General features: G+C 39.8%; 1 protein-coding gene across 2 annotated transcripts; it reads left to right on the top strand.

The window, feature by feature from the left end:
• The first annotated feature begins 51487 nt into the window (after nt 1-51487).
• On the top strand, nt 51488-143071 carry NPTX2 (neuronal pentraxin 2). 2 transcript variants are annotated; one of them, XM_086759737.1, is made up of 5 exons: nt 51488-52026; nt 53515-53731; nt 57228-57472; nt 58766-58945; nt 142567-143071. In XM_086759737.1, the coding sequence occupies exons 1-5, from the start codon at nt 51583-51585 to the stop codon at nt 142612-142614; spliced, it is 1134 nt and encodes a 377-aa protein (XP_086615863.1). In that variant the 5' UTR covers nt 51488-51582; the 3' UTR covers nt 142615-143071. The 2 variants fall into 2 exon arrangements, with proteins under 2 accessions (XP_086615863.1, XP_086615862.1); XM_086759736.1 differs by lacking the exon at nt 142567-143071 and adding an exon at nt 60797-62444.
• Nucleotides 143072-144179: the final 1108 nt, after the last annotated feature.

Here is a 144179-nt window from a genome sequence, read left to right as displayed (position 1 = left end):
TAAGCAGCAATCGCATATGCATGATATAGCCAGCTGTGGCCCATTTCATTCCCAGTGGTCATTAGCAGACATTTAACTTGATTAAGAAAAAAAAAAATATGTACACACCAGGTTATTTAGTGATATCAAACAACATTTAATGTCAGAATAAAACTTTCTGAATGGGAAATTAAAGTGACTCTACTAGCTTCTTCTTCTGATCGATATACACTTTTTGTCCTCTGTTGACACTTATAAGGAATTTTTCAAGTATTTTAATCCCCTTCAATCTGACAATACAAAAGCACACTAAAGCTGACACAAAGTGTCATTTGAAATAAGTATTTAAAACTTTCGAAGGCTTAGTGAACCTCTCGGTGTGATTCAGCTCTGGTTAGTTAAATGGAGTTACTCCATTTTTAAACTGATGCAAGCAAGCAGAAAATCGTTTTGTTCCCTGATGTTCATTGTCCTCAGCTGGTTTCAAAGCAAATGAGCTGTAACTCAGACCCACAGGTCAATTCCATAAGACACTGAGCTCTCTGATCAAGGAAGACACTTAATCAAATGCTTAATTTAAACATGTAATTAATTTACTGTACTTTGGGGGGGTAGAAATCAAGGAGGTGCAAAATGCTTTCCACAAAGTCTTCTTTCTCCAGACTGAAAATGGGATGATGGGTTTGTCTTGGGAGATTAATGCTTTGCATATTTGTATTTTGTGTCTCAATTGTCTCCTGTTGCAAATTATTTTGGCAGTATTATAAGATGAATTATAATCTGAGTTCTTCATTGTGGTTTATTTTTTGAGACTGGAAAAAATGTATGTTATAGATGAATGCATTTTTAAAAAGTTTTTTGGTAGATTGCCTAGGATTTATACAAAATATAGCATTTGATGGAATCTAATAGGCAGTACTGTTAGCAATGCTAATCTTTTTCTGCTGCTAATTGAAATATTTAATTCCAAATTGCTATACCCACACATTTTGTGACTGCTCATTTCTTGCTGAAAGTAGATATGCTTGCTTTAATTCATGTGCTGTGTCCACTAGATGGCAAGCAAGCTATGCATGACGGAACAAAATAAACTTGCATAATCTTTATGCTCAAGGCTTTTTCGAAGTGCTTTATAATCTAACAAGATAGATATTAGTGGTAAGCAAATGGAACAGCCTTTATATTGCTCATACACAGCCCTGGAATTTTTTCTCAAGAGTGTAAGTGCTGTTAGGATGTTCTTGTTATTGAAATCTAAATACGCCTTGGGATCTGTAACTTTTATTTTGGAAGTTAGTGCTAGGAGCAAGCCAACATCCTGGTGAAACTCTTGTTATAAACTTCTAGTCCATTTAGGTTCCAGGGTTTTATGAGCTGACTCATGCCAAAACCACAATATTTTAAATAACTACGTATTTGTTATTCTCCCTTTTGTAATCTGTCAACTGGAGATTAACTAACAACAGGTGTACTCTGTTCCAAATGGATAAACTGGTTTTGCCTGCGGCCGAGTGTAGAGTACAGCAGCTAAACATAGCATCTGCACATTGCTGATCTTAGTAATATCAACAGATTGCATATTACAACCGGAGTAAGACTTACCAGTGTTTGTTAAGGGGTAGAATATAAAGACCTCAGCTGGAATGCGGTGCTGTTGCTGGGCTGGGAACTAAACATGCACTGGGTGTAAAGTAGTATTTCTGTGAGGATTTTCAAAGAACTCAAACGTAAATTTTGATGCTGTTCTTACCTCTTCCATTTTGCAGCTAGAGAAAGATAGAACAAGTACATGATACCAGTAAATTGATTGTACTTCAAAAATGGCAAAAATCCTAGAAGTGCATTTCCATATTGAAAAGAAACTTGTAGCTCTCTTTTATGCAGCCTTACTGTAATGGGGAATTACTAGAAAAATGTTCAGGGAAGGTTGTATTGATAATAAACAATTAAAAGAACTACCATTACATTCTTCCTGTAACTTATCATTTAGCTGTGAACATTTTTTAGAAGCTGTACTGATACCAAAAAAGTACTCCATTTTTATTTTTTGGTAATAAAAATATGAAGATTCCAAAACCATACATGGATATTTTTGGATTGAACCATACTGAAGTTACTTTGTATGGACTCCTTTATGAGCCTGCCTTCTCCTTTTATGTTCAGTTGCTTTTCCAGGAAGCTGCTGAAGTAGAATATAACACTGCTGTGCCTGCCTACTCCTTGTTTCTAGACACCCACTGGCTAGTGGCAGTACCAGCGATGCTGTCTAGAAAGTGTATGGGCAGTGATGGCTGATGCCTAACAATGTAAATCTTGGGAGCAATCTGTGCAGACTGTGATGGATATTTATAATCATGCCTACCACGGGCGTGTGTGCGCTGAGTGTGTCTCCAAAGCAGACGCTGACTGTTACTGTCTCCACTTGAGGTCTTGCATCTGGCTTGCAAACTGCCTGAGATGGGATGTGATTGGAGGCAGGGGGCTGTTCTGCAAAGCTGGGAAGGTGATGATTGGGTTAGACTGGCAAAGGTGGTCTTGGAGATTTTGATGGCGAGGACGATTAATTTGGTTGTCTGAAAGGTGGTAGCTCCAGGGTCAAACTACCTTACTTCTAGTCACACTGAGACTGGGAAAAGAGCATGGTTAGGGAAGTTAGAGTGAGTATGGGTGGCTTTTCAGCTCCTGCTTACCTTCTTCATTGAGGTCAGTACAGTTCCTATGAATTTGCTGAAAGAGTTTGGCTTGGTGTTTGTAATTTCTGCTCAGCTTTCTAGTTTGAAAAACAAAAACTGTGGCCTATATGACAAGGAGTGATTCCTAGCCTAAAGGCAAAGTGGTGCGGGATGGCTCAAATCCACCTGGTTCTTGGTGGGTTTGCTCTAGGGCATACTGACTGCATCCGTGCTGGCTAACACTTGCTTTGGGTCACTGCTGGGCTCCACCTGTAGGGCTGTAAACCCTTAACCATTACTTTGTTTGTGTTTTTCAGTTCAAACTGTCTGAACTAATCTGAGGGCTGTGCTGTAGCTTGCCTGAGTAGCATTTGCATGGAATGATACTGCAGGTACGTGGTGCATGCTCTGGGGCTTGGCATGAGAGTCTGAGGGCGGATTGAGCTCCATGTCATTAGCAGCTAAATCCTATATGGTTGTATGTGTTTGGCCTTTAAGGTGGGTCCTAGCAATGAGCTTTTCTTAGGGTGCAGCTCAAATTTCATTTTGAAGGTAAGTTAGCAGCAAAAGAGATCCTGCCTGTAAAGTAACACGTGCTATGTAGATGATCAGGGGACTGGGATCTAAGAGTGAACTGAGGAGCTTATTTGTTATCCTCACCTGGCACACGAGGAGAAGAAAGCACTTGGCTTCTTATACTGCGCAGTGGACCACTGACTTCCAGTGGGGTTCTAAGGTATTAAGCTAGTGAATTATTAGAGTTATAGATAACTTATTAGGTAAGAATTGTTTGTGGTGTAATACAATATGGACATTGCAGCTGCTCGGTTTTACAGCTTCTGAGGAAGAAGCATTTTACTATTTCTTCTGTCCTTTTCACATAAGGACTGTAGTTTCAGAGATTCCTGGGGATCTTTTAGAACTAACTATCCTGAGCCAGAGAACCTTGCGTCTAGGTGCAGGAGATAAATGGAGTTGCTTCTGTGCTGCATATTACTACTGCTCCACCTTAGAATTCACTGAATCAAATATTGAGATCCTCATTAACTTCAGGGGTTTCTAAATGTATAATATGTTAAACTTTGAAGCTCCTTTTAATATAGAAAACCTATACAATGCTGCTTGTCCAAACTAGGAACGAAGGCATGTAGTAGATCTTCTTTCGACCTATCTTGTTGATGAGATTCACTCCTCTCTGTTAAATTTAGGACAAAATTATGGTTGAACTAGAATCAGTGGTAGTTTTCAATTTATTTCAGTGAAGCCCAGCTTTCACTTTTATTCTCTTGATTTGTGGTAAACTTTGAGTAATGTGAACTTTAAAGAGAGAAAACATTTCCTCAGAAACTCTTATGTTGATAGCATTTATGAAACATAATTTGATGCTATTTCCTCCTCCTCTGACTCTTGCTACATTTTTATTGCCTGCTCTTCATCAATCAGGTGCTGTGTGTGGAGACAGAATTTCTTTGTAAAGGTGTTTTCCGTTAGTATCAAGGAATAGACATTGCAGCTAAAGCCTTATATAAAGTTTTATCTTTCTGCCCACGTTGTTTCTATTGTAATACTGCTTAGCAACGAAAAGTAAATTAAAAGAACAACAATGAAAAAACACTCAACTCCCCTCTTTACAATAGAGAGAAGGGCCTAAGCTGCAAAATTCAGATTTCAGTTTGGATCTGAAATTTCCAGAAGTTCAGGGATCTGACATAGGTTTTATACTTCTAAGTGTGAAAAGTCATCAGAACGGCCTGGTTCTACTTTTAAGTTTTCTCTATATAGCATTTACAGATCAAGACACAAGGTTGAAACAAAAGTATTAGCATGCATAGTAATGAATTTTTAAAAAACAATTATGATTGTCCCCTTTTTTGGAATACCCGGAAAGATGTAATATTTTACTGGGAGCTTATTTCAGATCAGTATACTGAATCCCCTTCCTCCCCCAGTTGACAGAACAGATGGTTCATCTGTCTCCTACAACGTCTGAATCCTGCAAAATCCACACTGTGAGGGACTGGGGATAGGCCTTTCTTTCAAGAAGTCCTGTACCTTTAGTCCATTTTAATTCTTAACTTCACAGCTACGCTTCAAGTAACACTTGAAGTATTAACCTGTTTTGTTGATTTTTTTTTTTTCTGGAAATTTCTAAGGGATGAGATGGCATGTAGAATTAATATTGCTGATTAAAATATCAATCCAAGTAGTACTTCTTCAGCACTGCAGGGGGAATGTACAGGGAGACCAATCTATAACCATTTTTCCGCAAACTTTGTTACATTAGCCTGTAGCCTTTCAGCAGCACAGCTACTTTACTGTGAGAGCTGTGTTCTGGGAGTGTGACTAGTTTAGGTCTGTCTATATCCCATGTATGGCTCTTTAGGCAAAAAAAGGATATTGCAAATTATAAAGGTAAAAATAAGAGCTGTTACAGTGCAACGATGACAACATTATGAGGACTGCTAAGGGGAGGTCTGAAATCTGGGTTTATTATGGCTGGCTATGTATTTGTAATGGAATAATGCTTATAAAAAGAATGAAAGCATCCTTGACAGTCAAGGACCAAAATCTGTACTAATGGAAAACAAAACGGTGAAAGATAGGCAGCATTGTAGCAATGGATAAGGAAATCTTGAACACTTTCATTAGCAGCAACAATGAAATTAATTACTGGAATAACAGCAAGCAAGGAGGAAAAAAAGAATAGTTAATTTCTTTTTATTTTCTTCCATTGTGGGGAATTTTCCAAGACTTCAGTAGAACTATGGCAACTACCTAGCATCACGTTAGGAACAACGTCAAAACGACTAAGTCAAATGAGCTGCGCAAGTGGGAATTTAAAACCACGCATTGCTTACATTAATGGATAACTTTTTAGAGAAATGAACATTTTGTTATGGTGATTCACCAGACAGCAGCTGGATATTTTTCCCCAAATAGTCAGAAATATTCAGCTTGCTAAGTAGAGCCAACAGCTTGTGCTGTTTGGGTAATGTTAATGGGTTAATGTAAAAATGTGTAATATTTTGTTAGCTCTTAGTTTCTAGACAGTATGGGCCAAAATCACAGCTCTTCTTCAGCAGCATGCTGCACAAAGAAGTTGAAAAGGCAGACAAAGTGGCTAGGTAAGAATTCCACTTACATAGGAGGAATGTCTTGGTAACACACAACTACCACAGCAGCTTGATATAAACTCTTCTCCAGTGTCCAATCTGTTGAAATCCTGAGCAAAACAAGAGCTGGAAATTTGTTTCTGCTTCTGAGTTAGTCTCAGCTGTCAGCAGAGTCCTCCAAGAAAGTGGGTAGCAGCAGATGAATTAGAGCAACACCGCAGCTTGAATTCTGTTTGATGTTAATGCTGGTCTGACTCACACTGTGATCTGGATTTTACCACAGCTGCTGTGGAGTTTGAGGTCTGAAGATGGAGCTCCCTGGCTACCACCCAGCCTGTAGTATCAGATGCAGCTGGGATCAGGTACACTTCAAATTCTGAGCTCCTTTTTCTTTGCCAATTTTGACTCAGTCTCTTATTCTATTTCTTTAATTTTAAATTTCTCCTGCCCCACCTACATGCACTATTCACCAATATAATAAAATGAAAATATTGTATAAAATAAATGGCATACACATGAACTAACAGAAATCCTATTCCTCCTTTTCAAATCTTTAACATTAAATACCCTTTCTCCTTGCCTTTCCTGCTCATTTTATGGCTCTTTCCCATCTGAATTTCTCTCTGCACTCATTGATTACAGATCTAATGTTTCCCATATCAAATTCAGAGCTATAAAAATAGGCCACACTGCAGAAAATATTTTAGAGAGGGGCTGGTTTAGTTGAGATAGTGAGATTATGTGTTGGAGAATAGTGACACATTAATTTATTTATCTGCTGGGAATCGTTAGTGAAGTTTCTTGTTTATGCCCTTTCACTCTTTCTACTGATTCATTCTCACCTGTTTTCTGAGATTGTAGTGCCTGTGTGGAAATACAATGTGACCTAAATAGCTCCAGCTGCTTAGACCATGATTATCATGAAACAAGAGGGCTAGCAGATACATTTTAGATGAGAATGTAACTTAGATAGGTAGCTCTTTATTTTTTAATGAAAGTGTGAAAATTTGAGTTACATTTTTATTAAGTTAAGGCAACTAGGTCTCCAGCAGGATTTGTGTACCTGCTGTACATGCAGTGTCTGTATTTCACAGTGATGTGAAATAAGGCAGAAGCGGCATCCTTCCCACTACTTCCTCCTGCTGTTATTGATTTAAGTGAGGCTCTTGGGTATCTGGTTCTATCCTGGTGCCCGAGGATTTATTCGTATAACTCCCTATGCATCGGCATGATATTTTACCACTTGTTCTCTAGAGAAAATAATTAAGTGAATTACCAACGCATAAAATGCTCAAGTTAAAATGCTTAAATATTCCATTTGATGCAGTTATATATAGCTTAATGTAATGTAATAAGTGCAGTATCCTCTTAGTCAGAATGCTTTGGCTTTCATCTCCATTAAATGGAATACTAATTAACAGTTGATTCCAATTTTGTCAAGGTTCCTTTGTTGTTATATTCTTAAACAACACCAGAAGGTGAAAAAGGACTGACCTGTATATACATTAACAGTAATCATCAGAGGTCAGTGCAATAGTGTTGTTACTGTATATAAATGCAGACATTTGGATTGCAGTTACAGATACTGTGCTGACACATAGGGTTTCTGAAATGAGACAAGAACTTAATCTACTCACTGACTCGTAGCAGAAGTTGCTCCTGTGGAGGGCAAGTTAGTTCAGCTTAAGTACAGTTATTGCAAAGAAAGTGAGAATAATTACCAAATACAACCACTGACGAAGCAGGTAATACTGCAATTCCAGAAGAGCTGCCTGTGACACTTTGCAACTAGTGGATGCACGTGAAGTTCCCAGTGTCCTGGCCAAGAAAGCCATCAAATAACTGCCAGCTGTGTGGAAGCTACTGATAGTGGGAACAGTTAATTCTTTTTCTGATTGTTGTGTGTTTAACTAGGAGGTCCTTGATCTCTGAACCCGCTTTTTTTTTTTTTTTTGCAATGCTTACTTCTGTGGTTGTCTGTACATGTAGTGAGGTCCACTTTGCATGGAACCAAGGCTGAAGTCAGAGGCAGATTGTTCTGCTTTGGCAAAGATAGGTGTAAGATATAGCTCCTAGTTGTGGTCACCCAGAGCCTTTCTTCAGGATGCTGTTTTGTCTTGCAGTTTTGTCCAGAATATGGAATTTTTCTGCTCTACTCTCTCAGCCGGTGGCCCTGATTTACACATTCCCAGTGTTGTGACAGGAAAGCAGGAGGAAGGGGCCCAGGCCTACCCCCAATTAGAAGACCACATTCACTGTAACCTGCCTACATCTCTTGTTCTTACTTTTCAGTCTCTATAATGAAGTTAAGTATAAATATTCGTGCAAGTCTAAATACATGCGTAAGTATTGGCATGATGTAGATTAAAATGCGTAGGTGGCATTTGAGGGTGAGATAGCATCTTCTACAGTGCAAGAAAATAACAGTAAATATCTACTGTGTGGTTTATTTCTGGAAGATACCGTACTGAGATGGTCTGATCCCACCTGAGTCTCAGCTGCACACTTTCCCACTAGTTTGCTCAAGGTGGCTTCCTGCTTAGAGCTTTACCTGGGCTCTGCGTTCCTTTTTGGAAGTGACTAGGCGCTGGAACTTTGGTGTCACTTAATCTACCTGAATATACTTACAATAATAATATATTATCTTTTATTACTTCAGGAACTGCTGTTACTTTTTCCTGCACTTTTTCTCATTAACGTATTAAACCTCGTCTTCACATGCTTTGTGCAGCTGCTGTATGAACAGCCTTCTAGGTGGTGTAAATTCAGGGGAGTTTGGTTTGGGGAAGGGTCTGCAAAATGAAGCTGTTAGTTGTTGGGAAGTGTTTAAACTAAGAACACTGTTGCAAGTTTCCCATGGAGATTTAAGTCTGATTAGCTTACAGAACAGAAATACATTTTTCAATTTATATTCAAATAATGTTCATTGTTATTTTCTTTATTACGGATTTTTATGAACTCCAAGGGGAACATTTCTCTACAATAAGCCCACGCATTGCCATTGACCTTGAGTATTTTCAGGAGAGGAGAGCAGGGGAGGCAAATAAGTGTAATTTCAGCCCCCATTTACCAGCCATCTTTTCGTGTGCCAAATGTCACAACTTCCACTAACTTTGAGGAACTATAGTCTTCAAATTACATGAAGTCTAGATATGGCATTTATTTTGAATGTGTTATAAAATGACAGTTAATGCATTTCAGTTATTCAGGAATATAATGTCAGAGCCAAAAAAGATTCTACGCTGAGTAAATTTAGCTACAGTGTAGGCTCTCCTGTCTCAAATCATGATCTTAAAACTTGCCAAGGCCTCAACTTTAGGACACCTGAAGTTGCAGTTCTTTTGGTCAGAAGCATGCCACTATCCGTGAAAAATATTTGAGATTCATTATTACTGAACATAAGGATGGGATGAACTAGATCATAATATTCTAGTGATTCATAAAGTCAGCTGTGAGTAGAGAGCCTTTGAATCTAGACCTAATTACTAGAGCTGTTTCTATATTTTGTCTGGTTACTTAATGCTTATGTAAAATAACATGAAACACAAACAGTTGATACTCTTAATTGAGCATTGAAATTTTCTTGTGAGAGATGTCAGCTGTAGCTTTGAGTTAATTCACCTTGAGGCAGGACTTGAACCTGGCTCTGTTGTATGTTGGGCTGTAGAAGTGAAAGTAAAATGAGCACAGTGTTTCCCACTTTTTTGGGGAAGAATGTATATAGCACTTTTGTCTATTGTTTTTTTGAAAGAAAACCAGCAGGATTTAGGTGATGGCAGTTCTTCGAAAGTATGAGGGAAGTTTCTCAGTGTCTATAACCTCTATACCTGTTTTTTGTTAATACCGTGTAATGTCCTCTTCCTACTATAAATATGGTTGCAGCTGTAGTGTTTTGCAGCCCTCGTATTTAGACAGGGCTTGCACCTGTCCTTACGGATCCCCATTTTTTGGTCGAGACAACTGCTTCAAGTGTTGACTTCAGGCATCTCTGTGCTTAGCATATTGCTGTTCTGCGTGCTATTTTGAGGGGTTTAACCTTCCCTGTATTTTTTATATAAAGACATAGGTCACGCCTAAAGCTAGGTGTGCTTAGGTTTTATGTTCCCGAGTCCTTTATTGCATCCTTTCTTCTTTACTGTAGCCTGTTTTGTAGAACAGCACCCTTTTCTATTTTCTGCTTACTTGATCTTAGAATAATGAGCGTAGCATCTGTCATCTTTGTTGTTCTGAGGAATCATTCCTCTAACAGACTTTTACAGTGTTTAAAGCCAAGTAAAGGTGGTTTTGGTGCGGACCAGCATGTACAGACATATGTCCTGTGTTATGGAAGAATCTTATCTGTACTGCAGGCATCCTGTTTTCTAGGAAGATAGTATTTTGCCTTTCCATATTTATTTGTAGTTTCATTAAAAGTTTTTAAAACCCAGCATGATCCATTATGGTGGTACTGGATTTATTTGACGATAGTTTTGTGTTTCAGTTGATGACAATGTGTTGCCATGTCAATAGAGACTTTTTGAGGCAGGTAATACAATTGTTCTTTGACTCAAACTGTTATAACTGCTGATGAAAGTATACTCTAATTCATCAAAGGTCTATATTTTAGGTAAGAAATTGTTAGCTTTGTTCCCAATCCATTTATTTGTATTAATTCAGAAACACTCCATTATCACCAATGAAAACAGTAAAGTGATTCTTTACACTTCTGTAGTATTTCTTAACTACAAATGCAGATGTTTTCAGTCAAAATCTTTTTTAAGCCTCTCAAGGCCTTTGTGAAGATAGGAAAAAAAAAAGCTTATTTCAAGCAACATACACAACTCATACAAAGTTTACTGCAAATTCAAGAACTAGAAAAGGAACTTGTAAGTTCTTGGTCTTTTATAATTTATTCTATTTATGTGGAATCATCTCTCATGTTTAGTAATGGTTAAAACCTTCACAGTTACGTAATCCAAAAGAAAATGATTTTGTAATGTGTAGATTAGAAGAAGCTGCATATGTTTTGGATTGCTATCCTTCTGTACCAACGTTATTTTTTTTCCTTTTATTAACCTGCAATACCTTTGGCTTTCATCAAGCCATCTAATGTCTAGCAGAATAAAATAGCATTTTGCATATGGTGTTACCTACAGCTTGTCTCTGAACTGCTAGTATTTTTATCCTTCCCAAACTGGTAATCTTTAAATAAGATTTTTTTTCCAGATATGTCTAAAACATTTATTGCCTCAGTATTCTGCAAATGAAGTTCTTTTTCATCTTTAAAGCTCTTTAGTAGCTTTATTCTGTTCATTCAAGTGTTAACCTTAATCACAGTAGTAACTATACCAGTAATGTGCTTTTAGAGGCTTTTTAAATAGAATGTTGACATACGTTTTGTTCTAGTTAGGGAAAATTTGTCATTTATAAGATAATTTTAAGATATGTTAATTAAAAATGACCATAGAAGGCAGTTTGCTCTCACTTTAACAGCGCAATTTTAGAGTAACTCCACAGGTTTTAGTTGTTTTAAAGATCGACCCAACAGGCTTACTTGGTTTTGTGTCTGTTTCAAGAGTAGGCAGTTGAGGCTGAGCTCGGTCATGATATGAAGACTGTTTGCTCATTGAGTCACAGCAAGTATGAAAGAAACATGTTAAACAGAATGAAGATGTTCCTCAAGAGGTTATAGAAACATTAACTGACGTTTCATTCATTGGTTTTGACCCAGAAGGACAGTACTTGTGCTGCTGGGAGTGAAACTGAGAAAAGAGACAGGAGGGGAAAAGTAAAGAAATTAGGCTTCAAATCTGTATGGTGATAAATTTCTAGTGGAAGTTTTGGTGGAAATATTACAGGACTTTTCAGAGTAACAGTTACAACAGGACCAAACTTCCTATCACCAGTTGCGTCTGTGCCACAGAGTGACGGATACTCAGATTTGTAGGCAGCCTTTTAAAACATAGCAGTTCGTCTTAGAAGAGTATGAAGAATTGTTGTTCAGAGCCAGGAAAGCAGTTGAGAAGATCATAAAGGATAAGAAAAATCTCTAATATATATATTTATGCGTGATATTATATAAAGTAACTCAAAAGACAAATCTGCATAGCATCTATAAAGTTAAATGATGTCTTTTCAACTGCTACAAATTCTTGAAAGATGTAATGAAACATAGAATAAAAGAGAACTGAGAGTTATAATACATTTAGATATTTGAAAGGATTTTGCTAAAGTAACTCATACAAGATTATTAAGGAAAATTGGAGCAACTAAGGCAGGGGAAAAGTTTCGCCAGTCGTGCAAGATGCATGAAGAGGTAGGAAACACAAAGTGCAAGATCTCTGACTGGGAAGGACTAGAAAGGAGTCAGACATTGGCGTTACGTGAGACACTGTACACCAACTGATAGATTACTATGTTATCTGCCTAGAGTAATGGTGAAAAGCAGGGTGTCAATACATGGTAATGTCATAAATTTATTTAAATTAGGCAATATTAGAAAAGATTACTAAGAGCTCCAGGAGAATGTAATAGAACTTGGTAATAAGATGTCAGATTAAATTCAGTTTAGATGAGTGCATGGGAATTAAAATATAAATCACTTCAGTGTGTGCAGTTCTAAATTAGTCCTTAAGAAAAGTGCATGATATTATATTGGATTTTCTGAGAAACAATATTTTGATTATGTAAGAATGATTATAGTAAAAAGTGCAATGAAGGCATAGATATTTTAAAATATTATGGGCTATATTCTTGCACTTCTTGATTATTGATCATTGATTATAGTGATTCTAGAAATCATTCCAGGTGCATCATGCCATGCCAGATTTGAGTGGCTTGGTACAAACACAGAAGTCCCATTCCCAATGGACAGCTTGGCAAGCTGGTATCTAGCGTGTTTAAAAGTAAAGATTCAGATTTTACTGTAAATTTTTGGTCTTTTTTTTTTTCCCCCAAAAGGAAAATTTAAAACCCCACCTACACTGAGGTCATGGATTTTCCAAAGCTCATTCTTCTGACACTGGACCTGTGAAATTAGGGGAGGTTTTTCCTTTCAGACATGGATTGAGTTCATGGATTCTGGGTGGACAGAGGGACATTAGACCTTTCAGTCTATAGACTTTCAAAGCTAAACAGAAAATATGTCCCCTCACTGATGAAAGCTTTACATGTACAGATTGTCATAATCTTTGAACCAGAAAAATAAGTCTGTTCTGAAAGTTATATAGATGGTTTTCAATTATGCTAACTATTTACAATAATATGCTGTTTCACAGCTCCCCAAATCAGTGCGAAATGTAGATCCAGATGAGGGATGTTGCATTTGCAGGCTGTGTGCAGCATAGTGGGCACCCAGAGTGTTATCCTCCTCAGCCTGCTGAAGATGGGCCGTGATGCAAAATGGGCCCAGAAGGAAAGCGTGAACAGAAACGCTTGATTCTGCAATCTGCCTGGGAGTTATGTGGACAGGGAATTCACTGGTCAGAAAGCACAAATAATCCAGGGATCTGGAATTGCAACCAACATCTTTCCCTTCCTAGCTGAGTTTCAATGTGAGAGGGATTCCAGCTCTATTTGGCTTCTGCAGAGATGTAGGCAGAGTGGTAGCATCTTTCCATATCATTTCTGAATCGTAATTAGCTAGGAGTAAGTACTGAAATGCTTCTGAATCTGAGTTCTGATGTTCAAAACATGGATGTTTATTGAATTGAAATGCTTATATTTTTTAACTATTGCTGGAGATTTCTGAGTTGTATTGGATTTCAGCAAGGTTGGGGAGGCTATTTCCATAAAGACGTGCAAGTTCCAAAATGTCAAGCTGCATGAGCAGCATATAGCCTTACAAGTACATGGTAATACTGTGAGCACCATTTTTCACTTTCCGTAATGAAAAGATGGCTGAATTCATGTCTGTGAATGCTTAAAAATAACAGATGTATACTGAAACCTCGACTGGGAAATATCAGCCCACCTGATGAAAATCAGTATTTTTCAGCCTTGTTTAACTCTGCAGAAGTTGTAGAATTGGAAAAATACCACAGCCAAACATAAATAATGAAATGATGTGATCTTGTTGTTTTTGAAAAAAAAATAATCAGACAGTTGCTTGTGTATTTCTTTTGATTTCTGGTTTGCATTTGTAAGGTTCTTCTAGGTTTTTCCCTACCTATTGCTTATTTATATGAAAATAATTAATGGTAAACCTAAACAGTGCAAAGTATGGAAAATTTATATTATTGCTCATGTTTTGTTACAGTGTTTCACATTTAATACATTTAATCTACTAATATCAAACACAGTCTATAAAAATAAAGCAGAGCTGATACCACAGTGGCAATAGGGGAAAAAGCCATGATAAAGGAAGCTAAAAGATCATTACTTTGGGAATTAATGTTATTAAACCTACAGTGATTTCCACAGTAGAAAATCAATTTTTGGTTGTCTTCAGGCCTTTGAAGATATTTCTATGCAAAAATCCTTTGCATGTTTTACTGCCAATGAAAAACTAAGTCATTTCAAAAAGTATTTTCTTTTGGTAGAACCTTCAAATTGTTGTAGTTTTGTTTAGTGAGGGGGGGCCTAAGGTGGCAGCTTCTGTAGGAAACTGCTAGAAGTCACTCCCCTTTGATCAGTGGACTCGGCCGGGCCTAGGGCGGACCCGCTGCTGGCCAAGGCCGAGCCAATTGGTAGCAGAATGTTCAGTGATAATGCCTCTGCGATAAAGTATTTAAGAAGGGGAAAACAGGGAAAAAAAAAGGAGAAGATCTGAAGAAGTTGAGTGGGGGCAGAGGGGGAGGCACAAGCCTTGTGGGCCTTAAGGCCTTGAGGCCTGCAGGCCTTTACCCTCTGGCCTCTTGCCAGGCGGCTGACTGGGCCCAACTCGGCCAGCCTGGCTGCAAGAAGTGGGGAGGAGATGAGCTGGATGATGTGAAGAGATTCTGAGAGGCGTCTGCCAGCCTATTGTGGAGAACTTTTCTTGTGAGAGGAAAAGCTGCAGCCACCAAGGTCAGTGCAGAAGGAGGGGGAGGAGTAACGCGGCTCCTGGCCAAGATTCCCCTGCAGCCTGTGGTGACGACCATGGTGGAGCAGGCTGTCCCCCTGCAGCCCATGTTGGTCCACGGAGGAGCAGAGCGCCTGGAGCCCGTGAAGGACCCCACATCAGGGGAGGTGGATGCCTGAAGAAGGCTGTGGCCCATGGAGGGCCCGCTGGGACAGCTGTTCTAGAGGGACTGCACCCCGTGGAAGAGATGACCCACACTGGAGCAGTTCCATGAAGGACTGTGGCCCATGGGAGGGACCCCACAACGGAGCAGGGGAGGAATGTGAGGAGTTCTTCCCCTGACTATGAAGCAGTGGTGTAAAACAACGCGTGATGAACTGACTGCAACCCCCATTCCCTCTTCCCCAGCTGCGCTGCTCGGGGTGGGGAAGGTAGGAGAGATAATGTTAAGCTCAGGAAGAGGGAGGGGTGGGGGGAAGTTATCTTGTTCCCTGTCTCATTATCCTGCTGTTTGTAATAATAAATGAATAGTTTTCCCCAAGTCGAGTCTGTTTTGCCCGTGACGGTAACTTTAAGGATTTTCTCCCTGTCATTATCTCAAACCTTGAGCCGTTTTTCCTTATATTTTCTCTCCCTATTCTCTCGGAGGGTGGGGGGAGTGAGAGAGAGACTGCGTAGTCTGGTCCCGATCGGGGCTGAACTATGACACAAATCCAAAACACCAGGGAAAGATGAGCTTTCCAATTTGTAAGTAGAATGGGAAGAAGTTATGCTGCTGACCTGATTCATCAAGAGATAACATAAGGGAGCAGAAATAATTAATAGAAATAACAACAGTACTTCTAAACATTATCTTGCAAAAGCAACAACTCCAAAACATTCAGAAAGAAATTTCTAAACATTTATAGAAATTTTGTTGAGAAAAAATTACGGTCTGAAAAATCTAGGACAAGAGCTACAACTCTTTTCTGGCATTAAGCAAAGGATTTAACTGCCAGTTCAGTTTTTCTTTCTATCTGATGCAATAATTGGATAACACATAGTGCGTATGCTCGTAGTGTTTGTCATCAAAACACTAATGCAAGGTCCAAGAATAGTCTCAGGCGTTCTGAAGCAAGACAGACCTCCCCAGATCATAACACTTCCTTAAAATAAAACATTTTAAAATAGTTTGGAGTTATTCTTACTTTATTTTTTAAAACTGAATTTTACAAGAGAGACTAGTAACAATGCTAAGATGGGACTGTATGTTGAGTTTAATTTTTGGAATCTTACATAAAGACTATGCATTTGAGCCTAGTTTACTTCAAAAGTTGCAGAGTTTGGATTTAAATCCAGGGAAAAGGTTTTGCAGGATGAGTATCAGGTTCAGGCTAATCTGTAGACATGTCGTTACATTTTTTGAAGTCTTAAGAGTCTGTATGGTGTAGGGGTATATATAGTTGAAATGATAAATGTAATATGGAGTATGTCACAAATTTTGTAGAAACTTTCAAAGGATTTTATCTGTTGATATTTTATTTAGTACATATGATTTTATAAATTTTACTCAATAGAATATATTTCATCTATACATAAGAAGTTAATTAAACTGAAGAGGGAAACAATCCCAGTTAGATTATGATGGGTTTAAAAAGGAAGGCCAAAACGTACAGTTATGAACAAATATTGGGAAATTCCCTATACGTTCATGTGATTCTATTGCCACAATGTATTCCAAAACTCCCAGCCCTTTAAGCAAGGATAATGGCACCTTTGATAATGGTGCCATTAAATCGTACGGCCTTGTATATGTGCTGATTTGCTGCCTACTGGAGAAGTAATAGTCTGCTTCTTGTGTTTGTTGATGATTCTGACATTATTGACATTTTCTCTGTTGCTTTATCAATCCCTGCCTACTGCGTAAAAGTCTTGCAGAGGACTTCTGCTTTCTACAAGTCCTCAGCAGTCTTCATGCTGTCCTTGCAGTTTGTATTCACTCTGAAATATTTCAGTATCCATTTATACTTGGGCTCCAGTAAGATTGCTCACCTTGTCAAATGCTTATCACCTGCTAATATGAAAAATCCTGTATTTTAGAGAGAGGACATTGATCACTTGAGTTCTGTGTTAATAATAACTATACTCAAATCACGATGGATAAAGGATGTCCCATTTTTTTTTTTTTTTTCGTTGCTGGCAAGAGAAGTATGCTTAGTCACTGCAGTTAATTTTGGCTATAGTTCCAGAGCCTTATAATGAATAAGTTCAGTCGCTATTTTTGGTTGTCTCTGGATATTTGAAAAAATTGGGAACAGTTTTTAAAGTAAGGTTTTGGTGCCATCTTAAATTACATTGGTTGCCTTTTCACATAATGTTGATGGAATTCTTTGCTTTTGTACTGTGTTTCACCAGCACAGCTAAATCTGTCATTCACTCCCAAATAATATGTGACTAGCTTGCTTTGCAACACAGAGGATTAATATAGACTGCTTACTGTTATATGTTTCAATACTATCTGGGAAAAAAAAATTCCTCTCTATCTGTTTTCGGAAGCATTAAAATGTTTTACAATTTCAGTCCTTATACATTGTCTTCGATAACTCCATTGTAAGATTACGGAAGCTATAAATCCATTCTATCTTTAATTGAAATCCTTTGATATCACTCTTCAGGGCAGTCTGTGGTTTGCAGTTATTTGCACATATTCGTAGGAAACATATCTTCTTGTGGTTTCTACAGTCTTTGTCCTTCAACACAGTGAATCTAATGGCCCACAAATGTTTTCCATGTTGTGTAGTCCTTGCTTATGCCCTTTTTAGTTGCTGCATAGAGCTCATGTTGCATCCTTTTTATCGTTAGCCTCTGTGGAAAGAACTTTTGTGCCTGTTCAAATTGTGAGGGTCAAATCAGTCTTACACTCAGTTCCTCTCCTCGCCAACTCTAGTGCCTAGTTCCAGCTCTGTGCAAATTAAACCAGCGTTCCTACTGAAGGCTGCAGCCGTGCGTTAACTTCTGTTCTGGGTGTGTAATCCCACCTTCTCGCTCTCCCTCCCTGGTGGCAGGGTGCAATGGTCAGGTAGGAAATTGGATCAGGGAGCAGACTCAATTTGTTAGTCATAACCTCTCGTGTGGCTGTGTTTTACTGCTACACGTTTGTTTCAGCTCGAAGGGAGACGAGAGACACAGGGAAGGAAATGAGTACCTGGAACTGGGAGGTGCTGCCTCTTTCCGCCAGCATTGCAATTTGAAATTGTCAATGGATTTGTAAGGCTGGCCAGTGAGAGGGAGATGTTCTCCACGGAGGCTGCAGAAGTAGCCAGAGCCTGGTAGAGTGCTTGTGCCAGTGGCTGCGCATTTATTTTGCCAACGCATTGCTTCCACACTTGGTCCTCCACATACACAGTCCCTGGCGCTGAGTCAAGACATTGCATCTTTTGCAGATTCAAACAGATTCAGAGCTTTTCTCTAGGGAAGTATTGCCAGCTCAATGTGTCTAGAAAAAATACGTGTTTTTCCCTGAGTTTCTGAGGAGAAGCTTGTGAGGGGTTTTTTAGATTTAAGAATTGTTCAACATTTGTACCCAAAAGGTTTTTGCCAATGGCAACAGTTATCTGCAGCATTAGGCTTAAGAAGTTTCTCTTTAACATTTGGGTTTTTTGGGTTTTTTGTTTGTTTGTTTGTTTTTGGTGGTTTTTTTTTTTTTTTTTTAAATGAAGGTATGGCTGCTGTAATAAGATATGGCATGTGCATTTTATCCTGCTCTGGAGCCATTACGGCGCTGCAATGTAGGCAGGGAAGGAATTTCTTTCCCTTTGCAGTCTCTTTCAGCTTGTTTTTTTAGGCAGCACAGAAATGTAGCTCTATTCATAACCAAAACAATGTGTTGTACCAACATTGTCTGTACAGTAATTGTAATTTTAGATGTTGTATAAAAACATGAGCAATAACTTTGCTATTCACATGCTGCTTACTCTTTGCAAGTTTATTTTCCTGTAAAAAAAAAACCAAAAAACCAAAACTAAAAAATTCCACTAGAAAATGGTAAGAAATAAAGTATAGTAAAGTAAAGTACTCAGTAACTGGGATGGATATGACTGCACTGAGAAAAAGATGCCATGTTCATTTGGGAATTACCCTGTTTATATTGCTGTTAAGTCTCTGAACATGTCCATGGTGAAATATAGACTTACATTTACAGAACTCTGAGCAGTGTCTAACTGAGTTTCAGACTTATGTAGTTAATAAAAGAGCCAATTCTCTTCAGACAGCCTTGAATTCTTATTAAATGTAAAAGTTTCATTTTAGGCAGCAGGTTTCTACATACTGGAAGCCTCAGGCTAAAGCAAAAAGAAAAGGGAACTTGTATATCTTTGTAAGCATAGTGCAGAAAGAAAAAATTCTGTTTCTGCTGCCAGGGCTTCAACTAACTTAGTTGTAAGGTGGTTTTTTTCCCCCTTTAGGAAGGGCAGGTAAGAAATACAACTGGAGGAGAACATAATTTTATTTCTAGTGCTCTCAAGTATCTAATGTACTTTTAATTAGAAAAAGCATTGAAGGGGGAAAAGCGACTGCTGTTTCTTAAGAAAAAATTTTCTCATGTCCTGCACAAAGAGCAGTAGAAGTCCACCTGAGAATTTTAATTGGAATCAGTGGGGCTAGTTGTAGGAATAATGCTTACTGTAAGGAATGAAAAAACAAAGTCTGAATTAATAAAACCTTACAGTAGTACTCTGTAGTAAGTGCAGAAATGTCTTGTTTCTTTCACAGCTTTAAAACTAAGGCAAAGAAAAGTCATACAATTGGAATATAGCATTGGTTTTGTGTTAGAGCAAGGAAGTGAATCCAAATTATTAATTCTTGACAATGTCTTCATCCCACTAAGAAAACATATTTTTTTAATTATTAGAGGTGGTAAAATCATTGACATACTTGTGATAAAAGTCCATGTAGACAACATTGTCTTATTTCAAAAGCGGAACTGAATTAAATGAAATAACACAAAACCCCCTGCATTCCAAGTAGAATGCTCTTCACAGCAATACTAGCCTACTTGTAAAACTTACTAAAATCCAGGTTTTTTTTCTTTAACTAGATTCAGATAGTGTGTCACTGTCATTCTCCTAAATCTACTGCTGCTGTGGGCTTTGCCATTCAACTTAATTGCTTGTATTTCCAGGCAAAGTGGCTCTCCTGAATTCTGAATTGTTTTCTTTTGCCTAATGAAAGGGTAATAATGCTTCCCATATAGCAGAAAGTAGGAGGGCATGTGGAATTATTTGGATGTTTTAAAACTGCTTGGCTTACCTGCTGATGGATGGTAGAAGTGACAGCAAATTTCACATCAAGTAAGTAGGAAATACATATGTATCACTGGCACTTCTGTCTGAGGCTGAATACTTCTAGGTGTCCAACACAACAGTAATTTCTGAAGCAGCTGCTGCTGTGAATAAACACATGTGAGAGTATTTATCTAGAATGCAAAGCTTAAAAAGTATTTTGGAACTGTATCACTGACATATGGTACAACAGTTTAAATGAGAGGAGCAGAATCATTGTTCTGGTACAGACTTTACAGATAACACTAGCAAAAGAAGTAAAACTGATGAAAGGTGCAGAGCCTTATGGAGTGATTCACAGAGAAATTGGATGTGACAACGCCAGTCAGTCTAAAAAAAAAAATAACAGCCCACAAGTTAAAACAGTGGAACAGCTTTTCCTTAAAGTGTAATGATAAAGACAAACAGACGAATGTAGGAGGAATAAAATAAATCAGCTGTTAACACCCTCTTTGAAAGCACTTTTAATAGAGAATAAAATGACTTTTTAGTGCTGTTTAGAAATACTTTAAACTTTTCATCCTTTTAAAGAAGAAATTAAAGTATCTCTTGATTCTGTACCTATTAAAAAATGAAGCGTTGCCCAAGTCTGTGAGCACTTTCACGTCATGGAAAGTGTTATGTCAAAATGACAACTGTTAGTTGTGAGAACAGATATCCTTCAACCCTATTTTTAACAAGTGCAGTAAGATGACTTAACTGCCATCAGCTATCACGACTTTGGCCTCCAGTCCAAATCCATTTCATGCAAAATTCTAGCGAGGAGATGGGCTTCATGCTGGGAAGAGAAAATTAAGAAATTTGGGTCAGAGACTGTTCCAAGTTTCGTGGTTCTGTGCCAAAAACACTCTGTAACTTTTTGCTTAGACTTTACAAATCAACAGCAGCATCCATAACTGGATTTCCAAGCACAAAAGAGCACAGCATAAATAGTTCTGACAGAAGATGCTCAATAATGTCAGTTCACCTAAGCAAATGATCCCATAATCTCTTCCAAATCCTAATGACCTTATCTCCTCCCCATTTCTATAAAAACCAGTATTCTTTTTGGTTCTGATTATGAGTTACAAACCTGATTTCCTGGGCCTTAAGCAATTGCAGCTGCAGCAAGCTTGAAGGTTTTTTTAGAAGGTCTGTCTTTCCATGAAGGGACTCTATGCAGTATTCAAAATTGTAATACTGGAACTGAAATTAATGCTGTAAACTGTAGTTGTGGAGAGATGCAGAGCAAAGGAAGTAACTAGAGTGGCTCAAAGAAGAATCAACACTTCCCTGAAGTTCAGAATGGGTATATTGGTAAGATCTTGTTTACTTCAGGTGTGACGAGAGTGCATTTTTAGTTTTAAAATAGGAAATACCGTTACGTTATATTTTTTGAAACAAACCACTGAAAACCGAGTATTGGACCGTAATCTACTTACATCATTAAGGACAGGAATATTTTTACCTGGAAATATTTTTATTTTCAGATTTTAAGCATATCAGCAGATACATAACTGCTTTAAATAATTCTGTTGCTACAGCCTACTGGGTGCTTCAAAAACTTGAGCAGCTTAAAATTGCTTTTATGTCTTAATGTTTTGGGGTTTTTTGGGGCAATGTCTCTTATTTCAGTTTGTTTTCAGTGCAGTGTAAGACACCTTACAGAATCATTTTACATTTTTGGTATTTTAGACAGTATTCCTTCCTGCATCCATTTTTTTTTTCCTCAGAATAATTAAAAGAGGGGAGAAATACCAATATGAAGAAAAAATTACTTTGAAATGGTATTGTAGACTTAATTTTCAAAGGATGTGGCTAAACAAATTAATATTTAAGCATAAATTACCAAAATTTGATTTTTATCGTCAGAAATACTGAAAATAGAACATCATAGACCATACTGAACAATGAGTTAGGTTTGAAAAAGGACAGATTAATTTGTTTGCCTCTGTGCTGTGGAGGTGGCGGTGGCTGTTACATAGGATGACCCTCACATGCTGAATTCTACTCGTACAGAAACTTCAGGGGAAGCCCGACTTGGCTTCCTGGCCACAGGTTACACGTGTGTGAGCAGAACTGCTGTGCAGCCATCCCACCACCAGTTCTGTTCAGTCATTCCCCTCCCTCAATCCAGCCTCCTTAGAGACTGCATGAAAGACTTGGCAGTACACTGCTACCAGTCTCCAGTATTTCTATATTCTATTTAAACATCCATACTTATAAAATAGGTTCTGCACTTTGTACTTTCTGTTTTTTTCCTCAATTTGCCATTTTAATGTAGATTTTTCAAATCTATAATTACAGCAGGATTTATTGCTCACTAGTTAAAATGATGTATGTTTGATCATTGCATGGTGGATGAGGTAAAATGCCCTTGTGGTTGTGGTATATCTTCTAAATATTTATGTAGATGTTTTATTTCATAACTGACATTCTGCTTCAGCTATTTAATGGGGGTTTATTGCTTATTTTGCAACCAAACATGGAGACCCAAGTGTACCAGGGGGCACTGAGGTATGTTGAATATGGGTTCACAGAACCATGTTAAACATTCCTTAATCATTAAGTATCATAGATTGTGGTCATATGTCTTTTAAAATAACACACGTGATTATAGGTCAGAAATGTGTTAAGAAACTTAAACATAAATTAAGTGCATGAAAATATTGCTTAGAGTATCTTGCAGGCTCTGTTCCATTGTGAACACTCGGTATTAGTGGTGGGAAAGGATAGTTCTTATAGCGCTTTCTGTCTGTGGATTTAAAAAAGGATTGTTGACCTATTTGCAGGTGAGAAGATGGACACAGAGAGAAAAGAAGCAATTTATCCAAGGTCACCTGGAAAGCTAATGATACGACTAGAAGGAAAACCAGTGAATTCAGAGGTCTGGGCCAGTTCTCTGTCTGTGTGTTGTACTGCCTCCTTTGCTTCCAACTGTTCCTTGTTTCCTGAAGAAAACAAACGTCCCCACAATAGTTTCCAACCAGAATGTGGTAAGTATTCTGAGAGAACCTCTGCTATGAATGTCTAGATTTATTGTTTCCTTCTAGCAACGTTATACTGTTAACCACATTGAGCCTAATTTTTTTTATTAGTTGATACCACTGTAATTCCAATGTTGTTTTTTGAAATTAATTTAGTTGTTATATATTTTTACCAATACAAATAAAGGTAGCTTAGCACAAATTCTCTACCTTAGAATTCCTAATGTTCTGTCTTTAATGTTCTATTAATTTGATGTTCTAACTTTTTCTGTTTTCTGTCTCCTGCTGCAATATATCTTGCAATCTGTTTATGTAAATAGAAATTGCACCAAAAGCAAAATGAGAGGAAAGGTCTTAACTTTACATTAAGTACAGTTCTTACTCAGATTAAGTTATTAAAAGTGAAAAAAAAAAAGGAAAAATGGAATTACTTTTCTCATGATTCTTGACATGAAACTGTTCTGTTTATATCTGTGAATGGTATCCTGCTCCTTGGTGAATTCCTAGAATTGCCATTATAAACCTTAACTTCACACAAGCTCTGTTTCCTCAAAACAATGCTGTTCTTGCTATGACATTAACAAAAACTGCATTTACATTTTAAACTGTCTGAAAGAAACCTTGCTGGTTAAATTGGTTGAAAATCTTTCACCAAATCGTTTTGACCACTCTAACAGAGCTGGTAGCTTCTTTTCTTTTAGCTAGTCTCTCAGTCGCCACATCTACTGCGACTATGTCACTCTGTGACTCGTGAGTAGTACGTATTAACGGGCTTGCACGTGACTTTGTTAGAAATAAGGTAAGGTTGTCCCTCTACACTGACCACTGTTGTAAGCAGTGTTAGTAAGCCACAGAGATTTGTAGACTTTCAAGCAGGATTTAATATGACTAATCATGATCCCACTGGATTTGACTGACATTTTGGTAATGGCTTTAGTGAAGCAGAAATAAGCCTTTAGGAATCCAACATTTTCTATATTAAAAGGATACTCTTCGTTTTCCTGCAGCAAGCCTAAAAATGAGGAATGGCTGTTTTGTGCACTGAAAGAAGAGATCATGTGAAAAGCAAGGTAACAACCCACTGTTGAAGCATATACACAAGGATTTGTTAAGTTGAATAAACACAAACAGATCTAATTCTGATGCTAACTTGTGCGTACTTGACTTTACAGGTCAATAATACTTTTCAAGACACACTGATGTACTTTATCTGAAATTGAATAAGTGCCTTTCTTTGTCTGCTTATAAGTTTTTTTTTCATGAGACAATGCAATAATATACACAGACTTCAGGATTCTGTGGTGTAGTGTGTCCTGCTTATTAATGGAGGAGAACTTAGTCTATTTTCTCTTCTGAAATCCAAATATTTGTACATAAATTTCAATCCATAAAATTAACGTAAGAACAACTTTGATTCCAAGATAACAGTTAGTTACATGTGTTCAGACTCTTAATTTTTTCATCATAACTTTATTGGTATCTTGTTCCTTGTTATTCTTGGCTAAAATCAGTCATACCACATCATTTTGTGTGGCCTTCTCAGAGATGCAGTTTGTTCTGTTTCAAAGTTTCCTTTTTCATATTATTCAGTACTGTATATTATCCTTTGAACTATTTTCTACAGCAAATTGCTTTTTTAGCATTTTGGTACAATAAATGGCGATAAAATGAGGTGAGTTTTCTAAGCTGTGTAAGAAAAGTGTGTCATTTATATTTTTATTGAAAAAACATTTAATTACTTTTAAAAGCTTTTTTAGTCATCTTGGCAATGTGGAGTGTATAGAAGTTAAGAATATGTGGCTCGGGAGAAAGTGTGTTCATACTCATTTTGGACAAAAAGTTCTGTTGTATTCATATAGAGCTTGAGCTGAGACCCAGGGAAACAAACAGAACACTATTCATTATATACTGGAGAAAATCTGTAGGTGATGAAAATTTTCATAACTCAGTTGTCTTCAGTGAAGCTATGCTGATTTATAGGAGCTGAGTATTTTTTTTTTTTTTTTTTGCACAGTGGTGGTATTTTCTTTGTTTACTTAAAAACCAGCTGTGCTTAATATCGGACAGAATAGCACAATAATGTTCCCTGACCTGTATCCCTGTACTTGGTTAAGTTCTTCTGCATTTACATTAATCAAACTAGGATGAGAATCTTGATTCAATATATGCAAAATACTGAGAGGCATATCTATATTTTTTTTTTCTTTTTTTTTTTTTTTCCTTACTGCTTTGAGCCACTTTGGATCAAAGCTAGTGGAAAGCTGAGCTAACCAGATGGTTGAGGATTTCCCTGTGGAAAACTCTCCTGGGGAGAGACAGAGCTAGAACAGGGGTTACTTGATTGGAGAGGTACTGAAAAGCATTTGGCTGGAGTATGGCTGGGCAGAGGTGATTACAAGCTGCTAGGATGACTTGGGGGGATTCCCTAGGCTGTCCCTTATTGCACGGGTCTGAGATGGCTGCAGGGTTAGTGGACAGAGTGGGGAATGTGCTCCCTTCTTCTCCCGGCTGTATTGGCTGCGTCTCAGCTTCAATGAAAAATTCAGTCTGTGTATTATAATTTTTACTTGAAAAGCCAGAGTTTTATATTTTCATTTTGAGGAGTACTGTTTTGTATGCAAACCTGCTCAGGCATCAGGATCAGAGTATTCTCTAAGGTGTGTTACTGCTGCTTCAAGTACACGGTTTTGCAATTCATTAAACTCCACTCTCTTGCATGAACATGTTAGTTCATATAAAAACCTGTAACGTACATCTATAAAATGGCATGTATAACCATGTTACAGTTCATCTCCATTAATTAATTTCAGTTACTGTGCAATTTGCAAACTTAACACGCGTTACAGAACAAAGAACAGCCTTTTAGTGCTATTGAGTGAAACCTAGGATGTTTCAATTTACAAATATTGCTGTTTTATTATAATCTTCCTACAACTATTTCCATTACCAATAAAGAATTTTTTTTTGAGTTCTTAATATTATTTTCTAATGGTTAAACTGGCTTACTCATTAAATCTCTAAGTCACAGTATTAATTTAATCTATAGTGACCCAAAAGTCTTGACTGTATCTACCAGAGACACCCCCTTGTTCTCCAGGGAATGTCGTGACAGCTGAAATTTTTTAATAGTTTGAGCAAGTAGTCACCACTTGCAAATGGATGGCAGGTAACTTTTCAGTCAGAAGCCCATCACAGCTGAATTCATGATGTATGTCATATTGTGGGATGATATAGGAAAATGTATCAAACCCATATTTGACATATTTACAAAAATTTCTTCTCATACCATTTTGCATTGTTAAAAATTGTGCCTAAATTTAGATGCAATCAGCCTGTACTTCTGTTGTTTATATGTGTAAATTGGCACAAATGTGATGGCCCTACCCTATGTAAAATTAACAGAAGAAGAAAGAATTGGATGTTTTGCAATTTGAGTAAATGTAATTTATGAAAGTTGCATAAAAATGTAATTCCTTTGGCTGCTGCAAATATTTAGAGGAAATCTTGGCCAAGCATCTTATTTGGTGGTGGAAGACCACCCTTAGAATAAGGATTAATGTACATTTCAATATTTATTCTTTTTCATTTTTAGTTTCAGCACGTATCCATAGTCGCTCTCAGTCAAAACATCTGTCTTAATATTAAATGAGAGTGCTTCTGGTTGTTAAGAAAACACTGTTATGAAATGTGAGGATAGAATAATCGCCTCTCTAATACAGCATTATGAAATTGCCTGCATGGAGAAAGACAGATTTACACTTGCTTTATCTTATGTGGGTGTAAGAGATAATGGGAGTATAAATCACCGTAGCATAATAAAATGTATAATTTAGAATGGCTTCATGAGATTAATGCCATAGTTTTTTCTTTTTCTTTCTTTATTCTTTTTTTTTTTTTTTTTAGTTAATGAGATTAATATTTTCACGGGTTACAGTTTCCTTATCAATCAAAATAATCAACTGAACATAATCTAATTACAGGATTTTGGAATTTTAAGATTATTGGTTTTAGGAATAAGGTAGTTCCATAACAATTTTAGTGTAGACTCTTAAAACTCAATTTTTATTCAATTGCCAGGGACTTTTTGCTAGGTCTATTTTCTGATACTGTTTTTAGTTTAAGAAACAAAGTTTTCTAGAAATATGGTACATTGTGATAATGAAGAAGCGGAAATACAAGAAGAAAAAGTAATATATAAAGAAGGAATGATTTCTAATATCAATGTAAGCATTGGTTACCAACATGCAATAAAAACACAGTAATTTTGTGAGATACTTTGTGTTATTAAGCCTATTACCAGATGTTGATAGTTCTAAAAATAAAAGCTAGTGTCTTAATGAACTCTGTTCAGAGAGAGTGAATACCAGAAGCTTCTTAAAGGCCTTTGTCAGTACTTTGTAAGAACTGTTGGAAGGCAGCATAATTAAGGGTTTGGTTACTAAACTGAAACAGAGGTCACTAGTCCTGGCTCTCCTGAGTGGTTTGGCATTTCACCTCATTTTCTAAGTTTTAGTTTATTAAGTGAAACTAAGGGTAGCACTACAAAGCTGCTTGAAGATTCCAGTTGATCCTGGCAAAAGTGTTACAGGATGCTGTTCTATAATTTTGTTGCTAGGAGTTAGTGTTCAACATAATAAAACATCATCCTGTTCTTATTTATCTGCTTTGAAATACTGCTTCTCATTGCATGAGAATACCCTCAGAGAAGTGGATCTGGTGATCGTTTCGTCCTTTTAAACTTTGGATCGCTTATTGTCTAATTTTTTGAAATGCTTTACAATCAGATTGGATCAGTCTTCTTTTTTACAGATTGGAAATGGTTTCTCTTTGAGGTTAAACTGTCACATTCAGTCTATAATTATGCCTGTTCTGGAATTTAGTTTTTATTTCTGGGTTGAAGAGAATTTCCTTTGTCAGAAAACCATTTAAGAATCTGCTCCTATAAGCTTTTTACATGCATTTTATATGTTGATTTAAACTACTCAAATGAAATAAATGCTTCAGTACTTTCTGTAATGTGATGAGATTTAAACATTTGTTATGATACCAGTGTGAAGTGTGCTGTGGTACTCTTTTCTAAAAATCTTCTGCAGTAAACTCAGAATTTAAGCTATTTATTTTTAGAACTTAGTAGAAGTATTTCTTAAATATCCTTCAGCAGAAGTGGGTGTGTGAAACATGCTGCAAAACTTCAGTGATTCCAGCTGGTGGGAAGTACATTTTGCTCTGTCCAAGAAAGCATTACTCAATTATTACTCACATTTCCAAGCCCTACAGAGTATACTGAGCCCTACTGACGGTATGCTCTCCCTTCCAGCTCTCCCTTGCACTTTGCTCATCATGTGACAGTGATAATGCCACTATTTTAGAAATCTGTTCTTAACAAAATTAACTGTTATAATCCAGTTACAGAGAAAAGAAAGGAACTGGACAGTCTGTTTTTCCACTTAACAAAGACACTTTTTCATAACCTTCAGCAATGCTCCTGAGTGAACAGTTTTGTGTACTATGCAGAAAAAAGTAATGTTTTGTCTTTGATCCTGAGAAACACGCAGAATCAGAAAAAAAGGGTGACGTGGAATTGGGTACAGGTGAAGTGCCTGGGAAAATGCTTTGAAAATACCAGGCACATTGTGTATGCTGCATTATTACAAAGACAAATGTTTACCCTCATAAGTGAGCTTATGTCAGATATAATTTCTGGCAGAGTTAGTTAATAGGATCAGAAAAAGTGGAGATGCCATTGGAGACAAACAAATCCCTTTAGCCTTTTCCTAAAATGGAAGATGAGAATACTCTGATCTGCTTTTTAAGCGTTACTGCTGTACACTGTGTCTTGTGTTCAGGAAAAAGAACAGACTCGCTTTGTATCACTGTTCCAAATATCTACTATAATACGAAATATTACCAGAAAGATGCTTCCAAACCACAATCTTTAGGAGTTTGAAAGTTGTTGGGTTGTTTTTTTTTCCCTAATTCTTCAGTCTATTTCTGTTTTACAATTGCAAATGGCAGAGCTTGGTCTTTTAATCTGTGTTTCCTACTATTTATGCCATAAACATGCCAGAAAATAGCTGTACATCCTTCCTTCAATCTAATACAAATTCTGCAACATTTTCTTCTTTGGTAATCTTAAAATGGAATAATGGTAACAGTTATACTTAGCTATTATGTTGTACTTCACTGGGTAAAAAAAAAATGTGTAAAAATTAATTAGGGGAGGTTTAATGAATAGCATTGTTTTTCCTTACTTCTACCTCTCATTGTGATAAATAAAAAGGTTTAAATTTTTGTACTGTGAGAAGGCACACTGCATCAAGGCCAACAGAGTGTTTACAAAGAAGGGATAGATGAGCTTTGTGTAGCCGTACAATATGGTGAAGTAAGCTGGCATTGACTTGGCTCCTATAAGTTTCTGTTATTACAGATTTGTAATTTTACTTGGACAATTGTGAAAGTTTGTTTATAGAAATGCTAGTGATGTTCTTAATAATTGTGTCCAGGATCAGCATAGTACATCATTGATCAAACCCATTGCAGCTTTATTTTAAATCAAATGTGAGATATTTGACAAGCCCATAGCTGTCTACTATAGATTTTTTTTTCCTGATATGCTCCAGGTAGCGAAGTTAGAATTGCAAAAATATTAAAGAATGAACTCCAATTTACAGATCTGTCAATAATGGCAACAGCAGCATTATGATTGATGTAATATCTTACAAGATTACATGGGGGAAACTCAGCACAAATGATTTCTGTAGCACTTGTTACTTATAGATTTTACAAGTAGTAACATTTAGAATAATGGCCATCTAATGTGCTTCTCTACAAAACCACAGGTCATAAATTCCAGCTACTGGTTCGGCTTGTGAATGGGTAGTTCATATTCAGATATTTACTGTTGACAATTCTTCAGATCCTTTCAAGAGGCAAGGATTACAGTGTTTCATTTTGACATTGCAAGCTTTGTATTTGGCTATTCAGAAGAACCCTTTGAGTCCAGTTTAGCAAGCAAACTGTATTGTGTTATTGTTCACTCTTTTCCATTCTGCTCATCCTTACTCCTTTTGCGAACATGACCAGCTTTAACTCTGTATTCGTAGTATAAGAATACCTTATGTCATGGGCTTTGAATCAGTCCTTTAGGTAACATTTCACCCTAAATAACTGATAATTACTTATTGAGAACTGTAGTATCAGGAAAGTATTTTCCAATTTAATATTGCCATATAACTTCTTTGTATTCCTGTCTCTCAGAATCAGAATCTTGTGTGGTATTAAGTTCAAAGCTTAAAACATGTTCAGAAATATGTTGTTAACAGTTGCTGCCATTTGTTGGTGGGAGTATTTGATCTGACAAGACTTATCTTCTCCCAAAACCTGTTAAATACTATAAAATATAATTAATCCTTTAAGAGTAAGTAATAATTTTCATCACATATTGCATGCTTTTCCTTGAAATCAATATTGAGGTGGATGACTCATACCAGTATCTGTCACGCTCTTTACTCTTTTGAAATATTGACAGAACAATAAAATTCTTCTAGTCCTATAGATTTTTCCAAGGTAGATTTATTCTAAGGGAAGCATATCTGTTTTCTGAAATTGAATAAACAGGAAAAAGAAATGTCTAAGATGCTATCTTTCTCCTGACAGCATTCTGTAACGGTAGAGAGAATTGAATTGGATTCGGCATTAGAAAGTTTGGCTGGGAAAGAATTATTGGCGAGCGTTTGCCAACAGTGCTGTAGTTGTTGGAACTTGTTGCTTTGGAGGTGCCATAACAATCTTGTGACTCCTTGAAATGCAGCAAAGCATACCTGTTCAACTGGGCTCCCAGAGCAATGCAAGCTGTTTCTTTCCCTTTTGGATAGCTTTGAATATTAATGGATTTTTAATATTGGAGGCTTATGTTGCCATAATCTGAATTATTACCATGCCTTTTTATAGGCAAGGAAAGCAAAATCTGGAGAAGGGGAAGAAAACTGGCATTGTATACTTCTAGATTGTCAACAGCAGTTCAAGCTACAGTTTGAAACACACAAATATATGTTTCATATGTCAGTTGTTCCTGGCTTCCCTAGAAAATCAAACTTTGCTACATTTCCTATATCCTTTTTTTCAAGATGTAGAGGGGAAAAAAAACCCAGTTCCTTACATACTGTATTCTTTCCTATAGATGAGTAAAAAATCCTTGAGCTGGAACATCAACAACCTTTCTTCACTGGTGAGAAATATTATACACAGAGCTGCTAAAACCTTGGCATGTACTATTGTGCCAGACTTGAGCGTACCTGTAGGGGGGACCCTCACGAGTTGATCTGTGAACTCTGCTCAGCACTCCTGAGAGGGTACGGAAGGAAGTGTTAAATTACAGTCAGAGCCCCTGATCCTGAAGCTATTCTAGTGTTGAACCTTTTGTCCCCTGACAAGACTGTCATAACTCGTACTAGTGTCAGAAGTCCCATATAGGGATTGCAGGTTTTAGGAATATTTTTCCCTGCTCTCTACTCCGTGTTCACGTTTGGTATAGCAAAATGCAGGAGACATGTAGTATTGAAGAAATCTTCCTCTGCAAACTCCTCCTTGGGACAGCTTCAGTTTTTGTACCAGAGAAAGTTTTACTAAGTTTTGAGGCACAGTGTTATTCACAAAGATATAATAAAATGTGATTGTTGGAAACCTGTAATCAACATCCATCCCAACATGAATATATTGATCCAACATTAGTGAATGCATATCCTTGTTCATACCCACACTGCATTGCTTTGACTTATGTAATGCAATAGTCATTTAAGTTGTGGAGAATAATCTCATGCATGACCTCAGTTTCAGCTTGGGGAGTGCTTAGAAACATTTAAGCTGATTTGTTAGACCGATGTTAGAAGTTTGTGTAATGCAGTATAGAGAACTTGCAGTAGTACTACTTAAATGAGATAGAGGAATTTAAATTGATTCTTATTTGTTGTTTTCTATTTCAGCTTTATTAAGCTCTCATCTCTTTTTAACATTATTTAAAGAAGGTGCTGTCCATGTTCTGACTTGTCATTGTCCTGTTTTCATATAGTTTTATATAGACATTTCCAATTTTAAGCGTTTTTTCTTCAACTTATCTTTAGTTTTCTAACCTGAGTATTTCCCTCCATTGTCTATATTTTAGAAAACTTTGGCTCATAACTTATTTCCCAGGTTAGAAGATAACTCCTAACAGCCCTATGGTTAGCCAGATGCTGTCTCTTTACCTCCACCCTTGGGACCCAGCTATATACTGTTGTGTATTAATCATTCGGCATCTGTCAAAATGCTTACGTCCCTCCTAATGTGAATATGCACCCTCCTTTTATGCTTGAGGATGTCCAGAATATTCAATGCTTTGTCTTTATGCTGGGCTAGGGCTAAAGACTAGGGAACCCAACTCAATTCCAAAGTGGAATTTTCTTTTTTGGTCTTTTTATCAGTAAAAGAAGCCTGTCTTCACACATACATATGTCTGTGTCCATGTGCTTTCCCCTAACAACTCACTGAAGAACTGCACTGAGATCATGAGCATCACAGTTTGCTAGTTTCTGGTCCAGTGAAAGGTCCTGTGGTATTTACAATTACTTGAACTCTGTGTACAGTTTGAAAGATAACTGTTCCAGCCAGCAATTTGTGTGGATCTGACAGAGGGAAGAGCAATACTTCATTGACACAGCCAGTTCTTACGGGTCTGTGATTTTTTTTTTTCTTCTGTGGTCTTCTACACATCTATGAACTTTTCAGGTATGATCCTGCCTAGTTTGTGAGATCATAAGTCATACTCTGAATTTTACTGAGTTGATCCTTCTGGTTTTAAGCCAGTATATATAAGCAATTTGGAAGGAAGTCACATGTATTACCATTTTTTTTTTTTAATTATGTCCTAATAAAGCAAATGCTAAAAAGTCTGTAACATATATCCAAGGATTCACCAGCTCAATATTACATTTAATGTGATGTAACTGCAAGCTGCTCCCAAACCATTCTCCCCCAATTTCTGTCTTTATCTGCCCATTTCTGTTGCATCCCTTACACGAGGTCACTGTACAGCATCTGGGGGATGATTATGCATGGGGTAAGGGCAGCACAGCATCACCTTTTCAGTGAGAGTTCACTATCAGCTTGGATTAAGTACCCAAAGTCCTGATCTTAATGTTGCAAACTGCCTTACCTTGGTATGGTGTGGACTGTGAGCAGAACCACAATGAGCCTCTTTTTTCAGTTAATTGGATTGAGATGTTTTTATCTGAAGTGCATCCTATCTGTTGAGGCTAGCTTTTCTGTTCTAGTAAATGAAAACCTGTGTGTGTATACACATAAATGTAGTGTATGAGGAAGGAAGTCCATGTGCGTGGAGAGGAGCACGGTCGGTGCACCAAGTCATACTACTCCAAGTACCAGCTGGCCTGGTCAGCACTGAAGCATGGTGCTACACACAGATTTGCTATACCAGAAGCAAGTTGAAGATGAAAACTCTTCTCTCACAGTTGCAGTTCTTTGCTAGCTCACTGTTTTCTGCAGAGAAACGAATTCGCACTGGGCCTATTTAGTGTTACAGGTTACTCCTTCAGTGTAGCTTGTCTGCCGGTAATGGTGTGCTGCTGATGGGATCAAGGTCCACCAACTCTCTTCCTCTGAGCTATTTTCTCCTTGCCTGCATCAGCAAGGGGGTAATGACTGTGGAAAGAGTTCCCTTTTCCTGCATCTTGAGCCCTTTTAGATAGACAATGTGAGCTACCTTCTGATAGTGTATTATATTTGGGGCAGTCTTTTTCATCCGCTGTTCATGCGATGGAGGTGTAATTGTTTCCGAGCACTAATGAAGCCAAACACAGTGTTCTCTCTTTATAACACATTCTTCCTTTTTTTTTTTTTTTTTTTTTCTCCTTAAGGAAGTATTTCATCTTTAAGTTAGTCCCTGATGCCCAGTGTAGATTTTGCTTTCCAGCTAAGTATAATTTGGTATTTTGCCAGAAGCACAGATATCTGTAAAGTAGAGCTCTGACTTTTTTTAAGAGATTCTTTGGGATTGTGTTTATCAGATTCAGGGAAATCATACCTTATTAAGTGTTTTTTTTTTTTTTTTTTCCCCCTGCCTGAAGGTTGACAATTTTTTTCTGAAGTACATCAAAACTAGAACATGACAGGGCAATTACTTTTTTTTTTTTTAAATTTATTCAGTAGTAATCAGTAAACAGATACTTTACCATATCCACTCGGCACGTTTTGTATATGCATTTTGGTTTTGTGGAGGCAGATTGCTGTCAAGTTAGAAGCTTCAACACCATTAATAGGATCTCTTCATTAGTATCTATTGACAGGAATTTGATCATACAGTGTTAGCTGAAGCTGGGACTAAGTATTGGCTCTGGCAGTGTTATTGGTTGTGAGATAGCTGCCTTGTTCCTCCAGCTGACACTAACCAGCACATAGTTTGGCTATGCACAATAAATAGCCAATGGTAAAATAATTTTAGATTTCTATTCAATAATTTATATGAAGAGTAGCATTATGTTTGCTTTTTCACTTTCACCTGTGAGTCCTGCATCCTTTCTGTGCAGCAGAGCAATCGCTGCACAGGAAGGGAGGAGGCTGCCTGCTCTCCAGAACGGGCACAGCCTCGGAGCTTTTCCTGGGATGGTGGAGATGCGGTTTGCAGTCTTTCAGGCTACTGAGGAAATGGAATCTAGGTCTCTCACTACTTGGAAAAGTTTTCTGATCTCCAGGCTGTAATTAAAACACACATATAAAAAAAAAGTACCTGTATCTTAGAATAAAAACTTACCAACTCTGTATTATCCTGGCCACAGCATGTCTTGAACATATCCTGGGATTAGAGCCCTCGGCAAACTAGATTTTGGAACTGCTCAGAGGAGAAGCTCTAAGTGTTCAGCGAGCTTTAAGGTCAAAAGTAAAGTGCTTGGGAAGCAGAGGCTCATCACTGGTTGGGAAGCAACCGTGGCAAGGCTGGTTTGGTTGTCGCTTGAGATGCAGATGCAGAAATTGTTCCAAATAGAATAAACATATTTTATAGAAGTTGAAGTATTCCAGTGCTGCCTTAACGGTCAAAGGAGAATTTACATTTTTACAATGGGAAAGAAGGTGAAGACTAACTAGCTCAGATGACAAGTGCTTTTCAGCAGCCATTATCTCCACTGAGAGATGGTCGAATGGTTCTCAATAATTTGTTGAAATGTTATTTTCTGTGCATCTGAGTACATCCATAGTTGCAGTGCATGTATTTTATTGCTGTGTCTGATAAAAGCATAATATAATACAAATCACACAGGCAGATTTTAAAACAACTGTGTGGTTTTCTGCAAGTTTGATAACTTTTTATACTGTTGACTTAGACAGAATGGTGCTCTGAGCAGTCATTTGCCATGTGTCTGCAGCCAAAAACCCCGGACAGGTTTTTGTGTGAAAAATCCATGCTCTGTATGTTGGACCAGCAGTTAAATGGATAGAAGTAAAAGGCTTCATGGTGGCTTCTCTGTTGTAGAATGCAATACATTATTCATGACACTAACCTGCCTTGGCAACCTTAAGTGTGTTTCTAGCATTTAACCTCAGATATCTATCCAAATCCAAATTCAGAAATTATAGTGTGACATAGCATCTGCCAGTTTGATCCAAACATACCTCAATAAGCCTTTCACATCTCTGTCAGTCACTAGAGAGGAAGAATGTCAATGGCTGGCCTGAATATTACTGGATTTGAAGTTTACTGGAGAAAAAAAAAAAATCTTTGGCTATTGCCTTGCTAATTCATCTTCATTCCAAACGGTAAACATGTTGGTAGATGTGAATGAAAAGCCTCCAGAGTATAAATAATAAATGCTTCTTCTAGCTGTACAGAGCACTTTACATTTTTGAAATATGCCAGTATTTTTTTTTATTTTAAATGGATTACATTGTTACATAGTACTACACTTTCTGTTAAACTCTGTGAAGGTCTTCATCTGTGTTCAGAACTGTTGATTTTATATAATTACTAGCATAAGCCATCATATGCTGCCAATTAAGCACAAACAAACGAAATGAATATTCAGGGAATTCTTAGCAATTTGTAGTATTTTGTATAAGCTCACTGCAGATGTTTAGGAGGTTCTCCATTTGTGACAAGTAATAGATGATTTTGTTCAAAATGTCTAAATTATGAACATATTTATGTGTTTTCTTACTTGGATAATGCTTGTAAATTTATCTTATGTGACTTACAGTTATTATATTAAATCTACACTAATGACAATGGTAAGAGAAATAAAAATGCATTCTTTCCTTCCACCTCCCCAGCCCCCCAACATTTTTAACCAAACAAATCATTGAAGTTGTGTTGTGGCACTAACTTCCATTCCTTTAGGTGTTCTTTATCCCTGCCAGTTTGGCTTCCTTAGTGTATAAGGTGCATGCTAGTATATCTTAGGCACAAGACACAAGTATAAATGAGCTATCTTTCATGAATTCCTTTGAAAATCACAGTATGAATCTTTATAACATTCCAGATATCACTTAGGAGACAAACACTCACTTTTCTAATGGTGAAAAATGTGATGCCTATCAGAAAACCACAAAGTGAAATCTTAGGAGTGAAGATTGGGTTAACCTTGGATTTTCTTGGCAACAGATGTAGTAGTCTTTGCATAGATCTGAGAACTGGTCAACAGTGGAAGTAACTTCTTTATATTTTATAGTAGTGGTATCGGTACATAATGCTGAATATACATTTAAGGCATTGAGATAAGATGGTGTGGTGGGTTTGCAGTATATAAAAAGAAAAACATAAGCATTGCATATTTTAATAAAAGATGAAACCAGAATTATTTTCCCAAAATAGTCAATTTGTAGGGCTAGGTTTTTTCAAAAGGGAGTTCCAGTTGAGGACTGTCCTGTTGAGGTATAGTTCAAAGCAAAGCATATAAAACCAATGATAAATTTCTGTGCTGAACTGATGTTTATTCTTTAGATGAAGTGAAAAGAGGTATGAGAAAAATGCTGTGTTGGAGAATATTTTGTGGGACTCGTAACCAAGTCATAGCAAGCTTTAGCTTTTGCATGGTTTTCCCTTTTTAATGTGAATAAATCTATTGCTAAACCGCTGCCTGCAGTTTCTTTCCTGAATTGTCTCTGCTTTAACACAGGGATGAAATTCCAGTACGAGACAGTCGCCTTCATTTCCTGAATGCATGGTCATATAATATGACTCTGTATTGAATAGTATCTGCAGACAGAAATTTGATAATGGTACCTTGAACATTATTGTCCCACGGAAGGAAATGGGTATGTGAGCCATCTGTGTCACTGCAAGTGTGATTAAGGCAAAAATGCTAGTAGTTTTTCAAAGACGGCAAAGCTTCAGTGATGAATGAAGAATCTCAGCTGTCAGAAGGCATTTGTTATACAACTGTATGGTGAATTCAGAGCAAAATTTGATCTCTGATTTGATTAAATTTCCTTTAAAAGAAAAGGCTTCCTTCTCTCTTTTTAGGTATAGGAAAATCTCATGAGAAATTGGTCATAGATTGCAGAATGAGGTGCTTGGCTGCTGTTTTGTTGTATTTGCTGGTCTCTGGACTTGTATTGCCTCGGGCTGTTCATTCGCAGCTCACCAAGGCATTGCAGCTCTCACAATTTCTTATGCTTCTTTTGAGGGCAAACATGTTTGATCTCTGCTTTGTACAGTGCAGTGTGCTGGCCCTGTTTCATCATCATGAGTTAAATCCTCTTCAGACTCCTTCAAAACCTCAGAGAGTCTTGACACAGCAGAACTTTTGCGGCTGAACTGTATTGTGCACCAGAAGTGTACCCCTCTATGGGAGCTTTCTGTTTTCCGGCATGGGGAGGTCTGGAGAAGTAGCCAGCTCCTAAGCCGTGGCTGAAGAGACCTCAAGAGTAAGTGCAGGAGTTACTGGAACCGTGTGGCACTTGTGGAATAAAAACATGCAGTCAATCGACGAAGACAATAAAAGAACAGTCACTGAATCTGTGAACTCATTTAGGATTTGGCTCAATAGCAGTAAACGGAAGCAGATGATAATCAGCTCCTGCACCGCTGGTGCAGAGGGTAATGAATGAACATTTACTGCTTCTGTTCTGAGAACCCGTACTGAGTTAGCAGCAGCATTTGGCCAGCTTGGCTTTGATTTTATTACAAGTGTCAGGCGCTTGTGTCTAGACTGGTGCTTTGGCAGCTAATTGATCTCCAGCATTTGATATGCTAATTTTTTCTTTCATAATATGCTAATATGTGTACAGTGAAAAAACACCTTTTAAATGCTGTGAGGATATCTCAGAGGTATATTTGGAAATGGAAAGCAAGACCTGTAAATCTTGATTCACATCAGTATGATATACAAGTGACTGAGTCCCTATAGTTGTGGGAATTTAGCATAAAAATGGGGGTGTTAAGACAGATATTGTTCAGTCATACAGTGACTGTACAGGGCATGCGTAACAGGCTATCCTGCACAGCCCAAACAGCTGGAAAACTGCTGTGGATTAGGGAATATTCTACTCTGTTCAACACACTTAATAGACCTTGGCAGCTTTTTTTTTCTTGCTGCTATGACATGCATATTCTTTTTTGTGAAGTCAGTAATCTGGACATCATAGTTTTTACCATATTTCCTGCATTTAGAGAATGAAAAACTAATAGTAGAGAAGTATGGTTGAGTCATCCCCCAGTTCTCCTCTAGGATAGCGTGTACCTCTCTACATTAAACCTCCTTCTCCAGGTAACTGAATTATTTGCTGGCTTTCTGTGAATTCCTACCATTTGACCACTCAAAAGTAGATGTTACTTGACAACTTTCTGAGATGTGCTTGTCTGCTAGATAGTTAATTCCCAAATGTTTTGTCCTTTCCCTTTTGGGATTTTCTTCACATTCTGGGTACTTTCAAACTACAGTCTGACGTGTCTCAGTCATTAGCTTCCTGTAGCTCCATGTGGAATTACAATTGTATATGTTCTTAAATCTTTGAAAGAAAGGTGCCATCAAGGAGAGTTTTCATGCATGTTTTCTTTTGTCTGCTTCTACTCAGATATTTTTAATAATACTTTTATTAAATACATAAAAATGTAAATGTTTTAGAAAGCTACCAAAGCAAGTCTCTGGAAGGATAACTATTGAGCAGCCAGCTAGGACAGAGCTGCAAGAACACATTATTAATGTAGTACAGAGGCAGAACTAGGATCCTTACTGACCTCTGGAGATCAGCCATGTTTGGCAACTGAATAATTTAATTTCTTTAAATATTTTTAAAAGAAAACTGCTATATTTTCTTCTGTATAGACACCTTTTGCATAGACTAATAGGTTGTCCCAGTGCCATTAAGTAGGTAGTAATTAGATTACTAATATGTACTTAAAGTTTTAAATAGTAGGAAAATGTCTGATCTACATTTGGCTTCAGCGCCTGGCAGCAGATTAGAAGAACACCTATCAAGTGTTATAAGTGCATAAGCAGATTCTACAAGTGTTACTGTGAACAGATTCCATGTCTGCTGTAATAAGCTTATCTGTATGCTCAAAGCCCTAATCACCCTCTTGTTGACTAGAGAGGACTTTGATTCTGTCCACAGGGGTATAAGAAACTGAGTATTTATCTCTGCAGACCAAACCAACCAATTAATTTTACAGAGGAAAGCTAGTGAGCTGATTGCTAAAAATAAGTCAATGGAGCTAGGTTTACTAAAGACCAGAAGACCAACGCAGTAAGTCAGAACCCTTTCTTACGTCAAGAGTTATTACATCCAGTTAAATTCACCCAAATACAAAATCCTACAAATGATGTGGAATCACAATAGTGTCCTAGGCAGAGAAGATTATATTTTTATACTGAAATTTAGTGTGTTATATTTAGTTTCACTTTGGGCTTCTTCAGAATGGATATAACTCTGGTGACAAAGTAGAATTTCTCATTGTGACACAAGTGTAAATGATAAAGCCATCTGATCTCACATAAATGACATACCTTCCTTCTTGTTCTAGTTTACTTTTCAAACATTTCATTTTTGTCATTTGTAAAACTGATTTTTGGAAGCAACAAGTATATGACGTCCTGAATATCTCTCTTAAGCTGGAGTTCACAAGGGAGTAATTTTAACTGAAGGGTAAAATGGGGGGGGTTTTTTGCATCAAAACAAGGACTCCTTGATGTATCTTATTTGTGGCCCTTTACTTCTGGTTCAGGAAATTATTTCCTGGATGTACTCAAACGCCACAGCAATAGACTTGAGAATTAATACTTGAAATACACTGTAGACTTTTTTGAATTTGGCCCAAAGAATTACATCTGGTTGAGACCATGTAGTTATACCATAACTGCTCCTTTGAGGCTCCATTGATGAGGCTAAAACTTTTGCCACTTTCATCTATATGCATAATATATTGCAAATGCCACATAAAATAATGTCTCAATATGCTTACAGATTATTCAAACATAGCGCACAGAGGTAAGGTTATTGATAAAGCTTTAACAAGCAACATGCTCAGACTGGTTGGATTACTGAAATGCAGCTTTAATAAGGGAAATCATTAAAACTTCTAAGTGATTTAAACAACAAAGTGTAGTGACTATAAAGAAATTTAACCTCCTTCAGAAATCTCACGTGCAGCTGTGTAGACTTTAAACGAAAGTGATTTTCGACTGTTTGTTTGAGTTGAATTTATTTTAGCCATATTGGTGCCTCTTGCATTTGCTTTCTAGAAATATTCTAGACAACAGGATTTATGAGTGGGAACATTCACCAAAAAAATCACAGCATAACCTTTGTAAGAACAACAGTAGTCTCCATAAGATACAGCATCCACATGGAAGATTGGATGTTCTAGATTTCATCTTGTCAACAAGAAAAAGAAAACATGTCTTTGAAGAATTAAGTCAGATTACTCAAATTTACGATGCTAAAAACTTGGAAGAAAATTCTAAAAATGACTCATGAGTAAGTTAGTGGGGATGAGGAGAGTTGACAGATAAATGATACTGCATGAGACCAGTGAATGGTCAGGAGGAAAGAAATCACAACTAGAGCATGAATTCCAGATAAGGCTTGTGTATAGAAGAGTTAACAAATTAACAGAAAGATATATAAAGGAGTTTCAGTTAAATGTGAAAAACTGTCCTCCAGAAAGCTGACATGCAAAATGTATGCCCCCTTAATATGATATACATTGGCTTTCAAATACAAACATGCCCTTTAAAAATTATACCAGGTATCTCATGCAGGCACATCATTATGCTCAAACGCAAGGTGCTGTTTCCAAAGTATTTGTTATGCAAGCAATACACACACATCGGCAGTTGGATTAATGGTACTCAATGGATTAATTAGAGGCTGCCACTGCAGTACTTCAGCAGTTTCTGACAGTTCAGTAATGCACCTAGGATACATCAGCTTGAAGCTTGTGAAACAGATTATTCCAGAATAATTTTCTCATGTGTGATTTTTTTTTAAATAGTACTTGAATTTTTAAACCTCTCTTAACAAATACTTCCAGATACTCCAGGTTAGCTTCAGGCAAATTAGAGACCCTTTCTCTTGCCCACTTGAGCTTGGATTTACCCTGCTTTCCTTACGATGTGTGTTTAAGTTCATTCAGCATCTGTTGAGAAATGTATACAACATAGTGAGTTATTTTTAGAAGACTGGAGTGCTTCTGAATGAATAGCGCTACATAAATAAACCTAAGATCTAAGCTATTATTTCAGCTTAGGCACAAGGATTGTTGGCCTTAGACTAGGCAGCTCTGTCGTGCGGGGTGGTAACTGACGGCATGCTAACTCAGGGACTCGTACTCATGTGAGTATTCACTGAGTTTGAATGAGAACTGTTCAGAGATAAATACACCTCCTATTTTCACAGAGTTCCTCAGGACATTAATATCCCATTTGGCAGTACAGTTTTGGATCAAACTGAAAATAAACATTTGCAATAATGAAAACTATGGCTCGGGAGAATAATGTTGAAGTGAGAGTGTACACCTGTTAATGACTCAAATTTTAAGCTGTGACATTTCCTCCACATTACTAAATATCTCATAAACTTTGCCCAACCTCCTTAGCAGCCACCAAGAACTGTGCTGTAGATAAAAAGTCTTGAAGATGGCACTTGCTTTTAAAGTGGTTCTTACTGGAATAGTCTCTTGTCATAATCTGGAGCCCTCTGGTTGCGGCTCAGCAATCCTTTTTGTATCAGTGTTACACTTACTGTAAAGATCAGGCCATTTATTCAAGAGTCCCGGTGCTGCAGTCAGCAATGATACACAAATCTTGCCTTTACTGCAATTGCAGGCAAACCGTGGAGCAAACCTGGTTTTGTAATGAACCTCATTCGCAAAAGCTCCCTCCCTCTGCCTTTCTCTGGAGCAGTACTTACACTTGTTCTCATTCTGTTTTACTGTATCTTTGCATACATAAGCAGTTCCCAAAAACTAATTCCACAATGGAGCTATCATTCTTACTAAGCAGAAGTATTAGAACCTCTAACAAGAGTTCTTTAATCATCAGAAGAGAAGATGTTTAGTTTCTCAGCAATTAGTTTCTTCACTGTTGCATTAGCTCTATCTTCTAGCTTGGAAAATGGAGGACGAGTCTCGGTGATGGAGCCCAATCCAGTATGTTATAAAGCACAAGTCTGAATTGTAGCATGGTGGCAAGTAAGTCAGACAAGATTTTAAGAATACTTCCTTTACTTTTCCATTTATTTTTAGAATATTCTCTTTAGGGGCTTTCATTCATAAACAATATTTTATGTAAGTATGACAGCATGACACCAAAAGTTAAATGTGAATGCAAATTAGTAAATATTATTGCAGCCCGATGTTTGTAACACTCACAAAAAGTTTAAAATATTCTTGCAGAAAAACAAGTATTTGCCATCTTTTTCTTATATTAGGGAAGAGATTCCAGAATCTCCTCCTGGTTTCAAGAACTTAACTCATCTCTTCACAGCATGGTGATGGCACATCAAGCTAGGCACATCTGTAATTTGTGGCACACTACTGTGCCTGGTGCCTTTGACTTCCCAGCTCAAACAGCTAAATAGTCTTTTACCACTGCTCTGACTGAATGTGGTCTTTGGCACACAACCCAGGATTGGGATTTGAACTTACACTTTTGGATTTGTAACATTTCCTTGAACAGTCCTGACACTAAGCCCTTTATCAGATCAAACAACAGAAAAGAAGTTCCTTGACTTAGTTGACTGTGGTAGCTCAATAGATCTGTATTGAATTATTTGCCATTGATCCAGACTAAAACAGCATCATGCATAAGCTCGTGTATGCTGGATAACTTCAGGTCATACTTTTTGGAAGGTATCTGGTTGCAGGAATTTTATAAGCAGGAAGAAGCTAAGGTGATTCTCTTTGTCTCATCCTTACAATTTTAACAGCCTACGAAATCACATTGTGCTTCCATAATCACAGATAAAAATTAGTTTGGTGTACGCTTAATGATTCACAGAGTTGGTGAAGTAAGTAGATGACTAAGGCTCTTAGCATTGTACAAACAAATTGATAGGGTTTTGATGTATAGACATCAAATCATTTTGAAAATTTGTATGCAAGTGCTCAACTTTATATTTGTTCATCATGACTATTAACATTTTCAATAGTTTTATGAGAGCTCAGATTTTTATGCTTTAATCCTCAGTTGTTTTTTAATCATTTCATTTAGAAGCGGTTTAGCTTCATAAGAACTGCTGCGAAAGTATCTTTAGCTAAACCTGTGAAGTGTGAAAATCATCTGTCAAAGCAGATGTACAACATGTCTACTGTTAATATCTCTTTGGCCTTTAATCCTGTTTTTCCAGTTTGTGTAGGCACTGACAGTTAACTCCAGTTTCAGTCAAACCTGGATGAATAGGATTTTTTCCTGCCCTACAGACAATCGGTGAGTTTTGTTCCACACTATTCACAAACTCATTAGACCTTTGTTCAGACTGGCTGAGGCACAGCAAGGATGTAGAACATGCTCTTTCATAGTCCAGAATATTTTTCACAGGCTGAAGATTAAGAATTTATGGGCAAAATATTTTCCATTTTATTTGAAAATGAAATCTATGTAATTTTCTACTGCAAATTTTTGACATGCATTACAGAATGAAAACATTGAGGTAGGATCTGTTTTACAAATGAGTTACCTTAATGCCATTCATTTCATAGAACTTAAAATATTGCTAACCACTTAAGTGCAAAAGATTGAAAATTTTTACATTGCATTGCCACTATTTTGATATATGTTTTCTAATGAATATCCATCAGCCTGCAAAGAAAGAAATTTAGTCTGTGACATCATTTCATGATAGCATACTGTGTGAAAAATACTGAACAAATAAATTAAATACAAAATTACCGGTAAATTCAGATCTTAGATAATGAAAATATAGATGGGATTAATACCATTACAATACTGAGTATTTGTATTTGATGTTAGTGGGGCGTTAGCTGGCTACTATAAAACACACAGAAAATGGACAGTCACTTTCCCAAATACCTTGTCATCTTAAATGATTAAAAGATAACAGGTTAAATCAAAATAGAACTGGGCAAGTGGCAGGAAGGGTAAGGGAAATCTGTTATGAGCATTAAAATTAAATAAGTTTATTTAGATCTACCCCTCTGAAAATATTATTGCAGCCTGGTCAAACAGAGTTAGTACAATGACAAGTAAGTGCATTTTTGACAATTATAAACTGAAAGATTCGGGCTGGTTAACCCTTCTCACACACAAGTACCTCCTGGTGCAAAAACCTTACCAGAGCCAGGGAATGAAACACCCTACACAGGTCAGTAGTGGAGCTGCTGTTGGTTACAGGAAAGCCAGAATACTTCACAATCTAACTGCTGGTGTAAATAAACTGATCTCTAGATTCACTATCAGATCTACAGCCTGGCCCCAGGTGTTTTGCCTGAACATACTTGGTGCGGAATCCTTAGCTAAAATTACATAATGCTTTATTTTGTAATTTCCTTGTATCAATCTTCTTCCATCTGTGCACGTTCTAGTTTCTTGCAAAAACTCCACAGACAATGCCTTTTTTTTATTTTCTTGGCCTACCGGAACTCTTTGAACCTCTCCATGGATCGTTACTTTGTCACACTCATTAGAACTTGAGATGAAACCTATTGAGGTGACTTAACATCATCTCAGAACACCAGATGCTTGGCATTTCACATGTCGTATGGGTCAAGACATAATAGCATTTCTAATTGTCAGCCACAGAATGAGACACAAAAATAATGAAAGGAGGAGGGAAATCCCTGTAGGGAGGACTCAAGGTTATCACTCCACTTCTGAATTGAAAAACTAACTCACCGCCATGAAAGACTGAGCTTCTTCTATAGTAATGTTCTCTAATGGAAAGGTGCTGAAAGTTGTTCTGCCTTTTGTCCTGGATTTCTAATCTCTCATGTATTCTTGTCTTTCTTTCTTTGTTACAAGGTGAGTACGTTACATTCTATTCTGTGAATTCTAGCTCCAAGTCCAAGTGTGTATTTCTGGTGTGGTGACTTCAAAGATATATTTAATTTAACATATATATGTGACTGTGTGCGTGCATCTAGTACACACCTGCAGTAATATAAATGACTGATACAAACATGCATTTGTGGTTTATGTAACTGTATTACAGAAAGAAAACAGAACTTTCCAATGCTATAATGACAGTGAACCATCTGGTCAAAGGACACAATTTCCCAGACCGCAACAGGGAAACAATTCACCTGCTACTGGACTTCAAAGTTTGTAGGACTAGAAGATTTTCAAGGGGCTCCCATAAGGTTATTTACTCTAGAAACCTACCAAAACAGGCCCAAGGGTGGACTGTAATAATTATCCATACCATAGTATTTGGAGATGTAACAGGAGGCAATTTATCCTGCTCCTGTGCCGAGCACTGTGACGACTGCAATGGAGTTTAATAACTGTGTATCATGGCACTGAACCCAAAGCTATCGTCCATGTGGGAAGTGGTGCTAATGGAGTCGGTAGAGAGGAAATGCATCCACTTGCTACAGAAAGAAGTGCAATATTAGGTCTTTTCACAGTAGCACCTTATTTTGCAAAACCACCAAGTCTAAGTGGACCAAGAATTTTGAAAAGAAACTTGACCAGTTCTGAACATGGAAAAGCATTTGATGCATTGCTATATATTATGTATATGTAGATTTAAAATATATTGACATATATATTGCATATTCTGTGTTTTGTATTGCTTGGAATTGGGCAAAATTCTTTCCATTTCAGGGAGATATGCATTAATAAGAACTGAGCAATAAAGGTGAAGGTCTCAGGGTTTGTTCTGCATGTAATGAACCTATTTCACTTCCCAAATGTATTTCTAAGCCTGGCATTTTGGGCTAAATGTCTGTAGAGTATCAGGAAGATAACAGGTCCTGCAGTGGGTGACTCGCTGTTTCTCTGGTTGGTGATTAGTATCAGGGTGACAGGCAGCTTATGTGTATTCCTGGAAAAGTCTCCTATTCCTGTTCTTTCGTCACCAGCAGCGTATGGAAACGCTGGAGGCAGTAAGTTCTCTTTTAAGTATCTGATGTTCTTTGAAAGTTCCTGCAGTGAATCTCTGACAAAGTTAGTTTTTTACAGTGCATACCTCTGCAGTAAGTTCTGTTTTCCTTCTGCTAGAAGGAAAATCATCCGAATTAATGATTTTCAGAAAAGTACTGTATGATTCAGATGATCTAGAGAAATCCTGAATTTATTCGATCAATGGCAAAAATCCCGTTGCCTTAAAAGGGAATACATTTTTCATTTATGATTTTCATGGAACAGCCCAGGATGTGGAAAGAAAAAGGGAGTATGTCTCTTAATGATTGGTTTCTTTTAATATTCTATCTGTATTTTATCCATAAAAGCTATATAAGGTGGGAATATTAAGGACCTCTCAAGTATGCTGAACAAAATCCTCGTGCTGCTGTATCTCTGGATGCTGTGACTTTTAACTTCTGTAGGTAAACCCAAGTTTCATATTTCTTTTCCTCTCTTCCCCCCTAAATTTCCTGATACCAACACTTGCCAGATACCAAGTTTCTTTAAACATGCTTTAAAATTTCAGAGTTCAGTTTTGTGGCACATCTCTAATCAGTAGCCAGGAGACTTTTATGCTGTCAGAAGTAAATATTAAAGATTAAGTAAAGAGTTTGTTCATATGTGATTACTTCAGCAAATATGTTAAGAAGGACACTGAAAAAAGTTCATCATTTCAGGCTTAATTTCTGGTGAGTAGTTCTATAGTTTTGGTGGACTTATGACACAAGTGAAATTGGTCTTTTTGACAGTGATACATTCTTAAGGAATTACTCAAATTATTATTTTTTTTAACTTCTGAGAGTTGTAAATGGCAGTCCAAGTACCATATTCTTAGAAGCAAATGGGTTAAATAAACTAGTATAACCTAGCTAACATAAACACAACTCTGATACAAATAATAATCATCAGGTGAGACTGTGTCCCAGTGAGATGCACAGATATCCAGGAATAAACAATTTCTGCCGGTTGAGAGTTTATAATCTGAGAAAGACTAAAGAGGAAAGGGAATAATATGTTCATTTTATAAATAGAGAAAGGAGATGTAGAGAAATTGAAGATATTTTTTCAGATGTTCCTAGGGGCAGGCTGTAAAATTTAGGTGCTTATTGACAAAGTTGGGCAGTTAGCTCTTTTGAAAATTTCACCAGGCAATTAAATGCTTAACTTCCATTATAATAAGACCTGAATTTCTAAGTCACCCATAAAAAGGTTCTAAACCTGGATCTGTAGGTCTAGGCTAAGTTGAGCCTTTCAAATAATTAGGCCAACATTTTGCTGAACATCTGGACAATAATGAGTGAAACAAAACCAAAGTATATTAAAAAAAAAAGTCTATCTTTCATCTAAAGTCACCTGTACACTGCCTTTCTTGTGCTTAGCTACACTTTTAAAATGAGGCAGTCTCCTAATTTATTTAAAAAGTTTTTGCAAGATTTTGTTAGTGATAGTGGCCAGACAGAATTGTGTTAACAGAGTTTTATGTCAGATTTCCTAAATTCCAGACCTTCATCCTAAACAGAAAAACTTTATATTATTGAGAATCCAACTGCATTTTACACACATATTGAAGTTCCACTATTACTTATTACAGTTGCGCATCAAAGATAAAGACAGCAGCTAGCATGCAAATGGTGTTTCCAGAAAGAATAAAAGCCCTTTTGAAGGCAGTAGAAACTGTCAAAGTTAAATTAAAAATTAAAAATCCATTCTGTGGGCTGCAGAGATGCGAGGCTGCCTGACAGCCACAGAGCCAGGAAGTTTTAAAAACCTCTCAAATGCAATAACAAGTTATCTGTACTCGCTGTGCTTCCCTCCCTACCCTGATCAACTTTTAAGCTACAGTGAAATATAATCATTATGCCTATAAACTGTTCATCTTGGTCATAAGGAAAAACCCCTCCTTGCAACCATTTTAAAAAATATCTCAAATTATCATGTATTCACCATGCTTATGCCTTAACATGTAATATATTGATTTTAAAATGATAGACTTTATCAATTTTTAAACAATTTATGATTTATTATTTATGATAATGTACTACTGCATGTTAGTCCCTCAAAATGAAGATTGATATGGCCTTCAACATGAAAAAACTCTGTCTACAGTCACAAGCAGCGTTTCAATCAATTATTACGTGCATTAAATTTAGGTCTCAGAATCTGGAAGTGGGGTAAAGTGGGGTAATTTGTGTTGTTTGTTTTTTTTTTTAAAAAACCACTGAAGTACCATTAAAAAATATTGAGGATGTCAAGAAGAACAATGGATAATGCCTGCCTTTCTCCATGTCTGTCCACCCTTCCTCCACATTTATGCCCCCATTGTGCAGTAACTGACATTTCTGAGTGTCTTTGTTGGGATTCTTTCCTGTTTTACTGACCTCTCCTGTCAAAAAGAAACAGTATAGTAGTAAAGGACAATACTTTTGTTGTCACGAGCAACTTACCACCATATACCTTACAGAACTTTGGAAGTCAGATGCTTGCTGCTGCTTGTATTACTTCTGAGATTGCTGGAATAAGGGATCTTGACAAATATGTATCTATAATTAAGCAAAACCTTCAAGCTATACCTTGCTTTTGAATTTAAAAAGGAGCAATGTCTTTATCACTGTCATGCATTGAGTCACAAGGGGAAATGGCTTTAAACTGGAAGAGGGTAGATTTAGATTAGATATAAGGAAGACATTCTTTGCTATGAAGGCAGTGAGGCACTGGAACAGCTTTCCCAGAGAAGTTGTGGATGTCCCATCCCTGCAAATGTTGAAGGCCAGGTTGTACAGGACTTTGAACGACCTGATCTGGTGGAAGGTATCCTTGCCCCTGGCAGGGGGTTGGAACTGGATGATCTTTAAAGGTCCCTTCCAACCCAAACCAGTCTGTGATTCTATGATTCACAGGGCACCATCACAATTCACATTATAGAGGATGGAATCAAGCTGTATAAAAGCCATAGACTACTGTTGTCATACAGCAGGATGACAGATCTTAAGGACAGGCAAAACCAGCATTTTATGATTATTTTATTATTTTTTTTCATACTGCTTCACATGATATTCAGGAGAAATGAGCTGTGATGTGATACAGATGTGACTGAATAATCCTGTAAGTAAAGCAAAAATTTTGGTACATTGTTGTATATAGGCTTTAATATTTCTTGGACTTACGTGTACTGGAAACACACTGTTGACAGACGAGATGTTCCTAGTGTACTCGCGTGGTCCTTCTCATTGCAGTATCCAGAATTTTAGTCAGCAAAATGATTAAGCAATGATATCCTGTTGATTTCAATGGGAGTTAGATGTCTAACCAGGAATTAGTCAGCCTCTGTATTTCAGTACTTCTTTTCCATTCAACCGGGAAGCAGTACAGTCTCTGGAGACCTGGTTTCCAGACGAAAGGAGTTCAGACAGAAATTGGAGCTTCTGGTTGCTTATTGAACTCCCTCTGTCCTCTGTGTTCTCTCCCCTTGAATGAGCAATATGAGCTGCATCTCTCACTTGCGTGGCTTAACAGCCTCTGCAGTTGGCTTTGACCAACACGACTTTCAAACAGGACATGGCTGGAGAAGTTGAACAAATAAACTGGACTTCACAAAACGATCAGGTGTAACTATCACTGTGGTATACACTCCTCGAAACTTGCAAACTCATTCTGTAACATAAAGCAATTCCTGTGTTGACTGAAAAAAAAGCTGAAAATCTTTTCCATGACATATTCTTTATTTCTTATTTTTATTCATTGTTATTTAAAAAGTTACGTATTTCATATTTCATAGTAATAGCTACTCACGCTGCAGTCAAATGTCTTTAATTGCCATATATAAACTTTCTAAAAATACAAAATTCTATTCAAAGGTTTTAGAGCCCTAAGAGCAGCCTCTACTGATGCCTAAGGAAATTGTTTCTCTGTTTTTCCAGTAGAGGTGACAGTTTTCACTGCATATCCATAAGCACTCTGCAGGAACTGTTCCGTTGATGTTTGTATGGCACTTAGAAAAATATACAAACCTTCACAGATTATAATTTTAAAGTAATTGTGATCAGCATTTTTATGCTGGATTCCATGAACAATATTGGTAAAACCACCATGGTCTCACGGTCCAACAATAGTCTTACGGTAGCCTACAAAAATTTCTGAAGCTCCTTCTTAACATGTCCCTGTCCCTTTCCCCTCCATCCTAAGTTGAATACTGATCTGTAAATTGAACTGTATCAGTTTTTTGTGAGGGCACTGCCTTTTAGCTCAAACAGCTAGCTGGTCCAGGCCAGCAGAATCCCAGGCGGCACTGGCAGGAGCGTGGCCAGTTGGTCAGTGCCCTGTGCTGGGCGCTGGTGGGATCCCATCGAGATCCCGTGTCCAGTTCTGACCCCCCCGAGCACAAGACAGACGTCACAGGCTGGAGTGAATTCAGCAGAGATCATCCAGACGGAGCCAGGGTGTACGTTGAAGCAAGAGGGGCTCAGGCTGGACGCGAGGAGCAGCTTCCCCGTGGGGACACTGGACCGGAGGCGCAGGCTGCCGCGGAGCGCTGCCCAGCTTCCATCCCGGGAGGTTTCCAGGGCCGGACCGGACGCAGCCCTGGGCTCCCCGGTCGCGCTTTGGGCAGCAGGTCGGACTGGAGACCTCCCGCGCTGCCCTCCAGCCGGGATCCCCCGCCGGACGGCGCCCCACCGCCCCAACCCGCTCCCGCGCGCCCGCCCCGCTCCGGCCGGGTCCCCCCGCAGCGCCCCGGCCCCCGGGACCGCGCGGCGTCAGCGCGAGCTGCAGCCAACCAGCGCGCGCGGCGCGAGCCTGCCGCCCCCCCCCCCGCCACGCGCCCGCCTTGCCTATAAAAGCCGCGGGGTCCGCGGCAAGCGCGGGAGCGGCGCGTGGCGGGACGGGGCGGTGGGACCGGTCTCTTGTCAGCGCGGCGGCCGGATCGGCCACCCCCCCCGCCCACCCCAGCCCCGGCGTCCCCTCCGAGCCGTCTCCCCGCTCACCAGCCGGGATGTTGCCCGTGGTCGCCGGGCTACTGCTCGCCGTAGCCGCGGGCGGACGGGGGTCCGCGGCGGGGGACCAGGAGAGCCCGCCGGGGAGCCGCTTCGTGTGCACCTCGCTGCCGCTGGACGCCGCCGGGGCGGGCTGCCCGGTGCCCATGCAGGGTGGCGGGCTGCCCCCCGAGGAGGAGCTGAAAGCCACCGTGCTGCAGCTACGGGAGACCGTCCTGCAGCAGAAGGAGACCATCGGGAGCCAGCGGGAAGCCATCCGGGAGCTCACCGGCAAGCTGAGCCGCTGCGAGGGCACCGACGGCAAGGCCGCCGCGGGGACGTGGAAGAAGGAGCTGGGCAAGGGCAAGGACACTATGGGCGACCTGCCCCGCGACCCGGCTCAGGTCATCGACCAGCTGAGCCGCACCATGCAGACCCTGAAGGACCGGCTGGAGAGCCTGGAGGTAGGGCCGGGGCGCGGGGTGGGCCGGGCTCCCTGCCCGCCCGCAGGGAACTTGGAGCGGCTTGACGCGAACCGGTGGCTTTGGACGGCTGGGTGGGCAAAACTGGTGCAGTTAATCTTTATGGAGATCTATCCAAACTGGCCAAGCCCTGGGACTGGGTTGCTTTGTTGGCTTGTCTTGTTTTCTCGATTATTTGTCTGCTTGCTTTTATGGTAAAAAAACCTGAAGGCCTCCAGAGTGAATGTGTTGTCCCACTATATGGGGGGAGATTATGGTTCTCCTCCTTGTCACCAGCTTAGTTTCTGTATTAATAAGTCTAAATCTCTCTTTCTGGGTATGTGACTTCATGGGGTTTGAGGTATAAAGCTGGCATCTTGGGCAGTGAGACCTTGGCATATGGTGCTGAACAGACCAGTGGTAATGAGGAGACTGTGTTGGGCAGATTGTGAAGATAAGATGATATATTTAGAGCTGACGTAGAATAAAAAGAACCTCATTCTGTATGCCTGTGAGTAGAACGGGGGTTTGGTCCAAGCCCACCGATAAGTGATTTCCATGAGCCTTTGGACAGTACCCATGGTTGAGTGCCACTCGTGGAAATATTTTATAGAGGGTATTCCCACAGGAATCGTGCTAGATGTTGTTTTGCTTTCCACGCCCCGAGAGCTACATGCGCGTCCTCTTGCTGTGCTCCAAACAGTCAGTGGTGATGTGAGGATGGCGAGTAACTTCCTAAAGGTTATTCCATGAGGTCTAAACACTCTGGACTGCTTTTCAAGTATGGTTTTGAATGATCTGGTAGTGTAACATCCTTTTATTTCTGTTGCTGTCTTTTTTGAGACATTTTTTAGGGTTGTAGAAGAGAAACTTCACTAGAACAATACCCTTAAAGATACCAGTGTTATTTGAGAAATTGTGTGGGGTGGGTGTTTGTTTTTTTGGTTTTTTTTTTTCTTCCAGTTTAAATAAAAATACTTTAACTGGCTAATACTTAGAGTTGATTTAAAGAACATCTGACTTCCTTACTCCTCAAATTAAAATTCAGGAGACTTTTATTTGGTAAATGTGCTTTCGAAGTAGCTTAATTTTTTATTTAAAAAGAAATAATAGTTTTCCAGTTTACTTATATTGGCAATGTCACTTGCAGTAAGTAAAGCAAAAATTGCCTAATGTGCCACATGTACCCATACTAATGGAAGTGCATCAGACGTGGCTCCCTGCATTGATTTTATTGATCTTAAATGTATGAAGACTCCTTCATATGAAACGTTGGAAGCCTCTAACAAAAGTGCCCTTTTGTTTCAAGACCTGTTTAGCTACAGTGTTGATAGAAGCACAGAACATGACAAGTGCTAAAAAGCAATGCTTCTTTTGTACTTGCTGGAGAACTCGGTGATCTTGTTTTCTTCCCTTTGAATCAGTAGCATATCCATATTTCAGTTTCTGTTTTAGAAATAACAGGTTTTTTTCTTCTCATTTCCACTAAAGCACCAACTCCGAGCCAACGTATCATATGCAGCACTGCCTAGTGACCTTCGTGAGATGCTTCAACGGAGGCTTGGAGATCTGGAACGCCAACTCCTGAGCAAAGTGGCTGAGCTTGAGGATGAAAAGTCTTTGCTTCATAATGAGACATCAGCCCATCGTCAGAAGACAGAGACAGCCTTGAATGCATTGCTAGAAAGAGTGTCTGAATTAGAAAAAGGTAATTGCACAGTGTCTAAATGCTTCTCTGTGCTTATTAATTTTGTTTACTCCCTCCTTTTAGTGAAGTAGTATAGATGTGGGCCTTAAGGGAAAGACAGCTAAGGTGCTGGACTTAATAGTAGGTGACAGTGCAAATACTTGGATTCCCTTTTCCCTTTTGTCAGACTTCCTGCTTGACATGCCTTTGCATGGCTTTGGCTTCCTCTGTTAATTTGGCATATGTGGGTGGTTAGGATGAAACTCATCATGTTCGTGGGATGGAAAGATCTGTAAGGAGGCAGGTGGAAATAGGAAGAAGTATGACATTGGCGTCAGGTCAGTACCTAAATAATGCCAAGTACACATCTAAGTAAAGCTGCCTTTCTTTATTTGGACTGAAAATCATATGGGCTAAATTTAATTAGCACAACTGCCTTTGATGTAATGAATGACATTTTATACCAGAATCACTTTCTGCTGCTTTGAAAGTATTGCTGCTGCTCTTTCCTGGTTGTTGTTGGTTGTTTTGGTTGCTGTTTATGACTCTGGGTAACTGCAAATACTTGAATTGTGTTACCCCAAGCATATAAACTTCAGAGTTTACAGCAGATTACATATGGTGCCACTGGGGGACACTCTCTTAATCCTAGTCATTTATTCAGATACTTAGATTAATTAATTCTGAGGTCTCTATGCTTGAGCAGAATCTGTTTATTTGATTTGCAAATGCCCGTGGAAATGAGCTGAAGAACAGAACTATCTTTCTGTATTGACTGTATACACCTACAGAGTGGACTGTGTAGGATTAGAGTACCAGTAAATATCACTGCCCAATCTTTAAATGATTTTCCAAGGTGAATAGGCTCTCTGCTTAAAAGCAGCCTAATGGACATGCTTTCAAAATGGTGCAAACATGTATATCTCATGAATTTTAAAGTGCAGCCTAATGGCTCCATTTGTGTAACATTGTATCTGTTTTTTTCATTTTAAAAGTGTGAAGCTGGGGGAAAAGTGAAGGAAGAAGAGATGATCTACTGGCTCTGTCATTTATTATTTCCTGAGAGCCAAGACAAAGCCTAAACTGCAACTAAAGTTCTGGAGAATTAATGGCCTGTTAATGTGTTATGTGCTAGTCCTTTTCTTGCAAAGATGTGACTCATATCAGCAAGTCATCAGAAGGAGAAAGGGAGTGGTGGGAGAACAAAAATGTATAATTTAGTTGGGTTAAAATTAGCCTGTTGCCACCTTTATTTTTTGTGTGGGGAGAGAGGCCTGTCTTAAGCCTTCAGGGAAGTGAAGAGTTTGGGCCAGGAATCAAGACACAGGCTTTCTTTTAGTTGTGTAATTTGCTGTTACAGTGCAGCTTAGCTGTAATGTGCCTTTGGATTCTCTGTCAAATCAAAGTGAGGATAATAATGATCTAGATAACTTAATGATTTTGTAGATAAATGCAGACAATATTTGAGGTGATCTGACCTCTTTTGAAAATAGCATTTCTATCATGCTTTTATTTTAAATGTCATATTGTTTAGCATCTCTTCCTGGCAACTAACTAGAGTGTCATAAGCTCTTCGCTGTCCTGAAACTAGATACATGGAGGAAAAAACTAACCTTATAAGGTGACATTATGAATTTAGGATATTCTGATCTGTGGTTGTGACAGCTGTCTTTAGTTACCAGTGGGGCAGAAGAGTTTGAAGTTTATACAACTGTTGTGATTCCCGAAGTCTTCTGGTAATTCCTTCACCGATTGTCTCCATCAAGAGCAGTAGATGATGCACTAAAAGCAGGACTGGGTGGAGGAATGATCCTGCAACTAAGAGTGCATGGACTTAAATGTGATTCCTAGCTTTACTGGAGACATGAACAGGTCACTTGCTCTGTCAAATCTGTTTTCTTCATTTCTAAGAGGGAATAACAATATTTCTTGCCCATGTTGTCCAAAAATAATTCAGATTCTTTAGGAAGAGGATTGTCTTATCCTGTGCATGTGCTCATTGCCTAGAACAGGAGGATCTTGTTATAATCTGGAGTTGGGAATGTTTTCAAGTCATAAGAACAAACTGAAAAAAATAAAGATGAGTATAATTTGTTCTTTTCCAACCCATTGTTGTTTCCTTAAGTTCTTTCACAGAGTGACTAATGCTCCTAATGGAGTATGTTTCTTTTTTTTATGAGATTGATTGGACCAGCCTAGTGGGTGTTGCTCGGCATTAGCCCTAAGACTCTGGGGTTTTTTTTGCTTAGAATTCAGAATACTTCGGTTTTTGGTCTGTAAGTTCCTTAAGTCAAATGCAAGCATCAAACAAGCTTTTTCTTCTTCCATCTCCTTGTTCTGTGAAAAATGCAGCCAAAACACTTCAGTTACCTCTGCAAATGGGAACTGAGAGAATGCCAATGGTTTAAAAATTACGTATGAGAATTGCTGCACCCTTTTGTGACAACAGCTTTTCATTTGGATTGGAGTGTGAAGTTTGGCAAGGGAATTGAATTTGTTTCAGGAATGTGAGTAAAGGAAATGAGTGAGATTCAAAAGAACAGGTTGCTAAAAGGTTGAGTATGACACTACAACAGAACTGTGGGGTTTTATGTTGTGTCACAATGTGAGATTTCTCTCTTCTTAATATTTAAGTCTAGAAAATTGCTTGTAAGCAACTACATCAGAAACTACGTAATACAGAGTATTGCAACTTTAGAAAGTCTTGGTCTTAAGAGTTCTTGATTTCATAAACATCTCTGTGGAATATCTCGCTGATTTGTATAACATCTTTTAGAAAAATAATACTTTATAATAGTTTTAATAACTATTTTTTAATAGTTCATAACTTTATATTGCATTTTTCTTCAGGTAACTTTGAACTTCAGCTTTATGTTTTTGTCCAGATTGCCTCCTCATTTGTCCATGGGACAGAAATCAGTTCTATTGAATTTAACTCTGCTTTCTGAAATACATCAGCTTTTTCTTATTTCAGACTGGCCACCCAAAATCAGAGCATCAGCCTGTTTCTCAGCCTGCTATCTGTGAAATGGAGATGCTGGCTGCTAGCTCCCTGTGTAGCAGTAGTAGGAAGAGAAATACTGTTTTTGAGGCACTGCGATGCTTTAATAATGAGCATACCAGAGAATCCATGTTTAATAACAGTAAATATCTTCTAAAACTGTTTGAATTGTTTGAAATAGGCAGGCCTCCAGCCATGATCTAGGCAATGAAAAAAGAAAATATTTAACAGCCTCTCATTAGTTGTCTACTATCTATTCTTTTGCTTTAAATGATCAGGAAAAAATAACCTAATTAATTAGTATGATGTGTATAAAAACTAGTTGTATTTTTTTTCTGTGCTGCAAAATCAACATTCAGTAATACTACTTCAATATCTTTTTTTTTTGTGTACCTCTCTCTAACATCACTAAAATTCCCGAGATTCTTAATATCAATTTTATTGTTTCTTAACCTGAATTACAAATACATTGTTTTGTTTAATGTTAAAGGTCTTTCTTCCTCAATGTAATTCTAGGTAACAGTGCATTTAAGTCACCTGATGAATTCAAAGTCTCCCTTCCTCTTCGCACAAACTACTTGTATGGGAAGATCAAGAAGACTCTGCCAGAGCTGTATGCTTTTACTGTATGCTTGTGGTTGAGATCAAGTGCTTCTCCTGGAATTGGCACTCCATTCTCGTATGCTGTTCCTGGGCAGGCTAATGAAATTGTCCTCATAGAATGGGGGAATAATCCAATTGAACTGCTAATTAATGATAAGGTGAGATTTGACTAAGTTTCCTTTATTGTCTTACACAATCAGAAGGCCCAAACCCTTGGTACCTTCCTAGTGACTCTTCAGTTGTTCCAGAGAAGCCAGCATTGGGCCTTTGAGATGGTAATGTCTACTCGTCTGTTGGTGTCCATCTGTTTGTTGCATGTTCATAAAAGTAATTAAAACAAAGACAAATGGTACATATATTTGTGTGTTGAGACAAAGCAGCCTATGTATAGATGTGCACATGCTTATGAATGTCCTCTGAATTTACAAGCAGATCTTGGCTTTTTGGTTGGTTGGTTTTGGTTTTTTTTCTTTGTTGGTTTTTTTTTTTGTGTTTGTTTTTTTTTTTTTTTTGATGAAACAAAAGCAATATTTGAAGCCACACTATTGCAAGACCTGTGAGATTTAAGCCATTTGCAATACTTTTATCTTTCTAATCCTAGAAGTTCAGATATGTTAAAATGAATTTTGCAGAAAACAGAAAGTGAAAAGCATGTAATTGTGACTGGCTTTGTTATGCTTAGTGACTGAACATCAATTTAAATCTGGTTTTTTTTTTTCAGGCTTTAGATACAAAAAGCAACAATTGTCTCACACCAATTCATACCACTGATGGTGTCTGACAAACTTCAGAATGAGGCCTGAGGAAAACAAGACCTGTTGAAACTTGGCATTAAAACAGATTATAAATACTTCCTTTCTCTCCCCTTTCATTTAAGTTTCCTAGTAACTCACTGCTCTCTGAGGGATCAGGTGTTTACAGATCTACAACACTACTCAGGTGGTTCAGTCATGTGGCTGGTTGAGGACTTCTAACAGTCCTGTCATCCTCCCAGATCAATAAAAGTGAAAAGCCAATTATTTTTAATGGTTTGTGGAAGAGAAGGAAACTTGAGTCTGCTTATCTTCAGCAATAACTTTTTCTCTTCAATATTCTGTCAGTAATATCAATGTTCTGTAAGACTTTTCCTTCTCCTGTGTCACGGCTGCTCCATAGCCCGCTGCATTTCTGTCTTTATGTTGACTTGAGTAGGTTTTCAGATCAAATTCCTAAAGGAGCGTACTTCCTCCTTATTTGGAGCCCTATGTAACAGTTCCCGCAAGTTTCACTGGAAGCAGGCAGATCCATTTGTCAGAATTAATACTTCAAGTGGTGCAGGCAAACCCCAGATTTTAAGAGGAATTTAAGTCTGAAATTTTTGCTTCTGAGGACAGAGTAGATGCTGTCCCTTTTAAATGTTGTGCTTGAACTGGTAGACTTGTTTTGCAGCATGCATTATTTGTTTGTTGTAGGTTGCTCAGCTGCCTCTCTTCATTAGTGATGGAAAATGGCATCATATTTGTATAACATGGACAACCAGAGATGGAATGTGGGAGGCTTTTCAGGATGGAGAGAAGCTTGGCACTGGGGAGAATCTTGCTCCTTGGCACCCAATTAAACCTGGAGGTGTCTTGATCCTGGGTCAGGAACAGGTGAGTGAATGACAGCGTGTTCTAGGGTTTAAAAAAATAAAAATGAAAACTCCCCAGGCAGCAAGTGTGAGAAAATGTCTCTTTGAACACTTGGTCCTGTTGTATACACAGTATCAGAAAGATTAAAACAAAGCAACAAATACTTAATGCAATCACACATTGGTATATTTTGTTTCATTTATTAAATACTCAGAATATTCATGTCATAGCTATTCCTATTCCCACCCTTAATACTACAGTATGCAACTTTGTCAGTGATCTGAATAATGCCTTAAATTAAATCCTTTGAGCTACATTAGTGGTGACTAGCAATGTGGCCACTGAAGTTACAGAGAAGGACGGAATTGGCCAGCATTATTGTATGAGCAGTCAAAAAGGAACTTGCTTTGATTTAATTTTTTTAAATTGAAGCAAAATTGACTGTCCCCTGTAGCAGTTTACATCTTTTCCTCTTTATCCCAAGAGTAGTAAGACTGTTAGTCCTTGAGCCCCAGAATAGACCAAGGAAAGAATGTGTATGGCAGTGTGGGGACCAACAACTATGGGCACTGGAGTGCTTGTGGGTATATCAGGATCTTTTGTAATATGGCCTACTATGGAGAACTCCTGCCAGACTAAATTCTGCAGCTTTTAAGGTATGTAACACACTTTCAGAATAGTGGAGTCTTTCGCTCATTCAGAATTTGATGTCTACTTTAAAGGTGAGCCTGAAGTCAAAGGGTCAAACTCTAAATCAGACACTTGGTTTCTCATTAAAGATATAGGTAAATAACTCTCGTAGTGCAAATACACATGAAGTTTGAATATTAGTACTGTCAACAGAAGGCATTCATGAGGGCAAGGAATACTGGAAAAAAAAAAAGATTTTTGGACGCCACTCTTCTAGTTAACATTTCATTTATGCTATTGCCTATGAATTTTGTGGCTTTTCACTTTTTTTTCTCTACCTGTTCTTTGTATGATTATACATATATTAAAAAAGACAAAATAATTGTAATGAGTAGCAGGAAATAGTCTTTATCTAGGATTCCCAAGTTCACAACAGGGCAATGAAAAATTAGTTTTGTCCTGATACTGATTTTAGTAGATACTTATCCATGACATAAATGACAGAATCCTAAGTTCAGAATCCTGATGAACTCTGCATAGCAGATGTTCCATTATTAAGTGGCTGGCAGCTTTTCTGTAATTCTCCCATGCCATTTGCCTGTACTGTGCTTGGTTCTATCCTATGCTATCAGTTTCATGTTAGTGTGATCGCACAAAATGTGTGATTTCTGTCCTTCAGTAGTGGATGGAGCAAGCGAGCGTTATTAGGCTTATATGATAGCAGTTCAAGTTAGTTATTTGGTACAACCAGAAGCCGCCTGTGTATTTAGGTTCAAAGATCCCTTCTTACAGGCACTGCAGACAATTCATCAAGGGCTGCAGTTACAGTTTACTCTGTAGTCATAAAGCTTTTGGAGTAATCTTACACATCTGTGCAGTTCTTGCTGAAGTTGTCCTGTGCCAAGCTTGCAAAAAGGCTCCTAAATTAGCCTCATTATTTAAAGCTTCCTTCCTGCTCTACTGCTTGGGGGCAGGGTTAGTTATATCTAGCCTTTGTGTGATGGTATTCAGTCACTACTGTTTGCTTAGAATTGTTTTGACACATTTCAGATTGGAGCTTTTAACTGTTCCATAGACCATCTTGTTCAAAGGAACTCTTCTAGAAACTTGAGGTTATTCATCTCTGTGACCTAGCTTTGCATCTCCTTCTAGCAGTGTGACTGGGGGGGAGGGTCTTCAAGTTTCAAGAAGAAAATGCTGAAATAACCTTCTCATCTAATCCTAACTCTTGTGTGCCTAAAGGACACAGTAGGAGGAAGATTCGATGCAACTCAAGCCTTCGTTGGGGAAATGAGCCAGTTCAATATATGGGACAGGGTCTTAAAAGCTGAAGACATCGTGAATATTGCTAACTGCTCTACCAACATGCCTGGCAACATCATACCCTGGGTTGATAACAACGTTGATGTGTTTGGAGGTGCTACTAAATGGCCTGTGGAGACTTGTGAAGAGCGTCTGCTAGATTTATAGCTGTGATTGTTTCCCATTCAAGTGCCCCCTTTAGTAGGACAATCTTCTGTGCAATCTAAAGCACTTATTTTTCTTTCTGCCCTTCTCCAATCTTGACTCCTTAAAAGAATAAAAAAAATTGAGTAAACTGCCTCGGTGCAAAAATGGCTCCAAGTCTGGGGCATTGAGCCTGACAATGAAAAAAAAGCACTTCTTGGTTAAAGCAGCCCTTGCTTTCTATGGCCTGATCCAAAAATATGCTTTGGCCTGCAGCCTTTTGGTTAGGCCCGAGTTTAGTACATCAGTTCTTCTGGCAGGGAGGGGGAACAGCCGTGCACGTGTTAACGATAGTACCACTTTTGATAATATGCAGTGCTGACAAAGCGCTAAGATTAACAGGCTAAATGTGAGTCCTTCCTTCCGGTCTATCGTCTCCCCTTCGAATTGAAGCCATTCTTTTTCAGCCCGTTTGAAATACATCACTTAATCCTTACACTACAGTGGTTATGGTACAACTATGGGTAGAGCAGAACAGCCACTGTCTGAGTGCAAGGGTCTTGCTTTTTAATTTGCAGATTAGAAATCCTTATTTTATTATAAGGAGGCAATGTGTTTGAGACATGCTATTCTAGTTCAGTTTGAAGAAAGGGCTGTGCAATCAGCATAGCTCCATTGAAACAGAGATGCTTCAGGTAAAGTTCTGTCCCAAAGCCTGTCTTTCGCTAGCCAGGATCCCAGCATAGATGGATGGATGGATGAAAGATTGTATTTGTATTTTCTGTAGGCTGAATGTACTGAATTCATAGTGACCTGGCTTGTAAACTTCTCTATTGTTTCTCTTGCTTTAGTCAATGTATTTATTTTTAAAAAATATACAAGCTGTGATTAAGTGAATTTCCGTTTTGTTTTGCTTTGAAAGGCCTTTTTATGAGCAAGTGCCAAAGTTCAGTTTCTGCTTGCTGATAATCGCTATATATTTTTCCAGCATAAGTCTTCTGCACTGTTTTCTATGTTATTATAACGGTCTTATGTAATATGAAAATGTGCTGTTTTTTCAATTCTTGTTGACTGTCTTTTCTCTAAGCATTGGGCTGACTACTATATTTTTTTTATAATTTTCTCTCAATCTTTTGCAAACAGTGTTGCTGTTTCCTTGGCATTGATGTGACTACTTGGTTTGTGGCTCGCAGATAGCAAATGCACTGTACTGGAAAGAGTTAATACTTTTGTTATTTAAAAGAAAAAGGATTTAAAGGGAGGGGAGGGGGAATTTATAAAGCTAAATATCATATTTTATTTTTCATATGTTTGAATTGTAAGAATAATATGGTGACAGTCCCATTTGTAGGATAAAGTTACATATTTCCATTAATATGTAGTATGCTGTTCTTAAAAGAAAATTCTTATAATGAACTTTTAATTAAAATGCACTGTAAAATGAGTCTTTTAATTCCTTTATAATCACACAAGACACGGAATGTTCTCTTTCATAGCTGCTATAAGTTCAGCTACTGTCTTTCTGGACTGATAGAAGTACAGTCCTGTAAGAAGTTACCTTTATTTCCTAAATGTCTGAAATCGCAGTCTTCAACTCAAAGGGGCTTAGGTATGCGTGTAACCTGAACTGGAGAGAGGGTCTCCACATTTGGATGTGTTGGGGTGTCTGAAGCTCAGGCTGAGACCTGCTTCCTACCACAGTGATCTCATAGGCACTGGTCTACGGCATGGCCTGGGGCACAGGAGCTTCACTGGAGTGGGATGGGACACAGAACCTATGTTCATATTTGGTTTTATAGTCATGAGAAACTGAAAGTATGACCTCTTAGTGAAAGTACTGGTTGTAGTCAACTTAAGTGTCCCAAACCAGTGTGAAAAGAACTGTTCAACAATGAGAAGACTTGTTGAAAGGTGACAGCAGAGGTGCTACACCCCTGCAAGTTGTAAAGTGCAGTGTCTGTAGGGTCTGACAGTAAACCAACCAACTGCTCTGCTTGGTAAACTAACAAGTTGATGGTGCTCTCTGTGAAAGAACAATGAGCTGGGGCAGAAATGTTTATCCAGCTCTGACATCCTTTTCTGGCTGTGGAGAGTTAAGAGATTTCTATGAAACATTACACAGCTAGATTTTAAATGTTCTCATTCTGACTGGCCTTAAAACAGGCATCCCCTCTCCCCCTCCAGACCCACAACAATACTTTCCCTGCCCTAAGAAAAAAAAAAAAAAACCAAACAAAACAACCCAAACCTCCTCAATATCTAAGGGATCTGTATCCTAAGATCAGGAAGAGTGCAAAATTCTCATCCCCTGGGCTGGAAATCGACTGAGGCATCAGCCCTCCGGTCAATCCACCTTTCTTTATCAGCTTTTTTCAAAATAAACTGAAGGAACTGAAGTCTGGAGCTATCTGTGCTGAGGTCTGCCCTTTCAGGAAACACCTTTTGCATATTTCACTCTGTTCTTAAAAGGTGCCATGGTGAAATTGTCTTGGATGCTTTCCTGTATGGTGGCTAGGAGGCTGCAAGTAAAGGTGATCTGTTGTTTTAACTACTAATTCAGTGTTTGGATTCATTAGTTAGCTGAGGGAAGCAGAGGGTCTTTACACTTCACTTGGCCATGTTGATCTTTATTTAGAGAGTTATTTAAGCACACTCCCAAGCTTAGGTCTGTCTCTAGCACTGACTTTAACAATAAACACCTGAGTAAGCAGCCCCAGCTGCATGGGGAGGTGTTTGTGGGTGGGGGCTGGAGTTGCTTTGGTTTGTGCACAGGGAGAACGCCTGCTCTGGGGGCTGTTATCCTGGTGGTGCTGAGTGGCCGGCTGCTTTCTTCCTTGGGTTCTGTGTGGACTGTGTGAAGCAGGAGTGTAACAGAACTTCTCTTCAGTGTGGAAATCAATGCTCAGAGTTGTTTTTTTTTCCTAAGGTATGTCAAGTTGCTCAGGTGAGAGGGTGTTTGGGGACATTCATCCTGTTGCAACCTGACCTAGAGCTGGGATGGATCTTTTATTCTAAAGATAAACAACTTAGTCCTCTGGTTTTGGGTTTGTTTGTACTTTACTGATTACATAACTAAGATGGTAAGGATTTGAGGAGAAGGTTTGGGGTTTGGTTTTTTTTTTTTTGACACCAATTCTTTCATAAAAGCCAAAACTAAGGAGTACATAGTCCATTGAAATGTTGGGTTTTTAATTTTTTTTTTTTTACTATATATATACTTATTTCTTTTGTGCAATAGTACCCTTTCCATTAACAAGTAAGATGTGTATTGATTTTTGTACCTCTATCTGTGATGAAAAGTTACAGCTGTTATTCTGCTGCTCCATGTTCTGGGAGTCACATATTTAATGTGCATATATAAGCAGATGGCAAAACAGTAGTAAATATTACCATATTCAAGCATCTATAGTGTTTATGGAACGTGGAAGTGACAAGACAACCTTCAGTTCCCAAACTGCTCTGAATAACACAGAAGTAATAACTTATGGAAAGCTGACTGACAGCTACAGCACTTGGAACATGCAGCAGTACAGATTTCTAGAAAATCTGTTTCTGCTGAAAACCAGACAGAGCTAGGACTCCTAAAAGTGGTATCAGAGATCCTAACAAGTCAGCCTCTCGGGAGCTGTGAACTGGCTAGGTCTCCAGATGACTTCTTGGGTGTGAATGCTGTTCAGTCCGTTTCTGTATTGCACTGTTCTGTTTGTATATACTTGATGTGTTTAGTGGCTGTTGAGCAGCAAAGGATCTAGCATTTGATAGGTTTAAATTCAAGTTATATTTCTTCAAAGACAAGTGTTTTTTTACAAACTGGCTGGCTATTAGAAAATGTAGATCATATCATATGTTTGGTATTTGCTTTAAGGCCTTAGCTACATGCTTGCTGTCTGACTAGAGCCAAATGTTGCTGAGGGGAGGAGGAGCACCTCTGTGCCTCTGGGATCCCGTTGTCAATGGGAGACCGACTCCCTCATGCAGGTGGCTTTTTGCTGGGTGGTGCTTGCTCATTAAACTGTTCATTTAGGTCTCAGAAATGCAAGGAAGACCACAGAAATTCTTGCCAGTAAAGCTCTACCCTCATTTTTACACACACTTCCCCGATGCTTGAATACATGAGACTGCCAGGGAGGTGATGCGGTTTTGCTCCAGAGCTGCTTTCCCTCAGGCCTTACCTAAAGGCAAAATGCAGTCCAGTAGCAAAGCTGAAGCTTTGTATTAGGTGTTTAAAGCTGGCACTTTCTCAATCAGCATAACTGTTGTTCTAAAACAATGTTAATATGACTACAAGTAGACATTTCTTGTTTGCTAATGGCACCTATCTCTATGTATAAGGATTCTTCATCCAGCTGACTTTAGTTATCCAGGTTGGGAGGGAAGATCAGTCATCTTCTACTGCATCATCCTTGAGGCGGACCTGAATCTTGCTAGGAGTGGAGATACAGGAGAAAATGGCCTGGCTGAGGCTTTTATTTACCACAGGTGATGTTCCCTTGATGCTGCTGTAGGAATCTGAGGCTAGGCACAGCAAGGACCCCGCTGTAATAGAGATCTGATGGAGAGAGTCAGGTACCATCAAACTCACTGCTGAAATGAAAGAGCTCTATTAGTAGCCAGGGAACCTGGGGATTTTGAAGGTGGTGTGAGATTTTTCCAGACATCTTTCACCAAAATGGCTTTTTTTTTTTTTTTTTTGTGTGTGTGTGTGTATGGACAAAGAAAAAGATGGACCTTGATAATGTTCGTGGTTTAGCTGTGAGGCTTAAATAATACATGAGTTTTATGGAGCTAAAAATCTTCTGGAAAGAATTGAATTAATTGCACCCCTGGCTATAGCTGTTTCTAAAAGGCTGCACTTAGAAAAGTATAAATTTGCACAAGGAGTTCAAAGGTCTGTTTCTTTCTCTACAGGAGGGCTGGGCTGATGTTTTGGCAAAGCTTCAAATACAGAAGCTCCCTGATGGCTTGATGCTACTGAGAGAAATTGTTTTATTTATTAAAGATGCTTTGGCGTTTCACCTGAGGTGGCTCCCAGCACATGTTTGTCCAAGCAGTTTAGCTCCTAGCTGTACTGTTCCCAGGTGCTCCCACCACGTGAAGGACACCAAGCAGTCTTCTTGCAGTACCCACTTGCTCCTGGTTATCTTGTACTGGAACACCAGGAGCAGAGCCTGCCTTGTAAAGGGTGGTCTTGAGCATCTGTGGCACGGTGTGTGCTTTTCTTCTGTACTAAAAGATGTTTGTCAGAGTTTTGTCCTGGTTTTTAGATCACTAAGCTGTTCCCACCAGCAGTTCTGGAGTGCTTATTAAGAGCAAGGATTCAGAAAGGTAACCGAATTACTATTTCTTGGGAGGGATTAGGTGGTTTTTAAGGTACTAGATGCTCTTTTACTTTATATCTTTCAAAACACTTAAACCAGCTTATAAGTAACTTAAAATGCTCCTGCAACAGAGTTGGTCACCCAGGCTTATCTCCACAACCAAAGATTGCTCTCCTGACTTCACTGGACAAAGGAAACCTATTTAAAGGGCAACCTCATGTGTTAATGTGTTAGAAAGAGTATGCGAAAAACTCCTGGGTAACACCACTAGCTGAACAGGTGATTTCCTTTTTCAAATTATACTTGGTATTCACTGCTGACTTGCATGGGAAAGCTTGCCATGCCATCATGCTATGGTCCCAGATGTAGCTATGCTTTCTACAACAGGAAGCAATTGGTTTTCCTTCCATTTCAGAGGGCACAGAGCAGGCAGTTGCTTCTTCCCTGGTGCAGAGCTGGGGAGAGATTGTCCTGTGCAGCCACCTTCTATCTCTGCAACTGCAAAAGGGTCTGAGAGAAAGGATCTGCACTGAGTCTTAATTTCATCTGATATTTCCTAGTGGGACATATTTGTGTCTGACAAAACAGCACGCTCCTAGATTTGCTTTCCAGGGATGGCGTAGCTTACAGGAATGTGCTGTGGTTTAGGCTAAGGTTTATCTTTTTCCCTTTTCTACTTACTTCATGGCAAATTATAAATGGTTGATAAACACCTATAATAAAATACAGAGATGCATTGGCAAATCATCCTTTTTTTTCCATTGAAGAAAGCTGTTACTTATTGTGTAGGGAGTACATATCCTCCTAAGAGATCAAATTATTTATGGCAGTGCATTAATTAGCTTTTTTAAGGCTTCTAAGGTCTAGGAGCTACTTTGAGCTCCAGGGATAATTGCAGTAGGTAAATACCTCTCTGCATCAAGTATAATTTAATGTAACTGAAAAACAGCTGTCAATACGTGCTTTGGGCTTCTGGCCTATTGGGGGCTCTTGTCAAATGGAAAAATAGCACCTACAAGGCTTTTGCAAGGAAGTGATCAGAACTTGCTAGCTGGTTAACTAAGGTGGCCACAGATATCCAGACAATTCAGGGGGCTTCCAGAGCTGGTTTGGTTGCCGGTTTTACTTGTATAAATCTGTGCTGTCATCTTAATTCTGAGCCTGTACTCGCACTCCTGCTCACCCATCCTGACTGTGCTGGTTTTAGCTGGGACAGAGTTAATTTTCTTCACAGGAGCTGGTACAGGGCTCTGTTCTGGATTTGTGCTGGAAGCAGCATTGGTAATGCAGGGATGTTTCAGTCACCGCTGACGCAGAGTCAGGGCCTTTTCTGCCTCTTGCTCCACCCCACCAGCGAGTGGGCTGGGGGTGCACAAGAAGCTGGGAGGGGGCACAGCCAGGACAGCTGCCCCCAACTGACCCAAGGGATATTCCACACCACGTGGTGTCACGCTCAGCATAGAAAGCTGGGGGAAGAAGGAAGGAGGGGGATGTTTGGAGTGATGGTGTTTGTCTTCCCAAGTAACCACTCTGCATGATGGAGCCCTGCTTTCCTGGAGATGGCGGAACACCAGCCTGCTGATGGGAACTAGCGAATTCCTTGCTTTGCTTTGCTGACATGTGTGGCTTTTGCTTCACCTGTTAAACTGTCTTTATCTCAACCCACGAGTTTTCTCACTTTTACCCTTCCAGTTCTCTCCCCCATCCCACTACGGGGTGGAAGTGAGCAAGCGGCTGGGTGGTGTCGAGTTGCCAGTTGGGCTTAAACCGTGATAATGACTCTCATTTTGGTCTCGGTAAACAGCATATCTAACTCTGCTCTCATGTTCATCAGCAGCTCCAGTGCTTTTTCTAGTGGCTTTTCTGCTTTTTACTGAGATCTATGCTTTGTGCGTTCCACCTCTTGAATTTTTGTGTGTCTGTTCACAAGTATTTGGCATTGTTCAAATACGCTGCTATGGTTACTCAGGCACCACTGACTGCACAGGTCAGCTTGGAGGAGCTTTAAACAAAGTATTTGGGACAGAATGCAGCTCTTACTTGTTAATTTAAGACCTGGCACATCGCTTCGAACAAGTTACATGGAGGATAATGTCTTTCTTTTTTCCTTACGCTTGGGATTTGGAAAAAAACATAAGAAAAATATTGCCTTGACGTGAGTCCAAGCAATGACAGTGGCTCCTGCTGAAAATAGAAACCAGCCTATTTGTTCTGGGAATTGCCTGAAGGCCAGCAGGGCTTTGTGCGCACAAGTGGAAGTAGGATGTATAAACCAGAGCATCCTATTGAAGAGTACCGGCTTCCTCAGCTGTGTCAGTGCAAATCAAACATAGCTCTGTTGATGTGAGTGCGGCTGACTGCAGATCTCGACCACAGCATGACACCTATGCAGACATTCAAGGGCCAAATTTTACAACTCTTGGGAAGCGGAAGGGGTTGCCATCTGATGGTTCAGGGGGTAAGGTGTTAGCTGCTCGCTGTGGAGACCATGACTAGGGTTTTTGGAGTGATGAAGATACAGGATGCTGCAAGGAAGACCTGTTGAGGGCTGTAGCCATGATTTTAATTTTCTAACTTTGAGCAAACCTGTGACCTGAATTGGCATGTAGTGTTGTTTTGGTCCCAGAAATTTAGTGAGATCTGTTCTGTTACTGCACCGTGGGCAGAGTTTGAAAAAGGATCACTGTAAATTGACTTTACAGACATGTGTAGCCCATGCTAGGCTATGCCTTTTAATGTCTTTCTGGTTACTGTACTCTGGAGAAATGAATATGATTGAATTTCCTCTTCTGATTACACCGAAGGCAAAATTTTCATAGACTTGACTTGAATGGGAGAAGAACAAGAAACTGTTTGAGACAAGTCTGAGCACGCTAGTGAAAATGAAACAAAAAAAAAATCTGGTATGACTTTAAAGCTATTTTTAAAAACACAAGCTGGAGTGGGTTACTCTGAATCACTAGTGTGTGTTATGTCTTTTTTTTTTGATTTCTACTCAGTAATTTTGAGGACATGGTGGGAAGGCGGGTCTTTAGAGATGGGTTATATGTGTTAAAGGGGGGAATATGCGAGCATTTGCTGAGCACAATAAATATCCCTGTCAAATGATGAGCAGGTCCCTTTTCTAAATATTGTAGATAAGAATTTATATCAAGCCATTTCAAAAAACAAGAGAAAGTGGTTGATTTATTGTTTTAATTAAAATATTAACTTTGCTTCCTTCCTTGATTGTTTCTGTGGGAAACTGGATCATGCTTTGCATTTGCTTAGTAAATCTTGGGGCGACCTCTTTGGTGGATGGGTTGTGTTGGGGATTTCTTTGTCTCCTTGTTCTCTTCTGCCTCTGCACGAGCCCTTGGGGGCAAGTTCCTTGTAGCTGAGGATGAAAACTAAAACCAAAAATAATCTGCCTTCATTGTAGTAAGTAATAGCAGAATCTTACTAACATCTCTTGGATTGGGTCCTGATTTTCCATTCAGGCTGGTCATTCATATATTTGTTTTTCAGTTGAAGAATGCAAATTTCAATGGCATTCATTGAGCTAAGAAGTGGCAGTTCACTTCATGTAGCTATTTTTCCCTGTTCATTGTAGCAGACTTCTTGCACTTGAAGGAGGACAGGGAGGAGGGTGAAACACCACACAGCATGAGCATTGCTGTAACATTTTAAACTTCAAAAAGGATGGAAGTGTAACCACTTGAGGGAAGAAGTGGAAGGAAACTGTGACCTTTGCAATATGTGTGGTAAGGGGAAAGTTGTCTCTGAATTCAGCAGTGGAAGTTGAAAATAATGTCTGTTTGTTGCCATCATCGTAGATACAAAAAGAACCATCTTCCCCTTGGACTTTGCCTAAAAGTCAAGCTTGTATTTTGGGAGGCTGGATTGCATCACCTGGCCTCAGATATGATAATTTTCATCCTACTGTCCTGTGGAGTGTGTGTGTGTATGAAATCCCTTTTCATTAATGGAAGGACAATAACTTCTTTTTCCAGGTGTAGACAGGAGTGCTCCAGAGCAGTCTGAATTAAATACCAAGGTGAAAATGAGTTGCTGTAGAAACCCGTGTCGGACTTGCAAATGGTTCTTGTGCACTTCTGGGGCTATGTTAGCAAATAAGACTCTTCAGCTATTTTAATTTTTTTAGTGTTGTTGAGAAATGATTCTTCACTACTGAAAAACAGTTGGGACTAGCAGAAGCTGTATGCTACTGTTCAGGAAGGGCAGGGAATTGACTGTGTGGTGGACTGATCAGGAATCTGCTAAAGCTTTGGGAACCATCCATCAGCTTTAGTGGACTTTGGATGTAGTGCCTCTGTTCACTGGAGTCCATGCAATATGCAACATATTGTATCACAGTGGTTTTTTAACTTACTTAAAATAAGGACTTGTTAATATGGGGGGAAACTCCCAGAAGACTGTTTTATAGCACTGCCTTCTCCTAAGCATAAAAGGCTGTTGGTGACAACTATATAAATTGTGTGTCTTGAAGAGCTGATAGACACTACTTGGTTTGGAAACATTGCTATGGCTCTTCCTCAGCATCCCTTTGATACCTCTGCATCTTCTTGGATTAGCAATGCTGTTATAACAATGCATGGCACAAACCTAGTTATCTGAGCTCTTTGTTATTTGATTGTATTCTAAGCAGCATTTCAGACATTATTAAAACATTTCTCTATGCTTTTTGGCTTTGAAAAATATAAATTCAAAACAAAGCCTTATAAACCTTTGTTTAATCAAATTATACCTCTAAGAACAGTCTACGTGGATATCATATAACAAGGTGGGTGAATTTCAAAGAGGACTTTGAAAATCCAGCTGGAGCAGAAAATCAAGACTGGTGGTGGATTTTTAGATAGCCTCACTTTCTTCCTAGAAAAATCACTGTAATATTTTGCGTTATCAATGCCTAAGTGACAACTGCAATTTGATTTAATTAAGAGCTATGCTAAGGTATACTGTATTTGCTAATGCATAGCATATCTCTGAAGATGTAAATGCTCCGGGCTCGCTGAAGCTGTGTTGGTTTCACTGACTGAAACTTGCCTGTTGACAGTCTTGTCAGTTGAAAGCATTAGAAGAGAATGAAATTACATTCTGAGTCTTGCCCCAGATGGGAATTGCTGTAATATTTTAAACCTCAGAAAGGATGGAAGTGTAACAGAACATGACCACAGTAAGATTTATTAGTGCTGCTTTCATCCTGGCTTTAGGCCATACCCTGTCTGCAAAAGTCCTGTTGGTGTCCCATCTGGATTTATGTAGAAATTGATGGTAGGGTAAAGCTCTCTGATCCTATCAGTTCATATTTGCATCACTTTCTGTTCTGGATGTGCTATGAAGGGCTGGAAGCACCACTTGTTAAACTCTAATTAGCAAGCAAGCAGAGGAGAATGCAAGGTCAATTTAGCACTCCTGGAATTTAAATTATTTTCTGCATTGTAAGGGTGGGCGCAGAAAATCAAAGTGTGAGTTCATCTGTGTTTCTGAAACAGTCCCTCAAGAGAGAAAAAATACTTGAGTAAAGCCATTATGTTCCAATCTGCTCGGTATTTTACTGTCATAATTGTTGCACAGGTCATACTTTAATGCACACAATTTGGGTTTGATGTCTATCTTCCTCTAAAACACACAGAGAATGGGAGAAACACTTCATTGTGACTGTTGATTGCTTCCATTAGAGCAAATGGGTGAGGTTTCCAAATTGCAATGTAACAGCTCCTCAAAGATCAGATTTGTCTGTCCAAAGGTTTTGTCCCTTCTGGAACACTTTGTTACCCCGACACTTCCTACCAGTGCAAAACTCATGATAGTGGAATCTGTTTCTGCTTTTTTTCCCCTCCTTATTTATGTAGTTGTGTCACTATAGACTTTAACCGCAGCAGGTGGTAAGAACTTGGACTGGGAGAAAGCTACATGGGCATCCTCCAGAGAGCTATATCCAGTGAGCTTGCTGGCTGCTTTGCTCAGTTGTCCTTTAGAGGGTTCCCCCTCTCTGCCCTCTGACTATTGACAGGGCAAGCAGCCTCATAAAGCTAAAGTGAGTTCTTACTAGCTTTAATCAGATGCTCCACCAAAAAACCTGCCATTCATATAGTGTACTGCTCCGTTCAGCTTCAAGCCGAATTAGTTTGCATTATTGCCCATTATGTTTGGCCTTATACAAACTGTTTACATGTATCCTGGGTCCCTGATGCGAACAGACTATTAATATAGGTCTGAATCAACATTGCAGTACAGTTGTTGGCAGTCCTTGTCTCCTTGTGCATACCAATTTATTCTCTAGATGAAGCCATAGTGAGTGAAGGCTCATTCTCCAGTGAAGGTGACTGAATGCCACTGCAGCTGATTGATTAAACTGAACGAAGAGAAACACTCATGTGTCAGCACACTCTGTGACATGAAACAAGCGGATTAGATATGGTGAATTTCTAGTAATGAAAGCAGGCAATCGGGTTCATCACAAAATCGGCTTAAAAGAGCTTTCTAGATTCCACAGAGAACTAAAATATCTTGACCTACCTTGGTCCTGTAATCTTTAAATGCTGCTTAACATCTGCTCATCAGCACTTGGCAACAATATTTATTATGAAATTTTTAATAGCAGACACTGTCTTGTGTGGAAATGAATAATGCAGAGGGGTGGACTGTGGAGGAAAAATGTCATTACACAAGGGTTAAAAATGAAATGGAAGTATTTGACTTCAGTTAAAAAAGGTTTAGAAGAAAGTTCCAGCTACAAAAACCTTAGTGAGGTCACCAGCCTGCCCCAAGCATGACTCAGTGGCCTGGGGCACGGTGAAGCATCCTCCTAGTCCCCTGCAGGTAGGTAGCATTAGAACCAGATCTTCTTGAGGGATCTAAATAATGTAGTCATCATAGAAACACTCCTTACTGGGTGGAAGAGACGCGTGCTGAAGATGCTGTTGAGATTTGAGCTGTTATTTGGGAACTACTTTCTTTTCCTGAGACTGATAATTCTGAGTATGTTCTTAACTTGGGTGGTACAGAAGGCACCTGACACTAGGTGGACTGGATTTGCGCCATTATAGGCAGAGGAAGGAGTCTGAAGGGCTACGTTACTTATTGCATGCTGTGTACTCCTGAAAACCGTAGCACAGGGATGTAAGAACTCCTTGTTGTCAACAGTTACTAAAGAAAAGTAAATAACAGTTATTAGCTTGAAACATCTTCCAAGTAACAAGCTCTGTAGACCCTCGCAGGTCCTAGTTATTTCTCTACTGAGCCTGTACTCTGCTCTATAAAACGGATTCCCTAGAAAGCAGTCTGAAGATGTTAGCAGGCACTGATCCACGTTTCCATTTGCAGTGTGTTCCAGTCCGTTCTCTCAGGATTAGGATGGTAGGCCTTTTTTTCCTAATTTCATTTCGTGTGGCTTCAGGTTTCACTTGTTGGTCCTTGTCACGCTTATCTCTTAGGCACCTATCTCCTGCCTGTTGCAAAAACAAGTAGGAACAATTTTGAGTATTTCTTGCAGTCCTTCACACTTTCATGTCTTTTTTTTTTTTGTCTTCTTTTTTTTTTTTTTTTTTCCTCTGCTATAGAGTCTTTCTGCAACATTAGGTCTGAAGCAGGAATTGGTTATGGCCAATGCCCTGTAGAGAAGTCAAATATCATCTCTGCTCCCAGACACTGTTCTTGCATTCATATATTCAAGGATGATATTAGATAGCTTTGCCACTGGGAATGCCTAACAAATTGCTTGTTCTTTATGTTGTCCAAACTCCTTTACTGAGTCTGCTTTCGAGGATGCAGTTTCTTGTGCTAAATGCTTGTTTTTCCTAGACAGATAGCTTTGTGTCTTGGCTCTATTAAAGCCTATTTTGTTGGAAAGAGCCCAATCTATTAAGCCATTCAGGCCACTCAATTGGCCTCTTTCCATCCTTATTTACTACTGTGGTGTCCTTTGTGTAGTCTGTAAGTTCACTGCTAGTAGAATATATATTAAATGACGGTGGTGAGTATGCCAGGCTGGGTATGAAACCATGTAGAACATACAGTTGTTTGCTGATACTTCCCTGTAGACATCTACTTTTGGAGATCTGGCACTTCCCCTACTCTTAATTCATTTAACATGGAATTTAATTGAGACTACGAAGTGTTACAACAAATATCTTAAAATTGAAATCCCAGTAGTCCTTAGCTGCCTAATTTGTGTGTGTGGTCTTTCCTCCCAGCACTTCCCCTAGAGCTGATCAATACCTGTTCAATTTTAATTTCCCTTTTTTTTTTTTTTTCTTCCTTCTCCTCCCTTTATTTAGGGGTTGGATCTCTTGGACTGTTCAGTAGAGCGTATACTGTTTCCCTACAAATAGGTAGTTCTTGACATTAACATTCTGGTGAGACTTCTGCAGCAAGCTCAAGTTTTAGCACTGAATTCCTTTCTACTGTCTTTCTGAACTTTTCTATCAATTTTTTTAAGCTCTTGTGATGTACCTGTTAACTTTGTCTTCCATGGGCTTTGAAATAGAAGGATTAATTTGCATCTTCAGTAAATAGCCCCAGTTTAATGCAGGGAAACGATTCAGCATGTCCTTAACTGGACTGGAGACTGGTATTTTGTTTTTTTGTTTTTTTTTTAACTTGAAGGGCCAGGCTGGATTTTTGCTTTGCAAAACAATGCAAGTTCTATGTAGAGTAACTATTTTGGCAGAGTATATCCACTGAGGAGGACAACTTGTGGTTTTCTGCTACATTTCCTACCCCCACAATGTGTACTATTTGGTTGTTATCCCTTACTCCAGAGGCAGTTTTGTTAAAGTGCTATTATGTGTATTTATTTAAAAAATAAAAATTCAGATGTTAATAATGACTGCTGTCCAAACTAAGGCACTCACCCTTAGTCCATGGGCAATTCTTGCATCCTTCCTCACTGCCAGGCCCCTCTCCATGGCTGCATCTAACCAGGACCAGCCACCCAACTTGGGTCAGGGAGGGAGGTTCTGCTGTATCAGGTGAAAGCTACACCTGGACACATATGGTCCTGGATGCATATTCTTGGACCACCACCAAGAATATGCATCCCTGGGTTTTACAAGAAGATACTTGACAAACCAGTTACCAGCTGTTCTATCTTCATTTATATACTCAGAGAAGTATTATTTTGTTCTCCTTGTTAAAAGTGAATGTTTCTCTTTGCTTTATCTCTGTGCACAGCATGTCTTGTTGTTACATTTAATTTGCTATAAACGCTAAATCAATAATCCTGTTAAGAAGAAAAAAGAAGTCTAGTAGCAATAAGTAAAATTGCACAGTTAATCAGATCATCTTTATTCGAGTTGTAGCCTCTGTTTCCCAAAGATGTTCTAGCTCTACAAAATCAATATGGGCACAATGAAGTAGGTTTATTTTCTGAGTATCAGCGGTACAAGGATGGGGGCTGGATGCTTGGAGGGAAACAAGGGACTTTGCTGTCTGTGAACACAGTAGCAGTGGAAAAGGAATAGTTGCAGCCATGGAATCAAATAACAGAAAGTAGCGTATATTTTGGGTACTCAAATGCCTGAGGGAGGTACAGATCCAAAAATCCCTCCCTTGTTATTCCATCCCCACCAACATCACAAACAAAATATGTCTAAAATAACACTGCATTTTAAGTATAGTGCTTTGAGTTGGTAACTACTTGTTTTACAGTGTAAAAAACAAACAAACAAACAAAAAACCCCCACAAAACAAAAACCCCACCTGATTTTACAAATAGATTCTTCAAAAGAGATGGATGATGTTTTTCTTACTTCCTCTTTCCATCATAATTTCTAAGTGTGGTTCTTACTGCTGATCTCCGCTGGTTTTATGCGACACAGCTATCAAGACTTCAGTGGAGTTGCACCTGGCTAGGCTGGGGAGATTACAATGAAATTTAATCTTTCCTAAACTAGGCTTTGCACAACTTCTTTCAAGTACTGCTGAACTCTGTTCTCCATAGCCACCACCCTGTAAATAGCTATTGAAGACAATAAAATCGAAGCCACAAAAATGATGGTCCTCCTTGTTGTTTCATTATTGTTAAAGATGATCTCTGCTGTGCTGGGGAATAACTAGTGCCCGGCACTGCTGTATCTTGATTGTTACTCAATGATCCTTTAAGCTGAACCAAGCTGTATGTTCAACAGATTAGTGTACTGCTTTCTCTCGGCACTTCAAGCAGTAGATCATGTGACTGAGCCTTAAATATTTATTACGCTTGTGTTTGCTAATATAGATTTCTAGGAGAAATAATGTTTCATGCTGATGCCCAGGCTAATAGTCAAGTGCAGCTGGTTGAAAATGTATTTCGCCATGGCTCAGTGCTGCCTATCCTGTTTGGAAATGATATAGCTATCACACAGACTCAAATTGTGAGAACTGGACACGTGGTCAGAGACAGTGAGCTATGGGACACACATAAATGTTGTCCAGTGTGTGCTGCAAAGTGAGAGGGGCTTAATACATCCTCATATGGCAGGAGATAAGCAAATCTTTCCAAGAGAAGGCTTAATTCAGATGGAGCCGTTGCTTGCTTTTGGTAGTTAAGCACCTATGTGAGCTGGCTTGTTATCAGCTCTGCTTTGTGAAGAGCTGACCTGTTACACATTCTGAGCTGTGCAGCCTTTATTTGTGCAGTGGGAAACTCAGACATCCCTGCAGCAAGAGCTAATCTTCCTTTCAGTTGGTTTAGGTCCTAAAATTGCCTCTTGGTTTCATCAAGACTTAATTTGAGTGAGATCTTAATTTACATGATTCTGAAAACCTATACTGTCTTTGACTATCAGATTGTTTTTTTAAATATAATTACCGAAGTTAAAAAATATCATTAAAAAAATTAATGTCCAAGAAGGCATTCACGTGCTGTTCTCACCAGCTGGTCTTTTTAGATTTGATGGTGTGCTTGAACATTCCCAAACCTGACTTTCCTCCAGTTAAACTACCTGGTACTGAAATGACTTGTAGCAGCAATCAGCTGTGCTGTATTTGTACACAAACCACCCCTCTGTTCACATCAGAGAAGTGTCAAAGAGCATAATTAAGAACAAATGCAGTATTCTTAACTATGCAGCTTTTACATGAAGCTTTAAAAGTTTGAAGTGTTTATAGAAGAAAAAGCATCTCAATAAGATGTACATACTCCTTTGAAATTAGCTTAAAGAAGTTGACTTTTCCCAAGAAAGTAGAAGTTGTATATGAGAGGCGGTCTACTTGCAATAAGACTTAAGGCTGTTTTTTGTTTCCAGGTAACCACAGGAACTCTGTCTTTTAGTGTGGTGGGTTATCTGATACTGGCAGGTACTTTGTGTCTGTGCATGTGTAGGTATTTCATGTACACAGCATAAAATCTTTCACCTTATTTCAGACGTACAACTGGAGCTGTGCTGATTGTGTAGCGGTATCTATGCACTACAGGCACTTGATCAGCACCATAATGTGTAGAATGAACAACATATTTCTGAAGAAAAAGCACTGACTGGGATAGAATCAAACTGAATCTTGGGAAAAAGGAGGTGAATCCTTGGCTGGATCATATTTTTTCTGAAGCTCTTTGAGGCAGTCGAGTGGCTGGAACAGAACTAGAAAAGGTCTGTTCAGTGATGTATTGATGGAATGTATTTTAGAGCAATATTTAACATGGATCTTGCCTCTAGTCGCTTCAAGCACATGGACATGTGGAGCAAAAGGAGGGTTAATCCTGTGTGGCATAAATTAGTAAGAGCTATGCAAAAGAACTTTTCAAAGACTTGCTTGCTAAATAAATTACTGATCATGTTTTATTTAAAATGCTCGCGCTGCCAGCAGAGAACATAGCAAACAAGCAGAGTTTAAATTAAAGTAACAGCTAGGATTTTCCTTCTGGCACTCTCATGACTTCTTGCACTTGTTCAGCTTTATTGCATGTTGCCAGCAACTGAGCAGAATCACATGTACGCGCATGGTTTGTGTGTACACGTGGCATCATAAAATCCAGCTGTTTATCTCCTTTTACTTGCAAACCTCCTTTTGGTAAACATAGCTAGGACATCCAGCTAACCCCGAGCCTGCTTGCTTAGATCCTATAATATGGATGGCAGCCTGGGTTTGCATTAGCGATATTGGCCTGTGCCTAATGCTACGCATTACCCAAAATCCAGCGTGGAGCTGATTGCCATGACGTGGAGAGCGGGCTGTTCCCTGTGTCTGCCCACGTGCTGCAGGAGTTGAGGGTGGAGTGGTGCCAAGCTGCAGAGTGGCAGGGGGTGGGTATGGAGGATTTAAATCTCTATCAGGACAGATGTTTGTTTTCTTTTCTCCCAAACATCTGCTCACATGCTCTATTTTGGGAAGTTGTGAACACTGCTTTAAGGGCAAGACAGAGGTTACAGTAGATTATCAGCCTTCTGCCATGAAGTGTCATCATGACATTTCTGGCTGTTGTTGGTTTAACCCTAATGGAGGAAATGTGTGGACAGATGTTTTCTACCTCAAGGGTCCTTGAACTTCCCTGGAAAAGTTTCCATTGCAGAACAGCACCCTCTGTCACCCTGGTGACACAAACCTTTTCATTGGGTGATGACCAGGCTTTGTATTCAGAAATGGGTGCATTGTCAAGGAGAGAGCCTTAATGTCAAGGTTTGTGCACTTGTGGGTTGGTGGTGTTTGTTTGTTTGTATTTTTTTGTTTGTTTTGATGTCTGCCGCCCCCCCCCCCAACTACTCTCATGTGACATCCAAACAGCTTGCTGCCATCAATGTTGCGAAGTGTCCGTGCTGTTTTCAGTAGGCTATATAGATTAGGTCTCTGATGCTTTTATCTTTTACTTTAAGCATAACACTGAACATAACTTCTCTCTGAAAATCAAATAAAAAGGGCTTGTTGAAATGACTGGAAGGCAGGGGATGGTGTACAGGAATTTCATAGGAGCTGGGTGGAGAATTGAGGTGTAGCTAGATGGTGTGTTCCTTTGTGCCTAAGATGCTTCTTTTTAGAAATATCTCAAGGGATGGACAGGAGTCTGACAAACTCTCCTGGGATAAAGAAGCAGTATTTACAAACTTTGAAAGACAACCTGAACGAGCAATAGATGACTATTTGGGGCAAAGAGTTCTGAACATTTGATAGGATGTTGACCCCTTCTTTTCCTAGAAACCTCTGAAGCATTTAGCATTAAATGCAATGGAAAGGAAAGGTACCAGTCTGTAAGCACATTGAGATGAACAATCTCTACGCTTCTGCTTTTCTTGGAATGAAAAACAACAGATCACCAGGAAGCAGAAAGTTCTGCAGAAAAGAGATATTGTAGTGCATATTTGAATTGCACATGTTGAACAAGATCAGAGGTGCCTAACCTAGAATTATGTCTGGATTTTCCTCCTAGACCGATCGTGTTCTGCTGATGAGCTATGTAGAACAGATCTTTTGAACTTAATTCCTCCTTGTCCCACTGGATGTATGCCTGGGAGCGGGGCTACTATTCAGGTTCATCTAACTTTTAAATGAAATTAAGCACTCTTCCACAGGACTATATGATGAGGAAAAAAAGTTCTTTGTGACTAGTCTTGGTGGTTGTAAATACCTTATGGTGCCTTTTACGAGTGTACGAGGGACCATGTTAGCATCAGTTTCAAAGTGATTTTCTCTGTATTTCACAACTTCAAAATCTGAAAAGCGTGTTAGATAGTTTGAATTATTGCCTATGGGGTAGGATGCAACCATCCACTCATGCTTGCTCATTCAATTAGACAATGAAACCTTTGGTTAATTTTGTATCCTGCACAGAACAGTTTGGACTAATCTCTAAGTTTTTAGCCTGCCAAGTGTCAATGTAATCCAGAAAAATAATGAAATGTTGAGATCTCTTCCCCCCTGCACTGGAAAGAATCCCAGAGAGGCTGTTGTAGCAGCTCCGGGACTTCTGAAGCACAGTAGCACCTAGAGCATGTTCTTCCTCTGCGCTGTGAGAGTAGTCCTGCACTCAGGGAGTTTCAAGGCAGAGAATTACAGTTGCTTTTTAGCCACTTGCAACTTGGGAAGTTGCTTCACCAGGGTCAAATTCAGACCCTTTGTCTTAGTAATAAAAGAGCCCAAGTTAAAGGTATATTGATGGAGGTAATTCCCCCCATAAAACTGAGTCTGTTGACTGGAAACCTTTCTGAGCTTGTTTCCTCAAATTCGGACTCTACCAATTGGACTGTTGTTGAACACTAGGATAATTAATACAGTCAGTTACTAACACAAGTGAAATGTGCATTCTTCTAAAGCACATTATTGTGCTTTATTTATTCATTTATGAATATGAATAAAACATTTTCTGGTGTTATTAAAATAGCCTGGACTAAAGTGATGAGAACGGTAGCATTCAAGGTGAATGTCATGTGTGTCTTCTCAAAAATAGCATTGCCATAGTGGCAGTTGTGGCAATGGTGCCTTTTCTTTTATGCAATAGAAGTTGGAGTCCTCCTTGGGAAGCCCAGTTAGATAATTAGATTATTGCAGAGATATGATATTCCTTTTTGTGTGGGATCTGACATGACAGCATGACAGTCCCTTTCTATGCTCCTTATACTAATATCTAATCCAAGGTGCTATATCAGAGAAGCCATATGCACAACAGAGAAATCTGTGTCCAGTGGTCTGTGGTCCTGCCGTGCATCCTTCAGCAACGTCTTTTAATATGTGTTGAGAAAGCCATTTAAAATTGTTGAATGTTTTTGGATTATATACATTTTTTGTGTGTGTTTTCTTAGCATTAGGTACTCTAAGGGAATCACAAATTTGTTTTAAAATGCAAATTTGCATATATATATATGATTTTTATATAACCCCATGTGCCTGTTGAGCTCGGGTTTTAGTTAAGCATTTTGAGATTGGTCTCGATAGTAACTGAATAAACCATACTCAGTACAGAAGATGTCTCGTATCTACAAAGCTTTAGAAACAGATACCTAACAGTCCACTAATTAATACAGACAAATTAACTTTAATTAGAGAGTACTTCATGAATATTTTTCAAGTTTGTTGTAGGTTGTGGTCTTGTTTTTGTGGGGCACAGGTTATTTTAAATGCCCCCAGAACCATTCTAAGATCATGCAGACATTTGGAAGACAACATATTTTTAATTACATTTCAAAAGTTTCAGTGCTTTACTCCCTCCATCCCTTCAGCAGTAAGGAGATTAGGTTCATTGCCAAGTGACTTGCATCACACTTTATCATGACTGGGTCTCAGCAGTCCAACAAAATGATTCACCAGCACAGTGTGGTTTCATGGGAATGCAAGTACATAACGAACAGCCTTGCGTAGGTAAAGGTGAAAGCGCCTTTCATAAGGATCTTGCTGAGATGTTTGGACACGCAGGGTAGAACAAAGCTCTAGCTCAGGCTGCTAACAGCTAATCTGTCGGCCAAAATACTGCATAGGAATGGAAGCTGTGGTCTAGGTTGAGTTGATTGTAGAATAGCTCCATGTGTTTACCAACGTTCTATCCAAGGTTGTTTTAAACTTTTTTTTACTTTTCCAGTATTTGAAGAGTGCGATTTTATTGTACAGACAAGATCTGATCCTTTAGTCCAGACAAATATTGGTAAATATTCGTGGCAATTTCTATGTGTGCTTGCTTGATAACGTGTGTCTGACAGAAACATGTAGGTTACTAAAGAAAGTCTCAATAGTGAACCTACCCTACTTCCTGCTAGATATTTTAGTCTGATATTCAGACTGCTTTTTCACATATTTAAATTAAATCCCCTGAAGCTTCTTTATAGCTAGCAATGGTTTTCCTTCTAAGTATTTTTATATTGCAAGGCCATGTGTAGGTAGGAGTAATTTACCAAAATGGGAATGCTTCTCTACTATTCCAATCGTGTTCCCAGGAATAGATCTATACCTGCAAAGCTGCCCATTGAATTCACTTGAAGATAATGCACAAATGAGTTTTGGTGCACTGGCTTTAGCTGGTGCAGTTGTGCTGGCCAGGGCTTCTGGAACTTGCTTACTGAATCAGCCTGTACAAGCTGCAGGAGTTGAGATGATTCAAAAAAAAAAAAGAAATCCACAAGAAGCAAAACAGTAGAGTGGCTTGCATTCAATATTTGCAGGGGAATGCATACTGACTAGGGGAATAACTTCATTTTTAACAAATAAATAAAGAGAAATCTTTGTTCTACTAGTATGAAGCACCTCTAGTGACAGCAATATAGCAGTGTACCACTGGATCTAAAATGAACCCCCTTTGGACAGGTAAATGGCAGATACCTCTCTGTGCACAGACTTTGGTCAGAGAACAAGTAGAGAAGTCCATTTTTCACCATGAACAAGGTGCATTTGAAATTTTGCTTTTATCTAATGCTGATTTTAATGTTAGTTCTAATGCTGCAGCTGTCAATCTGACTGCCACAGATGATGGAGGTGGCATATCTCACTGCTGTAATTTAGAAGGCTTGACTGTTATTTGTGTGACAAAATCCATCCGACAGGTAAGCACATGTTCCAGTTAATCTTAACTGGGATATAAGTAGATCCTGACTCAGTTACTGAGCCTGATGCTGATGTCAGTGACATCTGCTTCAGCCTCTGCATTCTGTAAAAATGGATTGGAGTCAGGCTTATGAGCGAGTTTGTATGAGGGTAACCCTCAGTTAAAAACTATAGGTCACATTGATCTCTGATGCAAGTAGAGGTGCACTAGGAGAGATTTGTCCCAATGTATTTGCTGTTTGCCCGTATCAAAGGACACAGCTGCAAAAGATTAGGTTAAGTTTTCCAATGCATTAAGAGACTTGTCTATTATTTACTCTGGGAACAGCAGTCTTGCTTAATATTAAATATCAGGTTTCCTTTAGGTGTTTACCAACCATCCAGAAGATTAGGTGCACTAAATTAGTTAATGTCCCTTTTTCATGAGTTGTCGTCTTCCACTTCTCCTCGTTTGTGAACAATGGAGTTGACCCTCTTTGCAGCCCTTGTCCCCACTCACCCAGGACTAGCATATTCTTCTGGGTTTTTTTGAACAATCTTTAAGGAATCTGCAAACCTTCAAGCAGATTTTTAAAAGCAGGCCAAGCTTATCCAATTATGAAGAACCAAATGCACATGGGAGGTTCTATAGCCTAACTTTCTGCTCTGTGGAACAGTATCTTTTAGTATTACTGAGGGTTTTTGTTTTTTTTTTTTTCAGACAAATGGCAAAGCTGAAAGGCAAATATGCATGTCATTCTTAAAAAATGTGCATTATTTAATTGCTGACAGTGACAATGAGTCAAGATGTAATTTCACTGCTTCCGTTTACAGGGAGTGTGGGATCTTTGCTCCGTTATCCAAATTCTGTCTCACACCTGCCTGCGGGCTGTGGTCTGAGGTACTGGGCTTAGTCTGTACGTGAGCTGGAGGCTTTCAAGGAAGAACTTCAGAGCTTTAGGAAGATCTAAATGAGGCACTGAAACCAGGCCACTGTCCCAGCTCCTCTCTAGCAGTAACCCAGATTGCACCATCTTGCTTGGAGACGGTCAGCTGGCAGTTGCATTATAACTATGAATTACCATTATGTCTTGATTGAAACCAGCTTCCAAAAGCTTGGGATATAGAGGGAGCAAGCCAGATGCAAATCTTTAGTGCCTGAAAAGGTCAGGGAATCTCCTGACACCAGATGCTTCTGAGCTATTTGTCCAAATTTTCTGTAGCTTTCAAACCATCTGCCAGACTTGTGACTAATTGTACAAGTGATGCAACCTATTGTTATCTATAAACATACGCAGAGATTTTATATCTATATATATACAGATATAGATATATATATACACATCTATCTATCTATCTATATGTATAGCTACACTACTACTATAGGCTGTATGTTAGGTGTCTAACACCATCTGTCATGTACATGTGTGGGTTTTCTTTAAGTTAAGATCTTCAAAATCTGAATCATTCTTATCTGAAACCAACTCAGAAAGTAAAAAAAACCTCAACAGTGGACTTTGACTAATGGTTTGGTACATTAGTAAGATATAGCTTTGGACACGGACTTTGATCACAGACAATGGAACTTGACTGGCATCAACATTAAGTATCAAAACACACCTTATCAAGCTTCAGCAAGGGCTGTATAGCTTTAAGGGCTTGGAGAAAGTATCCTCTTGTGCTTTTGCCAAGATCCTGTTACAGATTTCTCTATTCCCTTCATTCTTAATCATTTCAGTGGGGATTATGATGGATAACTGAAATAAGATCATTCTATTTCCAGTGAAAGCTTTACTACATTTATTTCTTTTTTTTTTCTGTGCTGCTTTTTGTCAAAAGAAACCAAGGTACGAAATCCAGGTGTCACTGGGAATTCAACCTGTTGCTTCTGTTAATTTTTGACTACTTATAACATAGAAAACTGAAGTACTATAAAAGGTAAATTATTGTTGCTATAATGGCTGATAATTAATGGACTCCATAGAAAACTACACAACATTAAAATAAAATTCCTGTGTATAACTCTAATGACACTTACTACTTCTATAGCATAACGCTATATTGTTATAGCAATACTTTGTGCTCGTATCACGTTTTATTGTGGGATCTGAAGTGTTAAGCAATATTATTCATGCTTCATAACAGCCCAGTAAGTGCTATCATACTGGCTTATTAGACAGGTGAACTGGAGCAAAGACAAGCAGAGATTTGCACAGAGATGTAAAATACTCAGTCTTGCAAAGCATTACCTATATGCATTACCTGAAACACTTGCCTAACTCTAGCCCTGTTCAGTCACTTAAATGCTTCGAGAAATCTGGGGCTATGGAACCAAAGTTCCTGGTCAACTTGAATAACTTTCAGATGATCCTTCCTAAAATTCACTAGAAATCAATGGGATTTATGCAGCTGCTTATTGTTGGGCTCCAGATTAACTGCTTTTCTGGATGGTAGCACAGAGCAGTGCACAGATGAGGGCATGTCCTTGAAAGCAGCTTATGGTACACCACGCAGAATACCTGGCTACTAGCATTGTCATTCTGTCATTTTAGACAGCAGCTTTTATGAGCTTTAAACTCACCTACTAACAGGGAAATATCTATTTTTGGACTACCTAGTGCGGCTGCTGCAGCAAGTCTGCCTCTGGAGCTCCAACCCTGCAAACAAAGTAAATATTACCTGTAGGTTGTTGTTAATAAAAGAATCCTTCCATCCATGTTTACACTGGAAATGCACACTGTAATTTGGCTGACAGATTTTGAATGCTCTTTATTCATTTTACTGTGAGAGCTCTAAGTGCATGGCAGCCAAGACAGTAGGGAAGATGGTAATTCAGAAAAGTGTTGTTAATTTACCTACCTACCTTCCTGGAGTGTTGGTTCACTGGTTTTGTTCTTAAAAAATACTGGAGATATATACAAAATAAATAATTCATTGTGCAAGTATCACATTTCTGGGAATGCTAGCATGAAAATTGCTAAATATGCATTTAATTTAAGCTTGATTAGGCAACTGATTCTGTTCTAACACAGCCATAATTAAAATGTAGTCTTGTGAGGTTTATGCTGTTACAGGTAATGGTGTGCTCCATGTGCAGCATTGCTAATTAGGAGGCCCCTCTCCAAGCTCGCAGCTGGGGTGCCTTGTAGCGTGAGGCAGTGACTGGGCTCCCGAGCAGGGGGCTCAGAAGGCTGATAGGACAGCAGTTGAACACAATGAAAGAGTTGAAATATTGAGAGGCAAAGGTGGCGTCCCCTCCTGTTCTGCTTGTTAATGCTGCAAGGAATGCCTCAGCCTACCTATGGGTAGTGGAGTGACTGCCACACATCTCCATATATCACTTCCCTAACCTGTTGGGAATTTCTGCTGCCTTCTCAGACCAGGAGGATGGGGGAAGCAGGCTGGGAAGCAGCTGAAATGAACCTTGAGGTGGAGAAATCTGGTGGGAACTCTGGGCTGGATCCTCTGCAATGGCTTCAGCAGGAGCTGAACTGTGCACCTCGCTATCAGACCCATCAGTGTTATAAATTGAGTGTTGTCTGGAGTAGACCAAAGGAAAGCAATTTCCTGAAAATTACTTGTGCAGAGTCATGGCATCAGTGGTGAGGTTCTTCTGTGTTCAAGGGTGTTCTTGCTCTGAACCTCAGCTTACCTATGGGAAATAAGCAGTAGTAGTATTTTTGATGTGAAACTAAAATGAAGGCTGTGTCCTTCAACCCATCCTCGCTTGAGGCAGAAGATATGCTCTGGAAATGCAGATAGTGTTGCAAAGCTGGGTCACTGAGGCCCTTTTCTGGCTGGTAGAAAGGTGAGACCTGCAACCAGAGATGGCTGTGGGTGAAATCCATATATCCTCCTCTTGCTTTGGCAGCATCTTGGAGGCCCTGTTGCCAAGGCCCAGCAAAAGGGGCCCTCGGTGGGTCTGGCTGGGCAAAGTGGGGTCAGGCATCCTGCGCTGTATGATGCAGCTGCTCAGTACAAATACACCATCAGTGTGTGAGGCTGTCACAAACTCCTGTTCAGTTTTTTGTTTGCTTGTTTTTTGAGTTGTTTGTGGTTTGGTTTTTTTTTGGTTTTGTTTTTGTTTTTTTTCCTCCTCTTTCCTCTCTAATCACCACAGCTACCTGCTGGCTGCAATTTGTCTGGGCAGCTCCAAGCCTTGGTGAACATGTCTGACGAAGCTTAAACCTTGATCTGAGCAAATCTCTTTTAGGCTTTCTCATTTCAACAAAGCCCTTGTTCAGCTGCATTAATTCCAAGGAGTGCCAGTCCACTGCTCCGTTGATTATCTGGAGGCCTAGTGACCTTCAGCACACAGAGCGAGTTTTGACATATCCCTAATGCATAGCGTAAGAGCAAACTCTCTTGGGGTGGGATGAGAAATTCAGGGTGAGAATGAAAACAAATCCTTGGTGCTGCCCATGAGCAGACCCACAAACTCTGCAGGATCTCCTCTGTGTTTGCAGCTCAGCTTCACTGAACCTCACCCACTTCTTTTTTGGTGTCTTGTACGACTGGGAACTGGTTGCTTGCTTCTGGTGAGCCCTGCTCTAATTGGGACAGCTGGTAACGGGATGTTTTCTCTTTGCTGCAGACCAACCTGACTGTAGTGACCATGACAGGACTTAACTATTTTCTCTGTGACTGATACCACGCAAATCAGTGCAGTGGTGTCCTCCGAGCCGCCTTGCTGAGCTCAGCAGGAGACGGAATCTGTCCCTGAAATGAGAAACGCTTTAGGAAACCGGGCTTGTTTCTCCTCATTCTAGTTGTTGATTTTTCCTCCTTTGTTCCATGGCCTAAAATATATTTTCTGAGTGCTGGTATACTTAATGGAATGTTTTGCATGCCAATTTACTCTAAGGCTTTGTGTGTGTATATACAAACAGCAGGTGAAATGATGAAAGGTGTATTTGTAATTTGAGTTTATAAGTGAAGTGGGTTGGTTTTCTCTCCCAGTAGCTAATCTGCTCCTGCACATCCACTGCTACATCTTATACAATTTGGAAGAGATCTTTTAAAGCCAAGATGCTTTTCTTTGCAGACTGCTTATTGTAGCACGTTGTATCATATAATTCTGTTCAACAGCACTCTGTTCTGTTGTGCAAACAACACAAAAAAAAAAAAAAAAAAGGAGAGAGGAAAGGGAATAAATAAGCACACACACCAGCAGAAATTTTTCTTTGCTAGTACCTGAATTTCTCTCAGGGAAACTGACACATTTGTATTCTGTCACTGCTACCATGGCCAAAGAGATCCCCTAGTCCCAAAGCTCCAATTTATAAAACCTTGCTATATAGTGCTTTTGAAGAAAAAGTGTTTCTGAAATGAAAAAATGGTGGTTGTGGAAATGAATGTCTGATGCCACTGTTGGGGCTCTCTGACACCAGGATCTGAAGTGGGGTCCAGTCTTGCCCAGCTGGGCGGGAGCCCTCGGGCTCACCCCACGGGCAGTGCAGCCACAGGCACTGTGGGAGCTGCCTGCGGGACAGAGACACAGCCTCTTCTTCCCCCGTGCTCTCCTGCCACACCACATTCATGCTAGGCTTCAAGTGCATTGCGTTCCTGATTCACACTGGTGTGAGTGTGTGAAGAATGGGGGTGAACTTGGAGCAGGGGAGAATGCCAGTCATCATAACCTGGTGGGTGCAGGCTCCGGGCTGTGCAGCTTCAGAGATGCTTCCCTGAGACACAGTCTTCCTCTCAGCAGCTGTGTCCAGCTGAACACAGGAAAAAAAGCAGAAGGAGGAAGGGCAGTAGCTGCTTTCTACAGTGTAATCCTGCAGCCCTGTAGACATGTACTTCTACCCGGTGCAGAACTGGATGATACTGAAGAGGGTGTCTGTGGCTGTGTCCCTGTGATCTGATATTATGTATTTGTGCATAGTACTCCACTTCATTATCCAGCACTAAAGAATCGTACCTTGCTTTAAACTCAGGTTAACCTCTGTTCCCCACATCATCCTGTGTTTCAGGCTTATTATGAATTATTTAAACAAGAAGGCAGCTTGAACTGTAACGTGGGCAAATATTGTTTGTGCTAAAGGAATAGATGCCAGTCATGCATCCTCTAGAATTTACAAACATATTAACATACATTGCTACTTTTTTTTTTTTTCTTCTCTGAAAAGGTGGCGTAATTGTGAGTCAGCATTGTGATGTGTCTGGTCCCAAGAATCTCACGATGTGCTCTGAAAAGAGGACACTCCAGATTCATGTTTTGTCAGTGTTCCTGTGACTTTTTTAAAGCTATCTCCTCCTCCATAGTTTTTCTTTTTCTTTTAAACAGAATTATCAACTAGTTCCTTGGCACTGTAGAAACACTTCCCAGACCTGCCCCGAAGAATGTGCCACTACTGTGTGCCAGCGTCGGGGCTGAGACTAGAGCCCGGTGTCCTCATTTCCTGCTCTCACTGATTGCCAGCAGCTCCCTGATGTTGTGTGCGTGCTAGGACACATTTGTGCAGTGATGGATGAGCAATAACAATTCAAGAAGCCTAGTAAAAATGAAGCTATTTCTCTGAACTTTTTTGTTGAATAATGGTAAAAAAGAGGTGCTAGATTCAGTGATGCCAGAAAACGTGAAACCAGCCAGCAGCTGCCAGGGAGCTTGAGAATATGCAATCTCCAGTGGGTTGCAGTATAGTCAGCTCTCTTTTTTTTTTTTGATGGCAAAGAAAGATGAAACACTACAAAGATATTCCCAGAGAGAAAATAGATGTCATACAACATTTAAATAGATCTTTTCAAGAAGGAGAGCTGCAGAAACCCTTATAACTATCTCACAAGTGTGAACCTGCTGCCTTTTTTTTTTTTTTTAACTGGTAGAACAGATAGCATGCTTTAAATATACAGCTCTGTTGTCTTGATAGTTTAATTCTATTGTTCAGCCTTTGCCTGAATGTACCAGCTAATAATAAAAGCAATAGAGGAACCAGGTCCATACCTACAAAATGAATGTTTAAAAAAGCTTTGTACTGTACAAAGCAAGACATTTTGAAATAAAGAACTGGTTAAAATGGAAGTTTTAAAGACTGCATAGGGATCCATGGCAGTAGAGGAAACACAAGTGGCAAAGAAACGTCCCATGTAGTGGAACTGAAATATTGGTAACTGGGAGATGGGTGGGGAATACAAGAAATGAAGAGAGAGCCTAAAACTGGTAATTTATTTCCCAGAAACCTATATGCATTAAAGAATGAGGGCAGTCATCCACTTTTAAATCAGGAATGATTTAAATTTGACCTGCTTGTATTAAAAGGCAGATCAGTACCTCTCCACTGGAAACTTAGAATAACTAAAATGACCCCCTGATCCCAAAACACATGCATATATATTATGAAACATAGCTCTCTTGAGCCAGGGTCTCAATTTCTTTTCTTTTTCTTTTTTTTTTTTCTTTTTTTTTTTTTTTTTTTTTTTGGCAGAAAACACTAGCTAAGTGTATGGAAGGAGAGAGGGAACTGACTGTAACCTCCTCTTACAGCTCCCACCCTGTCACAGTCCTGTCCTCCTGCAGACGCTGCTGCAGTCTTCATCCCCGTGAGCCGCTGAGGGCAGCTCTGCTGCTTTCATGCTCTTTGTTCTGGCAGCGCCCGGTCCTGGCCCAGGCTCCCTCCCTATTTGTGCTGCAGCAGAACCCGAGACTTTTGCAGGGAGCTCTGACAGCTTACTGAGCCCTTTGGTTCTCCCGGCGTTTCTGCGTGAACAAGTTGCCCCATTCCTTGCAGCACTGCTTCCATTACTGCTGAACCCATCCCAGCCTACCTCTATGCTTCAGTTTCCTCCCTCAGCTGCTGCTGGTGTTCATTTCTCAGTGGCTGCTGGCGAATGAACACGTATTTGAAGGACACCATTGAGCAAACTTCTGCTTAAGCTGATTCTTGCCAGAAAAAAAAAAAAAAAAAATCCGTCTGGATACCAGCTTGATGTGGAGTATTTCCACTGGATTTACTGTGGACTTAGACTTGAACCCTCATTCATTAGTACATGCTGAAGAAATAGTTTAGAGCTGGCCTATGTACTAAAAATGCTAATTTTTTAGACTTCAGTAGTTCTGTGAGTTACAAAGGTGATTGGTTTTTATTTATTTACTGCATTCATCTCGGGGAAAAGAAGGACCACATCTAAACAAGACTGATAACAGCTCTGTGTTGCTTAGACCAGCGGACGCAGGTGGCCCTGATGGTACAAATGACTCCTCTCCAGAGGTGCTGTAAAAGACTGACTTCCTTCAAGTTCCTACAGAAATACAGCGTATATCCCTCTGTCAAGGTGGTTTCAAAGTATCTGTTGACTGTGATGGAAGCAAGGATTTCGTGAATTTAGAATTTTTCTACTGATTGTAGGGAAGAAAAGGAAAGAGGATTTCATGCCCAAATTATCAATAGTTATGGTGGCTTTTATACCATTGTGTAAAATGTTTTCTGTACTCATACTGGAGATTGAAAAGACAGATATAAACCAAAAACATAAAGGAGACTTTACCTATGAATTCTTCAGTGGATTCTGTACCTCTGTCTTTCCTGTTTCAGTCACTATAGATGAATGCGAAGTAATGATTCTTTAAAATACAATATTAATTAATGCAATGTCTTTGTTGGACCCTATTTGACACAGACAATGCAAAGCCTTTGTGTGGGGCTCACAGCTGCCTTCTTTTCCTGTTTAATATTTCCTGAGGATGGATTTTTCTGCAAAGCTTGCAGTCAGGACTGGCTGATCCTGCATACGGATAAGGGGAGAATAAAAGAGTTGCTGCAGAGTTTAGTGGGGTTTAATTGTAATAGAAGTTCGTACTGGCAGTGTGCTCATGGGTGACACGCTTGTGAGTACCCGTGGCCTGTGTCCCTTTTCTGCACAGAGTTCTTACTTCTCATGAAATACCCACAAAAGGGGATACAGAGCAGCACTGGTGCTGAGCTGGGGGTCTCTGAGCTGCCTGCAAGCCGGGCTCACGCTGGGGAGGGCTGCGCTGCTCGGAGGCTCCTCTTCAACCCACCCACGTGTTGTGGCGTTAGGAAGTACGTGGCTGGTGAGGAAAGCCATCGGTATCTTTGCAAATCAACCCTTGGGGACCAAGAAGTTGCATGTGAAAAATATGCAGTGGCGTTTGGAAGCAAAAGGAGCATCTTTTCTGTGAATTTAAGCATAGCTCTGTTACAATCAAGGGCGAAAATTTAAGCATAGCTCTGTTACAATCAAGGGGGAAAATTTACTGTTGATGAAAGGACCTGGAGGATAGAGAGCAACTTCTTGCTTGCTTGCACTGGTTGTGCTTAAAATACATCTATTCTTATTGTAAAGCTGATAAAATTTTGAGAGGTTTCTTGTACTTACAGCCTCAGCTGAGCAGATTAAACATTACATAATGTGCCTCTCAGGGGCACTACATGATTAATGAATGCTTACAAAGTGCTTTGTTAAATATGACATAGTACTAATGTCTCTCTTGTAAAAGAAAAACTGAGGAGGCGTTAGTAGAAATTGTCTTATCTGAAAAGGCATTCTCTAAGGTTTTGTGGTTTATTTTTTGGTTTGTTTTTTTTTTCCCCTGAAGTAATCTACTGAATGGAGAAACATAAACTGTGAATGATATGCACGATAAAGCAAAAGAGAGCTCAAGAAATCATCCATGAAGTCATACAAAGTTCAGAAAAGGCAATGTGGAGGCCAGTAATTTAACTGACAACTTTCCTATGCCACAAGCATAAAGAAGAAATATAACCTGAAGCTAAAAGGAGGCTTTCCTGAAATGACTATTGCCATGATAGCTGAGCTTTGATTTATTTATTTATTTATTTTTATTTTACATTGACAAATGAATCCAAGTGGAGCTTTGGCTTTCAAATTTCTCTTCCATAAAAAATATTTTGTATATAATAATTCTAATGACTCCATTTTGGCAAAGTGGGAACAGTTAAAGAAAAAATATTCCAAGGTATATGTATGTTTCTGTGTGAAGCTGGAGTACAAATTATTAGTCTATTCAGTTAAAAAACAATGTTTATAAAGACCCTGCTGGGACTAATTGCACAGGGATAGACTGACGGCCGGTGCAAATCAACATGGATATATTGGCTTTCATTTTTGACAGCTGAATATCTGGCTTTCAGTTTTGATGCCTCTTATTTAAATTCTGGATAACCTATTATTGGTGTTATGTGTGTCTTTCTGTACCTTCTCCCAGAGAGAATACTCTTGGTGCTGAGAGGAAAAATCAATACAGATTCATGTTTTGTAGCTTCGTGACACTTTCTTGCAATGACTGTCACTGAGAGTAACGAGGGACTGACATCAGAGGTGGAAGGATGGCAGATTAAGCTTAGTTCTGTTAAGGGTATAAAAAAAATCGACCTTGTCCATGTGGATTTCCAGATCTTACCTGCTTCCTTCCAAGGAGATCCTATTGCCTCTCTGATTTTTCCAGCTGCTTTGTGTTTTATGTTACAGATTTTTTTTTTTTTTAATGTATTTTCTCTTTCCTTCTTAAAAAGAGAAAAAGGGGAAAAAAAGAAGTTGATGTATTTGGGAAACTGAGACATTTAAAACACTGCCATTTTTCTGTACTTGGTAGCTTTACACTGAGGGGGTGGAATTTCAGCATGGTGATGTTTTGCATCCATGTTTTGCTGAGATAAGTGAGAACATGAGGCACAACGTAATGGAGGAACAAGCCTAGAGGCTGGCATCAGACTGGGCACTGGTTTGCGTTACTCCATTGCTTCCCTCCTGTAGTCTCGTTAATGTTCCAAGTCTGACTGGAATCGAAATTTGAACTGAGCTAAATTTCGCCACAATCCTTTCAAGATACTTCAAACCCAACTTGCTGTACATAGTTTGGACAGAAGATCAGCCACCCATTGCTGTCGTACGTACTGTGTCCTGAAAACTAAGTGAGTGATTTACTACTTTGAGTTTTTTCTTAGAGAAGAGATGGAGCGTTTGCTTATGGTAAGGCTATGATTGGTGAAAGTTCATTCCTGAAAAATCAAGTTTTCCTTTTGCTAGCTGGATGGGAACAAATGGGCTGACCAAGCACCAGGGGTTTGCAAACAGAAGAGTGGCTGATAGAGATGTATCTTCTACTAGGGATTTTCCAGAAGAGTCCAGAATATGCAATATGTGTATACTTCCCTTTAGACATCTGAATAAAGGAAATGATATACGTGCATGCATGATCATAGGCCTGGAGAATCCAAGAATTTTTAAATGCTAAAGAGGACAAGCAAAACTGGCAATAATGGCAAAAAACTTCACTGGGCCATGTTTCGATCTGTGGTATAAGAGGAGCTTTTCTGAGTTTGGAAGTTGTTTGCAAGTTCCAGACCATAAGATTTCTGTGATTTATATGCTACGAGTATAAGTTTCTAAGGTACTTGTATTCATTTCATATCTTATATTATTGCCCCGAATGCTAAGCAGTGTATATTTTACTGCCTGTATGAACTACAGAGCTACAATGATTTATTTTGTATGTATTTCTTGGAAAAGTAGCAAAACTTCATTCAATTTAAAAAACCCAAGGCCCTTGAAATTATCATGTGCAGATTTTGTGGCATATTTTTGCAGAAAAACAAATTGTATGTTCCTCAACATTTAATCTTTAGAAAGTGTCATGTACAAAGCCAAGTAGTTAACTGACATTCAAATTATAATTATGAAATGCTGTGCAGCATGAAAAATGTGGTATTGTTTCTGGTGTACAGTACCAGGTCCCTCAAAGATCTTACGTGTATGGAGAACTGCTGTAAAACCTTATGCCCCTGTGGGACAGTCTTGTGGGACTGAAACATTAATAACAAAATATTAGTTAGTGATTGTGTTGTTAATGCTTTCAGAATGAAAAAGCGCTTAATATTGCTTTCCTTGAAGGTATTAATGGCCACTGTTATGTAGAGTGTATTTTTTGTTCATTTGCAACACTGGTTAACGTTGACGGATATACTAACCTCCTTCATTTACAGTAAATAGAAAGAGCAATTAAGTGCTCCTTTGTGTGGTGATAAATGAAACAACAGCAAGTTTGGTACCCAAGGCAATGAGCTGCACAAAACTAATGAGCGGCTGAGCTGCGTGGACAAGGGTTTTCCTGCAGATTAATTGCAAACTCTGGTTTGACTGGTTGATGCTATATTCTTCCGTGTTTTTGAGAGGTGAAAGTTAACGAAAAACACTGCAAAAATGGAGAGAAGCAGTGCTTAGCCTGGGAGAAAGCCAAGAGCGAGAGCTCCTAATGGGACTAGCACTTGCTGGGAAGGCAGTCTTTGATTTCTGAACAGAAAACAGATTCTTGTATCTTTTTTTTTTTTTTTTTTTTTTTTTCTTCTCGTGTGTTGAGGAAGCAGGGTTGGTATCCTTTTTTTTTTTGTTTCTTTTGTAAATAAGCAGAACTGCACCAAAGAAAGACTTGATTTGTCTCAGCTTGTTTTCTTCCCATTGGGAAGCAAGCGAGTTAGCTAGACCTTCTCCCTCCTTGTGCAACCCCTTGGAGAGAAAAGGAAGCAACAACACGCTGAAATGTGAAATATTTTTTTCTTTGTATTTCCACATGTTGCAACCTAGACCAGGCGTCTGTGACAGGCATGGTGGGAATCAGGAGGGATCATCAAAGGTGAGGGTGTTTATGGTTGGATTTAAAATCTTACAGACAAACTACTTGTTTAGATTATTTACAGTAGTTACAAGCAATGCTGATGCACTGTGAGTGGAGTCTGACTGCAGCCGGTGGCTTGATTCATGTAGGGCTCGGTAGGCGCATTAAAAATGATGTACTGTAGCATTTCAGTGTTATTATTTTACTGGTACTGCTGAAAAATAGATGCAAGGATTTCTAGGATGAGGATGCAAAGGCTTCCCTGCAGAGCAAAAAAGTCTCAAAGGACTTTTTCTGACATTGATGAGAGCAAGTTGGACGCTTGGGATTTACGATAACCTCCTGACAACAAGCTAATACCTTGGGGAGGTGAGCTAAAACTTGCCAACATACCCTTTGTTAAAGAATACTGGAGTGTGTGAGTTACTGGGGATTAAATACAGGAGAACAGTATTCGTTTTCAGGCAGCAACACATCACGGCTCACCAAATAGGTGTAATGTTTAGCCTATTGTAAGATTTTCTTCTTTACTCATGGGTTTGAGAAGATCTTGTTCACGAGAACTTAGTCACAGATGTGTCCTGGTACAATGACTACAAAAGTCCAGTTGGAAAAGCTGGGGGCTATATCTATTGATATTCATGTTGCAATATGATTTTAATTTTTATTTTTGCAGAAGTCATTGTTAAGAAGTGTTAGGCTGTTCTTGTTTGTGCCTTTTGTTTACAAGTGTACAATATTTTGGTTTTTTTTTGTATGCAGAGATCTGTCTTGACTGGTGTATTAGTTGTATCATCACATACGAGTGCTCAGTTTAGTTGTGACGCTATATAGGTATACAGATGACTATGGCAAGTTTTTCTTTTGTATTTGAATGATTTCTCTTAACTTCTATTTATATGATTTTCTATTTATGTGATTTCTCTTCCACTAGTAGTGGAAGGACTCCAAAACTTTAGGATGAACAAGCCAGAGATGCCTAATCCTGAGGGTAAAACTCTTGGAAGAATATGTTGTCTTGTGATTCCAATAATGAAACAGAGGAAGAGCTGCTTTCATCTGGCAACTGGTCAAGATTTTTGCTTAGAATAAGGAAAATGGTGGTATGCTCAAAGGCTCTGCCCCTTTCCTAGGAGAAGGGGGTTGTAGAATAAGACAACCTCCTTGTGTACTTCTTTGTACCCTTCTTGTGTATGGAAAGGGAAGGAAACTGCTGCTAAGCAGCTTACACAGCTTTTGTATGTACTGTTAGGTCAACTTTCAGCGTTTAAACAGACCAAAGGTTTCAATCTACCTCCAGGACAGAATTTCAGGACAAAGAGCTTCAGGATACTGGTGGGAGCTAGAAGAAAGAAAGAGAGCTGTGATTTTGTAGTTATTGGCTTTGTTGAAAAAGCAGACAAATGCTACTTCAAGGGAATACTAGATTTTTCATTTTAAATGGAAACAACGTCAATATGTCTTGCCTCCCTTTCTATGCTTGCATTTCCCTGTATTCTCTGTACAACATCATGCTGCAGCTCCAGTCCCTGAACCCTACAGCCAGCATGTGTGTCCCAATCCTGCAGGCGGTAGGGATGGATCCTCACAGTAGCGTGCAGCCTCTCTGACACAAGCATTGACCAGTGAGGAGATCAAGGCTGCAGTATTCATGAAGCCCTGGGCAGTGCTGGTTTCCTTTGAGCTCTGCCATGTAGGGAGATATTACAGAGCAGCAAGGGAAGGGATTTTCATTACCAGGCTACAAGAAGCATTATGCATGTCTTCAAGAAGAAAAGCCCTAAAGGCAGGCACTCAAAAAGGCAGTCACCTACTGCAGAGATGCTCTTTGGGGAACTCATTCCCTTCATACACATAAATTCTGAATAATTGCTCCCAAAGTATAATATTTAGGTCTGACTTCAGTATGCTGGAGACAAAGTTGAGGCCATAGGCCAAAAATCCCATCTGGACACTCGGCCCCTTGCTGGGCTGCAGCGAGGAGCTGGCAAAGCTGATCCGTGAGGATCTGCAGGCTGGATGGGTTTTACATGGAAGCAGAGCAGATCCTGATCTCTGCTCATGTAGTTGCAGCTTAACAGCATCGTTCAGTGGTGTCAGTGACTGCAGCAGGCTGTGGGGCTTCTGGGGTCAACCTGTTCTAATAAGTTTTGGCTGTGCGGTGGCCATCCCAAGCAAGAAGCATAGGGGGAGAAATTGTTGCTGAAAAGTTAAATTGTACCTGTGGAAGCCCTAAGATTTCTGTAAGATTTCACATGTAACAGCCATTGCTCAGTAAATATTCCTGCTTCTAGGGGCTTGAAAGAAATTCTCCCATTCTCCACAAAACCTTGATATAGATAGAGATACTCCCTGCTGTTACAGCTAAATATTGTTCCTTCAGCAGAGCATTGAGAGGGATGAAGAACAAAAGATGTTAAATTTGGAGTGAATTTTTGGTGTCCTAGCTTGAACTGCATCTGTTGGACCATGGAAGGTGGCCCTGTGCTCCCAGTGGTGCCACCTCACGTGGTCTGAACCTGCCTAGCGTATTATGAAGTGTCTTTGCTGAAGCATGAAATCGAGTCAATATGTGAGAATCTTGCTTTTCATTTTGCAGGAGAGCAGAGAAGAGAGGAGGTGGGAGAGAAAAGCATGCTTTAAAACCAGCTAAAAATAACAATCAGGAAGTGAATTAAAAAAATTCCCACAAACTTAATATTTTTAAAACTATGTGACTTTTAAAGCCAGCCACATGACTTCAGAGTCGGGGAGGGCTGACTCATAATATTTGAATACTACAGATTGGCAGTGCTGAGCCTCTCTGTTTTCCAGGCGGGCATAATTACTGTTAGAGAGTGAATTACCTCCCTCGGATCTTGGAAAGGAGTAGTGGAGCAGAGGAGGAGCTGTGACTCAGACGTGGGGATGCGCGTGAGTCACGGTGACTCTCGGGCTGGTAATAGCTTGCTTGGGGTAGCTCTTAAAATCTCACAGTCTGTCCCCACAGAAAGGTGGATATTTGTAGCAGATACAGATACAACTTCAAAAGCAATACTGTTGATGGCTCAGAAAAAGAATGAGCCCTGGCATTTTGCTGTCTTACAGGTGAATTAGAAATTAAATGGAAATGCTTTGATTCCTTTCCCACCACACAGGCTGATCTCAGTGTTTAAATGAACTCTAACCTCTAAGTGCTTGGGAGTTCCAAGTGTTTGGGAAATGCACACCAACACAGTCTAGACAAGGGAGAAAGTTTGAAGAGTAATGGTAGTTTGGGGGCTTGAGACTTTTATTTTCGTTGCTTTTATGAAGTATTTGTCAGTCATGCTTGCAGAGCGGGAATTGTAATGAGTAATTGGCATTGCTATTGTTTATTGCTTTGATGCAAAATCTATTTTATTTATTTGTTTGGAATTCAGCCCAGCAGTGGATTACTGTTTTATCCATGTCCGGTTTAAAATATTTTATTTAAGCTTTCAACATGCAAATTAATCTGGATGTATTTGTAAATGGAGAAACTGTGCAGGTTTCTATTTATATGATATTAAAGATAAGGGACAAGAAGCAATGAAAATGGAACCAAATATTTACAGTTAGGGAAAAGAGAAACAGCAACATCTGAAATATTCTACATGAACCAAAGTAGAGAAAGAAGGGCTGTAAGAACATAAAAGTAGTTGTCTTTGCCTGCCTCTAGGAGATATTTATAGATGTAGCAGAGTTTAAAATGAAATTCAGTTTAAATAAATTCTAGGCATGGGCTTCATGACAATACAGATAGGAAACCCTGTACTCCTTACAGTATGTTGGAGATGTTTGTATACGAAACGGGTATTGTCCTGTCTGTGATCTCCACTTGGGAGGCAGGAGAGGGGTGGGTGCGAGTGTGGCAGGGGAGGTGCTGCCTGCGGAGATGCCCCGTGGCAGCTGCTGCAGCTGGTGCACCACTGAGCTGCGTTTGGGCTGGGGATTACAGCTGGGGTGAAGGAGATGCGGGTGCACCTCAGAGGCCCTGCCCTGTCCGTGCAGTAGAAAACATTGTGCAGAAGTATCTGCATTGCTGGTAATCTGGGTAAAGTGATTGCTTGTTACTTCCGTAGCATTGGAGTTTGTGTTGGCCCCAAAGAAATCCAGAGCTGTTGCTTGGAGCATCTCGTGTGCTTATTCCTGAGCTTCCAGACAAAAATAAGCTGCTGGGCTTCAAGGACATCCTAGTTTGCTACAAAACTCCTTGATAAGCCAGGTTGTATTTCGGTGAAATTTCACATTCCAGTTTAACGTGTATGTCTGAAATGGAGTTGAAAGCCATAGACTTAAATGACATTTTGTGGAGGAAATTGCACAGCTTTTTATTTGAGGAGCATTGCATGGATGCTTTCCAGAACAAACTGATGCCCTTGGCTGGCAGGAGCTCAGCAGCCAGGGCTGTGCCACTGCAACTTCTGCCAGTCCTGCTCTCAACACTGACAGCAAAATGCAGAAGAGAGACCATGAAGAGGCAAGAGCATCTCCTCAGCTGTATTCCCCACTCCTCGATTAGGAATATCTCAGTTGTTACAGTTCCTTGGTGAAATCACTGTCATAGTCAATGGATTCATGGTCAAGTCTGTCTATCTCCAAGTGACCCAGTGATGTTTCAAGAGCAGAAGATAGTTGAGGGAATTTAGAGGAGAGCACTTACTATCAAAGGGATACTGATCTTTTTAAAGTTTTTAGTGCTTTAAAAGCCATTAGAAAACAAACTGTCATCCAAATACTCTATCATACGATTGCTTGCTTAAATGGCTGAAAAGAATGAGTTGGGGAGCAAAACTTACACATTTGGAAAATGAACAGAATATATTGAATGCCTTGTTCCTGGGTGACTGTATTACAGTCTATGTTCTTTTTTTTTTCAGTAGAAATACCAGTTCTGTCTGAGGTGAGATTTCACAGTTACTGTAGTGCAAGTGACCCTGAGAGGGGAAAAGATCTCTGTTTTCTTCTACACCTTTTAATTTAGAGAGATCTAAAAATACATTTTCTCAGAAAGACTGATGTTTAGGTTGTTTTCGCTACTGCTCCACTTCCATTTTCTCTATTTGTCTGTCCTTTTGTATATTTTAATAACATAGTATTGTGCTTGTTTCTTCATGCTCTATTCATCCTGTACTTGGCATAATTAAAATGAGCTATGTAGTTATTTTGGTATTACTTGTATGTTGGGAATCTCCTGCGTGTCTAGTTATTTGTAGCCAAATATGCTTGCTGAGTGGTAAAATCTTGTCAGCATTAAAATCAAACTAGGGTCCTCATGGATTTCAGTGGTGCAGCATTTAATTTCACCAGGAGAAAGCTATACCAGGAACAGTTGATCCCACTAGCATTGTGCTTTTCCCTAAACTGGTGATAACTTAAGGGCTGCGCAGATCCCTTGAAACAAGGAGTCCCTAGGCCTTTGGGATCTTGCACATCAGTTGAACCTCTGATTATTTATACTGGCAGCTCGGACTGACCTCGGCCATGTCAGTGAGAGCTGATACAGAAATAGAGAGTACTGAGTGTCTCAGAAAACTGAGTTTCAGGTATTTTCCTGTCTGTCTTGAGATCTTGTCCATTTCTTGACCGCCCTTGTCCCAGTGGGCTCCAACTCCCATCACATCGAGTTTTGTAGGAGGTAAATGAAGTCCTCGTGTCTGGAGCCAAATTAATCTCAGAGCGTGTCGCTAACTCCAAAGTACAGTTTGTAACGTCTGCTGGATTGTGCTTAACAAAACTTGTAATGTGTTTAACAGCCCTTAGCCAAAACTTAATTATATCCAAATAAATAACACTGCTGCCCTATACAGTAATAAGTTTGGTTAAAATTGATGCAGTAAATATGGACTTTACCATTAATTGCTTTTCTCCTATACTTTAAAAGTACACTTTAAAAATAAAAGTGCTTTGCTGATTGATGGCTGTCCTTTGCTGTGCCATTTTGAGGGTGACCCTGGTCTGGTTTGACACTCAAGCAGCTTAGATTTTGCTCTGGAGTAAAATCAACTTTTATAGGCAATACTGTATTAGAGTTTTGCCTTTTATTTGAAATAAGCTAGGCTGCCTTTCCTGAGTGAAACACAGTGAAACCACCGAGCCATTGTAAAGTGGATGAGCCTTGTCAGGAATACATCTACCGATGTCAGCTCTAGAGGAGAGTTAATGGCACTTCAGTTAGTACAGTTCCTTAATCAGTGCATTCAAAATGCAGCGCTGCTGGACACTGACTTAGTTTTCTTTTCTTGTGTCCCAGTTTATTGTATTGATGCTTTCTCACGTCTAAAAATATCGGAGCTCTTTCCGTGATACACTATGCTTCAGTTTGCACAGAAAACAAGTCTCTGGTTGACAAAGGAATATCTGCATTATACCCACTAGCACAGAGGCTCTGGTGTCTTCATGGGGTATTCCTGACTGAGGAGGGGATTTGGTGTGAGAGTTTCTCATCTCATGTGATGAGCCACAGCCTGGGAAAAACAAGGTATGGGGGAAGTTGTGCCTGTGACATCCAGCTTGACTTTGGCTTACAGGGTTCATTCCTCACTCCTTCCAGGCTGGAACAGACCTGCCCTTGCTCTGCATTCTCCTCTTTGTGCTCCGTTATAATCATTCTGTGTGGGTGCTTGAATGGAGCAGGAAAGTCAGAAAATACTCAAAAGGAAAATATATTGTTGAAGACCAAGATAAAGTTTTAAGGGCTTGGAGAATTTCCCAATGGCTTTTGCACCAATGCAGTTTGAGCTCTGGCAGGAGAGTTGGGGTATTTTTCCTCTTCCTTTGGCAGCATGGGCATTAAGGAGGTGAGCTGATTGGCTTGCGCAAGGAGAGCCATTGCAGTCTCCAAGACAAAATGCTTTGCTTGGGTGTCACGTAACAGGTCAATAATAAATAGGCTTTTGCTGCTCAGATGAGCCAATTTTGGAACCAGGCTCCCCTGCAGTCCTGTTCCCAGTAAGCCCCATCTGGAGACTTGGGAAATAGGAGGTAGAGAAGGTCTGGCAAGGTCTCCTCCTCTCAAATGCCACATGGTTCCTAGTCCCAATGTGTAGGCAAAGTGATTGTGCAGAGGTAAAGAGGCAGCTTTAACAGTTGGCAAGGAAAATCTGTGATGTGGGGTGATTTTTGTTTGTTTTTTTTTTTTTCCCCCTTAAATATTGTACCCTGACTACCCCAGGCAAGGCTGGGAGAGCACATGTTGCTCCAAGGGCTGCTCTGCTGTGGTCCCGCACCTGCTGAATCTCAGCCATAGGTCTGTTGTGCTTGGTACGTGGTCTGCTGGTACCATGTGGTCTGTGAAACTCTGACTGCACTGTCCTAGGTCTGCAACGGCTCAAGCTGAGTTTAGTGGAATTAATTTGGATTTGCTCCAGGATAGTTGGCAGAATAATTTGGTCTAAAATAGCATCATTATTATCACCTGTGGCAGAGCTTATTAGATGCAGTGCTTAATTTTAAGAGCTTAATATTGAGCTGAGTAGGAAAGGGTTTTCCTGTCGCCAAAACTTGTGATTTCCACTCCTCTCCCTCTCCAGTATCCTCCTTAGATTAGACCTCTTAAAGGGATTTTCTGGGAGCAGTGGGGAGCACAAGAGGGCAGTGGGAGAAGGGTGAGACATTGCCAGGCAGGAAAATGCAGACGTGAGGCTCAGACACTCTGGTCCAAGCCAGTGCCTTGCCCCCCTCCAGCATTCAAGCCTATTTGTTATTGCAGGGTTGGTTGCTCAGACTTCGCCATCCCACTTGGAATTACTGAGTCATCCAGGATGAAAGAAATATTTCCTAATGGAGATTTATAAAAACTGCAATCAGTCCTACTGAAAAAATTTAGCAAGTTGACATGTCTAATGGAGGTAAAAAGCCTCATCAGAAACTTGCTGCCATCTGTGATTTGTTATCCCTGCATAAAATGTATATTAGCTACTTGTTTACTGCTGCTGTTCTGGGGTTTATAATAAAAAGTGATGCAACACCTTGCCCCTTGTACATTGATGTTGATTGTCAGCAATAGCAGGTTGATCCAGCATTTCAGGTACCTTGCAATTTATGACCGACATTTTTCTGTTGGTTAATACAGGGATGGAGATATAAAAAAACCAACTGAAATAGTTATGTAGGTAGCATATCTTCGTGAATATTTTTTAGTGGTAAGGAAATGCTGTTTAAAGAGCAATACATTGCAATTCAGTGGGAATGACTATGTGAAAGCTGTCAGTGTTTTGAACAAAATCTGTGGATGTCACAAAGTGGTAGAATTACTCATTCTCCAAATCTGTGCTTTGGGAGGGAGCAAAATATGTGAGTTAATGATATTTCAGTAGTGACAAAGAATTTGTATAGACAGTTGGCACATCAATTGAGAATATCTGGTTATCGAGATTAAGCATTTAGGGGTTCAGTGTTTCTTCAGTGCATGCATTGAATTCCAGCTAAAGAGAGAGAACTTGTGCATGCCAGCTGAACAAAAACCAGATAGTAACTACTTATCTTGCTATCACACATCATGTGGAAATCTGAAGATGCTCAACTTTCCTGATTTGGCAAATCTGACAATTACAATTACAAATGTCTTTGCAAGAGATTCCATTTTCTTCCTACTGACTGACAGCTGCCCAGTGGATTTGCATGCATAAATCCATTTTGCATGCAAACACCTCAGGTTAAAAAAAAAAAGTGTTTCTGCCAGAATTTTGGATTTTCAGCACAGCGAGAGTTGCAAGAACTGATTTGTATCTCTGCTCTCTTTTGCCCCACTTACCATAAAAATAGCTAACAAAAAGACAGGAAAACAGTGTAATAAAGTCTTGTGAAATAAGAACAAAATTAATCTGGAAAATTATCTGCCTACTATAGATTTTATTAACACTTAATTTTTTTCTAAGACATTGCATTACTATATCCTGATTGTATAATATTAAAGTTTAAGAATATATTAAAATTTAATAAAAATGTCTTAAATAGCATTGGCTCTTCATCTTGCTATCTAATTTTTTTTTTTTTTTTTTTTTGTCTGGTGCCTGTTCAGCTGAAGTCTCTGCAAGTTTTTCCCCTGTCTTTAATAGATATCAGAGCAGGCTTTTAAAGGAGCAGGTCTATTTACTAAAGGTCAGATGCATTTGTAATGAAAATTCCATTCATCAAGATGCATCTATACTGTGAAAACAGCTTACTGCTTCAGAATAGATTTTTCTCCCTTCTTTGTCCCTCCTGGAAAAAAAAAATAAACATCCCAGAAAAGAATGATGATAACATTTCTCATGGCACCCAAAGATCAATTCATAATATAATAGCCCTGAGGCCTTACTTGGCTGCGCTGAGCTGTGATGAGGAAGCTGTGCTCTTGCTAAGTGCCAATATACAGAGAGGTGTGTAGGCATTAATATCTGTTTGAAATAATCCATCAAAGCTTGTATTTACGTTTTTGATGGTGCTGAAGAACCTTATAGAGAAAAGCTTACTGGTGGATTTGCTGCTTTGAGGGGCTGAAGAGGTCTGGCCTGTCTCTCCTTGTGTCTGTAGGATCATGTAATTATTGCAGTCTTTCCTCAGAAATGGGTTTGCTTAGTTTTTAGAAATGCCTCTTTTTTTTTTCCCCCCAAGAAAAAAAAATAAACCTATTATTTTGTTTTGATTTAAATAAATAAGTAAATTTTTTTTAAAAACCAAAGCTTACAGACAACTGTCAGAGCCTGTCAGAGTTCAAGGAGCATCTGGGTGATACTTCCAGTCATATGGCTCAGTTTTAGGTAGCCTTGCGAGGAGCAGGGAGCTGGACTTGATGATCCTTGAGTCCCTTCTGACTTGAGATATTCTATGATTCTGCCTCCCAGAATACTTCAGCAAAACCTTGAAATCCCTCAAAAAAGGACTTGCAGCTTGAGCTTTTTCTTAAAATTTTTTTTTTTTTTTTTTTTTTTACTACCCTGCTCCACTCCTTGTGTTCCCTTTCCATACTCTTTCTCCAGATGATGGAAGTGGGATGGACTGTGGGAGACATAGTCAGAGGAAAGACTGTGGCATTTAGGGTAGAATTAATCTCGAAGTAATGGTATTTCTAAATTAATTTATTTCTGATAGCTAGAATAATTGTGTAGCCACTGTAGATGAAACAGAGGGTCTTCAGTGGTGTTTTGCACGTAGCTGGGGAAAGAGGAACCCTATTCACACTTATCTCACGCTGAGCCATTGTTGAGAAAGGTGCATTACTTCCAAGCTGTGCCACTCTCCCCACTCTCCCTGTCCCTCTGCTGCTGCCACCAGTGCCCAACCCCGCTTTGGCCTTTGTTAACAAAGCATCTCGTTATGAAGGTTTCAAACTTTGCGCGTGCTACCAGTATGGACAGAGATGCGTTGCTATGGGTATTAAAACCAAAGCCTGTCCCAAGAGGATCCTGCCTTTGCCTGGTGTGAGCTAGGTGAAGCCTGTACTATTTTTATAAACCCTTATTTTGAGTTTGATTTGGAACATGCTTCCACACACAAGCAGCTGCTCCTTTTTCCTTCAGGGGCATGTCCTGCACAGCAGCCGTGAGAGCTGGTGATAAACTGAACAGCACTTAAAAGCAAGCTCCCAGCTTGTGTCCCAGAGCTCTCCCCTCCCTCCTGCCGATGGCTTAGCTGCCAGCATCAGCATCGCAGGGTCAGTCTCCTGCAGCAGTGTGTATATATGCAAGGTGGGGATGCACCGCTTTCACGAGCAAAAAGGGCCATGTGTCTCCTTCCTCACACGTGCGTGCAGTTCATGTGCACGCCTGCACAGGAGAACTAGTTTCTTCTGTAGCAAGTTAAACGATGCTGTAGGATATAGCTGAGCCTGCCGATGCTGCGGGCTGGGGTAGGAGGGGAACGCAGGGAAGTCGGCCACTTCAGACTTCTCTGAGATAATATTCCTACTGTTCCACCAAAGGTGCTGGTGCTGAAGCTATTTGTTTTAACGCTGTGGATCTTGAAAGGCACTCCTCCTTGTAAAGAGAATATTTGTTATGCATTTTATACTCTCAGGCATGGCCATCTGCTAATACAGTCAAGTAGACACAATAAAGGAGGTTTATATCTTTTTAGGTTTTGTTACTTCAGGTTCTATTTTTGATGCAGTAGGAGCTTGCACAGCTGAGCTGAAAGACTCTCAGGAACATGCCATGCATTTTATAGTGGATGTGACTAAAGAAAATTTGCTGAAGGACTAGAATTAAAGGCCGCACATAACAGAGAATTTGAAATTGCTATTACCCTGCCTTTAGCCAGGGGTAGTTTAGAAGCTCTTTTTTTTTTACGTAAGAGACTCGAGACACTTATTCTGACGTTATGTAGTCTGTGCAGTGCAAGTCTGTGTGTGTGACCTGCATGGAGATGTGGATAGTCAATACCAGCATGTCTTTTACCAACATAGGCGTGAAAAGCTTTTAATTGCAGTCCAGAGGAGGGTCTGTCATGTTCAATTTGTATCCTGGCACATAGCAGACTTATATCTGCATTAAGTAAGTAAGTAAAGCACACCAGTAATTTTATGCATAGATAAAACTTCAGCTGTCCAGAGGTTCAGCTTCTTTGCCTTTACTGTAAGCATTGCTTGTCAAAACTGGGAGCTCAAGGCTGGAGAGAGCTCCTGGGTAAATGAGCTGCGTATGCTGCTCGTGCAAGCAGCCATGCTATTTATTCTGCATTTGTCTGAGATAAGTTGTCCTCACATCTGAGGTGTTTCTCACTTTTCGGACAACTTACAGTGGAACTTAGTCCAATTCAGCCCCGTGTTGGACAGGTCGGTGGGAATGTTGTGGTCACTGGGACTGGGCAAAGCAACACAGCTGTCTGTGTGCCTCCACTGCAGCCGGGCCAGGCAGGAGGAGGGACACAGTGGCTATCAGTGGGTTATCTCCCATCTCTCTCTTTGCTGCCTAATGTTCTTGAGGTTTGTTTTTTTGTGTGAGTTTTTGTTTTAACCTTTTAACCTGCACGCTAGAAGATTTCTAGTTACTTGTTTTAGTGTCTTGATTCAGCTCGACTTTTTGCAGTTCTCTTGTGTATCTCTACACTTCTTGACCACCTGTAAGACATCATTATCTTTGGTTGATTCTCTTTCCCATTCACAGTACGCACTAAGCTGTTCCTGAAATGCCTTTTCTTTTTAAATGTGGTTATTCAATAGGGAATTTGGAAGTGCCCTGTTCATCCTAAGAACTCAGTTGGGCCAAGAACAAAGTCTAAGAGCTCACACTGAACTTTCCAGATTAGTTTGGGGAAAAGCTGTGGAGAATGAGTAAAAATTCACCTGCTGAGAGCTGTAACTTCAGAGTGCAATTTTCATTCATTCTTGTCTTTGCCCCAAGTTCTCACAATTCAAAATCTTTTGCTACCCTGATGTCTCTAAAATACATCAGCCCTTTTCACAGGAGCTCTTACAACTTCTTTTGTCATTAATTTGGATGGGTAACACCACTCAGAGAGGTGTTCTTAGGCTGGCAACCTTGCACAGAACGTGTTGTTCCTGAGATAAACTTAATCAGTGATAGCAGGTGGGTGATTTGGTTTTTGGGTTTTTTTTTTTTGGTTGTTTTTTTTTTTTTCACCTTTTAACCTACATGCCAGAAGACTTCTAGTTACTTCTTTTAAAGCCTCTTGCAAGATCTGATTCACCTTGACTTTTTACAGTTCTCTCCTGCAAAGAGAGAAAGCAACTGTAGTAGGATCATGCCCTCCCACTTTAGTGTAAACTGAGGAGCTGTAGGACCATGACTCCTGGCTCGTAGTACTCTGCTATGAATTTTAGCAAGTTAATTATGGATGACCAGCTCTCCCTGCCATGTTTCTAATTAGCTGTGGTTTCTGCCAAGCCTTCCCCTATCTTAGTCCTTCTCTGCTACTGTTTTGAGACTTCTCCAATAACGAAAACAGATGAGCTGGTGTATATTGTGATACTTGCTTTGCTGCATCTTTTCTTTTCCCTGATCTCCTGAAGAGTGCAGAAGGGAGTGGGGCTCTGAAATGAGGGATGACGAAGAAAGATGAGCACAGAATATTGCCCACTCTCTTCTGATGCTCTTTCAGAGTTTCTGCATGCTTGGGACAGGTCCTCATTTACTTCAGTTTCTTGTTTTTCCCATTGTTTTCTAGCAAGCAATTGGCTTCTGAATTCTGCAAACATCTTCATGATAGCTTCACGTGATCCTCTGTAGTATTAATTTGCTGGTTTATCCTGTGTTTTCCATGTTTATGTAGCTTTTGCTTTCAATTGTGTGCTCACCAAAATGCTCTGCATTCAAATTGTTTTTCCACAACAGTTACATGATTAGGTAGCAAGTGTTTAATTAGACAGTTGGCTACCTATCTGGATATCTGTAATACATGTCTGGTCACGGCTAAAAAAAAAGGGAATATACTCAAGTAATTACATAATCTTGTTTAAATATCCATGACCATAAGCAACAGTAATAAGTAGTTAAATAAGAGTATTAGGATATTACCTCTGTGGGTGGAAGGATCTTGGAATTACACAGAACAATTTGTCATAGCTAACATTAATAACATAGCAGGTGATTTTGCAATGAAAATTTCATCTAATAATTGGTCTCTTTGTTCTTTTAACTAATGCATTTTACAGCAAGTGCAATACATACTTGCAATTTATAACATATGTTCAGGAGAAAATCTCTGGTAATAGAAACTGTTCCATTATCATATGCTTCAGATATTTTTAATATCCCCACGCAAGGTAAGTACATTTATTGAAGTCACAGGATAAATGAATGATCATGGTGGAACCAAAAATAGCAGGAGTGTACCCAGGTGATGCAGTAGCCCCCTCCAATATTAGGACGTAATTCCTTCAGATACCACCATGTATAGAAACAGCAATTGGAGAAGCAAATGTACGATTCTGACATTGGAAGAATGATACTGTAATGGCAGTCTGTGGAGACATCTTGAAATGGCTATGTCTCTGTCCTCAATCTCCTCTTTCCTTTAAAGGCATCCCAAAGCATCTTCAGATGCAAACAGTTATTGCTTTTTTGAGTAGCATCTATGTTTTGGAAAGCTCATAAAAATGTATGAGCCTTGCTAGAGGTATTGCTAAATGAAGGGACAATTATTCCAGCCTTTGTTCTGATGAGAGACGCGTGAAAGTGTGAATGAGAGTGGACAGTGGTGGACAAGTACCTTGAATTAAATTGTCTGTATCCAAATGTAGCCTGTATCCAAACCTGTCTGACCTTGTGATTTCTGTCTCCCCATTACCTGAGAAAACTCCATGTGAGAATTTTACAGGTATAAGGAGAGAAGCTTTGGAGGGCAGATAAGAACAAGGTGTGTTTAAAAGGTCTGACCTGAGATTTCATGTGGAATAAGAAAAGTGTCTGTTCCAGAAGGCTCAATTGCTTTGTTATTAGGAGCATGTGATTGGAGTAAGTATAGTCTTGGCAGCAAAACTGACTGGAAAAACACTGTTTCATCAAAACCCCACTTGTGGGGATTTCTTCATGAGTATTTTGACATATTTTCCTGAGGGGAGAAAATTATCCAAACAGGACATACTTGCATTGAAATAGCATTAAATTCTGTCTTGAAGAGTTCAGCCTGCTTTCTATCCTGAAGATATGAGGTATCTTTTAACACAATTCAGAGCTATCTCTGAGGAGGAAAATAGGCCTCAAATTAGTTTCCACAGATAAGAAGAAAGGATTCATTGTGAAACTGCATGATGCAGTTGGAGGGTCTGTCAAGGGGAGATGGCTTTGCTGAGATGGAGCCACAGGGATAACCAGGCTGTGGGAGAGATGAGGGGGAAAAACAGCAAAAAGAAAACCGTACATCACAGGAAAGTGCATGATGTGGTGGAAAAATACAAGAGAGGAAAATTCTGGTATGATTTCTCTTCTAGTGATCCTCTTCATGGTAACTTTTTTCCTCTAGGATATGCATAGGGACAAGGGATAGGTCTGTCATTCATTTTCACAGCCCTGGCTCTGTTCTGCCATTCCTCCTCTTCAAATTTTGGTGCAATAGCATCACTCTTACACAGAAACATAACTGCCAGATGTATCTTGTACATGTTTCTGTAAAAGTACCTATTAAGTACACATGCTGTGCCCAATTGGAAAAAAAAACAAAACACCTTTGCCTCTTTAGAGCAAATTTAAATTAAAAACTGTGTTGGCATATTTCAGCTTCAAAAGGAAATTGTTGGCTAGGCTGTTTGGTTTGATTTTGTTTGTTTGTGGTGGTGTTTTTTTTAAAGTCCCATTTTCCTCTTTGTCGGTAGCAGCTCCAATACTCTGGAGAGCTGGGCTGGGCTCCTGTGTCCCCATCCTGCTCCACCACCCTTGCATGGATCCTCTGCATCTTCTAAAGGAAGGAAAGGCACTTTGTGGCACGCTGAGCCCTTCCAGCCGAGGTCTCTGCCTCATCTACTTGAAACGTTCTCTCTGGCTGTCTGAAGATCTCTCTCAGCCTTGAAATCCACCTGAGCATTTTCCTTGTGCTTGGAGCTGTGCATCCTCACATCCTCTGCTTTTGTCTCATTGTTTCAGATCTTCCTGAGGGAGTTCTTAGCCCTTTTTCTGTAGATGTTTTTTTTTTTTTTGTTTTTTTTTTTTCATTAATAATACTGGAAGGGGTTGGGGATGGGGAAGAAGGAAGCTTCAATTCTGCTGGAGTTTTTCCAAATTGGTTCATCATCATTAATCTTCTGATGTTATTTCCCTCCCTTAAAGCTTCTTGGTTCATTATTGCCACAAAAGAAAGAGGAACCCTTTGTTCAGTAACAAGGGAATTTGTGTCTGTCAAGGCAGCAGCTTTTTGCTCCAAATTCCATATCTAATTTTGCAGAAAAATATTGTCAGCAAATTGCTTGAGGTATTGCAATGAAACACAGGGCTTATGTTACCAGCAAATTCATGCTATTATGTAAATCTTTTCAGAGCTGTATTATCAGAAGAATAAATAAATGAACTGACCAGAAAATATACCTGAAATCAGGATGCGATTGGCACAAAGAAGAGCTAGCTAATTGTTTTATGGTATCACTAGCCATCTGCTTAAATGACACTTCAATTTCATTATACACAGAGAATTTAGCTTTAGTTATTAATTATTGAAAAATAACTTTGAATAGAAAAAGAATGCTTTCCCCATATGTGTAATTTGTGCTTGCAAAGCAAAAAATCCCAGTGGTTCGAACTGGAAATGTGTTTATTGGCATGCTTAGTAGCTCTCTTCTGCCAATGTGTGGAGTATTCAGTGTTTGATTTTCTACATCTGGGCTTCCCGGCTGGGTTTGCCTGGGAACCGCCAGCAGCGGTGCATGCAGCAGCACCTCACTCGGCGCTTGTGGCTCTTACGACGCCCGTCAGAGACTGGGGCAGCAGTACCCGTGGTGGCGTGTACGGCGAACCCTGGGTCACCTTACTCTAGGCTTCATTTAGCCAGCACTGAGGCCCAGGTACTCAAAAATATCTAGCTGGAGGCCAATAACTGCCAAAGATTACTTTTTGTTGCACAGAGATAAATACCACTATTCTGAGGCCTGCATTTCCTCCAGCTTCTGGAAAATAATTCTGTGACAATAACTCTGTTCCAAATGTTGCTACATTTATCATAATTGGCATTATATTTAGAAACTGGGTTGTCATGTTCTAGCATTTTTAACTGTTTGTCTGCAAGTCCTTTGGAATAGTGCAAAGATTTCTGGAAAGACATGGATCTAGAAAAATGAATAAATATCCCAAACACCACTTCTGCACGACCAAAGCACCAAAAAAATAATTTCTGAGCTGCACTTGGATTCTTCTCCAATTATTTCTTACTGGATGGGGCCCAAAGAGCCTAGTGTCCCGAAGACTTCACAAATCCAGTAAAATACTCACTCAGCACAGCCCACATGCTACCAACCACCTCCCCCAGACATATGGCTATGTTTTTTGCCTATCACTATATAAGGTTAGAGTAGGGCAGAAACGCTTCCCCCTCCTGCTCAACGGAATAAGTGTGATAGTTTTTCTAAATTAAAACAAAAACAACTTACACTCAGGAGCGTGACTAATGCAATGCAACCCAAGTGGCTTACAAGAAATGCCAGTGGAGTAGTCGCTTCATTGACTTCACTATGTTGTGCAGTTGCTGTCTATGACTTTCCTTTCTGTCTCTGTGGTTCAGGCGTGTCCAGAAGCTCCCATCGAAGGTCAGATATCTTAGTGCACATGATGAGATGTGGCCTTGTAAGATGGAGACCAGTCATCACAACTCTTGAAATTCAGTGTTGAGTTTTCAGTACATGCTGCTGTTACTTGGGATGAAAGTATCTCCTCAGTTCTTCCAATGGCTGCCAGGGCCTCATCTGCCACTCTGGGTGGCAGAACCAGAGAAATGGCAAGGGTAACGCTTACAGTAAAATTTTTGCATTGTTCTCTTTGCAGACATTTCTTTGCTCTAGTCTTACGTTGAGAAGTCTCATGTGCTTCAGAAATGCTCTGTATAGCGATTGTCACTACTGCCATTTAAATCCTTTTGCTGCTGGGAACTAAAAGGACAGTTGCAGTAACACTGCCATATCATTGGCAGAAAAATATCATCTTGGGATTCAGCAACCACTGGCAGATGGCATGTGGGAAGGGTTTGAATAGCAGGGCAGAAACGGGGCCTTGTCTTGGGAAAGGCACCGTCTCTGCTGGTTTCTGAACTCGGCTGGAGCTGGGAGTTGTTGCCTTGTGCTGGGACAAAATAACATCACCCAGCTGAATGGAGGCTTTTCATTCACAAAAGCTGCATCTCCAGGCCCTGCTGAGTTTGTCCAAGTGCGCTTACTGCCTTCATCTGGGAAAGAATAAACATTGTGTGCCATACTGCCTTCGCAAAGCTCTCCACTTTGTTGTTTAATCAAACTGTATTGATGATCTGATGTGTCCAAGCAATCTGCTTGTAAAGTATACCTAGAACATTGGAGACTGGAAAATAAATAGAAATTGTAGGAAGAGGTTGAACCTACCATCAGAGCAAACACTGCTGCTGCTGCCTGGAGAGTGAGGGGCACCATTCTCTGCAGATTGGCTCTGCTCCTTCCACAGTATTTCGAATATTTGGTCTTCTACAGCCGCTGGACAAGATTATTCTTGCAAGCTTTTGGGAACAAAATGATTGAAGATGGGCACTGTTATGATTAAGAGGATTTAGGACTGGGTTTGAAGACTTGCATTCTCATTCAGCCAGAGTTTTCCTGTGCAAACTACCAAGGGTCACTTGATCTCTCTATGCCTTGATTCACCTTTGTAGAAAACGGATAATGGTTCTCTATCTTGTCTACATAGATTATAAACAGTAAGGATATGGACTTATGTGTGTAAATACTTGGTGATGCAGATATCCTGGTGAGGATTTGGACTTCTTGTGGCTACTGTCCTACAAACAAGTAACAGGATGGCAATTTTTCTTGCATGGCTATAATAAGATCCCAAACATAATTTTCATTAAAAAATAGTTTGGGGTTCAGTTCTATTTTTCCAGTGTGCTAGTCATTAAGCATGATAATGTTTCCTAGTCAGTTCCTGTCCTACTTGAATCTTGAAAACATTGTATTCATTGGGGGCTGGGTAGGAGGGGGAGGAAGAGTAATTTAAAACTTTTATACTTAATGGCTCATATATAAGTCTCATAGGTTTCACTCAAAACTCATCATTGGTTTTAATAGATCTGCTTAACAAGTGTTGGTCTGAAATGCCTCAGGGTAATGAATGCTAATTCTTACATGGCCATGACAGTTCTTCAAGAATTCCTTCTAAAAGAAATAATCAAGGGATAAGTTATTATTTTAGCATATATAATGATGTATTCCAGGAATCAGGGCGTTAGAAACTAGATAACTAAGTTGAGAGGTATTTCTTACAAGATTAAAGCACTTGCGAATGAAAGTTTGCAAATGTCTTTCTAACAAACCTTACAAAAATGTAATATGACCAGAATCTACTCATATTCAGCCCACAGAGCAAAGTAAAGATGGCTGAAAGAAAATACCTGGTTTGCTTCCCTATCACTGATAAATATGGACCAAGTTAGGAAAGGGTCGAAGCATATACTTAGAGGAATGCTTAAGTGTTTTAATCAAGCTCTGAAGTAGTGAATTAGAGCAACTATTACGCTTGTTCAAACCACACTGGTGTCAGTGGAAAGACTCTCATTAACCTCGGAGGATTTTGCATTAGATCTGTGGGTAAAATTCTGGTTCCTTTGAAGTGAGTGGCGAAGCTTCCATTAACCTGTGCCTGGGACTTCATTTATTCTGCAAAAGGAATGTTCACAGAATAAAATATATGATCATGTCCTCATAAATATAAAGAAAATTGATGCCATTCATTTAGGAATATCCAGCACTACCAATTAGTAGGAAGTTTGAATGCAGAAAAAAGCTAATCTAATTATGTGAAAATCCTTGCTGTGTAATAAAATAGAAATGGTTTCCGCATGTCTTACTACAAATGAAAGGTATCAGTGTTCAGAAACATATTTGAATTTATTTTAATACATATTGAAAATACTTCTTCTGTCAAACTGCTTGGTAACCATTATAGTCTACTTTTTATCAGCCATAAAGCTTCATCTGCATTACAAGTCTTTAGTTGTTTCTCTACTCCTAGTAATGTTTTGGAGGCAACCTGTTCATATTTCGTAAGGTGTTATAATGAAACCTGGAAGTTCTGTTCCTTCCATGTTTATGAGTCATTTTATGTGAAAACCTGTGAAAAAGAAAAAGAGTCTGAGACTTTGAGGACAGATAAAATTGGTCTTCAAAAGTTCAGGAAAAGCAACTGCATCGATCTGGAAGAACATGGTTAGGGCTAGAATTTGCAAATACAGACTGAAGTAATTGAGTGCATTTAGCCTAAATAAGCCACGCTGAAGTGATGAAAAGGCACACTGAGTTATCATTTTCCTTCTCAAGGGAAAAAAAAAAAATTAAGTACCAGTAGCGCACTAGAAAATCAAGAGCTGTAAAATATTACTTAGTGAATAGAAAAACTTTCTAAAATGGGTCTAGAGGGTGGCTAAATTATGGACGTGTATGCTGAATTATACTATAGGGAAACTGAGAAATATTCCAAATTTCTTTTAAACTGTATTCAATTATTTTTCTTAATGGAGAAAATGCTATTTCATCTAAGAAGTTGAATTAAAAAAAACCAAACCAAAACAACAGAAGTAGCCAACCCTCAGAGATAAGCAGTTTCCACAGCTGGAAGTATATCTAGAGGATGAGATTTTTCAAAAGCCTGTAAAGTGGTAATCCTACATAGAAAAATAAATGGAGCTTAATATTTAAAAGGGCTTTTAACCAGTGTTTCCAGAGGAAGCCAGAGTGCAGCCTGCAGAGATCTTTAAGAGTGGAGTTTCAGGAGACTTGCGACACTGCCTCTTTGGTTATGGAATGTTTACGGAAGAAGGTGTTGCCAATGGCAGGAGCAGGTCTGCATCCTCTGGAGGGGCAAGCCCACATGGCGATTTGGCCTTCAAGTGAAGGTATTGTATAAAATGCAAGCAGTCACATCAAGTCATGGCATGCTTTGTCTCATTTTTACATATTCCCTTTCAAATAAGATTATACACTTTGCAGGTAACTCACCAACACTGCATGAAGTATTAATGCAGTTGCTGAACTGGAAGACTCCTTCATGATGTCTTGCGAGTTTCATACCCTGAGGTCTGGGAGCTGCCGAGTGTCCGAAGCTGATACTAAATTGGTTAGGAATTGAGGGTATTCAACAACCCCAGAGATCTTGTTAGGATGATATCAGGTTAATTTATTTTGGAGGAGTGACTGCATGGCAAACTTCTGTGACAGCTTTCTGACCTTAACTGCCAGCTCTGCATTCCCTAATGATGGCAGTTAGGAAACCTACATCTAAACAGATGACATCGTGTGACATCACATGTTTGAAAACATTCAGGCACTTGACTTTGAAGCACTGCATGTTTTTTAAAGATGAAGAACATTGTCTCCCTGTATGAACTGGAGCCTTTTGTACTATGAGATCTCTCTGTAGCTCTTCCCTATATGTCTAATACACTCACAAATGAAGACATAAATGCAGGTCTTGAGATAAGCCAAACAACAAAAATAAGATAGGAAATAAATTTGAAAACATATTTACCAGTTAATGAAGTGTTCCTGAGTTCTTGAGTGCTGACAAGGAGTCTATGTTGGGAAGTATTTCTTGGTCCTTGTATCCATTTGCAACAAAAGCCCTGAATGGCAGCATCTTTAGAGCTTCTCAGTGCATCCTCCCAGTTCAATTGCACGTTGTTCACAGTATGTTTTCTTGACCAAACTACTGTAAGTATGTCTAGACTATATTTCCCAGGGTTGCTTATGAACTGTCAGGTAAAACAACATTAAGAAATGTCACAGAAAAAGAAATTACTTTTGCTTCATGCATTTGTTCTTCACAAATCCGTGTTGGCTATTACTCATCTTCACGTCATATTCTGGTTTCCTACAGGTTATTTATTTCAGTATTTCTCTGCATACTGAATGATGTGTAAATCCCTGGATTCTCCCTTGCTTGTTTTCTAGCAACCTGGATTCTTACCTATCTCAACTTCTGCTCCAAAAACTGTACAACTAGTTCCCTCAATACTCCTTTGATTGTTTGTTTGGTTGTTTTTTTTTTCCCTGACCAATAGATAGAAAAGCCTCCAACCTAGCCAAGTATTCTTCAATCTCTTCTGATTTTTGCTGTAGTTCATACACTCATCTCTCTGAGCCAGCATCAATTTTGTAATCCACCTGATCACAATTAACCTTTTAGTGAGGACTGGGGCAGAAGAGAGAGCAAATGCTTTGGTGTGATCAGCATCATTTATTGAGACATTCTTTCCTGTTGAGTAGCAGACTGACTTTCTTTGACCTTCCCCTTCCTACTAATAAAGCCTGTTTTCTTGTTTCATTTTGTGTCTTGTAAGCTGCACCTCTGTCTTTTTTTTTTTTTTTTTTTTCCCTCTTCTCTACACACTGCAGTTGTTCTTGGACACAGTCACAGAAATTAGATGAGTAAATTGTATGTTTTCTGATGGCTCTTGAAAGGACTCAAAGTCTTTGCAGAACTCTAGAAATACTCCAGCTTTAGCTGTAGTCTGCTGTAAAATCTGATGCATTAACATTTATAAGCAATAATCAGAGGATCAAGTAGCATTTTATTACTCTTTTGTGGAATATTTACTGTTATGTTTAGGGTACCATAACAATAACTTGCTAGGTCAGTAAAAGACATACCCTTTCCTGGATTTCTAAACAACATTTACAATTCCAGTGAGATAAATATCCTAGCCGGTAGACTTTACTCTGATAGATTTCACTGATTGGGAGACTTTTGAAAACTTTTTTTTTTTTCTTTTTTGGAGGGTCCAAATTTTATCCTTTCATTAGTGCTGTGCTTGAAAAACCTTCTCCAAAAATTGTCTATCACCATTATTTTGATTTTATAATAAGCATTATAAAGCCACAAAGCTGCAATGTTAATACAACAGAAATAGTTGATATTATATACATATAAATTGAAAAAATTATTTCCCTAAATGTAGCGGTAGCTTAACTGGGGCTCAGAGAGACGTGAGTATCTTGTGTCCCCTGCAATTTCAGAGGGACCGGCACGGCACAGTGCACAGCTCTTGCGGCCGGGCTGCCGTTGCCTTATCTTTGTCCTGCCCAAACCAAAGGTGTTGGGAGTTATAAATTGTCAGATTTACCCTACTGACAACAGCGCTGTGCTATCAGCAGTTCTGGCCTCTCTTTCTATTGAAACCACCTGGATTATTTGGTTATTGTCGGCTGTAGAACCAAATGCTGTATGACTATGAATAGCTGAAAGTCTCTACACCCCCATGGGCTGATGAAAATTAAAGGTGGAACTATTCTTGTGTTGAGCTGTCTGAGATGAGAAGGTTATTTTTGGTGGGTTCCTTTTTTTTTTTTTTTTTAATGATAAATTCTTGGTTTTTTTTTTTTTTTGAAGCTGAATGCACCGTTTATATGTCCATTGGCAGTGGTATTAGGAGTTAGTGCCCAAATCCTACTGAAACTCATCTGATACTCCTTTGTGATAATGAAAATATCTTCCTCATAAGCAGAAACATTGATGAATGTATAATGCAATTATATTTACCTGCTTTTGAAGACTTTACTCACTTCTCCCTGCCTAGCCAGGGGCTCCAAACACCTGAACTTATCCAGTATTTATGTGCTACTATATGGTTGTCCTTTAGATGCAAAGCTTTTAGTGAGGTTATTAGTACATAAAATGCTGGTGTTTATTTAAATGCAGCTTCTCTATGGTGCTCTAACACCACATGTTTTCACACTGTAAGCACTCGCTTGTATCCATATGGTTGAAAATGCTGAACTGCAATACAGGAGTGTCTGCAAACAATTGCTTTTGGGAAGAGCCGGTGAGACTTGCTGAGAACGTGACTATGTCGTGTCATTGTCTACAACTCTTTGCAAGCACCTGCAGAGGTCTGTGGGCACGGCTCCTCTCCAGCACCTGCACAGCTTAGCCTGAGGGATTTGACCCCTGACAGAAGAAAAAAAAAAAAAATTATGATAAGGATCTAGGACTGAATCCAGCAGAAATAATCATCTCCATGAAAATGAGAGCACTCAGGTACCCCTTTGACTGCTGTTGAAAGGATGATGGCTCTGGGTAACAAAAACTGTAGTGCTCTTTTCCCCCTCCTGTTACCACCCCACTGCTGACATTTAATGCATAGAACAGGACCGGTGCCACAGTGAAATATCACTCCTGTCACTTAGGCAAGTGACATGGCCAGTGCTGGGGGACAGCGGGCTGTGAAAGCACCAGGCAGGAAGAGTCATCCTTCCCGGCTGATGAAAGAAAAGTTAAAAGGGGATGAATAATTACAGAAAGAGGCTTTTCAGAGACTAGGGGTGGAAAGAGTGACAAAGAAAGTGCTTGTGTTGAAAGGCGCACAGACTGATGCGCGCAGCCCTACATGACGCAGCGGCTCTTTCATGGCTCTTGCGTGCCCCTCCACTTGGTTAGAGTTTCCGTAGCTGGAATCAGGCTCCTCTTCACTCATCAAACGCTATGTGCTGATTTTAATAGGCAAGATGAAACAGAAGACAGCTCAGTATGGGTTGTAGATTGAGTCATGGTTATTGAATTTGTCCAAGGTACAAAGGTGCTGTTTGCAGCAAAATGAAATAAGTGATAAAAAAAAAAACCCATAAAGAACAAAGGGATTGGAGAGTAATATTTGTCACGCTCTCAACAGTCTTCTGCTGCTTCTAAAAGATTTATATGAGAGAAAAAGAGTAAGAAACATGCTGCAAACTTGCAACAGTGAAGTGCCTGAAAATTAAAAAAGTTTACTGAAAGTGAACATTGTTTTTACTTAACTTTACAAAAGCTTGGGGAGGGAGGGGAGGATTATAGGTATGTGGAACTGAAAAAAAAGTAACACAAGTAACAAAGAAAGGAAAGATGAGAAGCAATGAAAGAGCTTTCACAGATGCCATGAGGAAACCCTGTAGATGTGCTTGCTCTGTTTTGCTGGATGCAGTGCCTGGTTCAGTCACTGTTGTGTGAGCGTCCATGTAACGTTGAGTTGGGAGTTGTACGTCCAGACATGAGGTTCCCACCCATCTGCTTGTGTGCACCTCTGAACCATGTCTACTTTTTGATTTGCAAAGAAACATGTTTGTGTAAGTGCTTAAGTGTCTGCCTTTTTTAGCTCTTAAATACAGGAATAGTTTTCTTGGTCTGTTATAGGCGTCTACAATAAGGGGAGACTGGTTGGTAGGTAGGTGCTTCCATGGTAAGGTTGCTGAGATGGGTTGCAGACATAGGCCAGCAGGGCTTGTAGGTAAAATGTCTTGTAGGAAGGACTCTGTAAAGTGTAGTTGCTTTATACAAGTACTCCAGACTTCTGTGTGCAGTCTTCCCTTAATTTGGCCCTTATATAGGTTATTTAATCTTTTCTCAAGCATTTACGTCAAAAGAAAATGAAAATATTGAAAGAAATTGGGACAGAAATCAAATGAGAGCTACTTACAGGTGAACCCTTCACCCTCTGTTCTTTAAATAGGTATCTAATCAACCTCTGCCAACCTTTACCTTTCAATTTCTCAGCTGTGGTTACTCTTCCAGAAGAAAGGAGCCATAAGTAGAAGACTTTGTGCTTTGTGCCTGTCGGGGTGTAGCATCTCTAGAGTGACCCAGCAGGCTGCCATCGTCCCTGTGTGCCAGCCGTTGTCAGTTTGCAGTATCAGCTATTGTTTCAGTTGCTGTCTGGAGTAGGTAGAAATGAGTAAGTTGTATCAGGAAGGAGCAGTAGAATGAAAAATCAGCTGGAGTGAGATAAACTTTTTTTCCTCCCTCTCTGTCAAGTCTTCCGTGCGTAGTGCCACCACCCCTCATTAGCGCACAGACTGCTGTATTGCTGCCCAACTCTGTTTTCAAAGCTACGAAATGCCCTGGCTGTGAATGAAAGAAAACTGTCTCCACTTTTCTCATAATTTAGAATGGGTTTGGTTCACAGGCCAGGCACCACAGCTGAATCCTAATCTGGTCAACTCTTGCTGACTCCTTTCCATTTTGATTTATTTATTTTATTTATTTTTTTTTCCCCTCCACTTAAAATCCCCCACCAGCAGATGGGGTCATCAGAGATGAGCTTACTCCTTGTCTCAAGGCTCTGTAAATGCTGTGACCTGAGGAGAGGGTCCTTGGCGAGGGAGGAAGCTCGTAGAGGGAGATATGGTGCAAACCTTTAGGGATCTCTCTTGGGTGTGCTGAAACTGCAGTTAACTTGGCAGATCTGCTCTTGACTATCCAGAGATTCACTCATTTGACTTGACACTCCACTACAAATCTGTATTTCTCTGCCTCCCCCGGGGGCTGCTGAGTCTTTCTGGTTCAGCACAGTCCTCCAGCACACACCCAGGCACGCTTGCACCAAAGCGGTTTCAGAGGGTTTTCTGTTGTTGTTTTGGTGCAAGCTGTATGTGTTGATTTTCAGAGCAAAGGTTTAGTGTTCAGATTTAATGAATATAATTTTTAACCGATATAAATTAAAAGCTAACCACTCATTTTCCAAAATAACTGTATCTTGGACTGCATTGGAGTAACAAAAGAATCAAACTAGTCCTGTTGTTACAGCACCCCTTTTGTCAGTAAATCAGTGTAACTGTATTTTTGTCTGCTCTATTATTTTTATTCCAGTATTATGGATCTGAAGTTTTCTGTTCTTACTCCAGGGAAGCAAATGACAATTTTGCTATGCCATAACTTTTAGTTAAGTCTTTTCTTACTGAGCCATTGCACCGTTGCTCACTGGTTAAATGCAGTCAGTGAGATATTTGCTGTCTGCATTTCTCAAGCTGTCATTGCTTAATGCAAATCAAGGCTTGAAAAATGAAGAAAATATAGTTCTGCTGTTTAGCATAATTTTCATTTTTATGTACTAACCCTTGTAAGAACAGCAAAGGTGGGTTACATTTTCTTTCGCTGTACCTCTGTGACGGCCAAGAAGTGTTTGGCTTTCCCATCTTCATTCCCCTTGCAGTGAGGAAGTGAATATAAAATAACTTCAGAAGTCTTTTTGGTAAAATGTGAGCTACCAATATTGTTTTTTTTTTCCTGCAAAACACAGGATCTAGATTACTAAAATTATTTGAAAATAGTTTTTGCCTGACAAAAAGAGGAGAAAAGCCTAAATGTTTTCTTTTGATATTTCAAAATGCTGGTTTTATTCCCTTCTGGGTAAACGAGTGATTAGAGGTGCAAGGAGTTAGCTGCAAGAGAAATGTCTCCAATGAAATGTGTATGAGAACTGTGGAACAGCTGAAATAAATATAAATTTCTGTAACTGAAGAATAAACATCTGTGTTTTTTTCTTGGGTTTGCTCTGGCTAGTTTTTATAAGGCTACTATAAAGGGAATATGTCCATTACCCTTCAGAGATTTAATTTACCTTGATGGTCCCAACTACACTTGTATAATTAGTTTTCCGAATGAATTAAGTTTCTAAGCAACTTGAGTATGAACAACTTCAGTCTCCACTGGGTCTTTCCAAGAAGTATTTGGGGGTATTTTTTGTGTGTATGTAGGAAGAGTACAGTGTTTAAAAAAAAAAAAAAATTCCCACCAGCCTCTCAGCCAGAGTAGATTCATAAATTAACAGCTCTCTCCAGAGTCTTGTGCTTTTCTTGCTTTCCCATACTTAAATTTTCCGTGTTCAAGACAGATTTCATGCTGTATCTGGGATGACGAGAAACTACAAATACATTCCACTTCCAAAAACTTCCTAAAAATCCTCAATATAAATGAGATACATCTTTGCACTTCTAACTATGACCTAAGGTTCCTCTTTGTTTGATCTCATAATTTTTACTGGCATTTAGTTACCTTTTTCATGTGGGGAAAATAAGCCTGTACAAGAAGGCCAAAAATCTCTCTTCAGCATAAGGATGCCTGGAAATTTGGCTGCTGTGCTGGGGTCTGAATTGGCTTTTCCAGTTCCCATTTGAAGGTGTGCTACGTGGTATCCACCCATAAACTCTGTGGTAGATACACAATTTTTTTTTTTTTTTAATTATTAACAGTGCCTTTCTAGCAGAAATATTTTACAAAATTAAGATTTCATTATTCTTGCAAAATGTAATGTGATTCATTAGTTTGTATAAAAGGAGGTATTATCACACTGTAAATAATTGAAGAAACCATAAACTACAGTTGACAATCTAAATGAAGCAAGTACATTTTCTGATGCTTTTTTTCTGTGAGTTTTCTTGCCAAATTTTGCAAATTAGCAAGTAATTTGTAATGGTTATCATGAACATTATGTGAATTAGTGAGGGTCCATTGTAATGAGTTTTTTTTTTTTTTTTTAAACCAATTAACAAGTGAGAATGATCTCATCATTTACTTAGAATTACTCAGGAAAAAAAGAGCATAATTTTATTTGTACTGTATTTTTAAAACTTTTTAATGCTTTCATTTCCTCCTAATAAAAGAACTTGCACAAGGGTAAGGATAAGAGGAATAATGAAATCCAAAGTTATATTCTTTGAGCTGGATATGCAGGCTTCTATTCTCAGAGCTTTCTGGATCAGACCCAGTGTGATATGTGTAGTATTCTACAGGGCAGGGAAATAATTCTGCTTTCTGCAGATGCAGTCCAGTGCCTTCACCATAAGATCATTCTTTTTCTGCATGTCTTTGTGCTCATCACATTAGAATATTTTTAATTTCAATTTTAACAGAAGTGGAATGTCTTAAAATTTCTTTTTAATTTAGTAGTAACTGAATTGTAATAGAAACAAAATTTCATGAGATTTTCAACTCTGTCCAAGGTCATCTTTAGTTTTGTTCTATTTATCTATGAAGAGTCTTATCATAAGAGCAAAGCCTTGTTTTCCTTTGCTGTCACCTCATAATGTCAAAGGGAAAAGAGATTTGGCTGCTGCATATTCATGAATTACGGTAGGAGATTGGATGAAGCACTTGGCAGAGATTCATGTAACAGCTGAGATGTTGACTTCTTGGCTAGTGCAAGAATAATATGGACACTACACCAGTTCGCACAGCAGGCCTGCAGTCATCAGCACCGAGAATAAGTATTTTCTATCACTTCAGAATGGAGGGGTCAGTCATTTCCTTCTGTCATATTGCTGTGCACTAGAACACTAGGTGATAATTGGAATCTCTGGGTGCTGAAGGACTGGTGAACTTTTATGTGAGAGATGTGACCTGCGTTTGACGTACAGTGCAGTCAAGCTTTTCAAGTAGTGATGCATCTGTTTGCACTGGAAGGCCAAGACCAGCTGATGGTTCCTGTTACTCATTTACAAGCTCCTCTGTGGATGCAAATCTCTGCTGTGTCGCAGTATAAAAGCTTTTTTTTTCCTTTTCAGTCAGATCTTATTTCCTGAGATCCATAATAAGGTGAAGTCCTAGGGATTTTATGTTCGTTATTCAGCTGCAGAAGTGTTCTCCTTTAAGCAAGATATTATCTTCCTCTTTGTAGTTCCATTGTTTTCTGTTCATCCTTTGCAAAATACATGTTTTGCAGTTTAATTAGAGTTGCACAGTCTGTGTGTGTCCTCCTTTCTGCACTGCTTTTACTTAGTTCTTCTCTTGGATTTTCTACTGTCTTGAACAGATCAGTGGAAGAGTTCAGAACAGACATGCTTTGTAGTTTACAAGCAGTTCAGCTTGATGATTGGTCCAAGCCTAAAGAAAGTCAATTAATAACGAAACCAAAGTAAAAGTTGCTTGACTAGACACCAGTGGGAGTGGAGAGACCCCGGCTGTTTGCTGGAAGCACTCTGAGCTGCCCCAGACCAAGTGCAGCCCCTGGCCAGGAGCTCTGCAGTTAAGAAGCACAGCTGCTGAATGCAACGAAAGCAGCTTAACTAACCTGCTAGCTCTGACCATAAAAATCCAGAAACAAATGATAGAAAGCTGTGGTGGGTCTATTCTTCCCCAGTCAGAATAAGCACTAATTGTCAACAGAGAAAATCACAGGAGGCTGCATAAAATTGTACAATAGGGCAGATGCATATAAAAAAAAAATTAGTCCAGGCAAGAGCAAATCAAACCGTGACTGATGTAGCATTAACGTGTTTAATTACAAGCTGACTTACTGACAGGATTTCTTTGCTTGAGATCCATTCAAGAGTGGGGCTTAAACAACCGGCTGCATCTGAACTTGCATGTTTAGAATGGTTGTTTTTGGAGGTTGGTTTTTCTCCTTTTTTTACAGCTCAACTTTCCTTGCAGGTAGCACAGATAATACTTTTTTTCTTTTTCCAGTATTATTTGAAACAATCATCAAGACTTCTAAGTGGTTTTGATGGTGGAAAAGAAGTTTGCTGAGTACATCAGTCATGGTAACAGCTGTAAGCCTGGCTCAGGTTTGGGTGGGAAGAACAGGGGGCTGGAAAATAGCTAGTTGTATGAGAGATATTGTATCTGGCAGAAAATTCTGGTAATTTCCCACTCTGATATACACTTACGAATAGATCTATCTTCTAGTTAACCAGCTCCGGACCACTTCTTGCTCTGTGCATAGGTAACATGTGGCTTAAATAAGAGGAAATAAAAGGAACAAATTAACCATAAAGTAACATTTATGTCCTCCCATCTTCCTAAATGGAAGGCTTTTCAGCTTTAGTAGGAAGATTAAATTGAGTGGCAAATGTTTAAACACTCCTTTCTGAAACAAGAGTCTTTAAAATCTGAGCAATGCATGAAAATTTTAAAGACAGGAAAAAGCATTTCAGTTCTGTTTCTGAAATCCAAATTACCCTGTGATTGTTCTGATTTTTGGAAGGAAAAAAACCCCAAACCTCAATAATATTGGTAGGATGTGTGTGTCCCTTGGTACCACTAAGCAAACCGAGAGATTTCACATTACATTCCATTAATTTGCATGGTTTGCAAATATTTCTGAAGTAGCCTGGTGATTAGATTTCCGATTACTGAATGACTGGTTCATTACAGGGCCCTTAAGAAATGCCTTACTGATAATAATACCTTAAATTAGTTGTTTATGTGAATGACAGAAACTATTGACAGAATATGGACACAGTCTAAATATTAACTGGGTATATATGGATAGGAATTTGTGTATGAGAACAAGACTTCCCCAGGCTTACTGCTTTTAAAAAGAGTTTTGTGCTTCTCATGTCACATTGATAACAGTGGCAGTCTCTTCCTTCTTCTCAGCAGGAATAGCTATCAAAGATGAAAGTATCTTTGTAGGCTGGCATGAACTGATTTCCTTAATTCTGTGCATGATAATATTTTAATTAGGCAATTCATTGTGGTGGTAACTAGCTTTTCAATTAACCATTCTTTAAAAGCTTTCTCACTTCCTCTAATTACATTACTTTAATTTCTTAGTGAAGGAATAAATCTTAACAGGCAGGAATTCATTCACCTGAGTTTTGAGGTGACAAAAAATCTGTAGAAAATCCAGAAAGCAACATGCAGTGAATGAAATATTAATGGCCACTCTGTTTCTTATGCAAGTTATTTGTGATTGGGAAAATGGGTCATGCACAGTGTGATGTGTGGAATTTCTAGTTGATGTTGCTCTTTAGAAGAGTGAAATATGAAACAATTCTTATAATTGAAAATACTGTGATGTCTGTTCCTTAGATCACCATCAAGTAACTTGCCAGTTCAGACCTTGAAGAACCACATTCATTCCTGATCAGTGGAATCAAACCTGATATGGAAAGAGTCAAAAAGTTTACCTGAAGATAATTTAATCATGTTTTTATTAAAATTTCATAGAAATTATGTAGGGGTTAATAAGTTAGTAAGAGATGCTACAGGTATTACTATGTTACGTATGTATTCAAGTGCTTGGAGCATCTATAGATGTTGTAGAGGACTAGAGGTGAATGAAACTGCTGAGACTCTGCAGTGACTGTTCCATCACAAATCTGTCAAACACTTAGGTGTTTTATATACTATTTAAGTACAGTTTTAACTGCCTCTTCTTCTGTTCTAGTTCTGTCAAAGTAAGTATTTTCGTTGTTTCTGCTTTCAGATATATGTAGTAGGCTAATTACTGTTTTGAAAAAAGGGACATTTCAGAGGAGATGAAATGAAGTATTCTTATCCCAATGGTTAGTGAACCTTTTAGTACTGAAGAAACTGCCCACTGATAAGAAAAATCTCATCAAGCAGATTCATAAGCAACTGACTATGGTTCAGCTTGTTCTTTACAAAATAAAACAGCTCTGTAGATATTCAGATAATTATTAGTTCATGGTTGTCCAAAGAGCCCGGGTCTAACTCCCACTGGCCATAACTAGAATCTAATTAATTCCTTAATTTTTTATTTTAACCTTTAGTTCTAGTACTTTTTTTTCTGAAATATATGAAATATAGCTTGTCTTTTTTTTCTGGGTTCTAATGGGAGAGTGGAGAACGCAAGGACCTGATAACAGGATACCCAAACTAGAGCTAGTTGGAAATGTTTTAGTGGAACAACTTTTCCTCTAAAATATATAGCTTGAGGGGTGGGGATGGGGATTAAATATTAATTAGAACATGTTGATATTTGACCAAGAAGTCTAATAAGGAAAAAACAGAATAAATATAAGTAATTTTAAAATTTTCTTGATTTCATGCATTTTATCCCAATTTGTATTTTAAATAATATAATATATACTTTGAACCTTTAATAATAGTAATCTTATTTTATAAATTTTTAACACTTTTGAAATATTTATAGCTGATAACATTATTTTATTAGAATGTTCATTCTGCAGGTAAATAAAAATTTTGACTTTATGTTCCAATTCAAAATAAAACAGATTTTGAAATGGTAGCTTTTCCTGCAGAAAGAAAATCTGCCTTTCTAAACAGATGTACATATGTCTTAATATAGTTTCAATATCACAAAGATTTTTCACTGCAATTGACACTAATTGGAGGGGACAGGTGGTGGTGGCAGTGGGGAGGAAATCTCTCCAGGATCATGTAGAATTGATAACGGGATACACAGAACTAGAGTTGGTTGAAAAATGCATAAATATCAGTTATATAAGAAATTGATTAGCTAAGATTAAAAAAAAAAGGGAGAAACTGCAATATAATGAAAACAAACAGGAATTAGAAAGATACTTTCTCTTCTGTATCTTCACAAAGAACCCCAAGAAGTGTAACTCTCAAACCCTAATGGTCTTCCCTGACTGCTACCAAGCACCTTCCAGCTAAGGAAACTCAACACAGTGCAAAAAACAGAGAGTACCGTGTGGGAGGCATTGGAGGAGCTTCACCACCTTGTTGGTTCTGGGTACGGGTGCTCATGACTGCATGGAAATGACTGATTCTCTCTTCATCTTGGAAGACAAATCTTTGGGTAGCACTAGAATAAATTCAGAGTTCAAGGTTAAAATAAATGCAGCGGGTCAGCAATCATTTCTTTAAATTCTTAGTAGATTTCCAAGGGTACAAAGTCCTGTGCTCAGCAAGGGAGAAAGCTCGAATACGGACCCTCTGCTCGGTGAGAGCCCGCCAAGAAGTCTGAGTTACTGTAGCGTACATCAACATAAGAGGGAGTCAGGTATGTCTGTAGCACATGTACTGTGGTAAAGTTTGTATACCATAGCTGAAGAAGTAAAGATATTTTTCCCAGTAAGATACACACTGTGAGAAAATAGTGGGAGAATAATTTTAAGAAGTCTAGATTAGTTCCATTTACTTTGGAGGTCCACTGGTTTTGCCAAAGAAGAATCTGAACTACTGAGCTCTGACTTGTAAACCAGTGGATTGATTCAACAGAAACAGAGTAGACGCTGATAAAAAACCATGGTAATTAACTTTCAAATGTTAATATTTATTACCACAAATCAGATCATGTTATCATTGGCATTTAACACTCGTAAAACAAGATATAATTGACAATTTTCACAATACTGAGGGGTTTTTTTCATACTATAAATGTTTGTCTCTAGAGAGCTTAAAAACGAACTAGATAAAAGATGTATGTAAAGTCATATGGGAAATTGAAACAAAAGTGCAGTGGCCTAGAAACCACAAATAAAGAATTGTTGTTTGATGCCCCATGGCTTGAAAAACAGCTGCTTTCTAAACATGAAACTCAGCTTTCCTTCCCATAATCACTGCCTTTCCTCCAGGCACTTGCTCGAAGTGAATCAGCTTGAGGATTAATACTTCTGGCACAATGCTTTTGACAAAGTGTGTGATGCCAGACTGAGTGAGCTTGAGCAATGCTGAGACAGGGATTTTACAGAGGAGTACCTTGGAACATCAGTGTTATCCACAGAAATACTTCAGACCCTTTGATAAATAGCTCTGAAAAAGAAGTGACATCTCTGCCTGAAATGGTGGAGAAGGCGGCAAAGAGAAAGGGTAAAACCAGTTTCCAACAGTGGATTCTCAGTGTTCCAGGTTTCTTCCAGTTTCAGTGATGCTGCTGAAGATTGGGCTTGGTGTATCTGCGGTTTGGAGCAAGAATAATGAAGTTGTATAGCCAGTTGCTGGTGGTGATCTGGAGTGATTTGGATTTGCTAGGGACAGCTTCCAGTTGTGATGTGCGCAGGTGGAGCAGATGCAGCCATTTAAAAGACTCTCAGAGCCTACATCTTGTCCCTGTCAGCTCTTTTGGGATGAGATGGGGCTAAACCCCATGGTGAAAGTTGTCTGTAGGAGCCTGGCTGTGGTAGGGAGAGACTTGCCCTTCCCTCAGGAACCTCTGCTGAAAAGGGCTACCCTGCAGCGAGCCCACGGTCAGAGCCCTTGATTTATTCGACTTTTCTTTGGCAGCTGGATCAGGACAGGGACTCAGGTGTAGGTAAGGCAGGATGGAGCCTGGTGCAGTGGCATACTGCAGTTATTTGTCACTGCTGTATATAACCTGCAGCACTGAAACAACATTATCGCTTACTTGCCCAGTGATTGCGTTGTTATAATGCTTCCTTTTTATGTACTGCAAATGAGGAAAAAGAGAATTGTGCAACAGGCTTTCCAAAGCAGAATTGACAGGCTGCCGTTCCTGCAGGCATACATCTCCCAGCGGCAGCTTCCTATTGCATATGGAAGGGACGATGATCTATCGGTGACTCACTGAATGCTTTTCACTTTATCACAGCAAACGATAAAAAAAAAAAAAAAGAAAAAAAAAAAAGAAAAAAATACAATTTCCATGGCCTTATAAATGTGATAGGTGCCTGTGATTAAAAATAAGGAGCTTAGTGTGTGAAGGGTAAGAGCACGGCAGCAGGAGCAGCAGGTTAGATGTTATTGCTGTTACTGAAATGGAGCACAGGGGTGACCACACTTTACAAGAGCTTTATTGCTTCACTCTACTAAAAATGAATCACATTTCTCTCTCTCAGCTCCTCATTTTTCCCCTCAAAAGACCGATAGGAAAAAAAAATGATAAAAAGCTCCAACATGAAAAAAGTTCAACTTTGCACGACAGTGCTGTGTACAGATGGATGATTCACCAGAATCCATCTCTGTGTTTTTAAGATAGCTTTTTGTTTGAATCGTAAACATGTCAGACTTTGTAGAGATTCTAAGTTCAGGCTTATGCTAATGCTTGCTTTCATCAGCTAAAACGTTATGGGATGACAAAGAAGGGATTCCTGCTGAAAGTGCTCCCCTTTGCTAGTTTGATGTGAAAATAGAGAAATATATATGAAGTCTCCATTTCTGTGCTGTCAGCAATTATTTCCGTGGAAGTTTATACTGGCTGCTTCAATGGCATCTAGAGGTACTTTTCAGTAGTTGATGCCGTCCTTTGCAGTACTGGAGGGGGTGGACTATACAATTTTCCAACTCTGAATCAGTTTTGTGACTGTCCAGTCTGCGTTAAGCAGCTTTTAACTTTTGTTGCCATTACAGTCTTGGGAGTTGTGGGCAGCAGAAGGCTCCAGCTATACGCTATTGAACAGGCTCAGGGCCTTGTGCCAGATAGCGCGGGGACTGAAGGCCATTATTTAGGGAGCTGTATCATAAAACTACTCGCAGATGTACAAAGGACAGGGCACCAGCCTGCAAGCAGCAAAGAAAAGTTGAGTTTATAGTACTGTTGTATGTGTGTATAAACTCTGTATCTCATTGTTCCTGCTTGCAACAAAATTGTAGGCGTCAATGTTCAGTCTGCAGCAGGGCAGCTTGCCAAAGCCAGGCCGTGCTGTCTGCCATAGGAACACTTTGGTTTCTGTGGTGCCTGGCATCTGACAGTCCTGAAGCATTTTGCAGTACAAATGTTAATTAAGCTTTACAACAGCTCTGTAAGGTAGGTAAACACCATTAACAGACGTTTCAGCTGAGGCAGAGGTCTGCCTCTCCTGTGGAAGGGTATCAGGGTGCGAGAGGGGTCTGTTGGGTGGGCAGCCCAGTGTCTGGGGCCAGGTTCGCTCTCAGGAGAGCCAGTCTTCAGTAGCTGCATGACCTTTTCTGCTAGCAAACTGGGACCTGCATCAGAGCTGGGACCTCTGTTATTATTACGGCCGGAAAACTAACGACGATAATAGAAATACTCCATAGACTGGAACAGCAAGATGGTCTGTCTGTCAGGGAGTTATTTTGGATTTCCCCCCAAAATGAGACTAGAATCTGGCTTTTGATATGCATAACAGCTCCCCTTGTTCCCACTTAACGTGAAGCTTTTACTCATTCCAGAAGTGCGACATACAAGGGCATACAAGTAGTGTTTGCCCGTATTCCCTTGGTGGCAGGGACAAACACTGAGATAAGCAGAAAAAGCCATCTTATAAATGCTTGGCTGAGAGGCTGGTGCAAACGCAAAAATTTTGGATTCTTTGATCACGGGGCAGTCTACTCGGCACCTGGCCTGAGGTCGGCTGATGGGAATTGCCTGTCTCCAAAAGGGAAACGGATACTTGCCCAGGAGCTGGCGGGACTTATAGAGAGAGCTTTAAACTAGATAGGAAGGGGGAAGGGGATAAAGCCAGGCCTGCTAGAGATCGGCCTGGGGAAGTGGTATTGGGATTAGGAGAGAGGCGAGGGGCTCAGCTGAGGTGCGTCTACACTAATGCATGCAGCATAGGGAACAAGCAAGAAGAGTTGGAAGCCATAGTGTGGCAGGCAAACCATGACCTAGTTGCCATAACAGAAACGTGGTGGGATTGCTCCCATGACTGGAGCGCTGCAATGGATGGCTACAAACTCTTCAGGAGGGACAGGCAAGGAAGGAGGGGTGGTGGTGTGGCTCTCTATGTTAGGGAATCCTTTTCTGCTACTGAGATTGTGACTGGGGATGATAACATTGAATCCCTATGGGTAACGATCAGAGGAAGGGCTGACAAGGCAGACATCCTGGTGGGCGTCTGTTATAGACCGCCAAACCAGGATGAAGAGACAGATGAGGTATTCTACAGGCAGCTGGCACGAGCTGCACGGTCGTCAGCCCTTGTCCTCATGGGGGACTTCAACTTCCCTGACATATGCTGGGAGTACAGCACAGCACAGAAGAAGCAGTCTAGGAGGTTTTTGGAGTGCATAGAGGATGCCTTCCTAATGCAGTTGGTCAGAGAGCCCACGAGAGGAACTGCCCCACTAGACCTGCTGTTCGCAAACAGGGAAGGTCTGGTGGGAGATGTGGAGGTTGGGGGCTGCCTTGGACAGAGTGACCATGAAATGATAAATTTCTCAATTCATGGTGGAGCTTGGAGGGGGAATAGTAAAACTGCTACCTTGGACTTCTGGAGGGCGGAATTTGAATTGTTCAAGAGACTAGTAGGGGGAGTCCCCTGGCATTCAGTCTTAGCGAACAAAGGGGTCCAAGAGAGCTGGTTGCTCTTCAAGAAGGGAGTCTTAAGGGCACAGGAGCAGGCGGTCCCCCTGAGCCGCAAAATGAGCCGGCGGGGAAGAAGACCGGCGTGGATGAATAGGGAGCTATTCTTGAGGCTCTGGGAGAAAAAGAGAATCTACCGCCTGTGGAAGGAGAGACGGGCAACTGAGAATGAATACAAGGAAGTCGTTAGGATGTGTAGAGGTGAAATCAGAAAGGCAAAAGCCCAGCTTGAATTTAACCTGGCCACTGGGGTGAAAAGGAATAAGAAACTCTTTTATAAATACATTAACAGTAAGAGGAGGACAAAGGAGAATATCCACTCTTTGCTGGATGAAGCTGGGAATGTGACCACTGAGGATAAGGAAAAGGCGGAGGTTCTGAATGCCTTCTTTATGTCTGTCTTTAAAGGTCAGACCAGTTATCCTCAGGGTACTCCTCTCTCTGACCTGGTAGTCTCGGCTGGGGAGCACACTAACCCCCCTGTGATTCTGGAAGAAACGGTCAGAGACTTACTACTCCAACTGGACTGCCACAAGTCCATGGGGCCGGATGAGATCCACCCAAGAGTGCTGAGGGAACTGGCGGAGGTGATAGCCGAGCCGCTTTCCATCATCTATCAGCGCTCCTTGTTGACTGGTGAGGTCCCGGAAGACTGGAGGATTGCCAACGTGACTCCCATTTACAAGAAAGGTTGTAAGGAGGATCCGGGGAACTACAGGCCTGTTGGCCTGACCTCGGTTACAGGGAAGGTTATGGAACAGATAGTCTTGAGGGAGATCATGCGGCATGTGCGGGATGGCCGGGGGATCAGGCCTAGCCAGCATGGGTTCATGAAGGGCAGGTCCTGTTTGACCAACCTGATCTCCTTTTATGATCAAGTGACCCATCTGCTGGATGAGGGAAAGGCTGTTGATGTGGTCTACCTAGACTTCAGCAAAGCCTTTGACACTGTCTCCCACGGTATTCTCCTGCAGAAGCTGGCAGCCCATGGCTTGGATGGGTACACTCTTGGCTGGGTAAGGAGCTGGCTGGAGGGCCGGGCTCAGAGAGTGGTGGTGAATGGAGTTAAATCCAGCTGGCTACCGGTCACAAGTGGTGTTCCCCAGGGGTCGGTGCTGGGGCCTGTCCTCTTCAATATCTTTATTGATGATCTGGATGAGGGCATTGAGTGCACCCTCAGTAAGTTCGCAGATGACACCAAATTGGCTGGGAGTGTGGATCTGCCTGGGGGTAGCGAGGCCCTCCAGAGGGATCTGGACAGGCTGGAGAGCTGGGCTGAAGCCAACGGGATGAGGTTCAACAAGACCAAATGCCGAGTCCTGCACTTCGGCCACAACAACCCCAGGCAGCGCTATAGGCTTGGGGCGGAGTGGCTGGAGGACTGTGTGGAGGAAACGGACCTGGGGGTACTGATTGATGCTGGCTGAGCATGAGCCGACAGTGTGCCTGGGTGGCCAAGAAGGCCAACGGCATCCTGGCTTGCATCAAAAACAGTGTTACTAGCAGGAACAGGGAGGTAATTGTCCCCCTGTACTCGGCACTGGTGAGGCCGCACCTCGAGTACTGTGTTCAGTTTTGGGCCCCTCACTGCAAGAAAGACATTGAGGCCCTGGAACGCGTTCAGAGGAGGGCTACGAAGCTGGTGAGGGGTCTGGAGCACAGGCCTTATGAGGAGCCGCTGAGGGAGCTGGGATTGTTCAGTCTGGAGAAGAGGAGGCTCAGGGGAGACCTTATAGCTCTCTATAACTTCCTGAAGGGAGGTTGTAGTGAGCTAGGGGTCAGCCTTTTCTCTCGTGTAGACAGTGATAGAACTAGAGGCAATGGTTTCAAGCTGCGCCAGGGGAGATTCAGGCTGGACGTTAGGAAATATTACTTCTCGGAAAGGGTAGTCAGGCACTGGAATGCACTGCCCAGGGAGGTGGTGGAGTCACCGACCATGGGGGTGTTCAAGAAACGTTTGGATGTTGTGTTGAGGGATATGATTTAGCTGAGAAGTATTGGTGATGGTTGGACTGGATGATCTTTTAGGTCTTTTCCAATCTTGATAATTCTGTGATTCTGTGACCTTGTACCTCAGCTGCGGCAATGCCACGTTGTGCGGGCTGCTCTCTGCAAAGCTTGTGGAGCAGCAGCCTCGTGCCCTCTGGTCTGGCATGAGCCTTCACTTCATTCACACACTAGTGAATTGTTAGCAGTCTGTGTGCAGCTTGTCAGCCCTTCATGTTCTCCCTTCCACGCTCTCAGTTTCCTAGCAAGAGAAAAAAATGCTTCTGGCTTGTAGCTGAAACCCTTTGCTGTCACACGTCCTTGTCCAGAGCTTCTCCTCCTAAGGGTGAATTCTCTGTCCGACAGCTCGCCTCCAAGCTGCAATCTGCCATCCAAGGGTTATGCTGGGCTTTATTCAAACCCGTCTGAGTCTTACGGGTAAACACTGCAGGATCTCTTTGCAAGAGGGTGGGAGGGAGGAGGAGGTAGACAACGTGCCCTACTTAGGAAATGCCTAAAACCTGGCCCACTGTGTTGCTTTGTCAGACACTGCATGCTGCAGAACTGATTAAATAAAAATGTAACATGTTGGGGCGAGAAATTGCCCAGTTCAATGTTAACATTGCGTAAACACTCTCCAACTGACTAAATTTTAGCAGATCCAAAAGTTGCCAGAAGCGTTTTAATGCTTTCCCCTTCTGCCAAAGCTAAAATGGCAACTCCAGCTACATGGCTGTCTCCCTGGGACTCATTAGCATGGCGCTGCCGTCGTTTCTGCTGGCGGTAGGCAGCCACGGGGGAAAGTGTCACACGTGCGGCAACCTTCACGCAGGAGCGAAGCTATGAGGCAAAGCTGCAGTGGAGGAGAAGGATCATGCTTAATAATATGCAAATCAATGTAGCATCTCACAAAGATTTGATTTGCATTTTGAGGCAGCTGCTAAAAATGTTGTTTTAACCCCTCTTGGGAGCATAAATATATCCAGTAGACACAGACGAGATAGAGTGTGATTACATTTTCTGATAACTTTAATTTTACAAGGTAGCACATTTGAAAGCTGCCACGTCTTTCATCCTTGGGCTGAGTTTGCTGGGGAGGTGCCCATGTAAGGGTAATTGTATCAGTGTTAATACAGCAGAACCCTGCCAACTCGTGCAAAAAATTGCACTAAGAAATGCCCTGCAGATTTGTCAGGACATGAAAAAGTTTTGCTATAAATAATGAAATGTGAAATATAATTTTCAATGCACAAAGGACATGCTTTCTCCTTGCTTTTTATTGTTTCATCACAGGCAGCCGAAGACTCCGTGGTGCTGCCTGGGCTCGATCATTACACCATCGGGCTGTGCATCCTCTTTGCTGAATCAAGTGCTTATGTGCTAACCTGAGAAACTCAGTCAAGCCTAGTTGTTTTCCCATTTGTAAGGGCAAATGATTTGAGTCCGTTACCTTCCTGTAACCAATTCCACACGTTGTTAAGTTTGTGTAATTCAGGTGGTTTTTTATTGCCTGTATCTTGCAGAAGGCAGGACTAGGCTTAGTGCAGTTGCTTCGATGTGACACAGAGCAGGTGAGAAGCAGAGAAGTGCTTCAGGAGGCAGAGACCTACATGAAGGCTGAAGCCCCAGTGCCAGGAAACAAATACCTGAGCAGCACGCTGCTGTGCTAGCACTTGGGGAAGTGGTGTTTGTGTCCTTCTTTGCTAAGTTATTGTTCAGGAGAGAGCAAACTGGTATTTCTGTGTCTTGGATCCATTTTGTTTTGTTTTCCTGTATTTAAATCATCTGTCTCTAGCTGCTTTCTTGGGTTGAGTTTGACAGAGATGCACAAATGGACTCATGGCTTATCATCTTCTGAAGAACATCTGTAATTCTCCTCCCCTTAGTTTTTAGTTTGGGCATTTGCCATAGCAACGCCACTGTAATGGGCCAGGATTCCAAGCTCTGCAAACACAAAACCAGAAAGCAAACTTGGGCTCGGGGAGTTTCCAGTCTTTATTTTATTTAGAGACACGTGGCTGATTGCAGGTACAAAAGTTTTGATAGATTTCTTCGTACTTCACTACTGCCTTGACAAAATCCTCCTAACTGTTAAAATGAGGCTCTGTTGAATCAGAAAAGGGTTGCCTGAAGGCTTTGCTGTACTCGGGCAACCTTTATGGCAGCAGCCCAGCAGCACCGTTCATTTTAGCCCTGCAGGGCTTGTCTCCTGCTCCTCCGCCCAGGCAGGGCTGCGGGGAGCAGTTGTGCGGGCGATGTGCCCGGCTGCGGGGTTTGTGCCGCGCTCTGACTGACACCTGGTGCCTTCGGTGCTTCTCCATCACACGAGGGAGGGAGATTCTGTCACCCTGAGACAATCTACTGCTTCCCCGGTGTTTGCTCACACATTTAATCATTCTCTATATTACATCTTGCAGGACACTGTTTTGAATTTGCCTGCTGTCATCCAGATTAAGGAACACTTTATTAACTGTTCCCCTTCTGCCTTTCCCTCTCCTTCTCAGAGATCTCTACACATTGTAAACCAGGCAGCTCTTGGGCTTTTTTGAGCTCTTTGCCTTACAAAACCAGGCATGTTCTCCGATCCTGTAAGAAATTCTGTTGTTTTGTAGCTTTCCTGGTTTTCAACGTTATTTTTAGAAATTGGTGTACCAGGGGATTATAGAATATTTCATCATCAGTCTCACAAATGCAGCAAATGGAAGTAAATTTACCTTCCAATTTGTTATTTACTTGTTTCTACATTTAAGTATCATTTTCTAGGTTATAGTCCCTTATTCTGTAACTGTGCCTAGGTACACTTTTTGTTCCTAGATATGTAACCACAAATTTAGCTTTAAATGAACCTGGTGAAAATGAATGGATTTCCCTTAGGTATCAAGTTTTATTAAAAATTAAAAAGATTTCACCTAACTCTGCTCCAGCTCCTCTGTGCAGGCTCTCCTTAACTGCCTTAAAATGTTTATTCCTAGATCTTTAACATTCTCTTTAGTTAGTCAAGGATTGGAAGACATTTAATTTTCCTACTGCCCTTTTCATATATGAAATATAAAGAGATACTGAACAATTTTACCTCTTCTGTATTATTGTTAAAATCTTTGCCAGCTGTATAGCTGCTGTGCTGCTGAGGTTCTTTTTCTCTGTTTAAACTCTTTGTCCTCAGCCAAGCCTGCAATGGCTTTTTCTCTGTCCTCTTTAGCTTTCCTAATAAATATTTCATCTTTTCTAATTTTTGTTTACAGTAATTCCTATTGATTTCCTCCTTTTCAGTCATTTTATATTGGCTTTTTGTTCCTAATTGCCTCCTCCACTTTGCACCAAATGAGAATGTGATTTTAGCCAAACTTGTTCTTTTTTTTTTTTTTTTTAAATCGTGGTATTGTGGCTCTTGGCTGTCTCATTAATTTTTCCCCAAGAATTCCCAATTCTCATCCTGTCTACTTTTTATTTTCAGTCAGTTTTTGGGAATTTTATATTCCTGAGTTGTTGGGCAACAGTACTTTTGAAGCCTCAGGTATAAAATTGTGTCACATTTAGTCTTCTGCTTTCTGTTCATCGTTATTTTTTAATATTGGTTTTTTTATTATGTTTTGCATAGTATGATATAAAACTGCAATATCTGGATAAGCAACTGTCTTACCAATGTGTCTGAACAGAACTTGGAAAATCATGTCCTGTATCTGTGTGGTCCAGAGTCTTTGCAGGGACTATTTTCTGTTGTATCTAATGTATCAATTAGTGCAGTATAGTTGAACTCTAAGCAATTTGTTCTCAACTTGTGGCTTCCATTTCAACCCTGAAGAAGTACCTATGTTGTTCAGGCTGTATCTGTGTTTTTTTTTTTCTACGTACATTAGTTGGCATAATAAAGGATATTCCTCCTCCTACAAACCTTGCTGGCATCCTTAGATTCCTACAGCTACACTGTTGGAAAATAGGATTGGGTTATAATCCTTTTTAGGAGACTACACTAAACATGGTTTCCTGACAGTAGGAAAATACTTCTGCAATAATAGTTTCGTATGTGGAAGAGACTATCACAGGGATAAAACTTCTTCTTTAGGGTACTGAGTTATGAGACCTGTTGCTGTGAGATGCTGAGAGCTGGCATAAAACCAGCATCTGCTCCTAGATCTGCATCCAAAGCCACTGTGGCACCAATTGTTATGAAATAATTTGCTCCTACTGTGGCAGCAATTTTAGGTAGTATTTGGCAGCTCAAGCTGCCAGAATGATCTTATTGCATGGGTGTCCAGCGAGCTATGCAACAAGCTGTAAAGCTAAAAATTCACTATTTTGCAAGAATATGGCAGTTTGAGTTTGCATTCCTAATCAGTTACTTACTGAGTCACTTTGCCTTGTCATGGCTCTGAATCACTGACAATTGATGGAAACTTTTTTTTTTTTTTAAATGCAACAGATGTCAGATCTTGCACAGGGTCCTGGTGAGTGATCCTGGACTCCAAGTGACTGACTGAGAAGGTTCTTCAAGTCAAACTGATCTACACAGAGACAACCTCACTTCCTCCATACTGCACCCGGCCATGGACCGTAAAAGGATGCTGTAGTGGCTGACCGTGGTCAGATAGAACACAACAATCATAATTTCCTAGAGCAGCCCCCAGAAGTAGCTCTCTTGAGCATCTTCTCTGGGATTTGAGAGGGCACCATGATTTTTCATGTCACAGAGGACATCTGGTACATCTGGTAGCTCCTGAGATGTGAGCAAGGTCATCGTGCTGCATTGCATGAGGTATAAGCCTACCCACAGGGTATCCTGAAGCACAAACAATCTGTATCTGCGAGGCTGACACCAACCAGCTCAGGCTTACAGAGCATTCACAATGTGGTTTTAAATGCCTGGGAGAGCTTTTGCTTCCACAGAAAATTTATTGGAGCCCCAGACTTAATGAGTGTCCCTGATTAAGGTCTGCTGCCACTGAGCTGCTCTTCTCCCCCTTTCCTACTGCGCAGCCATAGCTGGAAAGGCAGAATCTGGCCCTACTTGTCTGTGCTGATATTGTCTTCTACTTGGCATTGGTGCAATATCTCTTGCTGCTTTCTTCTCTCTCTCCAAACGCGTGTCCCTAGATATCTAAACACATCCTACCAAAAGCGCTCAGCGAGCAAGGAGCAGATTGACTGCAAGCCCTTCTGATGCTGAATTCAGCTGACAATCAGCTCCTAATGCCAGCAGCTATTCCTGTTTTGTATCCTCTTCCTTCAGTCTGACGTCGACAAGGTCAAGTTTAGCAACTTCAAACAAATGTTACTTTCTCATTAACAGACAGCCTGTTGGGTGGCAACTCCTGTTTCATATATGCCAGTTGCCATTTTAATCAGCTCTCTCTTCTGTAAGCTTCATTTTTTGAATAGCTGGTAATGCCAGAGTGGTGAATGGTGTAAGAACCAGCAGGTCTCTCTGCACATGTTGTTTAGCTCTTCGTATTTTTTATAGCAATTAGTATTTGAATCCCATTTTCCCAGTGACCCTGACTGTTCCCTGCTCTTTGAGGAGGAAGGGATGATGTTGCAGCTGGTCCACAGGGCTGTGCCGTTAAAGGGAAACTTCTTCCATGTGGAGGAGCCCTGATTCCAAATCCTGTAAATCCTGTTTTTGTGTACTGCACCTTCAGCATCCTCCACTAATCCTCCATTGCCTAAAAGCCACTGAAGTTTGCCGGGGACTCTAACTCAGCTAAGTATCTTAAAGTTGTGTATCCTGCACAGTAAGGAAAATGAACTCCTTGGTGTATTGGTTTTGGATAATAGGCTGAAGTAAGAGCCCTGCTTTATTGTGACTTGAATGTTGGCTTTTCTCATCTAATTGTCACTGTAATCTCTAACCTAGTGCTGCAAGCATGGATTCCAATACGCACTGATAGCAATTATGTGAGTGAATGAATCAAAAAAAAATATATATATATAAAAGATATATAAATGTGGTGATTTAAAATTGTATTGTGAAGATGCATATGGAGACTTACAGCTTGAATCAAATCCCTTTTGAATCATTGGGAATCCTTCCACTGCTGTCAGTAGCCTTTGGCTTGGCTTCTTAACGATTTGTCTTCATTACTGAAAGTTATAGAGAGTATGTCTTCCTATGAACGGTTCAGAGCTGTCAAGTCCTGGTGGATGCTCTGTCTGAGTGATGGTACTGAAAGTTAATGTCTGCCAGTGATGCAGTACGGTGCGTGAGATTGTTCTTTCAGTCTTGCTGAGGGGCAGTCAGGGGTGAATGAGGGTGGAATGCCTTTCCACAGATTGGAAAGAGGATCTCCAGAAGAGCGTTCTTGTTCAGTATGCTTTGGGATTGATACCCAGCATCAGCTACAATGAAATGGCCTCTCATTAACGCTAATGACACTTAGCTCTTACTTTTCATATTCGATAATGAATATAGTTATGTACTGGAAAGCCCTCTCTCCCTTTTTCCGCTGTGACAGCATTAGATTGCTGTGATTTATACTCTTCATATAGGCAGTAATATGATTATTCAGTTAATCTATTATTCATTTCACTCATAATCTATTCTTTTCACATTCTTATTCTGTGAGTCAATTTATCTCTCTGCTATTTTAATAGAGTAGCATTTTAAATTGTGAGAACACTGCATTAAACATGTATAAGATTTAATCTAATTTAAAATGCTTTCTTCTAGCAGGATATGCCTAATAAGCATAAAAACAATAATGTTCAAAATGCTATGGCATATTAACATGACACATTGCAAAGGGTGCATTTTTCAAATAAAGCTAAGCACTAATTAATGAATATGTAAAAAACTTCCTTATTGCTTATCCTGAAACTGTATGATTGACGTGGAAAAAGATCTTTTGACAGGATAGTATTGCATACAAGATGCCTTGAAGTTTACAAATACTATTTCTTGCTGTCTAGTGTGATATCTTTAAAGTAACACAAAATCAGTGATATCTCACTGGATTACTGTTATACGGACACTGAAGTGCTTGTGAATAATTAATCTGCACTTGCTTTAGTGCTGGATGTGTGTGTGACCCACGGGTTGGAATGGATTTCAGGCTTACTATCTGCATTTTTCTGCAGAGATCATCAGCCTGTTCCAGCCTGCGGCGGCACAGCCTGGCTGTTGCGTCTTACGTTTGTAGTTTTAGAGACTTGCTGGAGTTTAATTATCTGGGGAAAAATTATTTTTGCTAATAATTTGTTTGAGAGAAAAATGAAGTTTTGGTTTGACTGAAAACTTGTTTGAAACAATTTCAGCCTTCTACCTGTTGCCTGAGAACTGAGTAATTTTGATGTGGTTTTGTGTGAAATGTTTTTGTTTCCTGCTTTGAAAGAATGCTTCCTTTTAGAAAGTTAGGTTAACGCGCTCTTGTGAAAATATAAAACCTGCACAGATGCAAAAAGAGTATTTTATTATGAATTGCACAAATACTTAGTCTAACTAAAATGAAATTGCCTATTTTCTGATTTGTTGACTGTTTCCATGACGTTTTCATGTCAGTTTTTGACCGTGCAAGCAGCCCCGCTGTCAGGAGACAGAAAACAGTAAACCCCTGATCCTACAGAGAGCTATGCACAAACTTAGGGTTTATGATGGCTGAGCCGGCTGCCGTACAGCCCATGGGAGCCTGGTTTTCCCTTCAGTACAGAGCAAGGCGGAGGGTAGGAAGGCAGCAAAGCCCAGGCCCATAAGACGAGGCTGGGCTGTGGCCGGGATGAGCCCCCGCTGTGCAGATTTGGAAGCCTTCTCGGCTCTGACACTTTACACAAAGCCAGTGGAAGCTGCTTTGTAATACCCAATGGGAAAACTCATATAATTAAGCACGTCTCCGCAGTTCCTGAGTCTGCTTTTTATATCTCCTATTCATTATCATTGTATCAATTTAATTACAGATTTTCAGCAGAGGCTGACATGCAACAGGAGGTCTAATTGTGCTTTCGGTTTCCAGGATTGCTCATTCCCAGCAGGTAACTCCAGGCGCATATGGTGGAATTAGCCATTTGCTCGCACTGCTGACCTTCTCCATGTGCACGTTCCTGGCGACGGCGAGCTGCTGCGCTCCCACACTTTCAGAAGGGTGAGTCTGAAGTGATGAAAAAGGAGAGTTGGACAGTGAGATGAAGATCACTGAGACAGCTTGCTGTAAGCTGTGCCTGAAATGATGTAGAGAAATGACTAATGCTGCAAGTTCCAGAATACAAACTCCTGTGATACCAGGAGTGCTTAGAAGAAATACTTTCTGACAACAGGTCAGAAGGGTATTGGTTCTGAGCGCGGCTTGCATTCAGCAGTGTTTTTTCCTTAAGCATGTTTAAGTTCTTGCTAAGGTCAGAGCTTTGCTGAATATTTCTGTTTATTATTTGTATCTTGCTAGTTGCTAGGTACTCCAGTTGTAGTCCAGGATCTATTGTGCTGGTGGTGTTTGAACGTAAGAGAAAAATGAGAGTGCTTTGTATTTGAGGAATGTATTAGGAGTGTACTTAACTCTGTGTATTTCTGCCCTGAAACTCTCATGAAGTAAACTTTTACGGGAAAAAACTTTTCTGAGTGTTACAAAACCAATATTTGAGAACGAGTGTGCATGTATGGCATGTTTTTAAACTGAGGAGGTGCAACTCCCCTTTGTAGTTCTTTGTCCCAGGAGGAGCTTACAGAAACTGTATTACAGGGGTTCAAGAAACGCAGACTTAGATGCTGGGACTTCAGTGATGATTCTTGGTGTGCTCGAGAGGCAGATCAGTAAACTATGGACATTCTTGCAGACATGCAAAGTTAAAGCAATCACCACTTTCAAAACTGGGAAGGAATTTTTCCTGTGTATTCCGCAAGAATTGTTAGATGCTGCAGATCCTCCTACTGCCCACACCACTGTTCTCTAACCCTGCAATCCCAGTGAACTTAGGAAGAAAAACATTGGGTAGATAGTTCAGGTTCCTGTGGCTGCAGATGAATGGCATAACTGGATCTCAATCCTGCTGCTGCCAGGACTGTGTTTCTATTTGCAGTCACATCTGCGCCTTTGCAGCACTAGAAAACAAGGTGAGTGGCAGATCTCCTCCACCTTGTGCTCTGCTTAGCAGTGTGCCCCAAAACCTGCCCAGGAGCTCCCAGCAGTGAAAAATGCTATTATTTTATTACGTTGCTTAGTTTTACAAAATATTGCCCCGTAGGTGACACTCTTCACACAATTAAAAGAGCTGGCTTTGATTGAAAAGCTTTTCCTGTTTAGGATCCTGGATGCCTCAGCACTGACATATCTCAAGTTGACAATTGGCGTCATTGACTGTTTGGGAAGCTTAGGCCCTGGGCACACAAAGATGCAGCACTTTTTTTTTTTTTTTTTTAACTTCCCCTTGTCTACCTCTCCTTGCATCCATCCATCTTAATAGAGATGTTATTTCTAGCCCTTATTGTTTTGTTTCTGCTTTCAGCAAATAACAAGAGAAAGGTCTGTGACAATTTCGGGAGTCTTTATAGAAAAAGGTTATTGATGGCTGCTGCTTCTTCTATGGGCGTTTGGAAAAATCCTTGAAATGATGTTTGGTGGCTTGGTGAAATGAA

Source organism: Chlamydotis macqueenii, chromosome 15, assembly GCF_036417535.1.
Source record: "Chlamydotis macqueenii isolate bChlMac1 chromosome 15, bChlMac1.mat, whole genome shotgun sequence".
Lineage (NCBI taxonomy): Eukaryota > Metazoa > Chordata > Aves > Otidiformes > Otididae > Chlamydotis > Chlamydotis macqueenii.
The sequence above is the reverse complement of the archived record's forward strand: the minus strand, read 5'-3'. Positions and strand labels throughout refer to the sequence as shown.

Bases quoted from the DNA above. Each gene is read 5' to 3' on its own strand.
- NPTX2 (XM_086759736.1), top strand. From the start codon at position 51,583: ATGTTGCCCGTGGTCGCCGGGCTACTGCTCGCCGTAGCCGCGGGCGGA. The intron at 57,473-58,765 runs GTGAGATTTGAC...TGTTTGTTGTAG, and splicing joins AACTGCTAATTAATGATAAG to GTTGCTCAGCTGCCTCTCTT. The intron at 58,946-60,796 runs GTGAGTGAATGA...GTGTGCCTAAAG, and splicing joins TGATCCTGGGTCAGGAACAG to GACACAGTAGGAGGAAGATT.